Source organism: Narcine bancroftii, chromosome 6 (genome assembly GCF_036971445.1).
Source record: "Narcine bancroftii isolate sNarBan1 chromosome 6, sNarBan1.hap1, whole genome shotgun sequence".
Classification (NCBI taxonomy): Eukaryota; Metazoa; Chordata; class Chondrichthyes; order Torpediniformes; family Narcinidae; genus Narcine; species Narcine bancroftii.
Window position 1 is genome coordinate 189,641,805 of NC_091474.1, and position 144,179 is coordinate 189,785,983.

Sequence of the window (144,179 nt, forward strand, 5' to 3'; positions counted from 1 at the left end):
ATCAGAGTGTATTCAACTGCTTCTCACCTTTTGTCATTTAACCCTACTAATTAGCAGGATAGGACCAATATATTTTCCACATTTTAATAATCAAAATTGAATGTATTTACGTATCCATTTAATTAATCTCTTTTAAAACCAGAGATATGAAAATTATTTTTGAAATTGTGTTGTCCAAAAAACTCAATCCTAATATCAATGCTAAAGACATGATTGCAAAATATTCTTCCATGCATTTTCTCAGCTATTTGGAAATTTTATTCTTCTGTTCATTTTATTGTGATGTACAGTAGATTATGTATGGATTAATATACAGCAAAATGCCTGGTGTCTGGCATCTACAGGGACTGGTAAATGCTGGATAAGTGAATTTTCTGGTTGCTTGAGACCATGTATTGTGTGAATGAAGAACTAATGACGAGGCGTGCCAAATTTAATTTTCCGTATTTTTTACGCATTTATTTTCTGTGATTTTTTTTGCCATTTGCTTGAGGCTGCTTGAATTCTGGTTAATAGGGATTTTACTGTAGTATATATGTGATCCATAGCTTTCAATATTTTAAAGATGAATTTACATGCTGAGGATAAATTCATTTTCAACAGTGATATCTCTCCACTAAGCATTCTGAGTGAACACCCTAAACCACACATATCAAACTCTGGCCCGCGGGCCAAATTTGGCCCACAAGATAATTTCAAAAATGTATTAGAGGTGGCCCGCCCTGCAACGAGAGCCGATGCTGTTTTTTGGTAATGTCGCCCCCACCATCCTCCCCCTTCATTGCACATCCTTCCCCATTGTAACACGAGAAATTGTAACACGAGAAGTCTGTCGATGTCATCAGCCGGCAAGCCAGTTGGAAGGCTCCCCGCACAACCAGTCACTTCTCCCACCTGTCGAGCGGTGCGGCGGATTGGTGAGTGCCTGTGATTTCCTGTCGGCGCGACGGGCATGGCAGGCTGCGCACGGCCCTCGGGCAGCGCGAGCCCCGCGCGACTGGCACCGGACGGCCCTTCCACAGCGCGAGCGCACTTCTCCCGGTCGCCACGGCCTTCAGCGCTTGCACCCGCGCAGACCCCAGGGACGGCTGGTTCGGCTCTGCACGTGAAGAGAGAGATGGTGGCTGTCCGCAAAGGCTGATCGGCAGCGCGCTGGGCCTGAGTGGGTGGGTAAGCAGGGGTGGGCAGAGGGTGTAGGTGAGGAGTAATGGGCAGGGGAAGTTATGGTGGTGCAAGGGGCAGTTAGAGGGAGGGATGAGTAGAAGGAGGGGTGGATAGGGAAGAGGTAAAAGGGGAGGGGCAGGGGGAGTAGGGGAGGGGTGATTAGAGGGTGAGAGATGGGTAGAGGGAGGAACAGGTTGAGGGGAGAGGCAGTAGAGGGGCGTGTATAGGATGGCGTGGGTAGAGGCAGAGCGAGTGGAGTGAGGGGTGAGTAGAGGTTGGGTAAAGGACTGGTCAGGTAGAGGGATGGTAGGTCGAGGGTGAATAGAGGCCTAGAGCCTGAGGAATGAGCAGGAAATGCTGAGTCCTGATGCAGGCCAAAATGGACACAGCCTGTGAATGCTGACTACATTTCCACAGGGACCAAATATGTTTCCCTCAGGTCAAGCAAAGGGTGAACTTGAGCTACCTACTCCTGACCTGTAACATTATCCTCCTAAAGTTATATCCTAAAGTTTAACATTACATATGTTGAAAGAAGAGAAAACATGCAGATGTTGTTGAAAATTTTCAATAAATATTTAGTTCGGCCCTTGGCTTAGTCCAAATTTTTAATTTTGGCCCTTCGTGAATTTGAGTTTGACACCCCTGCCCTAAACTGTTCAAGAGAATGTACAGGCTTATTTTCTCAATTAAATATGAAGAAATTTATCAATTAGTAAGAAAAATTCTTCTTTGGCTTGGCTTCGCGGACGAAGATTTATGGAGGGGGTAAAAAGTCCACGTCAGCTGCAGGCTCGTTTGTGGCTGACAAGTCCGATGCGGGACAGACAGACACGATTGCAGCGGTTGCAGGGGAAAATTGGTTGGTTGGGGTTGGGTGTTGGGTTTTTCCTCCTTTGCCTTTTGTCAGTGAGGTGGGCTCTGCGGTCTTCTTCAAAAGAGGTTGCTGCCCGCCAAACTGTGAGGCGCCAAGATGCACGGTTTGAGGCGTTATCAGCCCACTGGCGGTGGTCAATGTGGCAGGCACCAAGAGATTTCTTTAGGCAGTCCTTGTACCTTTTCTTTGGTGCACCTCTGTCACGGTGGCCAGTGGAGAGCTCGCCATATAACAGGATCTTGGGAAGGCGATGGTCCTCCATTCTGGAGACGTGACCCATCCAGCGCAGCTGGATCTTCAGCAGCGTGGACTCGATGCTGTCGACCTCTGCCATCTCGAGTACTTCGACGTTAGGGATGTAAGCGCTCCAATGGATGTTGAGGATGGAGCGGAGACAACGCTGGTGGAAGCGTTCTAGGAGCCGTAGGTGGTGCCGGTAGAGGACCCATGATTCGGAGCCGAACAGGAGTGTGGGTATGACAACGGCTCTGTATACGCTTATCTTTGTGAGGTTTTTCAGTTGGTTGTTTTTCCAGACTCTTTTGTGTAGTCTTCCAAAGGCGCTATTTGCCTTGGTGAGTCTGTTTACCTATCTCGGCTGCACCATTTCATCAGATGCAAGGATCGACAATGGGATAGACAAGAAAAATTATAAATATAGCTAAATTGATATTCTTTTGCTGTACTTCACATATTACTGATTTTATTGAATCTGCAAATAATTTTTGAAACAAAACAATTCAAACAGTTCCAGTCCTCAAAGTCATTGGAACAGTTTGTTTTCAATCAGCTGTTAATATTATGGAATTGAGACTAACAAACTGAAATTTCCAAAACTGAAGAAATAATACAAAGTTACATAAATCATAGATTATGCAATAGTAAAAATTTAAAGAGTATTTTCTTATGCACTGGACCATCAAATATTAAACAATTGGAGAGATACTGAAATTTTGGAGTTCAGTGACTCAGTTAATCTGGTATCAGATTCAGGAAAAGAATAATTTTGTGTGGCTTTAGATGCCTGTTTTTAGAGAGACAGGGAGGCTGCAAAAAAAAATATTCCCATAGATCCAAAAGGGAATGCAATTAAAGGCAGGGGACTTTACCCTGGTGTAATTCAGCCATTGAAATGCCTTGAGTCTCACAAAGTCTTAATTGCTGGCTTATCCCCTACCATTAAATAAGAATGTTGGGATTTATTATTCCAGATCCATTTTGGTCATTACAATTGTAGTTGCAATCTGGATTATTCAACATGCAAATAGTGTCAACACATTGCAAAATATGTTGAAGAAATTCAAATTCCTCAGATTGCAAATCTCATAGATGACTGACTTTTGTCCTCCAGTACATGTGGTGCAGGTATTTGTGGGTTTAATGAGAAGGCATGTAATTTGGTGCATGGAAGCCAATTGATCTTGGTTTGACTATTTTAACCTTTCTCAGGAATCTGGGCTATCAGCCTATAAAAACATACATTTAGCCAGCTTTGGATGCCAAAATCCCTAACACTTAGTTCACAGAAAATTCAGTTAAAGAAAATAATCAAATTGTGGAAAAAAGCCAAGGTCACATTAAATACACAATTGGTTATTACTTTGACTCCAAATCCTTTTCTTGCTCTTTTTGAAATCAGTGGCCCAACAGGTTTGATGTTGACTGCTCCACAATCTCATGTAGTTTCCCTCGCCTCCCTTATCACTAGAAGGGCCATATTGATGAGATGGAAAGATACTGACCCTTCCACTCACACTCAATGGTTGTCTGATATGATGGCATGTCTGACTTTGGAAAAAAAATTAGATGTTCCACTACTGAAGTGAATCTTAACTTTGTTTCTTTATGGGGTTCCTTTCGTAATTATTTTCAGAATTTGTAAGATTCTCATTTCTGGTTTTTGACTCCATTGTTTACATTTTTTTATTATTAATAGTGGACTGTTTGTGTTAAGCCTGTAGCCTCCGATGAGGGGATTGACAATTAGATAACTAAATAGTTTTTATTTACTTCTTTTCAATGTAACAAAGGTTTCAATACAATTTTTATTACTATATAAGATTTGTTAATATATTATTTTATTGTCATGTACCTATGTAACATTTATTTGATGAAACCAATAAAAAAAATTGAAAAAAAGAAAAGCACAGTTGGTTGCTTGGCACTTTAATAAAAGAAAAAAGCAAGAACAGAAATAGAGAGGTACCTAAAATGTTGGCAACATGGCACAGAGGTGCCGCAGGTCCTGCTGCCACCCTAGAGCTCTAGAGCCACAGGTTTGTCTCGGACCTCTGAGGCTGTCAGTATGGAGTTTGTAACTGGCTTTCCCTAAGGTGTTCAACGAGCCTCCAAAAGGACAAAGTTGTGCTGGCTGATGGGTTAATTGACTGCAGCAAATTACCCCTGGTGTAGGTGGCTGGTTGAAGAATCAGTTAAAAAAGGAATTCTGCAGATACTGGGGTTGAGTGCAATACGTAAACGCGCTGGAGAAACTCAGCAGGTCACGCAGCATCCATAAGAGGGAAAGGATAACCAACGTTTCAGGCATGGGCTGTTTGTCAAAAAAATATTGGTTACCTTTAACTTTACAAGCATTTAGTACAGTCTTCTCATGGGCAGTTAGCATGGCTTTTGTTAGCGTAATGGTTAGCACAATACTGTTACAGTGCCAACGATTCGTACCTGGTTCAAATCCCACGTTGTCTGTAAGGAATTTGTGCCTTCTCCCCATGTCTGCGTGCGTATCCTATGGGACCTCCAGTATCCTCCCACCATTTGAAGTGTACCAGGGATTGTAGGTTAATTGGGCAGCACTGGCTCATGGGCTGAGATGGCCTATTACCATGCTGTATGCCTAATTTTTTTTAAATAACTAATTTAAAAGGTCATGTCCCATGAGCCTAATTGATTTTTTTTTCAGGAAGTAACAAAAGAAATTGATGAAGGTAGGTAGGGCAGTAGGTGTGGTGTATATGAATTTTAGTAAGGCATTTAACTAAGTTCCTCCATGGGAGACTCGATCAGAAAGCCATGAGGCATTGGATCCATGGAAACTTGGCTGTGTGGATAGAGAATTGGTTTGCCTGTAGAAAGCAGAGAGTGGTATTGGATGGAAAGTATTCTGCCTGAAGGCCAGTAACTAGTGGAGTTCTGTAGGGATCTGTTCTGGAACCCTACTCTGATTTTTATAATTGACGTGGATGAAGAAGTAGTGAGATGGATCAGTAGATTTGCAGATGATATGAAGTATGGAGGTGTTGTGGATGGTGCTGAAGGCTGTCGTGGGTTACAACAGGATATAGACAGGATGCAGAGTTGGGCAGAAAAGTAGCAGATAGAGTTTAATCTGGATAAGTGAAGTGCTGCATTTTTGTAGGTCAAACTTGAAGGCAGAATGGTAGGATACAACAGTCTTTTAAGGTTGTCATGCAGGTTGATAGCACCTTAAGTAATCTCTTACTAACTACAAAGCACCTATGATATAGCTGGGAACCATGTGGGTACACATGGCTACTCCTTTGTTGTGAAGAAAGTGGGATGAGTCAAAGGAGAAGTTATTAAGAGTGAGAACAAGTTCTGCCACGTGGAGGAGGGTGGTGGTGAAGGGGGACTGATTAGGTCTCTTTCAAGAAAGAAATGAAGTGTAAAGGGATTGAACATCCAGAGTGAAAATGAGGTGGTCATGTCCAAAGAATAGGAAGTCATTGAAGAGATAGAGGGCATGTGATGTGTTGCAGATATAGGTGGGGAGGGATTGGACCAGAGGAGAAAAAATGGAGTAGAAATAAAATGATACTAGTTCGGTGGGGCAAGAACATGAGGAAACAAATGGTCAGCCTGGATAATTAATTGGGTTTGTGTATCTTGGGTAAGAGGTAGAAACGGGCAATGTGGGGATGGGAATCAATGAGGTTGGAGGCTGTGGGAGGGAGGTGACTAGAGGAGAAGAGGTTAAAGATAGTGTTGGAGATGGTGGCTTGATATGCTGAGGTGGGGTAAGTAAGAGGAGGTGTCTGAGAGCTGGCCTCAGCAAGGTAGAGGTCAGTGCACCAAATCACCACCTCTGTCTGAGGGTTTGATAGTGAGGTTGGGATTGCAGTGAAGAGAGTGGGGGCAGAGCATTCAGAGGAGGTGGGACTTGAATAAGGGAGGGGAGAGGTGAATTTGAGATGGTTGATGTCTCGGCGGCAATTGGAAATAAAAATATGCAGAGTGGGCATTTGGCCAGACCGTGGTGTCCAAGCGGAGGAAGAAGATTTAAAGTGGGAGAAGGGGTCCATAGGGGATGGAGAATCCTGGCTGTGGTAGAGGGGATGGTTATTGAGGTGATGGAAAAAGATTTTGGCATTGTAGCATGTGCGGAACTCATGAAGGTACCCACCCATATAACTGTACAAGTTACTTTTGAACATTGTAATTCTACACACTTACTCTGGCTGCTCATTCCAGATATGGACTACTCTTTGAGTGAAAAAGATTCCCCTCGAGCTCCTCTTAAATTTCTCATCGTTCCCCTTAAACCTATACCCTCTTGTTTTAGACTCTGGGAAATAGATTGAAAGTGTTCACTTTATCTGAACCTCTCATAATTTTATAAATATCTCAGGTCACTCTATGGACTAGAGAATAAAAACCCAATCTATACACCCTCTCCCTATAACACAAACCATGCAGTCCTGGCAACATCCTGATGAACCACTTCCAATTTATTGATATTCTTTGTAGAGCTGACCTATAACTCCATACTGCATTCACCAATGCCTTGTTCAACTGAAAACTGAAGTTTTAATTTTTTATTTGATACCCCACCCAATGAAGGTTAACATGACAAAAACCTTTATGAGTCTGTCCACCTTAATCAGAACTTTTATTGAACTATGTAACTGTATTCCTAAGTCTCTCATCTCCAGGGCCTTGCCAACACTGGTTTGACCTACTAAAGTGCAGCATCTCACATTTGTCCGAGTTAAATTCCATTTGCTATTCTTTGGCCCATTATCCCCAACTGCTTTGAAGTCTGTTGAAAACTTCAGTATCTTTCCTCACAGACCACTACGCCACCAATTTTGATGTCACCTATGAATTTACTGATAATTTTAACTACCCCTTTGGCACACCACAGCATAAGAGATAATTGGCCTATTGCACTGTGATGATTGAACACAGCCCTCCATCCATGTCCCACCTTGAGTACCAGACACCTCAGCATGAAGTTCCAGGTACTTCAAGTGCCATTCATGTCCTGTTTAAATGCAAGGTGTTTCTCGCTCTACCACTTCTGGCCGTGGATGAAAAAGGCTTTCGTTTTCTCTCCAATCCCTTTACTACTCCTGCTCTGATCAATGTGTTCTGACCATTATATTCTGGCATGATATCCTTCAGCGTTATATTTTCTTCCTTCATAAATAAAGGAAAGCATACCATGTGCTTTTTGACAACTATATTATTATCATTATAACTTGGGAATAGTCAAGGGTCCACAGTATCCACATTAAATGTCCTATTTACTGTTAATGCCTTGGTTTATTTTCCAAAATACAATACCACACACTTCCCTGAATTAAATTCTATTTATTATTGTTTAACTGATCATACCATCTACACCAGTGGTTGTCAACCTTTTTCTTTCTGCTCACATGCCATTTTAAGTATTCCCTATGGCATAGATGCTCTGTGATTAGTAAGGGATTGCTTAAAGTGGTATGTGGGTGGGAAGAAAAAGTTTGAAAACCACTGTTTTAATTGTACCTAATTGACTCATTATGTGCACCACCTCATTACTCCAAAGGAAATGGGCCATTGACAATTTTTCTCAAGCAAAATATTTCAGTAACAATTGGGTCTAGAGCAGTGGTTCTCAAGCTTCTCTTCCCACTCACATACCACTCTAATCACAGAGCACCTATGACATAGGGAATACTTAAAGTGGTATGTGAGTGGAAAGAAAAAGATGGAGAACCACTGATCTACACCTTCCGTCTTCCTCATCAACCGTGTCAGCAGCAAACCTTTTCAAGTGTCCTACCTCTATATTACAATAAGCTGGATACTCAGCCTCGTGGAATCCCAGTGGTAATCAACTTCCAGAAGTAAAACAATCATTATCATTCATCTTCTGCATCCTGATATTGAGCATATTTTAGATCCAAATTGCCACACTTCCCTTTATATCCTTTTGATTTGCTTTATTGGCCAGCCTGCACGTTAAAAGTCTTGCTAAATTACACACACTCACGCACGCACAACAAAATCAATTTTTCATCAACCTTTCTTTGAAGAATTCAATGAAATTACCTGGACACAAGGATGGGGTGGGATAACTTCATTACCACTTGGAGTCAGGATCCTATGTGATTCTTTTAGATATACAGTAACCCCAAGTCCAAAGCCCGCTGCGCAGCTCAGATGGCAAAGTCCTCCTCAGCGACAAGATCTCCAACCTCAACCGATGGTCAGAACACTTCCAATCTCTTTTCAGTGCCAACCGCTAAGTCCAAGGTTCCGCCCTGCTCCAGCTCCCTCAACAGCCCCTAAGGCTAGAGCTGGATGAGATCCTCACCCAGGATGAGACATATAAGGCAATCGAACAACTGAAAAGTGGCAAAGCAGCAGGTATGGATGGAATCCCCCCCAGAGGTCTGGAAGGCTGGCGGCAAAACTCTGCATGTCAAACTGCATGAGTTTTTCAAGCTTTGTTGGGACCAAGGAAAACTGCCTCAGGACCTTCATGATGCCACCATCATCACCCTGTACAAAAACAAAGGCGAGAAATCAGACTGCTCAAACGACAGGGGAATCACGCTGCTCTCCATTGCAGGCAAAATCTTCGCTAGGATTCTCCTAAATAGAATAATAACTAGTGTCACCGAAAATATTCTCCCAGAATCACAGTGTGGCTTTCGCGCCAACAGAGGAACTACTGACATGGTCTTTGCCCTCAGATAGCTCCAAGAAAAGTGCAGAGAACAAAACAAAAGACTCTACATCACCTTTGTTGACCTCACCAAAGCCTTCGACACCGTGAGCAGGAAAGGGCTTTGGCAAATACTAGAGCGCATCGGATGCCCCCCAAAGTTCCTCAACATGATTATCCAACTGCACAAAAACCAACAAGGTCGGATCAGATACAGCAATGAGCTCTCTGAACCCTTCTCCATTAACAATGGCGTGAAGCAAGGCTGTGTTCTCGCACCAACCCTCTTTTCAATCTTCTTCAGCATGATGCTGAACCAAGCCATGAAAGACCTCAACAATGAAGACGCTGTTTACATCCGGTACCGCACGGATGGCAGTCTCTTCAATCTGAGGCGCCTGCAAGCTCACACCAAGACACAAGAGAAACTTGTCCGTGAACTACTCTTTGCAGATGATGCCGCTTTAGTTGCCCATTCAGAGCCAGCTCTTCAGCGCTTGACGTCCTGTTTTGCGGAAACCGCCAAAATGTTCGGCCTGGAAGTCAGCCTGAAGAAAACTGAGGTCCTCCATCAGCCAGCTCCCCACCATGACTACCAGCCCCCCCACATCTCCATCGGGCACACAAAACTCAAAACGGTCAACCAGTTTACCTATCTCGGCTGCACCATTTCATCAGATGCAAGGATCGACAACGAGATAGACATCAGACTTGCCAAGGCAAATAGCACCTTTGGAAGACTACACAAAAGAGTCTGGAAAAACAACCAACTGAAAAACCTCACAAAGATAAGCGTATACAGAGCCGTTATCATACCCACACTCCTGTTCGGCTCCGAATCATGGGTCTTCTACCGGCATCACCTACGGCTCCTAGAACGCTTCCACCAGCATTGTCTCCACTCCATTCTCAACATCCATTGGAGCACTTTCATCCCTAACGTCGAAGTACTCGAGATGGCGGAGGTCGACAGCATCGAGTCCACGCTGCTGAAGATCCAGCTGCGCTGGGTGGGTCACGTCTCCAGAATGGAGGACCATCACCTTCCCAAGATCGTGTTATATGGCGAGCTCTCCACTGGCCACCGTGACAGAGGTGCACCAAAGAAAAGGTACACGGACTGCCTAACGAAATCTCTTGGTGCCTGCCACATTGACCACTGCCAGTGGGCTGATATCTCCTCAAACCGTGCATCTTGGCGCCTCACAGTTTGGCGGGCAGCAACCTCCTTTGAAGAAGACCGCAGAGCCCACCTCACTGACAAAAGGTAAAGGAGGAAAAACCCAACACCCAACCCCAACCAACCAATTTTCCTCTGCAACCGCTGCAACCGTGTCTGCCTGTCCCGCATCGGACTTGTCAGCCACAAACGAGCCTGCAGCTGACGTGGACATTTACCCCCTCCATAAATCTTCGTCCGCGAAGCCAAGCCAAAGAAGAAGAAAAGAAAGAAAGAAAGAAAGAAGAACAGTAAGGTAACAGGCTCTTTTGGATCATGAGGCCTTGCCCCCTAATTTAGGTGGACATTTCAAAAGAGAGCATGGTCATATATAGTGTTTTAAAATATATATATTTTTAAAAAAAAGATTTAAACAGTATTCCAAAATCAACAAATATAAACATGTATACACACATATACAAACATATACTAGCCTATGACCATGTCCACCTTTGGAATGGACACTCTACCCCAAATACACCAATTAACTTACAACCCCCATATGTTTTTGAAGGGTGAGAGGAAACGGGAGCACCTGGAGAAAACCCATGTAGACATGGGGAGAACATACCAACTCCTGACAGTCAGTGTTGGATTGAAACCTGGGTTCCTAGCACTGTAACAGTGTTACACTGTTATGCTAACCATGCGGCCCAAAAGTAGTGTCCAACAATCCCTGGATTTGGGATGGGGACAAAGAGGGTGCTTCTCTCTGGTCCACCCAGTTACTGTTATGATATTGAAAACACATCTCATCCAGTTCAACCAGATGTATCATTATAATAAACAATGCTTTCAGAGTCTTTTATTTACCTCTTATATCTATGAAATGTTCTCATTGGATTTTGAAGGATTTAATCAAAAGCAAGGTGAAGAAGTCTGGGAATTCTGCTCAGCTGACACATCCCACCTGAATTCTTTCACTCCCTGTATTGGCTTTACATATGAATTTGCTTAAACTTCTTCATTACTGCAAATGAATGCATGCAAGTCAAAAATTATAAAGGCCATGTCTAAACTGACTGGTGGAGATGCTGCCAGCAAAAAGAAAACGACATGCTTAGTTACTTTGGTGTAGCTGGGCTTATATAAAAAAAATTACTATCCATGGTTCAGTGAACATGGAAGTCATTGTCCGACCTCCAGATCTCCCCAAGGCTATGAAAATAAATTGAAACCATAAACAATTATCAGACTTCAACCCGTTCTCCTGCTCTCTCACATCTGCAGTCAGTTTAACATTGTTTAGTTGCTGAACCCCTAGAAATGTTTCATTACATAATTTAAAGAACAATTGAATAAGAGTTCCTAAATAAATTGTTCATGCTATTGGTCCATTGTGGTATTGAACACATAGTTGGATTTTGGGTAAAAATGTCAATGTTTAATATTTTTTTAACCAAAATATGTCACACTTGTAGAGAAGATTAATAATGATTAATGAATTTAAAAAAAGTTGGCCAACTAGGACGTCAAATATTATTAACTATAAAAGGAGAATTAAAAACCCAAGAATATGGTTTCTCAATTTTCACAGCAAATTAGATGAAAAATATACCCATCACATCGAAAAGTAAAATGTTTCAATGCACACAAGAAACCCATTGACCAAAGGTGAGATTTAATTGTAACCAGGTCATAGCAGTATATTTAACATCATATACAGGTGTTAAATTTGGAAATTGAATTTAACTTTAGTCTTAATGCATGCCGTATAGATTTCTCACAGCCCAGAAAATGGAGTTTTAGGAACAATTCAGATTTTACTTATCATTTGTTTCAAAGGAATAAAAGCTCATCATTTCCAACTGCATCTCAGTTCCCTCTGTTGAATAGTGAAAAGAGTATTGTTCTCTGCAAATGACTTTCAACTTCGGAGGGTTGCAAACTTAAGTATTGAAACCGATTGGTGCGTTGAATGTGTTAGTCAGCAAGTTGGAAGGTTGAATGCCCATACGAAATCAATGCATGCTTGGAAGGCCATTGTGTCGAGACAGACATACAGGATGAAGTCCTGCCAGAGGAAGGTTGGCAGCAGATTTAACTGATGTCTAATCAGGCTGCCTTTATCCCTGCTATCATTGGTGAGATATTTTAGCTGACAATCACTGAATACACTGGACAGCAAAGATTTTGCTTCCTGAACATTTTTGGGTGAATGCTATGGATTTTGATGATGAAGCTGATCATGAAAATCACCTTAAAAAAATTCTTATCATGTATGTTTTTTTAGATACAACCTATTGTGATTTCCTATTGTATTTTAAGTCTACTTCAAGCAAACCATGAAATGCAACATGTTATTGAAAATTCATTATCTGCATTCACACTTGGACGTCTTCCCTGCTGATCTTGGTGCAGTCAGTGACGAAAGGTTTCACCAGGACAATGCAACCATAGAAGAGCAGTATCAGGGCAACTGGAATCCATTAATGCTGGCCGACTATTGTTGGACACTGACACAAGAGGCATCAGATGCTGAGTACAAACGAAAATCAGCAGGTTAGGTCAGTTGAAGTAATGTAACATGCTAAATTGAATAAAAATTAAATTAATTTTTCTCCAACTTCCTACATGATAGAGCAAATTGGAAATTATCTTTGTGTTCATCTTGAAGTTGTCTATTATAATCCCCAATTTATTTTCAGGAAGCAAACCTTTAGGAAAAAAATGTTGTCCAGTGATATTAAGGGCCAACAAAAGCAAGCATGCCATGTACCTTATGCCTTCATTACTACATATTTGAGAGATCTGCTTGAAACATAGTGGTGGCTCTTTCTCTATGCCAGATATTTGGATCACCAACAGCAGGTTATACTTGCTACAACTGTCAATATTGGCATTAACAGATCTCTAATGTTATCCCAACTGATCTAAGCTTGGAACAGATCAAGTCCACAACACAGCAGTCCCCAACATTGATGCCTATTTGTGTTCACCTATGATGTATGAAGCAACAGGTATAAATCTAGTAGAAACCTATCCAACCTTAATTCTGTGGTGGAAATATCTCAAAAAGAATGAAGACCCTGAAAAATCAGTCTGTGGTGACCAAGAAAGTTCCATTTGCTTGCTTTCAGCCCATATCGCTCTAAGCCAGCCATTCTCAACATTTTTCTTTGGCTATGGCCCCCTTAAGACTCTGCTCAAAGTTAATGGGCCCCCTTCCCTGTCAGTTTAGTTGGTTTCTTCCATAGATCTCAACAAAAACAAAAAAATATTTTATGATTTCAGTCCATAGCCCCCTTAAATGTGCTGTGGCCCCCATTGAGAATGGCTGCTCAAAACATTACCTTTTCATGTCTAAAAGTCTTTTGAACAGTGCAATTGTCCCTGCTTCTACCACTTCATCTGACAGCTTATTCCATGTACCCACTACCATCTGTGAAGAAAGTGCCCCTCAGATCCCTTTTAAATCTTTCACTTCTCAACTTAAATCTGTGCCCTCTAGTTTTAGATTCCACTACCCTGGAGAAAAGTCTACAACTATTTACTTTATCTATACCTCTTACAATTTTATAAACCTCTATTAAACCCCCTTTTAGCCTCCTGTGCTCCAGGGAGAAAAGTAAAAGCACACCAAAATTCTGGAGGAACTCATATAATAACCATATAACCATATAACCACTTACAGCACAGAACAGGCCAGTTCGGCCCTACTAGTCCATGCCGTAGCAAATCCCCACCCTCCTAGTCCCACTGACCAGCACCCGGTCCATACCCCTCTAGTCCCCTCCTATCCATGTAACTATCCATCTTTCCTTAAATGTAACCAATGATCCCGCCTCAACCACGTCTACAGGAAGCTCATTCCACATCCCTACCACCCTTCGCGTAAAGAAATTTCCCCTCATGTTCCCCTTATAATTTTCCCCCTTCAATCTTAAACCATGCCCTCTAGTTTGAATCTCCCCCACTCTTAATTGAAAAAGCCTATCCACGTTTACTCTGTCTGTCCCTTTTAAAATCTTAAACACCTCGATCAAGTCCCCTCTCAATCTTCTACGCTCCAAAGAAAAAAGCCCCAGTCTGCACAACCTTTCCCTGTAACTCAAACCTTGAAATCCTGTCAACATTCTCGTGAACCTTCTCTGCACTCTTTCTATTTTGTTTATATCTTTCCTATAATTTGGTGACCAAAACTGTACACAGTACTCCAAATTTGGCCTCACCAATGCCTTGTACTCAGCCGGTCCTTTCAGCATCTATAGGACCAAAGATAATTCCTGATGTTTTGGGCCTGAGCCTTTCTTCAAGGAATAAGCAGAATAAGCCAAAAGCAGGAAATCTCATAATTCAAACAATGGTGAAGGAATCCAGACCAACAAAAGTTGTTAACTGGATATGATAAGGGACAAGGTAAGAATTTATCATGTTTGTGAAAAAGAAGACAGAATGGTAGGGGAAGGTGATGGGGGAAGAAAAGGTGGGGGGGGGTGGGGGGGGGGAAAGCAGTGTTTAATGAAAGCCAGAGAAGTTGATATTAATGTCATTCTGATGGATTATGCCCAGCTGGAAAATGAGGTGTTGTTCCTCCAATTTACAGGTGGTCTCAATCTGGCAGTGCATGAGACCATGGACAGATATGTCAGCAAAGGAATTGAAATAGGTGGCCACTGGGAGATCCACACTATTGTGGTAGACAGAGCCAAGGTGCTCAACAAAACAATTTCCCAGTCTGTGTCTAGTCTCTCTGATGTAGAGGAGACCATAATGGAGCACCAGATGCAGTAGATGACTCCTGCAGAATCACAAGTGAAATGTTGCTTCACTTGGAAGCCCACATGGTGCTGAGGGAGGATGTGTAGGCACAAGTGGAACATCTCCTGCAGTCACAGGATTAGGCCCCAAGGGTACAATTGGTGGGGAGGGAGAAGCAGATGAGGGGCATGGAGGGAGCAGTCCCTGCAGAAGGTGGAGAGGGGAGGAGAGCGGGTATGTGTCTGGTGGTGTGATCACCTATGTGATGGAAGAGACGGAGGATTGTTGGATGCGGAGGCTGGTGGGAGTGGGTGTAGGTGAGGACGAGAGGAATCCTGTCCTTGTTGTGCATGGGGGCGGGGGTGGACCAGGGCAGATGTTTGGGTAATGGAGAATATGCGTGTCAGGACCAAGTTGATGGTGGTCAAGGGAAAGCCTTATTGTTTGAAGAAGGAGGACATCTCTGATGATCTGGCATGGAAGTCCTCATCCTGGGAGCAGGTGTGACGGATCTATCTTTGTCTCCTATAAACACTGAAAAAACCGGCTGAGTTCCTTTAGCATTTTTGTGTGTTTTTACTATAATCACAACATCTGCAGACTTTCATGTTTCACTCCAGGGAGAAAAATCCCTGCCTCTCCTGGCAAGTCAAGCCTATGAGTCCCAGCAACATTCTTGCGAATCTTTTCTGCAGTCTTTCCAGCTTAATGATATCCTTCCTATAGCTGGGTGAGAAAAATTGCACACAATACTCCGAGTGCAGTCTTCCTAATGTTTTGTACAGTTGCAACATGTCACATCTGCTCCTGTACTCAATGCTCAGATGATGCAAGCAAATGAGCCAAACTGCTACCTGCATTTTCAAGGAACTATGCACCTATACCCAGAAATCTCTTTGTTCTATAACACTCCTTAGTGCTCAACCATTCACCTTCCAAGTCCTGCCCTGGTTTTACCTATCAAAATGCAACACCTCACACTTGTCCAAGTTAAATTCTATTTTTATACATTGGACTATTTTCCCAGCACCGAGCTTCAATATCAATTGAATACAAGATAATATCACAGAATAATAAATTTATTTGGTCAGATTTTAGATACCTGGTTATAATACCAAGATACAAAGCTTACAAGACTTGGATGACATTTATAATAGCATGCAAACCAGCTGCAGTTTTAACATAATTACAAATAAGAAAAAAAACAGTTAATATTCCCAATTTACAATCAAACAGAATTAAATTCTGCAGAAAATATATCAACTTGTGATATGAAGTTAAACATAGCAAAATTCTTGGTTTCATTTAAGACATCACAGATTTAACCAAAAGGAATAAAGAGCACTCTGAACATAACCTGATTAATTCCTTGAATGTCAGCATTTGTGCTTTTGGTAGAATTCATTGGAGTTCAGGATATAACATTACATTAATGAGACGAGCCAATGAATGATTTGTTATTTGATGAAACACATGTTTGTATTGAAGCTTGACCATCCTGTAGTTGCAGCAATGTTCAACTGGGCAGAAGGGAAATAAAGCTCCACTTAATTACTAAAAAACATTCTAATACAGCTCTTCAGAAAAAAAATCAAATTTAATGAATGCATGCAAATAATATGTACCACTATATCTTGACATTACTGATTCCCTAATAGAACAGAAAATTGCCCTTAAATTACATTAGCAATGAGAATAATGTTAAAAAAGTAAAGCTTTGAAGATTTGTTTATGTTCTTGCTTGAATTTCTCAAAATTGTAGCAAATATGGGACCAAACTATTCAAATCACATCACATTTTTATAAATAAGTGCAAAGATTTTTTTTCCTATAGACCTTTTGATAAATTAATGCCAATTTTAGAAAATACCTTAATGGTAGTTGTGTACTTCCTTGTTATGGTGGTGGTGAAAGGGAAGATGTTTTGGGCGCTAAATTTCTTACTCTTCTGGAAAAAGTATTCAAGCTAGCTGCTACCAAAATCAAAACTATGACTTTAAGTTTCTATTGGACTCATATAAAGTAACGAACAAGAATTTTAGCAAAATTATATTTGTTTTCATGAACAAAATTGCAGTAGATTTAAATACGAAACCTTGATATTAGGCAGTAAATGTGTTTGCATCACATAACAACATTGTCCACATGATTTAAATGCATGCAGGCCTATATTCTAGTCTGTTGGATTACTGAGAGTACACCCATTGGGAAAATAACACTTTTCCATTAAAAGTGTAATGTCCACCCCAAACTGCATCATGTTTGATAAACTACTCAACAGCACAGCTGTCAAAACTGTGAAGATTTTTTTTTTTTTTTAAACAGAATTTGGTACATTTTCATGCTGCTTTGACTTTCATTTTCCAGTATTTGATTAATTGTGGCATCATTTCCAGTAGAAATTTCAGAGGAATCCTATGTTTGATCACAAATGTTTAGAAAGCAGCAAATGTACGAGGTCACCTATAATGCATCAAAAGTGGATAAAAATTAAAACAAATAAAAAAATGAATCTTTTGATAAAAAAACTCAATTCTGTATTTACATATTAGGTTGAAACCCCACACTCTAGTTAGTTTTCATAGCAGCAGGAGGCATCTTTTAATTGTGCACAGCCATTTTGTCATATTGACAAATGGGGGTAAACATTTAAAAGTATCTAGTACCCAATATATGACCGTGACATGCTTGAATTGAATGGTTGCAAGGCTGATCAAAAATTGGCAGCAGCCTGTTTGCTCTTAACATGGGGGGAATCTGCCCAGCACTTATCCCAGCTTGCCTTTGGTGAACGACTCATCTCAAAGCTGACCCGAGAAGATGACAATCATGAATTCTAGAGTGAAAGACAATCTTGCTCTCCTGGCAACAAAGCAACAATATATTTACTTTTACTCCAAGATAATTCAGCGACCAGCTGAGAGTCTTACCTGGATCAGGCACAGTTTCTGTGTCTCTTCCAAATAATGATGGCATTGACAGGGCCCAAAGTAGGCATTAAGCATTGGTGAAGTCTGAGATTGCAGAACCCAATAATGGCTTTCCCAAGTGATGAACATCAATACTTGAAACTCTTCCACCACAGTCCATTAATGCCTAAAAATGAAGATCTTGAAGTCTAATTTCTACCCCAGTAAACATCATTGGGTGACGCTCCTCTTATAAAGGCAATGACTCACACAGAGGTTGATTTCAATTGATGTGACAAACATCTTGCACTTCACCTATTTGTCTAGTTTTGTACACCTTGAAACAATTACAGCGTACACTGGTAGGCTGAGGTATTTGGGTGTGAACATCTCTTGATCACTCTACAAGATATCCTTTACATAGTGAAAGCTGAAGGGAGATGGGGCAGAGTTGTTCAAATTATGAGAGGCTTAGAGAAGTTAAACATTCATGAAATTTTCTCCATAGCAGGGGTGCATATAACCAGAGGGCATAGATTTAATGTAAAGAAATAAAGGTGTGGAGGGGGTACAAGGAAGATTTTTGTTACCCAGAGGATAGTTGGGGTTTGAATTGCACTACCTGAGAGAGCAAGAGACCCAGAGGCTCTTACAATGTTCAAAATGAATCAGAAAAAGCACTTGAATTGCCAGAGCATAGAAGGATATGGACCATAAATGGGATTAATATAGATCAGAATGTGATGGTCATCGGGCTGATGAGCTTGTTTCTATATTGTATGACTATGAAACAATTCATTCTTTGAGTAGTCAACTAAAATATTTGGCCACTGCCATGATGGTCATTGTGTACAATACCTTTCAACAACGATGATCTAAACTTGCTGGTAATTTTTTTTCCCCCAATCGGGGGTTCAAATATCAGTAATGGTGAGTACCTTGTTTTGACTAATCTGTTTCATATTTTCAATATTAAGCACTGCTGATTAACGTTCAAATAATGCATAAATTTAGTGATACAAGGCTATATAACTAACATAATCAGATAAAACCAAGTAAAGTGCTTCAATTTATGGGCCTGGTGGCCCTGATTTTCCCATTTCTCCCTTAGGTCCTGGTGGTCCTGGAATACCAGGGTCTCCTTTAATACCCTTTTGCCCTTTGGGCCCAAATGGTCCCGGTTCCCCTTGTGATCCTTGTGATCCTCTGTCTCCTTTAGGACCAGCTTGCCCTTGGAGACCAGACCTGCCGAAATTCCCTTTATTTCCTTTAGGACCACGTGCTCCTCCTCGGCCTCTTGAACCTTTCTCTCCGCGAGCGCCAGGAAGTCCATCCAAACCTCGTGGACCTTGCTTTCCTGTCGGTCCCATTTCACCCAGGTCACCTTTTAATCCAACAAGTCCAACATTTCCTTTTGCCCCTGTTTCTCCTTTGTTTCCCCTTGGCCCTGGCAGTCCTGGCAAACCTATAGTAAAAGTAGAATAAATTCTATGAACAATTCCATTATTTATTCTATAAATAAATGTTTAGAGCTTTGATCAGAAAGTTAATCATTTGGTTTAATATTCCTTTCATTGATTCAGGATCACATCATACACACCACTCAGATTTCCTGCAAACAAAAGATTAGATTATTGTCCAATTAATCTGTTGTGGTGACTTTGAACAATGATGGGTGTTTGCTGGAACATCAGAACTCAGTGATCCTCTCTGGAGAGTGCACATGACTAGAGATCTTCCTTTATAGACAATTGGTGCTGGAATTGGCCATTTGCTCCATCAAGCCAGCACCGCCATTCATTTAGATCATGGCTGATCTTCCACTATCAGTACCCAGTCCCTGCCTTCTCCCCATAACCCTGAATTCCCCTGTCCACAAGAAACTTATCTAACCCCCTCTTAAACCTTCAGTATTGCAGTAACATCCTAAATAAAGTGCTCTTGAAATGTTTGTTTATTGTCATGTGTACCAAGAGAAACTTTGTTTTGCATTCTATCCAGACAAGTAAGCCCGAACATATAATAGATGCCAAAGTAATACAAAAGTGCAGAGATTTGTGCTATAGAGATAAAGTTTGATTACAACATTATTTTACTAATGAGAGGTCTGTTCAAGAGCCTGATAAATGCAGGAAAGAAATTGTCCTTGAAGCTGCGAGTAAGTGTTTTCAAACTTGTGCATCTTCTCCCCAACATGAGGGAGAAGAGCATGTGAGTATGTAGGATGCTTTCTTGATTTTAATCTATAAACTCATGGTTTTCTACTTTATAGCAGTTAAATGAGAAGTTCTTACTGGGAAAAAGAGCTATTTTACAGATATGCCTCAATTTGAAAACTCCTCTGATTCATTATGTGTCCCAAACTTGTGAAGCTATTTTTTACCACGACAAATGGGTGTCATTCTTCATACATCTTCAATACATTGTATCAAAGTTCAAATGTTGCATCTTGCCCTGCCTTTTGAAATGACAAAATTTCACTCCAAAAATTGCTTATCAGGAACCATTCCCTTTTGTAAATCAAGGCATGGTTATATTCTATAAACAAGAAGAGGAGTTTTCCCTTGACCCATATTAAATTCCATTTTACCAGTAATGGTTGATCATTTATTCAGGTCATCTCCCTCAGCCCTCCCTCTTATTGAATCCTCTAATCAGCTAGTGACCCAGCAAGTTGATCTTAGCCACTCTGTTCAATGTCACTGAAGCTATAAAAAGCACCTGTTGCTTGCTGGTTCCATGTGAATGAGGCTGGTAGACATGTGCAGATGCAATGAGAACTTCCCCTGTGTGCATGCATAGGAAGCCCAAAATACAGGCAGAGAGGCTTTTGCCAGGACTTCCCTCTTAACAAGAGAAACTGATGAGTGTCCAAAAGTAAAGATGTCTAATAGCAGGTTCTCTTCATTCTGCGACTGGACAATTTTGTCTTAAATCCTCTAGAGGCTGTTGGAGAAAGTGTCACCATGATTGGAAACCGAGAGATTAAATATACGGTTTGGATCGGCATTCCCCCTTCTCCAAACTATTCCCTCTACCTTTTAGCGGTGACAACATGGCACCAAATAAATAGTAATTCCTTTTTAAAAGGTCACAATGCTATTGTAGAACCAGAAGATTAATGCAGCTCAAAATGATGCAAGGAACCTATTGACTTTGAACAATACTAAATCACCTTTCAACCTTTTGCTTCAAGGAGAACAATTTCAGTAATTCCTCTTGTTTCATACAACAAAGATCGCACATCCTTGAAATCTTTCCAGCAATATTTTCTGCTTCCTCTCCAAGGCATTTACATCATTTCTAAAGTTTGGTGGCTAGAGTGAGGCCCAATAGACCTGTTATGGCCAAACCACTATTTTATTGAAGTTCAACATAACTTTTTGCTGTTGTACTCAAACTGCATTCCCAGTTTCTCCTACCAAATTCAAAGATCTATCTTTTACACTTAAGACATGGAGGGTTATGTGTTGGGTGTGGGTCAATGGGACTAGGTGGGAGAAGATGTTTGGCATGGAATAGAAGGGCTGAACTAGCTTGTTTCTGTACTGTAATTGTGATATGGTTTATATGCTCTTCTGACCAACATGCATTATTTTATAGTTCACAGCTTTAAATTTCATCTGCCAAGTGTCTGTATTCATTCAGCCTGTTCAGATTCAAAGTCTGCTATCCTCCTCACTTTTCCAATACCAAAGTTTTTTTTTAATCATCTGCAAATTTTGAAAACATACACTGTGATCACATCCCAGATCAAAGCACTTTAAAGGTTAAGCTCTAACAGACAAGTTTGAACCTGGTGAATCAATAAATCACACATTGGACATATTTAAACATATGATTTACACACACACACACACACACACACACACACACACACACACACACACACACACACACACACACACACACACACACACACACACACACACACACACGTGTGTGCATGCCCAGGGACTCCAAAATAGTCACATTTAAAATGGACAGAGACCTGCTTTGAACATACAAAGTAGGAGCATCAATGGGCACCACAGCTCTTGTAGCTTACTTCACTGTTTACTAGATCTGTAACCTAAACTCTTCCATCTGCCTCCAGTAACCTTTCATCTCCTTGCTGATCAAAAATATTTCTTTCTACCTTCTTTTTCTTTGGCTTGGCTTCGCAGACGAAGATTTATGGAGGGGTAAATGTCCACGTCAGCTGCAGGCTCGTTTGTGGCTGACAAGTCCGATGGGGGACAGGCAGACACAGTTGCAGCGGTTGCAGGGGAAAATTGGTTGGTTGGGGTTGGGTGTTGGGTTTTTCCTCCTTTGTCTTTTGTCAGTGAGGTGGGCTCTGCGGTCTTCTTCAAAGGAGGTTGCTGCCCGCCGAACTGTGAGGCGCCAAGATGTACGGTTTGAGGCGATATCAGCCCACTGGCGGTGGTCAGTGTGCCAGTCCTTTAGGCAGTCCTTGTACCTCTTCTTTGGTGCACCTCTGTCACGGTAGCCAGTGGAGAGCTCGCCATATAACACGATCTTGGGAAGGTGATGGTCCTCCATTCTGGAGATGTGACCTACCCAGCGCAGTTGGATCTTCAGCCGTGGATTCGATGCTGTTGGCCTCTGCCATCTCGAGTACTTCGATGTTAGGGATGAAGTCGCTCCAATGAATGTTGAGGATGGAGCGGAGACAACGCTGGTGGAAGCCGGTAGAGGACCCATGATTCGGAGCCGAACAGGAGTGTGGGTATGACAACGGCTCTGTAAACGCTAATCTTTGTGAGGTTTTTCAGTTGGTTGTTTTTCCAGACTCTTTTGTGTAGTCTTCCAAAGGCGCTATTTGCCTTGGCGAGTCTGTTGTCTATCTCGTTGTCGATCCTTGCATCCGATGAAATGGTGCAGCCGAGATAGGTAAACTGGTTGACCGTTTTGAGTTTTGTGTGCCCGATGGAGATGTGGGGGGGCTGGTAGTCATGGTGGGGAGCTGGATGATGGAGGACTTCAGTTTTCTTCAGGCTGACTTCCAGGCCAAACATTTTGGCAGTTTCCGCAAAACCTTACAGCTGCTCAAAGGCTCTACTACTACCACCGATCGTTTAAGTGTTTTGAGAGTCAGTGTTCCTGGAGCAAATAAATTTAATCTCTTCTATGTCTTAAATGTGGAACACCTTGTATTTAAACAGTGAGTATTAGCTCTAGATTTTTCTACAAAGGGGAATATCATCTGTTTCCTGTACAGCACGTCGATCCAAACCAAGAGTTTTATTAACTAGAAGACTGGAGTGAATCACATGTAGGTCGACCAGTCCACAATGATCTGGGTCTGGCTAGGAGCCAGACCTGCCAGTAGGCGTGGCTATACTCTCAGCCAATCACCACCATCCTATACCACAATATATACATATACACATTGGTGATAGAATACGTAATATCACATTCACCCCTTGAGAACTGACACCGGGGTGAATGGTGAATGGAGGGGTGTAAAAAAGAAAAGGGGGGGAAACTGGTGGGAGGTTAGGGGCTGTAAAGGTCGGGGAGTCTCATCGTCCGGCGTCACTGCTGTGGTGCTGGGATTGGGACGCTGGAGTCATGTCACTGGCAGGCTCTTTAGGTGCGGCCACCGCTTCGTGTTGTCGACAGGCTGGCATGAGTTGGTGGGGTGGTGCTGATCCCTCTGTTCGAGCACGTAACCTACGGGAGAAGGAGTTGGAGGAGGTTGGGTTGGGCGCACTGCTGGGTCCGATCCGGCTTGGGCTACGTCCCTTACCGAGACTATGTCCTCCCGCCTGTCCGGGTACTCAATGTATGCATAATGCAGGTTCGCATGGAGCAGCATCACTCGGTCACCCAAAGGGTCATTCTTTGAGTACAAGACGTGGCGTCGCAGGAGGACAGGCCTGGGAACTGTGAGCCACTCCGGCGTGGTTATTCCCGATTTGGATTTCCTTGGGAAAGAGAACATCCTTTCATGGGGGGTGGCATTGGTTGTCGTGCATAGGAGGGAGCGGATGGAGTGTAGGGTGCTAGTGAGTGCGTCCTGCCAGCGAGCGGTGGGGAGGCCTTTGGACTGGAGGGCAAACGTAACCGCTTTCCAGACGGTTGCATTCTCTCTTTCCACCTGCCCATTACCGCGTGGGTTATAACTGGTGGTCCTGCTTGAAGCAATACCTTGCTCCTGAAGGTACTGCCGCAGCTCGGCTCATAAACGAGGACCCCCCGTCACTGTTGATGTAATTGGGGTACCTGAAGATGCTGTGCAGGGCTGAGGAGGCGGTCATGTCTGAGCATGAACGGGAAGCGAGAATACTCGTTGATCACCGTAAGAATGTAGGTGTTACGGTTGGTCAACGGTAGGGGCCCCTTGAAGTCTACGCTTAGACGTTCAGAGTCGGTGGCTTTGATGACATGGGTGTTCTCCGGATGGAAGAAGTGGGGCTTGCACTCAGCGCACACTGGGCAGGCTCGGGTCATGGAGCGAATCTCCTTGGCCGTGTAGGGCAGGTTGTGAGCCTTAACAAAGTGTGCGAACCTAGTGACCTCTGGATGACAGAGCTCCTCGTGGAGTCTCTGCAGCCTGTCCAGTTGTATGTTGGCTCAAGTCCCCCTGGAGAGTGCATCTGGCGGGTCGTTAAGTTTACTTGGCCGATACAGTATGTCATAATTAAAGGTGGAGAGCTCGATTCTCCACCTAGTGATCTTGTCGTTCTTGATCTTACCTCGGTGGTTATTGCTGAACATGAACGAAACCACGCATTAGTCGGTCAGCAGTGTAAATAGCCTGCCAGAAAAGTAGTGTCTCCAATGACGTACTGCTTCGACTATGGCCTGGGCTGCCTCCTCAACAGAGGAGTGTCGGCTCTCAGGGCCCTGGAGAAGAAGGCTACCGGCAGGCTGGCCTGGTTCAAAGTGGCCGCCAGTGCAAAATTGGATGCATCGCTCTCTACTTGGAATGGAATGGACTCGTCGATGGCGTGCAGCGTTGCAGAGGTGATGTCCAATTTGATGCGGTCGAAGGCTGCTTTGGCTTAGATTGACAGGGGGAAGGAAGTGGTCTTGATAAGTGGCCGTGCCTTGTTGGCATAGTGTGGAACCCATTGGGCAAAGTACAAAAAGAAACCCAGGCAGTGTCTGCGTGCCTTTTGGGTGTGGGGGAGGGCAAGTCCATGAGGGGACACATGCGGTCAGGGTCTGGCATTATCACCCCGTTCTCCACCACACAACCTAGAATTGCGAGCCGAGTGGTCCGGAAGACACACTTATCGAAATTTTAGGTTAATTTCAGCCGAATTGCAGTCTGAAAAAATTTCTTGAGGTTGGCATCATGGTCCTGCGTGTCATGGCCGCAGATAGTGACATTGTCCAGATATGAGAAAGTAGCTGTTAGCCCGTTCTGGTCTACCATCCTGTCCATTTCCCGCTGGAAAACTGCAACACCATTTGTGACCCCAAAGGGTACCCTGAGGAACAGCCATCCATTCGCTTCAAAGGCCGTGAAAAGTTGGTCTTCTCAGCGGATCGGGAGTACAAGTCAAGGGTAGAGTATACATGGTATTGGGTGATCTGATTCACCACATCCGTGATCCGTGGGAGGGAGTATGCATCCAGAAGCGTGAAGTGGTTGACTGTCTGGCTGTAGTCAACCACCATCCGCGGCTTCTCCCTGTTTTTAATCACCACCACCTGGGCCCTTCAGGGACTTGAGGTGGGTTTGATAATGCCCTCCTCCAGCAGTCTGCGCAGCTCACTTGTGATGAATTTCCTGTATTCGTAACTATACTGCCGGCTTTTGGTGGCCACTGGTTTCCAGCCAGGGGTGAGGTTTGCAAAGAGTGCTGGAGGAGTGACCCGGAGGGTGGAGAGGCTACAAGTAGGGCACCGGGGCTGGTGGTGTGGGCTGTCGCTGGCAGGAGGCCTCTGAGGTGGAGTGGTTACAGAGAGAGAGTGGGGCGTGGGGCCCCACATAGTGCAGGGTAACAGTTCGGAACTGGCACTGAAAATCCAGTCCCAGCAATACGGGAGCGCACATTTGGGGAGGACTGTAAATGTGATGCCCTGGATTTTCAGGGTCACCACCCACTACCCCTTTACCCCAGTCGAGTGTGATCTGGTCGTCAATGAAATCCTCTGGGCAGTGGGGAGAATGACCAGTCCACATTGGTGGGCCAAGTCTGGACGGATAAAACTCTCGGTTGACCCCGAGTCAAATAAGCAATTGGTATGGTGTCCATGCACTTTAATCAGTTCCATTGCTTTTGTAAGGGGATGCGGGCAGTCCTGGTCCAGGATCACTGATGCAGAGACCCGTGCTGGGAACAGTGGAGTCTTATGTGATGACATCACGCAGCGTTGGGCCTGAAGTGCACTATGTGAGCATGATGATGTCACAGAAGCAGTCGGGCTGGAGCTGTCAGCATTGAGGAGCTGGGGCTGCTGCCTGCAGCCTGCTGGGGGTGTCGGCCAGCTAACAGTAAGTGCTGGGGGTCGCTGCTTGCAGTCGGCGGTGGTGGGGCGGTCAGGTGGGCAGTTGTTGGCAGTAGCGGCAGTGGGTAACCGTCGGTAGCGTCGATGGGTCCCTGGTTGGCAGCGGTGTGACCCTGGTCAGCAGCGTCGGTAGCGGCGATGGTGGTGGCAGTGGTCGTTGAAGTCGGGGCTTGGGCCTGGGCAGTTGTTGCTCTGTGTGGGAGGTCCAAGCAGGCAAATGTCATCGCGGAGAGGGTGGGCTGTACCTTCCACGCTTGGCGCCTGCGTCGTGGTGTCAGCCGCTGTCGCGCAGTGGAGCCCTCACTTTAATTGGACGAGAGCTCTGAAGAAGAGATGTTTAAATGGGAGGATGATGGTTGGGCCTCACACAAGGTGCTGTGTTTGACAGTGGTCATTTTGGAAGGACAGACTACAGCAAACTGCCGATTTTTAAGGCACTTCTGGCACCTGGCTTTCCTTGCTGGACACTGGGACCTGCTGTCCTTATCCCTCCTGCAGAAGTATCACTTCAGGGTCGCATCAGGCAGTGTAGCGGCAGCCGACAGGCCATCAGTGGGCCGTGGAGTAGTAAGGTTGAGGGAGGGCATCCTACTCACTTCATAACGTGGAGTCCAGCCCTGACAGTAAGCGTTCATACTTAAGACCGCATCCTCCATTGTCTCTGCGATCTGTATCACGTCCTCTAGGTTTTCTCCCCCGTGCTCTAGCAGGTGCTGCCACACCTCATTCGATCGGACCCTGGCCATGTAAGCATTCCAAATGAGATCGCCGGTGGTCTCAGCAGTAGTTCTGTCTGAGCAGGCACAGGCTCTGCCCAGTGCCCTTAGTGCTTGGCTATAAGCTCTACAGAACACAGTGCCTTCTGGTCACTAGTTTGTATTAGGCGTAGACCCTGTTTATCGGTCACTCGTAGAGTCCTTTCAACACTTTCATGGCTACAGTGTAAGTGGCTGCATCCTGAATACCCTCATAGACTCTCGGGGACACCATAGACATCAATACTAGTAGTCGATGGCAGTCCTCCACCAAGGCAGGGTCAGAGAGTTGTAGGTAAGCTTCGAAACACCTCACCCAGTGCTTAAAGTTGTTCAAAGCTGTAGCCCGCTGCGGGTTGATGTTGAGGTGTTCTGGTTGCAGCATACGCTCCATCCCTTGAAAATTTTCTAGTTAATAAAATTGTCGTGCACGTCGAAAGAATCAAAGGCTTGTTTATCCAAACCAAGGCTTTTATTAACTAGAAGACTGGAGCGTATCACATGTAGGTCGACCAGTCCACAATGATCTGGGTCTGGCTAGGAGCAACCCTTTAAGACCTGCCAGTAGGCATGGCTACGTTCTCAGCCAATCACCACCATCCGATACCACAATATATACATATACACATTGATGATAGAATCCGTACTATCACATTTCCATTCTGTCAGCTACCTATAGGGTCTTTTAGATTTCCATCATCTTCCCTCTCACACTTCTAAACTCAAGCTGATACAAGCCTAGCCTGCGTAGTCTTTTCTTATTAGCCATGTAGAAAAATTATTTAGGAAAATAACATTTCTTTCAGCATTATCATGTGAATAAAACAAGTGAAACTATCCTATAATACTTTGAAGGGCATCTCATGTTTAAATTAGGTGTGAGGGTGCTTTTCTGTTGGTTGAAACTATTCACATACAAATGGGACTAGTTCAGAATGCCAACTTGGTCAGCATGGATGATTTGGGGTGAATATCTTGTTCCACGACTCCATGAAAGATCAATGTGTTGCACAGTGGCGTAGCTGGTAGAGTCACTTCCTTGCAGTACACGAGACTGGTTGAGCCACTTCCTTGCAGTGCACGAGACTGGTTGAGCCACTTCCTTGCAATACACGAGACTGGTTGAGCCACTTCCTTGCAGTGCACGAGACTGGTTGAGCCACTTCCTTGCAGTACACGAGACTGGTTGAGCCACTTCCTTGCAATACACGAGACTGGTTGAGCCACTTCCTTGCAATACACGAGACTGGTTGAGCCACTTCCTTGCAGTGCACGAGACTGGTTGAGCCACTTCCTTGCAGTACATGAGACCCAAGTTTAAGCCTGAGTACAGGTGCTGTATATACAGAGTTACCATATTTTCATTGTGACCCTATGGAGCTTGAGTTTAGAAGTGTGAGAGGGAAGATGATGGAAATCTAAAAGACCCTATAGGTAGTTGACAGAATGGAAATGTGATAGTACGGATTCTATCGCCAATGTGATAGCAGCATCTGAAGACTTCTGTGTTTCAAAATGACCTCATTCTACTACTCAAACACACCAGAGACATTCTAAAGCGGCTTAATAACCTATTAACCCACGTCTTTAAGGTGTAGGACAAAATTGGACCAATGTGTATATGTATATATTGTGGTATCGGATAGTGGTGATTGGCTGAGAACGTAGCCGCTTTAGAATGTCTCTGGTGTGTTTGAGTAGTAGAATGAGGTGATTTTGATTGAAATATGGTGTGAATAAAAGATGAGGTTAATGAAGTGAAACATAAAAGTCTGCAGATGCTGCGATTGTAGCAAAAACACAGAAATGTTGGAGGAACTCGGCAGGTCTCATAGCATCCATAGGAGGTAAACATATATATGCCAACATTTCAGGCTTGAGCCCTTCTTCAAGGTATCTTTTTAAAAGCAGGAAGGTGCCCAAATAAAAAGGATGAGGGAGAAGAGAAGAAAGAGCGGGGGAGGAGCCAGGCCCACAGACAAGAGATAATAATTGAACATGGAGGAAAGGAGAGAGGAAAAGGGAAAGGGACATGGACAGAGCTAGAGGAAAAGAGAAATAAGGATGGGGTCAGGGAGAGTTGGGGAAGGGGGAGTGGCTAACAGGAACTGAAGAAATTGCTGTTAATGCCAATTGGTTGGAGGGTGTCAGGACAGAATATGAGGAGTTGTTTCTCCAATTTGTGGGTGGTCTCAGTCTGGCAGAGCATGAGGTTAATGTAGTGTCAGTGTAAGTGGGTGGTTGATGAAGGTACTTTTTCTCTGCTGGAACTGACAGCTGCAATAGAAATGATGACTAATGACTAAGAAAAACATAGATACACAGTGCCAGAGCATCTCTGGTATAAACAAACCCAGCCCTACCTTTAACCTCCAAGCCACACCAAAGGAACCAAATACCAGCAACAAGCATTTGCGTGGAACCTTTGGCAAAATAATGTTTTACTGGATGGGAAAAGAGACAGAGAACAGAGGCCAATAAAAGGGGAGCACAAATGTGATGAGGAAATGGGAGACAGGGAGTGTGAGCACAACTGAAATGAGAAAGAGACAAAAAAAAGTTTCAAAAGGAATTCCAGAACTTAGCACCTGAGTAGAGATAGTGTAGGAATGCAAACAATGAAATGATTAAAAAGGAAAGAGGTGAGAAAGCAATAGAGCTAAATGGAGGTAGAGCATGGAAATCAGACCTACAGCTCAACAGGTTCATGCCAAATATCAATGTTTAGATTAGTGTAAATGGGTGGACTGCTGATTGGCATGGCGTTGCTGGGACAAGAGTCCTATTTCCATGCTGGATCTATGATTCTGTAGTTGCCCATTTACACTAATCCTATATTAATCTCAGCTTTTACTCTTCCCACATTCTCAACAACTGTTTCCAGATTTCTCTGCCACACACACCCACACGGGGCAATTTGCCACCTCACCCACTGGCCTTTGGACTGTGGAGGAATCCAGAGCAACCATGCAGAACAAATGTAAATACACTGTATATTTCCTAATCTCAAACAATGTAAAAATTACCCACCTCTCAAAAGTGTGAAGTTTTTAATTGTTTCTTCATGCTGTGTATCAACAATTTTCATTTCTTCCATAACAACACCAAGTTTGTTTATTTCTTTATTCAGTGTTGCACTTAAGAGTTTATAGCGTTGCCTTAACATATCAGTGGTGCCCTGAATAATGGCCACAGAGATATTGAGGTGGTAAAGTTCTTCTGAATGGGCTCCAAGCCCACTTGAACAAGATGCTCTCACGTCGCTAATGTATTTGATCATACTGTGCACGTGATTGTTTGTTGCATTGATGTTGGCCAGTATGGTGTTAATTTCTGTTTCATGCGAACCCATCCGACCCATAATGGTTTCAAACCTTTCAGATGTCCTGTTTTCATAATATTTTGCATGGTAAAGAATGTCCTGAATATTTTCTTCATGGTCGTCAAGGTAGCTAGATATATTTTCAAACTGCTCGTATACAGATAGCAACTGCAAGCTTAAGTCATGCATGAACTCAGAATTCTGTGAGATGGTTTGGAGTGTAGTGGCCAGTGTACTCTGAACACTTTTCACCATGTCATTCATCTTGCTTACTGCAGCCCTTAACACTCCATACACTTTTGTAGAGTTCTGCCAGTCTGTCACTACCTTCTGCAATATTAAAGTTTCCTCATTAGTTTTCCTTTGAATATCTTCAAGCCACAAAAAATTTTGGTTTGTGGTGAAGTTAATATGTTGTACTCCAATCCTTATTTTGTACTGATCCTGGGACAATCTTCTCATAAACTCGTTGAGTTCCTTTACAAGTGTTTGCAATCCGTTTACTTTAATTGAAAACAGTTTCATTGTTTGGTTGATCTGTTCAATAGATGCTGAATAATCTGTAACCTCTTTGATGAATCGATTGTTGTCAGACGAGAGAGTTAGATAATTTTGAACAGTCTCTTCCAACAATGGTTCTTGGACCTGAACTAATTGCTGCATGTGTTCAAACTCTTTCTGCAAGTCAAAAATTTCTTGATGGCATGAAGAACAATTATGGACGATGGATTTTTGATCTAGGAACAAGGAGGTGATTTCAAAATAAATTATACTTTTTTACAAATTTATGACCTACTGCTTTATCAAATGCTTCTAATTCACTGGGCAGATGAAATCAATGATGAACATATCAAAGAATATTTATGGTAAAATAACTTGGATTGTGCAGTGGATCAGTGGTTAGCGGTGCTGCCTCATACCCTCCAGAATTGGATTCCAACCTCAGCTGCTGTCAGTGTGGAGTCTGCACATTCAACATATGATCAGATGAATCTCCTCTGGGTGTTCCCACCCCTACTCCTAAATCTCACAAACATGCTCATAGGTTAATTGGGTGCTGTAAATGATCTTTCAAGGAAAACAAATTAAAGAAAAAAGTTGATGGGCACATGATGGGCCATTTCTCCAAATAATGCAGAGAACTCTCATCTGCCCTTTGAAGTGACTTAAATAATTGACTCGTTTCATTCAAATTTAGTCCCAGCTGTTTAGGAAAGTGAATCTCACCATATTCTCAGGGTCAGAGACAGATTATGGCCTCCTAAGAAACATTGTCTATTCAGTGGGATACTTTTTTTCACCCCTTAGACCATTGGGAAACTGGGAACTCCAGGGTGAGGATTTGTGGATATGGAAGCACTAAAATCTTAACAGTTGAACCCTAGAAACCTGCATACTAATCCCAAGTGTCATCTTGAAACTCAGCAGTCCTTGTGCTGGGAACATGCTGATTGAAACTTTGCCAGATTAGACCTGTTGGAGGTTTAGCCACTCCATTTCATTCAAAGGAGAAGAATAGTTTCAATGAAGAGGAGAATTTCACATTTTTTAAAAACTGAGTTCACTTATGTGCTTTCTAAACTAGGGGTCAAAAACCTGAGGGCAAAAATTTGACAAAATTGACAGGGATTACAGGGGAAATGAAAAGCTGTTTTTTTTTTAAATCAGAGGGAGGAATCTGACTAGCTCAATGACTGAAAGGTGGCAAAAGAAGAAACCCTCATCATTTTGAAACAGCACTTGGATGTGCACCTGAAATAATGAGTCCTCCAGATCAGCTAATTTGATGCTGGATGGTCTGATTAGGTGTATACAACACGGAAACAGGTCCTCTGGCCCAACGTCTTTATTGACCAAGGGGTGTCTCCTGGAATAGTCAGATTTGCTTGTGTTTGGCCCTCTAAACCTTTCTTATCAATATTAATGTCCAAATAACTTTTAAATTATTATTTTCTTCCTCAGCTATTGAAAGGGAGGACACTGCAGAGGGAGAGTCAGCATGGGTGGAAGTCAGAAATAGGAAGGGAGCTATCACTGTGCTAGGAATAGTCTATAGGCCCCAAATAGCCCTCAGAATACTGAGGAGCAGATAAGCAGGCAGATTTTGGAATGGTGCAAGAAATACAGTGTTGTAGTTATGGGTGATTTCAACTTCTCTAATACTGACTGGCACCTTTTGACTGCAAGTGGGAGGGACGGGACTGAATTTGTCAGGTGTGTTCAAAAAGGATTCCTGGCACAGTGTGTGGACTGGCCAACAAGAGGAGTGGCCATACTGGATCTAGTTCTGGGAAATGAACCTGGTCAGCTGGCGGACCTCTCGGTGGGGGAGCATTTTGGTGAGAGTGATCATAAATCCCTTAGCTTCAACATAGTTGTGGAAAAGGATAAAAACAGACAAAATGGGAAAGTGCTCAACTAGAGAAGGGCTAATTATGAAGGGATGATATAGGAACTAGCAAGATCAAATTGGAAACAGATGTTCAAGGATGAAAGCACAGAAGTAATGTGGAGGGAATTTAGGGGCCACTTGTGCTGGGCTCAGGATAGGTTTGTCTCCTTGTGACAAGGAAATGATGGTAGGAAAAGCGAACCATAGTTGACAAAACAGGTAAGGCAACTTGTCGAGAGAAAGAAGGAAGCATTTGTTAGTTACAAGAAGCAGGAAACAGGAAGGGCTCATGAAAAATATATGGTAGCCAGGAAGGACCTCAAGAAAGGACTTAGGAGAGCTCAAAGTGGGTATGAAAAGGCCTTGGCATATAGGATTAAGGAGAACCCCCAAGGCGGCCTATGCATATGTGAAGAACAGAAGGATGATGAGGGTGGAGGTGGGGCCGCTGAAGGATAAGGGAGGCAACATGAGCCTGGAGGCAGAGGAGGTTGGGGAGTATTCACAAGAGAAAAGGACCTTAATCAGAGTGAGGTCAAAATAGAATAAGCCTGTGTGCTGGACAATGTGAAAATTATGGAAGAGGAAGTGTTGGATCTTCTTAAAAACATCAAGATTGACAAGTCTCAGAGGCCAGACACAATATATCCCAGGCTGCTGTAGGAAGTGAGGGAAGAGATAGCTGGGGCAGTAGCTATGATCTTTGAATCCTCTTTGTCTGTAGGGGAAGTGCCAGACGATTGGAGAATGGCAAATGTAGTCCTTTTGTATTAAAGGTAATAGGGAGAATTCTAGGAATAATAGACTGGTGAGTCTTACATCAGTGGTGTACAAACTATTGGAGACGATTTGTAAAGATAGGAGCTACTCAGGGATAGTCAGCATGGTTTTGTGAAGGGAAGGTCATGATTCACAAGCCTAATTGAGTTTTATTTTGAGGAGTTAACAAAATAAATTGATGAAGGTAGGGTGGTAGGTGTGGTCTACATGGATTTTAGCAATCCATTTGACAAGGTCCCCCATGAGAAACTCATCCAGAAAGTCATGAGGCATGGGATCAGTGGAACCTTGATAAACAATTGGCTTGCAGGAAGAAAGCAGAGAGTAATAGTGGAAGGTAAGTATTCCACCTGGAGATCGGTGACTAGTGGAGTGCCACAAGGATCACCACAAGGATCTCTTCTGGGACCCCTGATCTCTGTGATCTTTATAAATGACCTGGATGAAGAGGGAAAAGGATGGGTCAGTAAGTTTGCAGAGTTGGAGGAGTTGCGGATGGAGATGAAGATTGTCAAAGGTTGTAAGAGGATATAGACAGGATGCAGAGTTGGGCAGAAAAGTGGCAGATGGAGTTCAATCTGGATACATGTGAGGTGATGCATTTTGGAAGAACAAACCAGAAGGCTGAGTACAAGGTTATTGGTCAGTGGAGGAACAATGGGACCTTGGGGTGAAAATCCAAACATCCCTCAAGGTTGCCACACAGCTTGATAGTTAAGAAGGCTTATTGTATGCTGGGCTTCATTAATAGGAGGATTGAGTTCAGGAATAGAGAGGTCATGTTGGAACTAATTGGATGCTATCAATGTCCTCCTTAAACTCCCCTGATGATCAGGCCCCACAGTTGTATGTGGCAACAAATTCCACAAGTTTGCGAATGCGGAAGAAAAAATTAATAAAGAAAGTTTTAGTGGGTGACAAAGAGTTAAAAGTAAGCTGTGCACTGCCACTTTTAAGTCTATTAATCGTTACAAGGACGCTCAGTACGTTAAGCTGTGTGTGCTGCTGAATAAGACCGTAGACCCTCTGCATTCCGCCACAGACTTTGAATCAACCAATGACAATTGCTTTCTCCCTTATATGGTGGACGCTCTCAGAGCTTCAGTGTGTCATATGTCTATTGCTTGTACCTTTGTATAAATTAAACCGACTAGTCCATGCTCAGGCAGAGCAGCCCCAGTATTTTGGTGGGACAGTTCTCCAAGATATCTTGTAAATAAAAACTCCTTCTGAAGCAACTCCCTGGTGCCTCGGCCGAGTTATTTCATTATAAAACACTTCTCCGCAACAGTGACCATCTGGATGAAGAAATTTTTATTGTTTTAAATGGGTACCTTCTAATTCTAAGACTGTGCCCTCTTGTCCTAGATTCACCTACCAAGTGAAACTTCGTATCTACTCTGTCCAATCCTTTCAGCATTTGAAATGTTTCTGTGAGATCCCCTCTCATTCTTCTATACTCCAATAAATACAAACCAAAAGCTGCTAAATATTTCTCATATGTTCGCCCTTGCATTCCAAAAATCATCCGGGTAAATCTTCTCTGGACTCTGTCCAACATCATTACATCCCTTCTAAGATAAGGGGCCCAAAACTGCACACAGTTCTCCAAATGAGGTCTCACCAGTGCCTCATCGAGCCTCAACAACACCTCTTTACTCTTATACACTATTCCTCTTGAAATGAATGCCAACATAGCATTTGCTTTCTTTACTGCCGATCCAACTTGGTGGTTAAGTTTAGGTTATCCTGCATGAAGACCCTCCAAGTCCCTATGCACTTATGAATTTTGAATTTTCTTCCCATCTAAATAATCATCTGCCTGTAAAATGAGGCAGCCCCAATATTGACCCCTGCGGAACTAGTAAACCGGAAATCAACAAGAACAGGATCTCTTTATTCCCACTCTTTGCTTTCTGCCTATCAGCCAATGCTCCTCCCAATCTAATATCTTTCCTATAATTCCATGGGCTCTCATCTTATTAATCAGTCTCTTATGCGGCACCTTATCAAAGGCCTTTTGAAAATCCAAATGCACAACTTCCACAGCCTCTCCCTTGTCCATCCAACTTGAGATTACCTCAAAAAATTCCAATAGGTTGGAAAAACAGGACCTATCATGTCATGCACCTTGAGGTACTTCATAACCTTGTCCTTGAGGATCGACTCCAGTAACTTTCCAGCTACTGATGCTATACTAATAGGCCTATAGTTTCCTTTTTTTTGCCTTCCTCCTTTCTTAAATGACAGAAATCCATTTCTGACCTTCCAATCCTCGGGAATCATGCCAGAGACTATTGATTTCTGGAAAATCAATTCAATGCCTCCACAATCTCCAAAGCCACCTCCTTCAGTACCTGTGGGTGCACCTTATCTGGTGCAGGAGTCTTAACTATTTTTAGTCCCTTCATCTTACTAAACACTATCTCTAGTAACCCTGACTGTACTTAATTCTATTCCCCGAGACCTCTATCAGTGTTTGTCAGTGAAGACAAACACAAAAACTCATTTAGTTCCTCTGCCATCTCTTTGTTACCCATTATAATTTATCTAGCATCATTCTTCAATTTGTTCTATATCTACCCATATCTCTCTTTAACTCTTTATATATTTTTTTAAAATTAGTATCCTTTTGTATGTTATTTGTCAATTTCCTTTCATAATTATGCCTTTCTTTCCTACTGACTTTCTTTGTCTCTTTCTGTAAGTTTTTACAAGTTTCCCATTCCTGTTTTTTGCTTCCCATTTGCTTTTATTTTAGCCTTAACTTCTCTTGTTAGCAATTTGTGCCATTTTTCCATTCATAATTTTCTTTTTTCTTGGTATATATCTATCCTGCACTTTCTTTATTTCTTGCAGAAATATCATCCAATTATGCTCTGCTGCCCCTCCATCTGGCCTACTTTTCCTGTCAACTTGGGCCAGTTCCTTTTTCATACCACTGCAATTTCCTTGGTTCCACTGAAATATTGACACATCTGATATCAGCTCTTGCTTTTCAAATTTGAAACTGAACTCAATCATATTAAGATCACTACTTCCTAAGGGTCCTTCACCTTTAATTCCCTAATCACCTCAGGTTCATTGCACATCACCCAATCGAAAACTACCCATCCCCTGGTGGGCTTATCGATAAGCTGTTCCAAAAAGCCATCCTGTAGGCATTCTACAAACTCTCTCTCCTGAGATCCAGTACCTCAAATTACTTCAAATGGTGTTGGTATATTGTTTATGGTTGTATTTCACGACAGTTCTTGGAAGGTTATGGGGATTGCTAACCTGTGAGAATGCAATCGTCCTCAATTGCACTTTTAAAGTGAGTTAGTTATTATTTAAGAAAATGACGAAAAGCTGGAGGATCTCAGGAGGTCAGGTATTACCCATGGAGAGAGATGGTCATGGTAAACATTTCAGGTCGGAGCAATTTTTCTGAAATGTCCATATCTCTGTGGATTCTGCTTCACTTCAACAGTTTGCTCAGAATTCCAACATTTGCATTTCTTGTGGTTCTCTCGTTATTATTTAAGATGCTGTTAGTTGATAGTTTAATGGCATGCCTATAAAGCAGGTGATCAGATTAATATCTTTATAATCTTCCACTCGAATAGAGCAAAGGAGCTGATACTTGATACTGCAGGATCCATCTTTCAACTTTCCACCTTGCACAGTCTCTCATGCATGACCACAAACCAACGTAATGCTAATTCTAAAACACCCACTTGGTCCTACAAGCTTTCATTCAGCCTTTGCATGCTGTGAAGTATCTGCTATGTTAAAAATTAAATTGTGGATTCATCTTGATAGAAGTTTATGTTTGTGCAATAATGAGAGGCAAAGATAGTAAGCAGTCAAAATTTTGATGCATATATACATTGCACAACATGCAAGACAAAAAACTCATTATTAATATCTTTCTCTCAGGGTAAAAAAAAAGTCACAAATTGGAAAATATGTGTTTACGATGAGAAAGGTGGAGTGGGTGGGGCATGAAGGGGAGTTGGAAAGAGCTGTGTTAAAGTTATTTTACATAGCGAATGGTGGGTGTCTAGAACAGACTGCCAGAGGAAGTAGTGGAAGCAGAATTACTCACCCAAATTTTTAATGTTCATCTGTACAGAGCTAATCTTTGTCTCATAAAGTGACTGGGCCATGTTGATATCTTCAGTTAAGGAGTCAACCTTTCTGAACACTGGAACAATACAACAGGTTACTCATTCAAATATCACACACCAAAAAAATATTTTGAATGAATCACAATACTTGGTGATCAATTTCTATTGTGGTTGTCATAATTTAATCAACTAAGACATTTTAGATCTCTTCCTAGCAGCTGAAGGAATCATGAACAGTGCTAAAGTGCACGAGTTATAATATCCAAATCTGAATTAATTTTCTCATCCTTCTAAACCTGGGTTGTTGAAGGGAAGAGGAGAAAGTAAAGCACATGCCAATTTCAGATTCAGCTTAATAAACAGAATGAAGATTCTTTGGAGATTTTGTGGTTAAATAGAGTTGATAAATGGATTTTGAAAAGTATGTTTACATTTAGAATAGAACTAATATTTAAAATGGGAACAAACAATTGTACCCAAAAAAACTTAGCCACATTTCTGAATTAATCTCATTAGTTCATGGCACAGCTGAAAGGGTTACAGTTCACTAATTGTGACATATACCAGCACTTGGCTTCTATTTATCATTATAAATGATACAAGTTTACAAATTCCCTTCAGAATCTTTCATATAATCTCAAAACTTTTCCAGCCAAGGTATTAGCACCATTACTCCTTTTTCTTGATAACATGGAAGTGATCAAGTTTTGCATAGTGATTGAAAATTTTGTTATGCAACTTTCGCTTTCCTTCTCCAATCAGACAGCTACCCTTCTTTGCTCTCTGTCATCTCCCCATATCATTTCTTTTTCTTCTACCCTCCCACCTGTATCCACCTTAACTGTTAGCCTGTGTTCCTCCCTTTCCTCCCTCTTCCACATACCTTTTGATTCAGGCTGTTTCTCCATATTCTCGACAAAGGACTCAGCCTCAAACCTTGACTTCCTATAAATGCTGGTAACTTGCTAAGTTTCTTCAGCACTTTTGTGCATTGCAGCTTTTATTAATGCCCTGATAAAATTGCTGCATGAAAACCTCAGCAAGTCACGCTGCATCTGTAGGAAGTAAAGGGTGACCGACTTTTCAGGCCCAAGCCTTTTTATGAGCAAAAAGGAGACAGACAGCAGAATAAAAAGGTGGGGGACAGTGTAGAGCAGAGGAAGGAAGAAGGGACACGGGGGGTGAGTGCAATCCAACAGATAAGAGGTCAAGGGTGGGTGCGTGGGTGAGAGGGTAGCTGAGAAAAATAGCTGATAAGTAATAAGGGTCTGCATTGGTACAGTATTTTTGTCTTGCACTCTGACATTGATTCTTTCCCTCCTGTATACAATCAGACCTTCTATGAAAATTATTGATTCTTCATGCATTTAGGAATTCCATATTAGATAAGTAAAACTTGATGGAATGGATTCAAATAACATATCCATCTTACCTACAGATGCCAGCACAGCAACAGCTATGATGAGACAACTAAAAAATATGTACAGCACTTTTACAGCCACACTTAGTGACCACGGAGCTTGACATCTGCAACAGCCGGGACTTGCAGTCCTTTCAGCTTCATTAGAAAACAAAACTATATCTAAAATTAAAAAAATGTCCAAGTGTTATTTAAATTACATTAGAACCATAGAACACTACAGCATGGAAACAGGCCCTTTGGCCCATCTAGTCCATGCCACACTATTGTTCCACCTAGTCCCATCGACCTGTACCAGGACCAGAGCCTTACATACCACTCCCATCCATGTACCTATCTAATAAATGTTCAAATTGAACCTCCACCCACCACTTCCACTGGCAGCTTGTTCCACACTCTCACCACCCTCTGAGTGAAGAAGATCCCCCTAATATTCCCATTAATCATTTTACCTTTCACCCCTAACCCATCTTTTGGTTCTCATCTCATCCAACCTCAGTGGAAAAAGTCTGGTTTCATTTACCCTATCTCTACCCCAGATAATTTTGTAAACCTCTAGCAAATCTCCTCATTTTCTGACACTCCAGGGAATGAATTTAAATTGAGACCTACACACGGTAACAGGTACTTCTGGCCCACAAGCCTGTACTGCCCCCTTGTACGTTTTGAAGGGTGAAAGCAAACCGGAGCACCCAGAGGAAAGCCACACAGACTTGGGGAGAACATACAAACTCATTACAGACAGCACCAGATTCAAACCTCGGTCGTTTGCACTGTAAGTGTTATGCTAACCGCTGCACTATCTGTCATAATCTATTCAGCCTTTCCATATGACTCAAATCCTCAAATCACAGCAACATCCTTGCTAATCTTATTGATATCTTTCCTGTAGGCAGGTGATCAAAATGGCAAACAATATTCAAAATTTGGACTCACCAATTTCTTGCGCAACTTCAATATAACATCTGAACTCCTGTATTTAAGACTTTGATTTATGAAGGCTACAAAAAACTCTCTTTACAACCATATCTGCCTGTGATGTCACTTTCAAGGAGCATCTTTATTCTCAGATCTATTTGCTTCACTGATCTCCTCAGTTCCCTTCTGCTTATCATGCAAGTCCTCCTCTGACTTGTCCTCCTAAGAGCCACACCTCACAATTGTCTGCATTCATTCCATCTGTCATTTTGCAACCACTTTCCTGCAGGTCCAGTTCCTACTCAAGCTTTGAAAGCCTTCCTTGCTGTCCACTACATCCCCAATCTTCGTGTCATCTGCAAATTTGCTGATCCAAGTTACCACAATATCATCCAGATGACAAAGAACAATGGTCCCAGCACTGATCCTTGAGGCCCACTGCCAGTCACAGGCCTCCAGTCCTCTACCTCCATCTCTGGCTTCTTCGTTAAAGTCGGTCTAATCCGAACTTTGTTTAGAGATCATACTAATGTTAGCTAATCATGAATTCAGGTTCGTTGTGGCAACTAATTTAAACATGGATTACCTTACAATTGTAATGAAAAAAGATACGCACAAAGTCAGTAGTTTTCTGTGATTGCAGTTTAAACAAAAGTGCTGGAGAAACTCAGCAAGTCAGGCATCGTACTTCATGTCACAAAGACAAAGGTGCACAAGCAACGTTTCAGGACCGAACCCTTTGTCAAGATATGTGCAACAAGCAGGCAGGCGCTTGAATAAAATGGTTGGGGAGGGGCAGCGGGAGGAGCACATGCCCACAGGCAAGAGGATATGGGTGAGTGGGAGAGCACAGGGAAAAAAAGCTGAAAAGTGATAGGGGGAGGAGATAGCTCTCTAAATGGAGAGGAAAGGGGTGGAGAGCTGGAGGAAAGGATGTAGAAGAGAGGGAAGGAGCCTAATGGAAACCAGAGAAGTCAATGTTACTGCCATCCATTTGGAGAGTGCCAGATGGAATATTAGCTGCTGCTCCTCCAATAAGTGGGTGGCTTTCGTTTGGCAGTGCACAGGGCCATGGACAGACTTGTCTGTGCGGGATAGGGGTGTGGAATTAAAATTGTTGGCCACTGAGAGATCCCCACTCTTGGAGACGGAGTGAAGGTGCTCAACAAAACTATCTCCCAGTCTGTGTCCAGTCTTTCCGATGTAGAGGAGGCCACAACGGGAGCACCAGATGCAGTAGGTGACCCCTGCAGATTCGCAGGTCCTTGGAAGGACTCTTTGGGTCCCAGAATTGTAGTGAGGGAGGGGGGTGTGGTTGCAAATGTAGCAACCCTGCGGTCACAGGGGTAAGTACCAAGAGGGAAATTGGAGGGAAGGGATAAGTGGATGAGGGAGTCACAGAGAGAATGACCCTTATGGAAGGCAGAGAGGGGAGGAGAGAGGATTTGTCTGGTGGTGGGATTATGCTGTAGGTGACGGAAATTGCGGAGTTTATATCGGATAAGGAGGCTGATGGGGCAACAGGTGAGGACAAGGGAATCCTGTCCTTGTTACATCTAGGAGGGGTGGGGGTCAGGGAAGTTGTGTAGGAAATGGAGGAGATGCAGGTAAGGACTAAGTAGATAAGGAATGGAAGAGCTCAGCTTGGGAGCAAATTCAATGGAAACAGAGGAATTGAGAGAAAAAATCCTTACAAGGGACAGGGTGTGAAAAGGAATGGTTGAGGTAATTATTGGCGATCAGATCAGATACTATTTATTGTCATGTAATATTACACAAAATTTCCTTCTGTCTGCCATAAGACAGACAAATATTTGCTATTAGCATTGCCTGGTGCCCTTACAATCAAAGAAAGAGAAGGAAAAGATAGTTCCCCCCAGAGTCACCCACTGTCTGTGGATTTGTCTCCAATGTACCCACAGCATCTGCAGCTGCATTAGACTCCAGTTCATTTCAAACCATTGGCAACTCGAGCCCAGATCCAAAGCTCCGACACGATGAAGATACCTTCACCGCCCAGGGAGTCTTCCTTGCCACCTGGTTCTCAACAGCCAGTCTCCAGCAGCCTGTGGCCTGGTGTGAGCCCTTTAACCTCAAATCACCAGCTGTCTGCAGCCTGTGTGGGTTCCTTGACCACATGTCACCAACACCTCGCTGCCTATTTTGTGTGTCTCTCAGCCACAGAACCACCTGCTGGTCCACTTGCGTAGTCGCTGTCATGTGGGTTGTGTTCTCTGCTTCTTCTTCTCGCTGAGGGTGTTCTCTCCGTTACTGGTGCTCTGTGCCAGTCTGTTGCTCCCCCGTAGTCTGCAACTTCTGGAGGCTGCTGCTGAACACAGGTGCTGCCATTTTGGTTCTAGATTCCACAGTCGCAAGATTTTAAATAAAACACCATCAGCTCCATTAACGGGCTGGTTAAAGCCTGTACGGAGCCGTCAGCTGTAGGAATGGGCGGTAGGACCCCATGGGGATGTGCTGCCTCTCCGCCCTCCCAGGGTCTGCATCACTGGCAGTGTTGCCTTTTATTTGGTGTGTTTGTAGAAAATGTCTAAGAGAATTTGTCTCCCGTGATAAAGAGACAGAGAGATTGAGAAAGGGGAAAGTGTTGCCAGAGATGGACCAAGTGAATTTGAGGTTGGAGAAAAATTTAGCAGCAAAGTGGATAAAGTCAGACAAGCTCATCATGGGTGCAAGAGGCAGCACTAATTGTAGCAGAGGATGGAGTTGAGGAACTGTGAGATATAAAGTGTTCACAATCACTACTCTGGAGACAAAATCTTGGAGAACAGGTTCAGCTTTATTTTGAATCTGCAGAGTCGAGTGTCCCTAGTCTGGAGACACACCGGAGGTTCAGAATCATCGCTCTTTTGTACAGTCCCGCGCTCAACATCACCCCACCTTCATTTACCTTCTTCCAATCAGAATCCCAATACATTACAACATTCTCCTTCTCCATATAACCATATATAACTATATAACCACTTACAGCACAGAACAGGCCAGTTCGGCCCTACTAGTCCATGCTGTAGCAAATCCCCATCCTCCTAGTTCCACTGACCAGCACCCGGTCCATACCCCTCTAGTCCCCTCCTATCCATGTAACGATCCAGTCTTTCCTTAAATGTAACCAATGATCCCGCCTCGACCACGTCTGCCGGAAGCTCATTCCACATCCCCACCACCCTCTGCGTAAAGAAATTTCCCCTCATGTTCCCCTTATAATTTTCCCCCTTCAATCTTAAACCATGTCCTCTAGTTTGAATCTCCCCCTTTCTTAATTGAAAAAGCCTATCCACATTTACTCTGTCTGTCCCTTTTAAAATCTTAAATACCTCTATCAAGTCCCCTCTCAATCTTCTACGCTCCAGAGAAAAAAGCCCCAGTCTGCACAACCTTTCCCTGTAACTCAGACCCTGAAATCCTGTCAACATTCTCGTGAACCTTCTCTGCACTCTCTCTATTTTGTTTATATAATTTGGTGACCAAAACTGTACACAGTACTCCAAATTTGGCCTCACCAATGCCTTGTACAATTTCATCATAACCTCCCTACTCTTGAATTCAATACTCCGATTTATGAAGGCCAACATTCCAAATGCCTTCTTCACCACACCATCTACCTGAGTATCAGCCTTGAGGGTACTATTTACCATAACTCCCTTCCATCAATCCAGGTATCACTCAGTTCCTCCCTCTCCATACATCACATGTTATGTGGATTAGTTCAATCCCTCCTTAGGGGCATCTAAGTTAATATTCATGTCTCTATTAAGCAAGCGCAGTACTAGCTATAGACTACCTTGGGTCACTGTACCAGCCTGAACCAGATCCTTGCATCCTTGGGGCTTCTGATAAGAAGGGGCCCACTAGCCAGTACTGTCTACTCTCAAGCTCTAATCTACATACTTTGCATTCCATCACTTTTCACAGAATGGTGCGAGTTTAATCACATTCAATCATTTTTCACAGAACCTTGCCTGTGTAGTCTTGTAGCATCGATTGCTTCATATAGCCAACAAAAATCAGGCATAGCTGGAATTCATGTGGGTACCCATGGCTACTCCTTTGACTTGGAGAAAGTGGGATGACTATGGTGTTGTCAGCAAATTTGTAAATGTTGGATGGTCGTTAGCTGTATAGTTGTGTGTGCAAAGGGAGCATCCTTGAGGAGCACCAGTGTTAAAGTGTGAGTGTGGAGGAGATGTTATTATTCACTGTCTTCACTGACTGTGGTCTGTTGAGTGGGATGTAAATTTGCAACCTCCTACATCAAGCCAAGGTTGATTCCTTTTTCTTTACTCAAAATAATGTCCATATACTTTTTCCTCACTAACATCTACAACAAATACACTACTAGCCAAAAGGCCCAAGCAATGATTTTAAAAATATTTATTCATCATTTTTGTATGCTAATCATATCTTATCCTGTCAGTGAATACGTTGCAACAGGCCCAAGAAGGAAGTCAGCAGATTTTAAGATTTGTTTATTCTCATGTATGCAAAATTTCTCTTTGCCTGCCCTGTAAAATCACACAAAGAGGTGCCATTGGTCCAGCCCCTTATCAAGATGAGAAACATGGTCCAGCCCCCTATCAATGAAGAGTTTCCTCAGAGACAGAGTGCTCATGGATCCCATCTCCTCGTATGCTGCCACTTCCTATGCTCCTGTAACCTCCCATCGCTGCACTGCCTCTTGTCCAGCCCATTGGTGAATCCAAATCCCTGGTGGCCTGCCACCCTCCTCAGAGCCTGGATCTGATGATTACGAAGCTGTCAGGGCCCGAGGCCTCACTGGAGCACCGCTCACACTTGGAATCATCACTGACCCCGGTCCTGACACCTGGTTCCCAGAAGCTGGTCATCAGCAGTCCATGACCTGGTATAAGATCTTCGACCACTGTGCCACACGCTGTGGTTTCCCACCCTATATAGACCTCACCCAGGTTTCTCCTCAGTAGGGGTAGAGGGGTGGGAAATTGGTGTTGGTGTGTTGACACCCTCGTATGCCTTGTGTAGGACCACTGCTCCCCTGGAGACCACAACAAACACACATTGGGGATGGACCTCCATGAGTTACCGATGTAAAGAAAAACACCACAGGCTCTGTTCTAGGGGCTATTCAAACCTGTATTTGGGTGATGAGCAGGATGGCTAGGTAGGACTGTTCGGAAGAGTACTGAAAGATGGATCTCAACTCATCCTGGCCCTGCACCAGTGGCTATAATACTTTTACTGTAGCAGGGAAGCTGTTTTGAATCATGAAGTAGGGCACACAGAAGAAAATGTTAACTTTTTAAAAAATTTTCTATATATTTTTCCATAGCCATTGGGAAAGTAAACACTCCCCGTAAGGCTATTGTAATGCACGATACTAAAGAAAACATGTTATCGCAGGAGCACAGGTAGCTACAGCTGCAAAATGATAGAGACCAGCTGTTTTCACTCTTGCTAAAATTAATCAGAGCATTCCTGAGTATAGTACTTGGGTTTCTGTATGGAAGAGTTTTACTTTCAGGAGCTGACATCTATGGTTGAACCACACAACCTTATGATTAACCTTATTTTCTATGCAGCCACATAATTTTAATGATCTCTACATTGCTGAATTCACTGAAAAATAAATTTTGCAGTTAAGCACAAGCTATAGTCGTGGGTTGTAGTATATCAGCCAGTTTATTGTTGGTTTTGGAACTATGCCTACTGTAATTTACACCTTTCTTAGTCTCACAAGACAGAAAGGATGTGCTGTTATTGGAGAAAATTCAGAGATTCACAAGGATGATTTCAGGAATGAAAGGATTATCATATGAGGATGGTTTGTTAGCTCTTGGCATTAGCTCATTGGAAATTAGGAGAATGAGCAGGATCTCATTGAAACATTTCAAATGTTGAAAGGCATGGACAGAGTAGATGTAGAAAAGTTGTTTCCCATGGTGGGAGAGTCTAGTGCAAGAAGGAACAACTTCAGAATCGAAGGGTGTCCTCTTAAAACTGAGATGCAAAGGAATGTCTTCAATCAGAGGGTGGTAAACCTGTGGAGTTTGTTGCCACAGGTGATTGTGGAGGCCAGGTCATTGGGTGTATTTATGGCAATGATAGGTTCTTGATTAGCCAGAGCATCAAAGATTATGAGGAGAAGGCCAGACAGTGGGGCTGAGTGGGAAAATGGATCAGCTCATGATTGAATAGTGGAGGCTCAATGGCTGAATATCCTATTTCTCCTCCTATCTCTTATGGTCTTATAGTAAAAGCTCTGAGAAATCTCTGTACTTCAGGTAGCCCACTTCTTTCTCTTCCTTGCAAATCCTCCCAGATTCTCTCACAGCACAACCAGCTTTTCCCCCCAATGTCACCCCAACCCTCCCCCCTCCCCCCCACCCACTCCCACCCAGTTCCATGATGCCCAGTTTCATTCCCCTACTCCACTGGCAGTCCCAACTAATTTCTGATCTTGTTTTGATTTTAGAAACTCTGAACTTTCCCAGAAAATAATATCTTGATACAGGGTCTTGACCAAAAACATCAACAGATCTTTCCCACCACTACCACCAGCACCCCCCCCCCCCCTCCCCCCCACCCCACCCACAAATGATACTGCTCAACTTGCTGAATTCCTCCAGCAATTTCCTCTGGATCCAGAGAAAATATGAAATAATATCAATATGCCCTCATGGAGTGTGATGTGGTTAATGGACACGCAATTCAGTCCCATTACCTCACAAACATGGCATACCAATAATTTCATAAAATTAAACTGCAATATGAAAGATATACAAACCACTTCGTTCACATCTGAAAGAATGCATCTCCTCCTCTTCCACAGAGAAGTCGTTGTCTGAAATACAAATAAAATCCTTCATTCTAAAGGAATTGCTTTTGGATGAAATTAAACTAAAATGTTCGTCAGATTAATGGGTTGTCTTAAAAAAAAACAGCATTTCAAATGGAAAGAGAGGATTAAGGATGAATCCTAACTAGTGAGGCTCGGTAAAAACAAAACAAACTCCTGAATTCTGAAACAACACGTCACATCTCCAAAGCTGACGCCTTAAAGGACTAAACCATATTCACCATCATTAAAGAGAAACAATAGCCATTTTATGAATTGCTGGGATTCTTAAACAGCGAATAAATGCGACCCATTATCTATTTTTGATGGCATCAGTTGGACTAGAAATGTTTCCCATTACATCAGAAGTTCAGTCTTAAATCTTAGGAAATGCTACATTCATTGAACAGTTGGGACAGGAAAAGAGTCTGGATACTGATAATTGACTTAGTTATTCATCGTAAATCACTCATACTCCATTATTCCACTTGGATACATGATAAAAAAAAAACCCACTGCAATTATGTTTTTCGTTCTGAAGTTGATACAAATATTACAACAACTGGGCACAACAAATAAATATAAATGTAGTGGAGATAATCAGTGGGTCAGGCAGCATGTATGGAAAATAAAAGAGAGTTAATGATTCAGGTCTGTTCTGATTTTGGAAATTTTTTCTCTCTTTGGAAGGATTTGTTTTTATTTGAGAGATCACATGATTTGGTGGGATTCTGGTATGCTATTTTGTAGGGAAAGACCAAGAAACATAGAGGGAGGTAGCATGAGGCATGCAAACCCAAACATAACACACATTGGTATTGCATGCAGAGTGTACAGACCAAAGTAGAGCTACTCTGAGGCAGAGGGTTAGTGCTTCATGAGGATACATCTTTGCAAGAAAGCAGTAAAATGTATGTCAACTATTGTAAGAAAACAGACCTATCCAAAAGGCACTATTAACGGCAATCAACCAGATCTCAGTGCATTAAGACATTTCCATTTGCACTTGAATGGTAAGCTATTTTGATGCACTGTGGTGACAGAAAACAGACACAAGATTCGAAACACCGAACAACAGGCTTTATTCTACTTAAAGTCTGCTGTAGTTAGCTACAACTCTATGACTGATCTCGAGGGGCCAGATGTGGCTTATATCCCAGCGGATTATTGCAGCAGACCGGATTGGGCTTGATCCATTCAGGTCGGCTGATTGACAGCTAGCCAGCTGTGGTCTATCATCTTGTGATCTTCCTGCAGGTACACAGGTCACCCCCTGCAGTAGGCTAGTGATGTATCACCACATTTACTCCCTTCTTTAAAATTGTCCCGGGGTGGGGGGGGGGGGGGGGCGAAGGTTACATCCAATATTCCACAAGCCCCAAACATATTTACAAATTTAGAAGGTCCGACAGCTGTCTGAATCTCTGTGACCGTGGCAGGGGTGGCTCCTGGCCAAGGGTTAGTGAGGGTAAGCGGGGGCTAGTCAGGGGGGCTAGGGCGGACGTTGGAGCAGCTGGTGTGGTGCAGCATGGTGGGGTGGCCGGGCTTGGAGTATGTGTGAGGCGTTGGTTGGGGTGGTGGGTTCGTCCCCCATGGTTTGAGTGTGTCCATTGTGGGGCAGGCGCGGCAGGCTGACATGGCCCTGGGTGCTCCACAGCTGTCCGGGGCAGGGGAGGTATGTCATGTCAACGTGGTCCTGGGGTGATGGAGGCTGTGGTGCTGTGGTGGGTGCTCCCGCTGGTGCCAGGTCCCTGGTTGAGATGGTGTTCTCCCTGCCGCTGGGATACCTAACATAGGCGTAATTGTGACTGGCATGTAGGAAGAACACGTGCTTGACCAGGGGATCAGCCTTATGGGGATCCCTGTCCCGGGGACGAGAGCCATGCTGGGAGTGAGATTCCAGTCGCCGATTTCATAGGGAACAAAAACAGGCATTCGTGAGGGGTCTCGTTGATACCCATGCACAGGAATGACCTGATGGCATGGAGCGCCTCAGCGAGGGCATCCTGCCAGTACTCTACGGACCAGCCCTTGGACTTGAGGCCCAGGAGGACTGCTTTCCAGATTACCCCGTTTTGGTGCTCTACCTGCCCATTACCCCTCGGGTTGTAACTAGTCATGCGACTTGTTACATGCCCCATGCAGTCAGGTACCGGTGCACCTCTTAGCTCATGAAGCTGCACATGAACACAGGGTACCCGAACATGGTGAAGATATGCGTCAGTGCCCTGATGACGGTGGCTGTGGAGGTGTCTGGGCACAGGATGGCGAAGGGAAAATGGGAGTACTCATCTATGACCGCGAGGAAATAAACGTTCAGATTTGTGGAAGGCAGGGGGCTCTTGAAGTCTATGCTGAGTATTCAAAGGGCCGGGTGGCCTTTATGATGTGGGCCTGGGGCGAGTGGAAGAAGCAGGGCTTGCATTCCGCGCAGACCTGGCACACCTCAGTCATGGTCCTGACGTCCTGGACGGTGTACAGGAAGTGTCGGGACTTGATGAAATGATAAAGGCAAATCACGCCCAGGTGGCAGAGGGACTTATACATGGCCTGCAACTGGTCATCATGGAGCGCCGCACAGACCCGGAAGAGGGCGTTGGGGAGTTGTTAAAATTCCCTGGTCAGTACTGGATGTCGTAGCTGTACATTGCTAGCTCGACTCTCCAGCTCAAGATCTTATAGTTCTTGACCTTGCCTTTGTGGGTGATGTTAAACATGAATGCCACTGCATGCTGGTCGGTGAGGAAGATGAATCTCCTGCCAGCCAGGTAGTGGCACCAGTGGTGGACTGCTTCCACGATTTCCTGGGCCTCTTTTTCAATGGTGAAGTGCCCTAGCTTGGAACCATGGAGGGTCCTGGAGAAGGCGGCGACAGGGCGCCCCTCCTGGTTAAGGGTAGTGGTGAGGGCCACATCAGAGGCATCACTTTGCACCTGGAAGGGGGAGTCCTCATCCACGGCCTGCATCGTGGCATCCGCGATGTCTTGCCTGAAGCACGTGAAGGCTGCCTGTCCCTCAAGTGGGAGGGGAAAGGTGGTGGCCTGGGCCAGTGGGCAGACCTTGTCTGAAAAACTGGGAACCCACTGTGAGTAGTACGAGATGAGGCCAAGGCACTTGTGGAGGGCCTTGAGCATGTGGGGGAGGGGTAGCTCCATTAATGAGTGCATCTGTTCTGGTTCTGGGCCAATGACACCATGTGCCACGATGTACCTCAGGATGGTGAGGCGGGTGGTGCTGAACACGCACTTCTCTTTATTGTACATGAGGTTTAGCTCCTCGGCCATCCGGAGAAATCTCTCCAGGTTGGCATTGTGGTCCTGCTGGTCATGGCCGCAGATGGTAACATTATCCAGGTACGGGAAGGCCGCCTTTAATTTGTGCAAATCTACCATGCGATCCATCTCCCTCTGGAAGATGGAGACTCCATTAGTGACCCCAAATGGAACTTGGCGGAACTGGTACAAGCGCCTGTCTGCCTCGAAGGCAGTGTAGGGCTTTTCCCATGGGTGGACAAAGAGTTGGTGATAGGCTGAGTTCAGGTCAATAATGGAGAAGACCCTGTAGCGGGCTATCTCATTGATCATGTTGGCTATCCTCAGTAAAGGGTATGCACTAATGATCTGACTGTAATCCATGACCATCCTCGCCTTACTGCCCCATTTGACCACCAGGACTTGGGCTCTCTATGGGGCATTGCTGGATTCTACGACACCTTCCGCCAGAAGTCGCTGCACCTCTGCCTTGATAAAGTCTCTGTCGGCTGCGCAATAGCGCCTACTTCTGGTGGCTATCACCTTACAGTCTGCCGTGAGGTGTGCGAAGAGGGCAGGGAAGGGGCGATGTGCAGTGTGGAGAGGCTGCAGGTTGACCGGGGCTGGTTAGATGGTGCGCTGTAGAGCATGAGTTGGGGTAGGCGCTCCCCGAAGGCAAGGATGACGCTCTGCAGGTGGCATTGAAAGTCTAAGCCCAGAAGACTGGGGTGCTGAATTTGGGCATGACCAGGAGCTTGAATCCAGTGTATGTCTCCCCCCCCCCCCCCCCCAACCCCCGACCAAGTCAGATCGGTTGAGCAGCGCCCGAGGGTGTTAATGGTTCGGTCCTGGGCGGTGAAGGTGATAGAGAAGGTGGTGGGGTGGTTTTTGAATTATCCCATTCCTGGATAATGTCACCATCTGCGGCCACGACCAGCAGGACCACAATGCCAACCTGGAGAGATTTCTCCGTACGGCCGAGGAGCGAAACCTCATGTACAATAAAGAGCGGGCCGTATTTGGGTGAACGAAGCTCTTGGTGCTGCTACTGTCAAGTAGGCACTTTGTTACCGGCTCATTGATCTCGACATCCATCATGGAGTGCCCGAGGCTGTGAGGGTTGTCTCTGGACAGTGTGGTGGCCGCTAGGACCATCTCGGGGTCCGGGTTGCAGTGCCCAATGGTGGAGATGAGTTGCGTCCGGTGTCATCCTCTACAGGCATGGAGTGCATTGAAAGAGGTGAGTGTTGGCCGGTGGTGCTCTCCATAGGTGATCGGTGGCGTCTGCAGGCATTGGGTGCATCGGGAGGGCAGCTTGATCAGCTCCCATGTTGATCACGTCATCATTGGTGCTCGTGAGGCTGGCAGTGTGCGCAGTGTAGGCCTGGGGGGTCTAGGTGGCTGTGGAGCCTGGGCCCACTCAGCCTAAGATGGAGGCTCCGCGTGGGGATGCATGGCAGTGGCATGGTTAACAGCCTTCTTTACCTGCGCCGGTCGCGCCAGAGGAAGTGACGTTGTCACAGGCAGTGGAAGTCACGTCACTCCATGGAGTTGAAGTGACAGCATTGTAGTCCACGGATGTGGCGTCTTAGTAGAGCAGTGCTGGCGAGGCCCGGGGCTGGTGTGGACGCATGGTGAGCACGTGGCGATCATTGCCGGCGAGGCCGGAAGTAGGGCTGCTGAGGCTGGGGAGGCCAGAAGTAGCTGTGGGGGCAATGGCGTCACCCTGCAATCACTCATTTGGCCGGGATCAGGAGGGAGAGGTATTGGCCTTAGAGGGCCGCTTAGCTGTCAGCAGGTTTAGAAAGGCATACCTTAGCATAGTGGCCTTTCTTGCCACATTTCAAGCAGAACTGGTTCCTGGCCAGGCAGCTTCATTGCGACCGTCAGTCAGACCCACATTGAGACCCACAGTACTTACAAGGGCGTGGGTTGCCCTAAGTGGCGATGCTCTCATCCACCAGCTGGTTTTGGGCCACAGCTGTGGTCTGTGCTGTCCACGAGGAGACCTGGGGGAGTCTGTAGTTGAAAGCTTCAGTGTGTAGGATTGCTACCTCCAGGGCTCGGACTACCTCTGCAGTTTTGGCTAGGGAATAAATATTGTCTTCCAGAGCTTCTGCCTGATGCAGGCATCTCTGGTCAGCCTTGCAGCTTCCTTCTCGGTCACCCCAGGTTTGGCCATGCACGATCAGGCCAACTCACACAGGGCTCTCAGGTAGGACTCAGCTGTCTCTCTGGGCTGCTGGGCATGAATGCTTAGGAGGTACCTGGCGAAAACCACATTCGTTGGGGGTCTATACATGGTCTCCAGGGTGTTTGCCTCCAGGTACTCAGTGCAGTCTTTGAGGGCCTGGAAGGCTTGGGGACCCAGCTTCAAGCGGAGTAGGACGAGCTTTTTCCTGTCGGAGTCTAGGATGTTGGTGTGTGCCTCAATGATTGCATCGACCGTGTGCCTCCTGATTTTGAAGCGTGCTTGCGCTTCCAGGTGGTGTGGGTCAACTTCAAGGCTCTTGGCGCTTAGACCATAGCAGCTTAAATTTTAAGTAGAATATATTGTGATGTACTTTGGTGACAGTAAGCAGACACAAGATTCGAAAGACTGAACAACAGGCTTTATTCTACTTAAAGTCTTCTGCTTAGTTAGCTGCAACTCCGTGTGACTGACCTCGAGGAGCCGAATGTATCAGCACAGCCATAAAATATTATGGATGAAAAGGGATTAGTACAGATGGGTACTTGATGTTCACCACAGACAAGATGGGCCAAAGAGTCTGCTTCTGTGCTATGACTCAACCCCCCCCCCCCACCCCCTTGAAAATGTTAACAACCCATTTTATCACAGTGAAATTGCCAAATCATTTCACCATAATGTTGCCTTTCTGAAAATGCAGGGAATTTGTGGATCTTTCCTGCTGCCACTGTACACAAAGCCAAGCAAAGCAAAAGCAGGACTTTATTGACTTATAACTAAGAAATCTTTGTCAGAGAGTAATGCAGGTTTATCTCCATGGTTTAGAAGCTCACACAATACAACAATTTCCAATTTTGTTAGAATGAAGAAGAAGATACCTCTGATCAGAGATGGGCAATTACTAAGGAAGTATCTGTGCTGCCCACACTGAGCAGCCGAGGTCAAGTCCAAAACTCTTAGAAGCAACTAGTGTGGAGACCAATTGTGAAAGCTAAATGCAATACACTGAAATATGGAAGAAACACAAGAAAACTGGAAGAAGGTTTTGGGCTCAGGGTGGGGTGGCACAGGAAGGAGTTAAAACGTCAGGTGCTACATCTCCTGTGGTCACATGGAAAGTGGCATGGGAAGTTGGAAGTGAAAGGGGTGTAAGATGGTTCTGATGGTGGAATCATTTTCAAGATGGTGTAAGTTATGGAGGATAATCCATTGAATCTGGAGATTGGTAGGTTAGAAGGTGAGTTCAATGAGAACTGTACTTGTTCTGATTCAAAGGAAGAGGTGAGAGCAAACATATAGAAAATAGAAGAGTTAAATCAGGTGGGGCCATTGGAAAATATTACAAAACAGTCTTCAATATCTCCAAAATAAATATGTTTTTAATATTGTGTTTTTTAGAGGCTTCATGATAGGAGATGAGGAGGAAGGCACAAGGCACAATAAACCCTACGATGGCAATGAACCATCAAGATTCATCAATTCATATACAGCACAGAAACACACCCTCATACTTTTATATACCTTTCTAAGTCACCCTTCAGTCTTCTCCACTCCAGGAAAAACAGTCTCAACCTATCAGTTCTCTCCTTATAAATCAAGCCCTCCAGTCTCATTCTTGTGAATCTTTTGTGCACCCTCCCTGGGTCTCTAACAAGCAGGGCAGGAGGCAAGGATGGTGAAGCCTTTTCACTTGATCACACAGAAGGGCATTCAAATTGTTTACGGGTACTACCCTAGAAAGTTCCAATCATTGCTTAATCACTGCCAAATACCAGTTCAAAGTGGAGTAAAGAGGTGGCCTAAAAATCTTAATTCCTCATTCTTTGAGCAAGCTAAAACTAGCAAAAGACAGCTGTTATTGAATTTTGATTTCTAGGTCTCGAGCATGAATCAAAAATTCATGACAGACCTGCTACCATTATTCTGTCTTATGACACAATAAATGTCACTGGCGTTGCCATGACAGCACCCTTTGTAAGCAGCAGAACCCTGCTTCACCCCAAGTACTGCAGCATGCTCTGTAATCATGTGGGATTGCAAGTCAGGAGATGCCAAGTCTTGTGCCATCAATAATGGCTCTTGTTCAGCTTTGAATTTTGTCTCGCATAAACTCCCTCTATAATCCTCAACAAAGCTGTCTCGGGTATACGAAAAGCAACCCTTGGATAATGTCATCTTTGTACTAGAGGAGACCATGGCTACAGTGTTTAGCTTCATTGGTATGTCTTGGTTTATTCAGTTCTGTTTCTGTGAAGGGGACAAATTTTCACAAATCAAATCAATTAACCAGAATACAACAACATTAATATTGCAGGTCACTCTTCAACCAGGTTCTACTGAAATCTTAATTCCCTTTCTCTCTTTGCAGGTGCTGTCTGACCTCCAGAGTAGTTTTATCATTTAGTTTTTATTTCAGAATTGCTGCATTTATATTTTTTAAATTTTCAACTTTATTATTTCTTAATGTGTTCTATGATGAGTATGTGTATTACAAATATCTTTTGAGTAGTAGCTAAAACAAAAGTAAACTATAATATTTGTTAGCCTGGTGGGATTTTATTCCTATCCCCACCATTATCTGCAAGCCTGAATAGATCAAAACAGCAACTGGTTAGAGACAGAGAGTAACATTAGTACAAATGATCCACATTTCTATCTTTTCAAAACAATTACAAAATTAAATGTTTTCTGACTACTGTTAGGTCTGCTTTGTTCATGAATGAGTGAGACAAACACCAGACTGAGTCGAAATCAGGGTTCTTTGTTCTTTATTACCGGATTGTAACACTTGCGACTAACGATGTTAGTCGGAGAATGCATTCTGCCGTTATCAGCAAAATGGTGATTTTTTATACCCTTGGATACGTGCTTAGAACATCATCATATCATTACTTGTCCAATGACTAAAACTGTTGCTATCCTTTCCCTGCTAGCTTCCTGCCTCTCAATCCATCAATGTCTCTCTTATCTTGTAAGTACAAGGATGCATTCACATCTTGTTACAGCCCTGTACAGGGTAACTCCTTACACATTCCCATCTCATGATGTTTTACCTAACACTACTGAAGTCCAATTTTGCAATGTGGCAATAGACAACCTGTTGATTATGGGTTGATTATGACAGGAGACTTGCCTGTCTCAGCTGAAGAAATGTTCAAACTAGTGCTTCAGCCCCTGTTTTCAGAAGGTTACTGGCACATGGCTAACCTGCACAGAGAGCTCAACCAGTGGCACCCTTAGGTTATAGAATGGAAAACCTCATGCAGCATCAGCACTTAAGAAGCCAGGGCTAGTCTTTAAAGGAGAGAATGTGCTATTAACATCAAGAGAAATAAACATTGCACAGTGGAAACACCTGGTAATGCAGCCTTTGATGCTGAAGGTTCAGTGATCATGATGCAGAAAATGGCTGCTCGAGGTTGAGGTGGCTTGCACAATTCCAGTAAAAACACAGCTGCAAGTCTACACAGAAAGAAGCTCTTGACCAAGCGACCACTGTCACCTGGTCTCTCATTCCTGGTTGCAAGTCAAGAAGTCTGATGGCAATGCAAACTGCCCTGTAGAAAATGGAAAAACATGTTGGTGTGGGACTTTTTTTGGGTGTTAGGCTTTGGCTGTGATTTTGAACCAAGATACTGGTGGATACCGCAGAGCCCACCTCACTGACAAAAGACAAAGGAGGAAAAACCCAACCCCAACCAACCAATTTTCCCTTGCAACCGTGTCTGCCTGTCCCGCATTGGACTTGTCAGCCACAAACGAGCCTGCAGCTGACGTGGACATTACCCCTCCATTAATCTTTGTCTGCGAATCCAAGCCAAAGAAGAAGAAGAAGACTGGTGGATGTAAAAGATTCCACGGCATGACAGAATTGTGTGCACCATCTCTCCAGAGTTTTGGCCTGTAACTATCTCTCAACCAGTATAATAGATTGTCTCTTTAATTTATTCATAATCAGAAAATCTCAGCAGTCCCAAGTATAAATGCAGCAAAAAACATTTGCCTACTTCTACAGAGACAGGATTGCAGGAGTCCACAGCATATCAACTGAAGCAGTGAAATTGGCTCTCACAACTGAGAAATCTTTAATTTACTATAAATCTACCTAAAACTATTGATCTGGTCATTATCACTTTGCTGTTTGTGAAGCCTTAATGTGTTCACTTTGATTGTTAGGTTTCCTGCACAACAATGTTGTTGATATGCTGGCTCGTACATTTTGAGGCTATGAGAGATGCTATAAGATTCTCGCACACATTTCCAGAGCTTGGAACCAATGATCCTTTCCCCCTTTCTATGTGTCTGTACCTCACATGAATTTTCTTACATTGAAATATTAATATCAGGAGGTGTCTCAGGCAAGAAATCATCAGACATTCATGGTCTGTCACTCAGAGATGTGGCATTGAGAGTGGACCCAAGGAGGAAAACATACAGCTGGGGTTTGTGGCCCCTGACGTGAAGTTGTTCATCTCCAAAAGAGTTCCATAAAAAAAAACTAGTTCCATTAAAAAAAAAGTCTGCACAATGTTAGAAAGATTAAGGGTGCTCTTTTTGAATTAACAAGTACAAATTCCACCCATTACTAACAAATGCAGAAAAGTTACAGGCTGCCTTCCACTAGTATGACCTGGAAAATTCAGACCTTACATTGTTTCCATTTTCTATTATTCATTTAAAAGGCTCACACTAAAATTCACAGCATTTACAGATACCTCAGTATATTTAAAAAAGCAAAATAGTTAGCTGAATATCATGTATATAGTTCAGTCAATAGATCAGTTCAATGACTTAATCTGAACACAAAAGCAAAGACAAAATACAAGCCACTTTAACCCATAATCTGCATAAGAGTTAAGCCCCAAGAAAACTCTTCCCTCAACCCGATGTTTTAGTTGAACTATTAGCTGTGGTTTGTTATTTTTTTCTCGGAGGAAAGCATCTTATGTGAAAACAGATTTTTAAAAACCATTCAACATTCCACTGGGGATTCACACTCAGGAATAGCCAACTGGTTATCAGGGCCTTGTTTTGCTAATTTGATTGTGTTTCCCTACTGAATATTTCCTGGTGTTAGCATGAAAATAAAAATCCCCTCAATTAATCAAGCTTTATCTTATCCAATGTTTCAGTGCATTTACAACCCTTGACACTAATATTTTGCACAATCCACCTGATTAAAAGAGCATCACAAGGAAGTTTTTTAAATCCTCACCCATTGAGGTAGTTTCCAGCAGAGCTCTGGTCAATTGTAATCATTTCTGTAATTCTTAATTTCAACCATATTAATGTGGGAACAACTTGGCTGCTCGAAATGTTTTCTTTCCACTCACATACCACCTTAAGTAATCCCTAGGCCATAGGTGCTCTCTGATTAGTAAGGGATTGCTTAAGATGGTACGTGAGTAGGAAGGGAAGGTCGAGAAACATTGTTCTAGACCCAATTGTTACTGAAATATTTCGCTTGAGAAAATTTGTCACTGGCCCATTTCCTTTGGAGTTATGAAACCGTGCACATAACGAGTCAATTAGGGACGATTAAAACTGGGTTTTCAAACTTTTTCTTTTCACTCGCATAATCACAGAGCACCTATGGCATAGGGATTGCTTAAGTGGTATGTGAGTGGAAATAAAAAGCACTGCTCTAACCCAAGCCATCTTAATCTAGCAGCAATTCAAAGATTCTCCAACGAATTCTGAATCCTCATTATAATCACACAAAAAGTATTAGTCCCCCAAAGATAAACTTTATTCACAATAAATTATTGGCAAAAAGAAAAAAAAATTGTTCAAAGCACTTAAATATTCAAACGGTTATATCCATAAACTTCCAACAATGTACATTGTTACAATTGTTCTCTATTTAGTACCATTACCACACTGTGGTAGCTTGTTGTTACTCCCCCCTCTGTGTTTGAGGGGCTTCCCCTTGGTCTCAATCCCTCCATGCCCTGTCATGGAATGTCTCAAGACTGCAGTCCTTCTTCTATGTTCTACATTTTATGTGAGTACCCACTGTGATTAGTTGAGAGATCCCATTTTTAACCATATAATGCAAGAAGTGTTTACCCAACTTTTCTCCTGAAATGCTCAATTCTAAATGTTTAAAATGATTATAACTCCCTTTTCTAGATTAAAAACATTTCTCTCCATCCATCTTTCCTTTCAAAACTCTTAGCCCTCAATCAAATCACTCCTTAACCTTCTGCATTCCAGAGAATGCAATTCAATTCAATCCCACTCTTGGAGCTCTGGGAAATCTACCTTCCATTCCTGTCTTTGAATATTCCCTTTCTGAGGTCCATTTGTGGTCTAACCAGGCTTTGATGAGCAATGCAACACTTCCTCTCATATTCTAGCCCAGCTGCAATAAAGACAAGCATTGTATTACCTTTCTAGATTATTACTGAAAGGAATATCATAGTTACCTATTAATTGACCGATACAATAATCCTTGGTGGGAATGTTCTCTTCTCAAATGTTATTCACAAATCATTGTTTACAATGTTTCAACAAACACAAAGAACAGTAGTGTTTCATCGCATCAAGGCTCTAATTTGTAATTATAAAGTATACAACAGCCTGCTTGGTTTCCTAATAGCTTAAAAATCAGAAGCTCCCAGAGTTTGTCAATTCAAGACGATCACACTCCACGTACTGGTGGAACTCGTATGAATGCACAATATAATCTAACGGGAATTCTTCATCACGAAGAATTTCAAAAATGAAAAATTGATCAACGATTTCTAAAATTTCCACCAGTAAGTCTGCGAGTAAAATCAAACACTTACCTTTCATGTTCTCTTCTTAATTTTTATGTCCAGTGAGCGTCTGCTGCATCTCACAGTAAAGAAACTACTTTCTTGGAAAAGTTAACCAGACAAGAACTTCCTGTAATACAGTAAAGGTTTAGGATAACGTTACAATGAAGCTATGCCCACAGATACAAACAATCCATTGCTAAGAAAAATCCTGTTTCTACAGATCCAACATTTGTGTCGCTCTGCACATTTAAAATCTTAAAGTTGTTTTGTGGGTTTTTTTGACCCCCCCAAAAAGTAATTGATTACCCACCTACTTGTTTTCAGTCAAGTTTCCGTCATGAAAACATGTCTGGAAAACATCTCCCAATCCTTCTTGTCCTGGAGCCTGAATAAACTTCCTCACGAAGAAAAAAAACAAACTGCATGTGTTTTTGCCCGAGCGACATGTTTTGCATTTAGAAAGCCGTGACCTCGCCTCATTTTACTGAACGTCTTCAGAGGCTTTTGCCCCAGCGACCGCGGTGAGAGCGAGCAGGGGAGCCACAAGTGAACAAGTCTTTGAACCGGGAATAGTATACGAGGCTGACAACACAAGTATGCTTTCATAAAAGTCTTGTATATTGAGCCAGAATGAGATGCAACATGGAAAAGCGGGTGGACCCTCTCTATCAAACTAACCTTTGGAAAGAAACCGAATTTAAAAATGATGTTTAATGCATCGAAACTGCTCAGGGTCAGGGTGTCCATTGTCCCTCCCTGGCGCTCACGGGCCTCAGCCGTGCTGGAGGGGAAGGTTTGCGAGTCGGCGGCCGCAGCCTGTCTCATGTTGCCCACTGCTGGAGGAGGGCAGCGTGTGCAGCGGCCGCCTGGACGCCAGCCAGGGTGGCTGCCTGCGGGTATTGGTCGGGGAAAAAGAAGGACCCAGAAAATGAGTCGAACATTGCGTATCGAATGACTCAACAGTCATTTCAATGTGACTTGGAGTCCCAGCATAAAAAGGCCTCGGCTGAGGCGGAGATCAGTGTGGTGGGAAATCGGCATCTCTGCAAGGTATGAACTGTTCCTGATTTGTGATTGTGCCACAAATGTTCATTCGAATAGGCTTGGATTTCTATAATAATTTTATTTGGGAAAGAGATGTTTCAAAATGTATCAAACCAAACTGGTTTATTAGATGTAACTTTTAAAAACAAACCAATGGTTGATACCTTTGATGTTTAGATGGGCTGAGCAAACTGATGCTTTCTAAGGCACTTTGCACATTCTTAAGGGAACAAACGTCCAGCATCTAATGCAAACAATGTTTCTCTTGTGGACAACGTCTTATTTTCCATCATGGGCCGTCCTGAGGTTCAGAACGTGAAGGGAAAGTTGAAAAGCTGACATTAAGGTGCACTTGACAGTGGTAAGGAATCTGTAGGATATTATCAAAACGCGTAAAGCAGTGGTGTTTGGTGGAAGAAAGAACATTAGTGGTTGATTGTTGGTCATTCTGTTAAAATGCATTAGTTGGGGGGGGGGGGGGGGGAGATTTAGTTTGACTCCAGAAACTAATAAGTTTGTAATAAATCATTTTGTTGTTTTAAATATTTTTTTTCTTGCAAATTTGTTGAAAAGGTGTTTTTGAAATTATCCATCGTAGACAATTCGGACACTTAATTATTCTCAGCTCTCCTAATAGTTGCAATTTAAAACAATTTGGATCCACCCTTAATCATAAATAGAATTATCCAGGTTAGCTATAGTGACAGATGTAATAAACAAGAAGAAATGGAGCCTAGTGGATAAGAGAAAGGTGGAAGTGCTAAACTGGCTGAGATTCCATGGCGTTCTCTCCTTTTTAATAATAGCTGAATATCTACTGGACAGAGGCAATATTTGAGCAGAGGATAGTCTTTCCTCTTTTCAAGGAAAGACGGTGCCCATACTTGAAAGTGGGGGAAAAAAATAAGGATTTGCGAGGTTCTCAGCATTGCAGTTTATGTTCTTTTGTTGAGTCCAGTCACTAAAGTGTGATGTTAATCCCCAGAGGCTGGATGTTCTTTGAATGCTGTTGTTACTTGTAGAATATGCCAGGGTCAGCGTTTTCTCTTGTTGGCACACTGCCACTCTGCAGTTGCATATTCCAAGCTGCCGCAGTCTGACTGCATCTTAGGGGAGGGGAAGGTTTTTGAGACCATGTTGCATATTAGGTTCATTTTTATCCCCACAAAAAGACCTTGAATTAGTTGGAGGTGAGGGTTACACACATTTAATACTATAGTTTTTTTTCAAATTAGTTGATTCTGGAGAAAAAAAAGCTGCATTATTAGTCATATTCTTGTTTTGACTAATGTTTTGCAAATATGCAAATCGGAAATAATCATTGAGTTTACTCGTTAACTCATTTACTAATTTGCATCCTGGAATACTCCCATGTTTCAGTTTTTCTTTTAAATTTTAACTTTTTAATCTTGTAAAATGTAAATCAAAACCATTATTTGTGATGGTATGAAGTGCAAATTCGAATTGCCTACCTTTACAGGCAGCAAGACCAAAAAAAATCTATTTAAAAATAAAATCTGCAACAATATATTCAGGCATTATAAAACTAAAATAATATTTGTAGTTTGACAAAGCTGTATGAAAAAAATGCTGCATTTTAAATGCAGAGGTTACAGAGGGAATTGATTTGGAAACATCCTTTCATGTCTTTCACATGTCCTGCACCAATTTGTTAATATCCACTACTTGTACAACTAAAATATCTGCTTATTTTAACCTCACTAACTTGTTTTTTTTAAATCTATGTCTGTAATAGCCCCAGGAATGTCCGAAACTAAAATCGAATCATGGAGAGATGGATTGGGAATCAAGGGGAGAGTGTTTCATGATCCGTGGACACAAAGTTGTTAACCAAAATGGGGGGTGGGAAATCACCATTATAGCATACGAAGATAAACTCCAAAATATCTAAAATGACAAAATAGTAATGACCTAATAATTTTGGCAGGACATTGTTTACATTTTCCTGAATGGATATGATCTTGTTTTATCATTTCATCTCAAAAAAAAATTAAGCCTTTAGCAATATTATACCTGTGGTCTCTATTTTCAGATCTGGATTAGCTGTATAACAAGGATATCTATATTATACTTGTGCTAATTGACTGTTGTTCTTTTCCCAGCACTGTTGTCCCAAACCAACTTGACTCCAAACTGCAGTCATTGAGAATTAGTGACATTAGGTCTTCCATAATAATCCTTAACACAGATACTCTGCAAAGTTGCATACTCAGTCCTTATTTCTTGTACACTTGGGACTTTGAGGCCAAAACTGCACCAACTCCATCTACAGTTTTGTAGATGACATCACCATTGTGGGGTGGATTCAAACAATGATGAGACAAACCACATGAAGGAGATAGACAGTCTGGTGGCCAGGTGTCAGAACAATGACTTCTCCCTCAGTGTCAGCCAAATGAGGGATCTATAATCAATTTTAGGAAACAGGGTGAAGCACATGTTCCAGTCTGTATCTATGGTGCTGACCTGGAGATGATGGAGTGCTTTAAGCTCTTGGGATACTACGGCCAACAATTAGCATCTACTTCCGCAGATGCATCAGGAAATGTTGACCTGTTCCAGCGTCAATTACCAAAATTTATGTGTGCACCATAGAGAATATTTTTTTGGGGGGATGCATCACAGCTTGATTTGGGAACTACTCTGACAAAGGCAACAAGAAACTGCAGAGCATTGTGATGAACACAGCTCAGGGCATCAGCCAAACAAACCTCTCTTCTCTTCCCCCCCCCCCCCCCCCCCATCAACTAGGGGAGTGATCGCTCCCCCTGAGCACACTTCAAAAGTGTTGGCTTTTTGAACTGTGTGCTTACTGCTTAGTCTCCTGTGATGCACTAGTGGGTTGGGTTAGCTTTGATTTGGTTTCCATTGGTGTAATAGATAACTTTGCTAGAATGATGCCAGAACAAGAGGTTGTTGTAGTCACTTCATACATTTGTAATATTGCATTGTTTAAAAAAAGTGTTTTTTTAAATAATGTTTCGATTTTAAATATAAGTAACAATTGTGTACTTCCATAAGTTCCTGGTGTTAAATACAAAAGTGTATAAAATTATTAGTTATACATCGTTAAAATGGCTCTGCACCCCCCCCCCCCCACGTTTATTTTTAAAAAAATCTGCGGCCTGCCATCTGGTATGTATTGCGGTGCCTTTTTTTAATGTGCAAGTGTTAGAACCTGGCCTCGCCCCATCTCTTTTCACTTCCAGTTGCCGCAGGAAAACAGCCATCATATTAAAGGTCACATCCCATCCCAGCCACATTCTCCTCTTCCCCCTTCCTTCAGGCACAAGTTGCATGAGGTTTGAAATGTATACCTCCATATTCAAAGACCGCTTCTTTCCTGCTATTACCATATTCTTAAACAGACGTCACATTTGTAAAAGATTATGCCTTGCACTATTTAACTGAACTTTTTCTCTTTATACCTTGCAATTTTGCTTTATTGTAACACTATGCCTGTGCTTTTATTTTTATTCTTGTATTACTTACAGTACTATGTTCAGACTAACTTGTCTGGATAACGTGCAACAGATTTTTTTCCACTGAATTGCACAATACCTTGCCCAAGTGTATAATTGCAAGCCTTAGCTTAGGTTTTGCACTCCTAACATTGTATGTTGGGTGAGGAAGTGATAATATTGAGCTACAACTGAAACCATATAAGACAAACTGACGATCCAGATGTTTTAAGCACCATTACAATTTGTTAAATTGTGCTTCTGTAAAAGCTTCAAGGGAATGATTTCCAGAAACTGATCCTTTCTCCCTTTTATCAAATAATGGGAGAGACGTAATTTCACTGCATTTAATTGCCCAGTCTACTTTAAAAGCGCCTCCAAAACCCACAATCTTTATCAGCAATGACAATGGTAGCAAGTAAACATCAACTGCTGGTTTCCTTCCAAGTCATAAACCATTCTGACTTGGGAATATTATCCCCAGTCCTTCATGGTCACAAAATCCTGGCTCTCACTTCCCAACAGCACTTTGGAAAGTCACTAGTCACCACTTTCTTGAGGACAGTTAACAATGAGAATAAAAGCTGGCCGAGATTGGTTGTTTTCGGTGAATACAGTCTTAATTAGCATTGGAAAAAACTCTCCTCTTCTTTTGCCGTTGAAGATTTGCTTTTTGGGTTTGGCTGCTTTAAACATTCTACTGCAGATCGTGTTTGGGTCAATGTAGTTTTTCTACACTGTGACCTTTTATTTATTCGTTTACATTTTATGGACAGTATTGACAATATCAGCATTTATTGTTTATCGCTATTTTCCCCAGAACTGAGGAAAGATTTAGGAGATTAAGAGGTTCTTGAATATCAAATTTTGTTGCCTAAAAGGCATTATTGGACTGGAAGGGTTTTATAGCTAATATTACAATTAATTTTAAGTTTGGTACGAGGGCACAAAGTGGGGCTGCCCTGCTCTCCTTTAACATGCAGAGTCAAGCACATTGGAATCCATAAAATCATGGGGAAAACATCATCAGTGTACTTCTTGATTTGGTACCATTGAAGGATGGTGCCTATACTCTGTTCTGATATTCTCATTGAACCACATTTTTTTCCTCACTTTCAGATTAAAGTTTACTGACTTCCCTATTGAAATCAAGAGAAAGGAACTGAAGACATCATGCTGTCCCTGTGGCTTGTTGTCTTGCTTGCTGTAAGTGAAAGCTTGCAAGAACTTCCACTAGAGAAAATCAGAAGTGAGTGATGTTTAATTTGCTAATGGTTAAGTTTTCTAGTACTTGCATTGTTTACTACCACACCCACTCCTGGTTAACATTCTTGTGCATGCCCCACTCTTTATTTCACTCTCTGTGACTCGTTCAGAAACTTGGTTGAAACCAAACTTTTACTTATGGTATATCCTCTGTTCCTCAGCATAATTGGCACTTCACACTCCTGTTGTTGAATGGCTCAGGCACGCAGACTGATTTAATAATAAAATCTATTGCAGAACAGGGGAAATCCACAGCTTAGACAATCTAGATATCTAGATGTTTTGTAAAGTTGGCAGAGGTGCCATTTGACTGAAAATCCAAGTTATTGTTCATTGTATAATTATGCTTTTAGTTTCTAAAAAAAATAAAGCGTACTGCAAAATCAATTATACTTTTACAACTCTGCGAAATGGAGTGACAATGCTGAGATCTATTCAAAAGTGCCTGTAGTGATATTTCCAAGTTCTAACTATTACCAAAATAGATTTGAATCTTTTGGTGTAAAAATCCTTTTTTTAAAAAAAAAATTAAAATGCCAACCATGCCACCCATTTTTGGGGATAATCAGAAAACATTTAGCAGCCAATTATCTCTGTCCTTGCTTCTCACTTTTGGGGGTGGAACTTGGGTACGAGGACACAAAGTGGGACTGACTTGCTCTGCTCTGTCATTGGGGCAGCTTTAACATGCAGTCAAGTACATTGGAATCGATTAAAATCATGGGGAAACATCATTAGACTAGTTTGTGAAAGAAAAAGATTTTAAAATGAACAATTTGGTTCTAGCATATATTAAAAGTTAAATAATGAGTCAAAAGAGTGATGTTGCTTTCTGTGATGTTCCTTCATTCACCTTTATTTAGAACCATAGAACACTACAGCATGGAAACAGGCCCTTCAGCACATCTAGTCTGTGCCAAACTAGCACAGAAGATTGAAGCTGTTCATCATTTACATTGATGATTTGGAAGTGTAGCCAAGTTTGCAGATGATACTAAATTGAGTGGAAAAGTAAATTGTACAGAGGATGGAGAGACTGCAGAAGGATATAGTTAAGTTAGGTGAGTGGTCAAAGTTCTAGCAGATGGAGTACAATGTTAGTAAATGCGAGGTCATCCACTTCAGTAGGAAAAATAGAAGAGCAGATTATTTTTTAAATAGTGAAAAACTGCAGCATGCGGTAGTGCAGAGGGACTTGGGAGTGTTTGTGCATGAATTGCAAAAAGTTGGGTTGCAGGTACAAGAAGTTATTAAGAAGGCAAATGGAATGTTGGCCTTCATTGCTAGAGGAATTGACTTCAAGAGCAGGAAGGCCATGCTGCAACAAGGTAATAGTGAGGCTGTGCCTGGAGTACTGCATGCAGTTCTGTTCCCTATACTTTAGGGATATACTGGCCTTGGAGGCAGACCAGAGGAGGTTCGCCAGGTTGATCCCAGAGATGAGGGGTTGACCCACAAGGAGAGACTAAATTGCCTGTGATTACTCAATCGAATTCAGAAGAATGAGAGGAGATCTTGTAGAAACATATAAAATTATGAAAGGGATAGATAAGATAGAGGCAGGCAAATTGTTTTCACTGGTAGGTGAGACCAGAACTAGGGTCACAACCTCAACTTTCAGGGGAATAGATTTAAGATGGAGATGACGAAAAACTCTTTTCCCAGAGAAGTGAATCTATGGAATGCTCTGTCCAGGGAAGCAGTTGAGGCTACTTCATTAAACATATTTAAGGTTCAGTTAGATAGATTTTTACATAAAAATGGAATTGGGGGATATGGGGAAAGTGATCAGATCAGCCATGATTTTGATGAATGGCAGAGCAAGCTCGATGGGCCAGATGGTCTACTCCTGCCCTTATTTCTTGTGTTCTGATGCAAACCTACTCCACAATTTTCCCCTTCCTCATGCATGTAACCCTCTACATTTTGTAAATTCATGTACCTAGCTAAGTCTTTTGAATGTCCTATTGTACCAGCCTCCACCACCCTAGGCAATGTATTTCAGGCACCAATTACTCTCTTTAAAAAAAAAAAAATAAAATAAAAAAAAACTATATATATATATATGTGTGTGTGTATGTATATGTATATACACATATATGTGTGTATATATAACCATAATACTATTTACAGAGCGGAAACAGGCCATGTTGGTCTTTCGAGTCCACACCGGTTCACTGATTTTGTGCGCCCTCTTCAGGCATTGGTCCCGGTCATCATAGACTGTCTCTCCTTCGCATTCCACAATGAGGACTCTTTTTACCTGGTTCAGTTTCTCACAGACTGTTAAACCTTGTATGGCCTGTACATCCTTTGGTACCACAATGAGTGTTAGCATGTGCTCTCTGTCCTTGTGTTTCACTTTGACCATGCATTCTCCTTGTACTGGTATATCGGTACCTGAATATCTTTTCACCTTCACTTTTGTTCTATACATTTTTGGTCTCTATCTAATCTTCTTAAAATCTGTCTCTCATATTACATTAATTTGTGCTCTAGTATCCAATTTAACTGAAATGTATATGTCATATATATGTGTGTGTATATATATATATATATATATATATATATATATATATACACATTGTTAAGAGAAGATCCTGTTGATTGAATTTTTCAGGGTGATAACTAAATATGCTGATGAGGAAAGTGCAGATGATGTAATTTTATTCCATATTCCACATGGAAATCTGCTGAAAATATAGGAGTCTGTGATCAGGAGCACAGTTGTCAGTTCTAGCCTCCAGCCTGTTGGAAGGATGTGATTACAGAGGAGAGGAGATTCACCAGGATGCTGTATGCATGGAATGTTTTAGCTATGAAAGACTGGATCGGCTGGCTTTGTTTTTTTTTCTCTTGGAGAGAAAAAAGCTTTCGGAGAGAGGTCAGATGTATTTACATATATATATATATGTGTGTGTACACACACACACACACACACACACACACACACACACACACACACACACACACACACACACACACACACACACACACACACACACACACACACACACACACACACACACACACGTAAATACATCTGACCTCTCTCCGAAAGCTTTTTTCTCTCCAAGAGAAAAAAAAACAAAGCCAGCCGATCCAGTCTTTCATAGCTAAAACATTCCATGCATACAGCATCCTGGTGAATCTCCTCTCCTCTGTAATCACATCCTTCCAACAGGCTGGAGGCTAGAACTGACAACTGTGCTCCTGATCACAGACTCCTATATTTTCAGCAGATTTCCATGTGGAATATGGAATAAAATTACATCATCTGCACTTTCCTCATCAGCATATTTAGTTATCACCCTGAAAAATTCAATAAACAGGATCTTCTCTTAACAATGCATCCTCAATTAATTAATCCCAATTTACAGATTCAGTTAATCATGTTCCCCAAATTTTTTCCTTAATTACTTGCCTATTAATATTAGATTTGTTAGCTTTTCCTCACCAAGGAAAAAAAAAAACAAATCTAGCCTATCCAGTTTCTTATAGCTATAACTCTTCCAAAGCAACACCCTGGTGAATTTCCCCTGGTCTGCAATTGCATCCTTCCAGAAGGGTGGAAACCCCAAATGCCTATTTTCTCTGGCCCAATAGTTACTATACTTTTGACAGTTTTTCCACATGCAACATGTGGAGCCCCATGTAGACTACACCAAGAATAATTTATCATCAGTGGACTTGGTCATCGTCTTGAAAAATTCAATCAAATCACGACATTCTCTTAACAAAATCATGCCAAATATCCTTTATTAAGCCCTACCTCCATCATACGCCTCTGAATTGTTTTTTTTAGTTATTCCCCACACATTGACATTAAATTTATCATCCTCTAATTACTTGAGTTGTTCTAGCTGCTCTTTTTGAACTTTCTTCATGCACTTACTAAACTCCTTTTAGGGTTCCAATTTTCTTTATCCAATCTTTGATATTATAAGTGATTTTGTAAGCTGGAATGTTCCCACTGGTGAAAGAAGAAAATCAATGCAAATTGATTTAGAATTCTCAAGTGATTAGATAATTATGATTTGCCTCATTTTGTTCAGGAGAAGCAGAGGATTTTTGCTGGAAGGGTTTAATTTATATTAAAAAAAAATGAGAGAATATAATAAATCTTTGAATAGGCTATTATGGGTGATGGTGAAAGCAGCTCATAATTATTACTTCATACTCGATTCAGAATCCTTTTAGAAAATATTTGTATTACAGTTAGGACTTGAATTTTTCTTTTTGTTTATTTGGTTCAGTTTATTTATCTTTAATTAATTTTCAGCAAAATTGGTTAATTTTAGTTATTAAAATACTTCAGCCAGGGGAGGCATGAACATTTATCCTAGAAGCACAATGTGTTGACAACCTTGCAAACCAAGCAATGTTACTAGTAGAGGCAAATTACATGTTTCTCCAATATCCATGTTGACTATTGCAGTTTTCTTTACAGTTTTATTCCATTTGTCAGAATGTGGATGAGATACTTACAGCTGCATCATTATTTCTCTCAGTACCTTCATTGGTGGGGAAGTTGCAATTTTCATTGATCTGATTGATTTTGTTCCTCTATCTGATATAATTTGTGTCCAGTTGCACCTTTACCCAAGCAAATAATTTTAGTTTGGGTAAATGGTATTTGCATTTTCTGGAAGTTGAGACTGATTTTTTTTATATAGATATTCTGGAATCTGACAGGTGGTTTTGCTGAAAACTGTGGCAGTGGTGACTGCAATACTTGCAGACTGGTTTGGGGTTTGCTCTTTCTCATTTTTTTTTTGGGCAAAATCAAATAAAAACATGCACTTTTGTTGCTTACCTGCTTTTTTTAACCACCATAAAACCCCTGAATGACACATCCTGTTGACAGATGAAATAGCACACTGACCAATCATCCTTTTATTCTTTGAAAACCTCATCCTGAAAGCAAAGTTCTGCATGGCTGTCTTGAAAGCAGGAAGTTTTATTGTTTGGAAATTTTCAAGTAAGCCCTTGAGATTGCCACTTTCCATCAAAACAGAACTTCATGTCTGAATTCTTTCTTTGGCTTGGCTTCGCGGACGAAGATTTATGGAGGGGGTAAAAAGTCCACGTCAGCTGCAGGCTCGTTTGTGGCTGACCAGTCCGATGCGGGACAGGCAGACACGATTGCAGCGGTTGCAGGGGAAAATTGGTTGGTTGGGGTTGGGTGTTGGGTTTTTCCTCCTTTGCCTTTTGTCAGTGAGGTGGGCTCTGCGGTCTTCTTCAAAGGAGGCTGCTGCCCGCCAAACTGTGAGGCGCCAAGATGCACGGTTTGAGGCGTTATCAGCCCACTGGCGGTGGTCAATGTGGCAGGCACCAAGAGATTTCTTTAGGCAGTCCTTGTACCTTTTCTTTGGTGCACCTCTGTCACGGTGGCCAGTGGAGAGCTCGCCATATAATACGATCTTGGGAAGGCGATGGTCCTCCATTCTGGAGACGTGACCCATCCAGCGCAGCTGGATCTTCAGCAGCGTGGACTGAATTATAAAATGTAGATTAATGCGTCATGTATGGTGAATTTATTGTGCTTGAATGGAATTGGTTGGTACCTATGGTTCCCAAAATATTTCCATTACTGGGTTTCACCTTGCTTTATATCCATCTGGTGCTGATTTGCTGTTTGCTGAAATAGACAATAACCTTGTTTTCTGTGTATCAGGTAAGTGATTAGGTATTTTTTAACCCTTGTATTTCTCTTAACTGGAAATGTTAATTTGTGGGAGATGAGTGATGTCAGGATTAGTTTGGATTGGCTCAATACCTTCCTAATTGAATTGTTCGCTAGCACAGGGTGCAGACTTTCAAATGTGAAGAACGACGACCATGAAGCCAACTTGAGTGTAGGAATTGAATAATATACCAGAGTGACATCATACCCAGGAGAACGAGCAGAGCCGGGAGAAAATTAAAATACTGAGGCAGTGAGGAAGTAATTGATTAATTACAGGGTGCAATAAGGGTTATGATATGAGTGACTTTCAAATAGTGCTTTTTTTTTAAAAGAGCTTTCAACTGAGGGACAAAAGTATCTGAATAAGCAAATCGAAAATGCCATTGATGGAGCAAAAATTATGAAGTCAATCGCAGATAAGAATGGACAAGAACACCAGATGTTTCTACGAAATTTGGAACAAACCAACAAGCGAAAAGAGGTACTGTGTGTTAATCTACTGGCTGAATTTGGACATCATGGTAGAGCAGCGTAAGGGAACTTTGCATTTCAAGAGTAAAACAGCTTTTGACAAAACGTAATTATGGTCTTGCTTTTCCTTTGTGATTCTCGCTGTCTCTCCTGTCTGCAACTCTGTTTCTGTTCCTAAAGTCACTGATTTTTACCTTGTTCTGCCATTGATGATGTCTTTTGTTGCTCCAATCCTAAGCATTAGAATTCACTTCCTTAAACTCACTTTTGTTTCCTCTTGATATATGATTCATTAATCAAGCTTTTGGACATGTCTCAATTATAGTTTAATATTTCTACAGCATAATATGGAAATTTAATTGACAAGCTAAAAATGCTAATAAAAATACAGATGACTATTTCAGTAATGTATAAAGTTATAGCAAGCAATCTCTGAGAAGACACTGAGTTTTGAACATTGAGCTATTGGCACCATTAAAAGGAAACTTTACTCATATATGTCTGCTATTCAGCCCATCAAGTCCAGTCTGCCCTCCCATCAGCTCAGTTCCATTCCCCTACCTTGTCCCCATATCCTTTGATACCCTAACTATTCAGATACCTATCAATCTCTTTTAATACACTCAACCACCTGGTCCCATGGCTGTTAATTCCAGAGGTTCACCACTCTCTTGCTAAATTAATTCACCTGCATCTCCATTTTAGTCTGGTGCCCTTCAATCCTGAAGTTACTGTTGATTTCAGTGCACCTTGATTTTTATTTTACTGTGTTCTTCCAAGTAGCACAGATATTTTAAACCTAAATTACATGACCAAATTTTTATAACTGAAATCTAACCAAGAACTACCATCTGTTAAAAGAGAGGTGATTGTGGTACCATGAAATCAATGAGCATTTTTAACGTTACTGTAATTTTCTCATTAAGTGGAATTGCCATATGTTCTCGGTTACAAAAAAATGATGCTACTCTTTCATGAGACATTCCTTCTCGATTGCTGTCTGGGGTAATTTTCACTCTGGGTGTGTTCAGTGTCTAACAGAGTGGGTGTGGATAAGGGTGTTGGACTTGAAACTTTCCCCACACCTGGATAAACAAAGGTTTCATATTTTTTTATATTGGGAGAAGCTCTTTATCATCTTGCTTCTAGAATGATAAAGGAAAAGAAGTTTACATTCAATTGTCAACTTCTGTTTTCCTTTCTAGATTGCTTCTCATGGTAAATTAATTCATGTTTCAAATGTAGTAATGTGATGATCAAGCTCCAAATAAATTCTTGATTTCCTTTGCCTATAAATTCCTTTCTCTGTAATTCTAATGTTGTGAAATAACATGATTGCACCCTAAATCCATTTCCAGCCTCTGTGAATGTGGAAATAATTTGCTGTTCCAGTGATGGTTTTCCATATAATCCTTCTCAATGTTTCAGTCTATCTTGGCTGTTTAAGCCCTTTTCCTCCTCTACCATTATAAGAAGCAGAGTTGATGTTGTTGTTCTCCATTTCTACCACTGTTAAATTATTTGATTGTGGGATTCAGCAATTTGCCTGTATTTAATGGACAATTCAGTGGGTAACTCCGGAGAGGAGTTGAACATGCAATGCAGGGAGATCATTTCTTTGACCCTGGCCTTGCCACTTCAGTTTCAATCTGATGACAGGTACTTTATCATGCAGATCACTTGATGATTATATGACTAATATACAAGGTCAAAGGGGTGGAATTTAAGTTGCGCCTGAGGGACAATGTTTTCGCTTATAGGGTAGTCTGTATCTGGAACAAACTGCCAGAGGAAGCTATAGAAATGGATACAACTACCACAAACATTTGGATAGGAAAGATGTGGAAGAATGGGGACTAAATGCAGGCAAATGGGACTAGCCAAGAATGCCAAGGTGGTCAAAGTAGACTTATTGGGCTGAAGGGCCTGTGCTGTGATGTATACATATGATTAATATAATGTCCATGAGGTATACTTTCCTCTTGGCAGAGGTAGAAGTTCATCTGCTGTCACCCCAACACAGGTTTGAAACAAAGCTTCTGTGGAGAGACTTAATTTTTTTTTAAGTGTCTATTTTCCACCCCCTCCTGATACCTGACTAGAACCTAGAGGTGCCGTAGTATGAAAGAAGAGTTTAAAAAGAGACGGGATGGAATGGAATGGAGCTGATGTTAACCATGCTCAGGTATAGAACTGGGAGTTAAAGCCTCCAAATTCCATTCAGAATTGAGATGGAAAGGAATCTCCTTCCATGGATGGGGATGTCTTTGGAAGCTAAACCTGAGTATATTCAAAACACGCATCAATAGAGTTTTGGTTTCTAAAGGTAATTGGTGATTATAATGCTAAAACAGGAAAGTAAGATTGAGATAAAAGTCAAGCCATGATCTTACTGACTGGTAGAATAGGCAAGAGTGGCCAAATGGCATGCTGCTTCTTTTTCTTGTGTCTTTGTGGTTGTTCGGTTATTTCTCAACTAATCAATGGATTGAAGCAAACAGAATATTAAAAACAAAGATGTGATGCTGAGGCTCTATAAGTCATTAGCAAGTCCACTTTTAGAGTATTGTAAGTAGTTTTGGACCCCATATCAAAGGAATCATTATACCAGTTTTGGAGAAGGTCCAGAGGTAGATTGATCCTAAGGATGAGAGGGTTTACGTATAAGGAGCATTTGATGGCTCTGTGCCTGTACTCATTGGAGTTTAGAAGGATGAGGAAGGATCTTATCGAAGCACACCGAATATTGAAAGGGTGATAGAGTGGATGTAGAGAAGATATTTCCAGTAGAGGGAGAATCTAGGACCAGAGGGGCAGAACCTCAGAATAATAGGATGTCTCTTTAGAATAGAGATGGGGTGAAACTTCTTCAGCCAGAGGTGAATGTGTGGAATTCATTGCCACAGACAGCTGTGGAGGCCTGTCATTGGGTGTATTTAAGTGGAGATTGATGGGTTCTTGATTAGAAAGGGTGTCAAAAGTTCTGGGGAGAAGGCAGGAAAATGGGGTTCAAAGGAAGAATGCACCATCCATGATTAGAATGGCTGAGCAGACTTGATGGGCTGAGTGGCCGAATTCTGCTCCTACCTCTTGTGACTCACTTCTCCCATTTTTGTCTTTGTCTTGATTGCTGTTTTAAAACATTGTATAATTTTGATAATCAATTGGTACTTGGATTCAATACAATTTATATAAGTAGGTTGTGACTATTAAGGCAAGAGTTTAGAAATGCATCTAAACCTCCCTTCTCTTTGAATACATAGCCAATATGTTTTGAATGAAATGAACTGAAAATGTACAATCATTTTACCATCAAATATGTAAAGAAAGCTATTATGAATATCCATTTTATGAAGAAAGGATAATTGTACTTAACTTTTTAAGGACTGTACACTGGGAATGCAAATTAGTTTTGCTTTTGACTGTTAAACAGGAAGCACTTATGGCTGCCAAGGATGCTCAGAAAAAGCTGAATGAAGCTGAGGAGTGTCAATCCAAAGAGCACCTTTGGGAAGAGTGCAAGCCATGCTTGAAGCAAACGTGCACACGATTCTACTCAAGAGTTTGCAGAAGAGGCTTCAGTAAAGTTGAAAAAGAAGTAAGTAATATGTAAGAAAAATACAAAATCGCTCTCTTATTCAGCAAATATTCCAAATATCTGCAAGTAGACATTTAGTATTGCTGTTTAGAGTCCTACAGCATAGAAATGGGCTCGTCAGCACCCGATGTTTATGAACATTCTCTGCTGATCCCATTTACCACCTTTTGATCCATAACCTACTGTGCCATGCAGAATCAGGGGCCTATCCAGGTGATCCTTAAATGCAGTCAAAATACCTGCCCCCTTCTTCTGAATGACAAAACACAATTCAACAGGTCCTCTCTAAACCTCTTGCATCTCACCTGAAATCTATGCAGTCTGGTCTTGACCACCTTTGCTATGGGGGAGGGGGGAAGTTTCTTGCTATCTATGCATCTCATAAATTTTGTCTATCTCCATCAGATACCACCTCAGCCTCTTGCTTTAAGAAAAACTAGCCTAAGCTGATCCAATCCCTCCTGAGAAGTGAAATATTCCATCCCAGGCAACATCTTTGTGAATTTCCTTTGCACCTTCTCTACTGCAATTTGGTCCTTGCGTGACAACCACAACTGTATACAGTATTTGAGCTGTGGCCTAACTACGGTTTTGTGAAGCTGTATCTAGAATTTCCTGCCCTCCTTGTCCCATCTAATGAAGGCAATATCTCTGTCTTCGAACTATCTCTTTACCACCTTTGGGGATCTTTGGACATACACCAAGGTCCCTTTGTTTCTTAATATTCCCTCAAACCCTACCATTCATGGATAAAGTTCTACCTTCATTTGGCTATCCTCCTACCTCAAAGAATGTATCACCATGCACTTAACACGATTAAATTCCATCTGCCATAGTTCTGTCCAATTTACCAGATGATCAATATCTGAAGACTACCTCCTCTCTAGTTTGTAAAGCAGCTTTCAAATAGATATATTATGAAATTTGTGACAAATATAAACTTTTTTTTACTATTTAAAAGAGATGAACATATTTGATTTTTCCTCTTCATTCTGGTGTCTCCATAGAATCTAACTACATTCAGTACAAATATGTAGCATTTTATTCGGTATGAAAACAGTAAAACTAATGAACAATGAATTCTGCTGAGCATATGGTCATTGGACCTATTATGCACAATAACAAGTAGCTTTTGCTACCTCCCATAGAATTAAACAGAGCAGATCCCAGGACACAGAAATTTTCTATTCTGTATGATTAACAGCATCAGCCTGGAAGAAATACAACTGAACATTTGTGGGGAAAAAAAAAAAGGGGGAATACGACAAATCGAGAAATCGCAGCTAGCAACATTGTTAACTGTGATTATGTCTGAATGTTAGCATCATGAACTGAAACAAATGTTTTGGGCTCACAAAACCTGTTTTTTTTTCATATGAAAGGTTAACTTTCTATCTCAACAGATGCTGCCTATCTCTAAGAATTTCCAGTGATATCAGGGTTTTTTAGATTTCCATCACTTGTTTTTTATTTCTTATTAATAGCCCTGAGCTACTGATGGCCAGTGGAATAGACCAAAGGGAAGTAAAAGGATCTAAGAAAATTCTTTACAATTTATGCATAATTTAATTTAACAATAGGTTTTAAGCAAAGCTCCCAATGATGAGCACCAATTTTTGTCAAAGGGGTTGCTTCCTGAAATAAAATGGGGATTATGATAGACAACTTCAATCTGAACAGAAACATAATTTTAGATTTGCTGATACCAGCTCTCCGGTTGTCTGCACATGTTGTACCACAAATGTGAGGAGTCCAGAGTTTGTCTTGGTCACGAGTTTTACAACAGAAGTAAAGATGTTAGGCTTTCTTAATAAGTGCAGTCATACTGTGTCTTAAGCATATACTCGCCACAAATGTAACAGAATGTATCACAGCTGTTGTTAGGTACACTCTCTATGATATTGCCTGCCTTCAATCTATATCAATGTAATGCAGAGCACCTGTATATGTGAGCTGCTTTTATAGCCTGTTTGTTTCTATTCTGACTAAGCACATCCAGGCCTAAGACAACATTTGCATACCACCTGCATTCTCAGGTGTGCTTGGACAGATCAAAACAGTTTGTTTTTTGGGCAATATACTAGTAGACTTAATTCTTCTTTCTTTTTCTTTGGCTTGGCTTCGCGGACGAAGATTTATGGAGGGGTAATGTCCACGTCAGCTGCAGGCTTGTTGGTGGCTGACAAGTCTGATGCGGGACAGGCAGACACGGTTGCAGCGGTTGCAGGGGAAAATTGGTTGGTTGGGTGTTGGGTTTTTCCTCCTTTGCCTTTTGTCAGTGAGGTGGGCTCTGCGGTCTTCTTCCAAGGAGGTTGCTGCCCGCCGAACTGTGAGGCGCCAAGATGCACGGTTTGAGGCGAGATCAGCCCACTGGCGGTGGTCAATGTGGCAGGCACCAAGAGATTTCTTTAAGCAGTCCTTGTACCTCTTCTTTGGTGCACTTCTGTCACGGTGGCCAGTGGAGAGCTCGCCATATAACACGATCTTGGGAAGGCGATGGTCCTCCATTCTGGAGACGTGACCTACCCAGCGCAGTTGGATCTTCAGCAGCGTGGATTCGATGCTGTTGGCCTTAGACTTAATACATGACAGGAAATCACAATAATGAGTTGTATCTAAAAAAAAAGTACATGATAGGAATTTTTAAGGTGATATTTGTGATCAGCAGCCCAAAATCCATAAAGTACACCCAAAAGTGTTCAGGAAGCAAATTTTTCATTGTCTTGTGTTATTGCTCTCAGTTGATAAACAGAGATTTCTAACCACATTCGTAGAATGTACTCCGCTGTGAGACCTAATTGCTTGCTTTGGCTTGTGCTGTAATCATTCTGTGATTCCATGAATTGTTTTTCTTGCAATCCTCTGGGTTAATTGGAAGCAATTTTGCCATGCTAAAATAAATGATCGTTTCTTCAAAGTTTCACTTTATCAGTCAAGTTTATTTGGAATGATAAAATATCATAAAGAAACATTATAAATTTTCTGTAGAGTTTGATCATAATTGAAATTTGGATTCTTATTTCTTTTAAACAGGTGGAAAGGTTCCTTAATGAAACACCAGTGGTTTCTGTTTGGGTTAATGGTGAGAAAATGGACTCGCTGATGGAAAAGAATGAAGAACTGAGTGAACAACTTGAACATGTTGAAAGACGATATGAAGACATGGATGAATTGTTCAAAGAGAGCATGAAGGCCTTTGAAACACAGGATAGATGGACTGGTAGTCCCTTTGACCACTTTGACATTTTCCCAAAGCAATTTTCCTTTTTTCCACATGACTCCTTTCCCAACTTTAGACCCAGCATATTTGATGATCGTGGAATATTTTCCTCTTTCTTTGATGTGACTGATAAACTCTTCGAGAGATTCCATAAAATCATGCAGGATCCTGAATTAAACAAAGAACTCTTTTCTGAGAGAGGTAAGAAATAATCAATGACATTAGTTCATTAGATTAAAACCGTTGATTTGTAAATCACAACTTTTCAAATTACCTGCAGCCAATTTTTGGCCATTCAGCAGAAAAATTAACCTGGGCAGTCAGAGCTAGAAATTGGCACTGCATTAAATATATTTGAGACAAATATTGAAACAGGGACCTTTTCTTGAATTGGCCATGGTAGAGGAGTATCAGAAAACAGACCTGTTTGAGGAACTGCCTGTAATGTCTTGCACATTTCGGCACTACATTTCTTTATCCTGATCAAGCTCAGCTTCTGAAAGAGTAAGTGCCATCTATAATTAAGCAAAAAGCCTTGGACCTTCAACACTGGATTGGGGGGTGGGGGGTAGGAGGTGGAAATTAGTGCTTTTGATTTGGTAATTTTTTTGGATTGGTATCTAACAGCATATAACATTATTCACTTCACATAAATTTCACATTAGTAAAGAACTAGATTGAGAGGGTGATGGAAAAAGGTCAATAAATGTGGAAAATGAGCTTTGTTGGGTTAAATTGGTTTAGATTTGGGCTCTTGGTGCGTGGTAACTACCAAATACCCATTTAGACAAAGACTGTAAAATCCCAGTTATCTAGAGTTCAAGGAACTGGCAGCCTCAAGCAACTGGCAAAGAAATGGTGGAAAATAAATATAAACATTTTTTTAGCCCCCACCCAATCCCTCGGAGGTTAGTTTGCCCATCCTGCAGCACACAATCTCAAGCAACTGGCAAATGCACTGATCCGGCATCTATCTATCCCCAGAGGTGCCGGATACCAGGGTTTTTTACTGCACTCCACATTCTAATTGACTACAACCTGCTCTTGATTCTACCACTCACCTACACCTTGAGTGTAATTTACAGTCACTACTTATCCTACCAACAAACACATCTTTAGGATGTGGGTGGAAGCCAAACTCCTGGGGATAATGTACTTGGTCTTAGAGAGACCATGCAAACCTGACACAGATTGCTCCATAAGTGAGGATCAAACCCTTCTCTGGAGCTGTGAGGCAGAGCTTGGTAGCAGTGCCACTGAACTGTTCTCTTTGCTACGAGAAAGAGCTGCCATACTCAAACGACAGCAATTGAGTAGATTGTAATAATAAGTTTGTCATGTACATTGTACAATATACATATGCATATTTTAACTTCCTACAGTTGAATAGGTACTTTGTTTTAAGAAAATTGCAAGAAGTAGTATTATATTTTAATTGAATTAAAATGGAAAGTTAATAAAAACATAATCTAATATTTATGACAAATAGTTATCTAAATGTAACAACGGGATTAATTTTGAGGGATAAAATGAAAAGTAGTTGAGCTATGTTCTGGAATCTTAAAACAACACTTGAATATTCTGTATATCAGTAGTTTGATCTCCATTTTTTCCCCCCAAAGGGTTTTGGGAGCTGAAAGAAATATGCAGATACCTAGAACTATTAATGAGATTTAATAGTCTGTTCTTTTCTAGAATAGAGAAAAATGAACATGATAATTAGAGGTCCAAGATTACCAAAGTTTAATAGTTTTGGTTCTGGTTCACTCAAGGGAAAACATTTTTATGCCTGATTTTTAAGTAGTCTAAAGTATTCATTAATTGATCCATTAGAGAACTTGGGAGAAACTATTTCAAGCAGTGAGTAGAATGATTATCTTGTTGTCACAAAAAGTGATTGCAATGAATAGAATGGATGGATATTTGAGAGACTCGACAGGTTGCAAGGTAGAAATGAACTGAAGATTATTCTGCATGGTTTAGCTGATGCATAAACTCCAGAGTGGGTACATTGTTTTCTGAGCTGTGGATACTCTGAATTGGACCACAATTTTTCTATTGTTTTAATTAATATCTCGTTTCTTCATTTTAATAGAGGAACAAAATGTTACAAAATCACCAGAAGAACAGAATCAATTCATCTGTCATGAAATACGTCGGAACTCATCAGGCTGCATGAAACTTTCAAACAAGTGTGAAAAGTGCAAGGAACTTATGTCCTTGGGTAAATTAAAACATTCAAACAAACACTGAGAAAAGATGTTTTGTGAAGAAAAATGTCTCAGATCATGCTCATAGCTTTCTCAAGAGGGAGGGTGAGCAGTCAGATGTCATGGTCCATGTAGAGGCCAATGATGTGGGAAGGAAGGCTGATGAGGTCCTGGGAGTTGGCACTAAGTTGAAGGATAGGTCCTCCAGGGTTATGATCTCAGGATTGCTATCCATTCTATGTGCTAATGAAGTTAGTAATAGGAGAATAATGCAGCTTAACACGTGGCGAGAGATGGTGCAGGAGAGAGAGCTTTGTTAGAACAAGTTTATGTGTTGAGTTTAAGAAAGAGGAAGTGCTGGATCTTTTTAAAAACATTAGGATTGATAAGTCTCTGGGACCAGATGATTATATCCAGGTTGCTACAGAATGTGAGCGAAGAGATTGCTAGGGTGTTGCCAATGACCTTCACCTCTTTGATGGCCACAGTGGAGATACTGGATAACTGGAGAATGGCAAATGTGCTTTATTTTGTTTAAATCGGGAAATAAGGAGAATCCTGGAAATTATAGATCAGTGAATTTTTCGTAGGTGGTGGGCAAACTATTGGAGGGGATTCTTGGCAACAGAATTTACAAACCTTTAGTCTTCTTGAGGATAGTCAGCGTGACTTTGTGGGGGTAGGTCACATCTCATAAGCCTAATTAAGTTTTTTGAGACAGTAACCAAAGAATTGAAGATAGGGTGGTAGATGTGGTACATAAGGATGTTAGTAAGGTCCCACATGGGAGACTCATTCAGAATGTCATGAGGCATGGATTCATACAACATTGGCTGCGCAAATTCAGAATTGGCTTGCTTGCAGAAAGTAGAGGGTAGTAGTAGATTAAATTTATTGTGCGTGGAGGTTGGTGACAAGTAGAGGTCAGTGTGTGTGTGTGTGTGTACACACCTAGATGAAGTGAAGGGATGGGTCGGTAAGTTTGCAGGTGACACAAAGGTTGGAGGTGTGGATAATATAGAAGGTTCTCATAGGTTACAACCAAAATCAAAATATTCTGATATGGTCCCAGAGGTCTGGAAAATCACAAATATCACTCCACTATTCAAGAACGGAGAGAGGAAGCAGAAAGGAAAATATAGACCGGTTAGACTGATGTCAGTAGTTGAGAAGATGTTGGAGTTGATTGTGAAAGAGGTTACGGAGCTCTTAGAGGCATATGGCAAGAGAGGCCAAAGCCTGCATGGTTTCCTTGAGGGAAAATCTTGCTTAACAAACCTAATGGAATTCTTTTGGTGAAGCGAGTTAAACGGGACGCAGTGGATGTTGAGTATTTGAATTTTCAGAAGGCCTTTGACAAGGTACCACACATGAGGCTACTTAAGATAAGAACCCATGTATAACAGGAAACATATTAGGATGGATAGAACATTGGCTGATTGGCAGGAAATAGGGTCAGAATACAGGGATACTATTCTGGTTAGTTGCCAGTTGCTCATAGTGTTCCACAGGGGTTGTATATCAATGATTTAGATTATGGAATGAATGGCTTTATGGCCAAGTTTTCAGATGATACGAAAGTAGGTTGAGGAAGCAGGGAGGCTGCAGAAGGACTTGAACAGATTAGGAGAATAGACAGAGGCGGAAAATGAAATACAGTGCTGCACTCTGGTTGGAAAAAAAAAAAAATGGGCAGACTACTTTCTAAATGGGGAGAAAATTGAAAATACCCAGATGCAAAGGGACTTGGGAGACCTCATGCAGGATATCCTGAAGGTAAAAGCAGTTAAACAGTGGTGAAGAAGGCAAATGCAATGCTGACATTCATTTAGAGAGGAATAGAATCTAAGAGTAAGGATGTGATTTTGAGGCTTTATAAGACTCTAGTGAGACCTCACTTGGAGTATTGTAATCAGTTTTAGGCTCTTCATTTAAAAAAAGGATGTGCTGACATTGGAGAGCATTCCAAGGAGATTCACAAGGATGATTCTGGGAATGAAAGGGTTATCATGAGGAGTATTTGACAGCTTGGCCAATACTCATTAGAATTTAGGAGAATGGGAGTGGGGGAATCTCACTAAAACATTTCAAATGTTGAAAGGCATGTAGATGTACATCTACAGAGTAGATGTAGAAAAGTTGTTTCTCATGGTGGGAGCGTCTAGGACAAGAGGGCACACTTCACGATGAAAGCATTCACTTCGAACAGAGATCTGTGGGAATAACTATATCCAGAGAGTAGTAAATCTGTGGAATTTGTTGCCATAGGCAGTTGTGGAGGCCATGTCATTGGCTGTATTTAAGGCAGAGGTTGATAGGTTCTTCATTAGCTTGGACATCAAAGCTTATGGGGAGAAGGCCAAACATTGGGGCTGAGTGGGGAAAATGGATCTGCACAATTAAATGGTGGGGCAGATTCAACAGGGCGAGCCTATTTCTGCTGTCTTGTGGTCTTAAGATATCGACAGGATGAAGAGGGGTGAAAAAATAGATGGAATTCAACTCCTGATAAGTATGAAGGTCACATTTGAAGGCAGAGTGCATGGCTAATGGAATGATTCTTCTCTGTGTGGAAGAACAGAGGGATCTCCGGGTCCAAATCCATAGAACTCTCAAGGTTGATAAGGTGGTAAAGAAGGCTTATGGTATGATGGCCTTCATTAATCAGGGAATTGAGTTCAAGAGTTGTGAGGTAATGCCCTGCTGTCTCCAAATTGGACATGAACTAAAGTAGAATGTGTGTAATCACCCATCAGTTATTAACAAGAATCACATTGGTGTAATGATTTTTTTATATTTCTTAGGTTTATTTTTCTCATCTTTTTCAGAGTGCTTTGATGCAGATCACAAGCCTTTACGAAAGGCATTTGAAGAATCTCTGACAGTGGCAGAAAATTTTGCAAAGAAATATGATAGTCTGATGAAAGATTTCCAAGAATACATGGAAAATAAAACAAAGGAGTTGGAATCTCTGAACAAACAATTTGGATGGGTGTCTAAATTGGCAAATTATACAAAAAGCCCAGATGGATTTTTCAAGATTAAAACTGTAAGTTTGGGCATTTGTATATAACAGGGTGTCCAATAGAGGTAGATAAGATTGAGGGATATAAATATGGTGGACAGCCAGTACCTTTTTTCTGGGAATAACAGAGAGCATTTGTTAAGAAGAGTGGAGGAACATTTAGGGAAGACATCAAAGGAATGTTTTCAAAACAGAGCGGTAGGTGCCCCCTGGAATGCATTGTCGGGGGTGGTGATGAGGATGATACAAAGGGAGACTTTTTTTAATTTAAAAAAAACTTGGCTAGGGACATGGATGTAAGAAAAACTGAGTTACGGGTGTGAGGTCAGGAAGGAGTAAAAGGTTTACAAAGGTCAGCACAACATTGGGCCAGCCTGTACTATACTGTAATGTTCCAAGTTTGTTAACATTTCAAAGATTTTTCATGTCAACATGTTTGTGCACCAGCAATTAATTTGGGTAACATTTATAATATTTAGACAATAATTAATGTATTTAAGTTTTTGGAGTTTGGATTCTTCTGAACATCTCAGCATAAATTCCATTTTACAATCCATCATTGGTGGTATTGCAGCAATATTTTGAGGATTGATTGGAGTACAATGTGTACCAGTTAGATGGATACCCTGAGCAGAAATAGATCTACAACCATGCTGAAGGTTGGATCTAGGTAAAAACACATATGCTGGAGGAACTCAGTAGGTCTTATGGCATCCATAGGAGGTAAAAATGTGTAACCAACATTTTGGGCCTGCGCTCTCCTTCAAGGTATGAGTAAAAAGCAGGAAGGCATCTGAATTTAACAGCTGGGGAGAAGGGAAGAATGAGCAGAAGGTGGAGTACAGACCAATAAACAAAAGGTGTTAATTGGAAGTGGATCAACACAGGAAAGGGTTTGTTTATGGCTCTGTGAAAACAGAGCTTAGGGAAAGGAATCCAAAAGGAAAAGGGGATAGTGACAAAGCTAGAAGACACAAAATGATAGGAAAGGTGGGGTTGTAGGCCTCATAGAAACTGGAGGCCTACATTAATACCATTTGATTGGAGGGTACGGAGACAGAAGATGGTTTGTTCCTCTAATTTGCAGGTGGTCTCTCTGACAGTGCATGAGACCATGGACAGACATGTCTGCAAGGGAATGGGCAGGACTGAAATGTGTGCCCATTGGGAGATCCCTGCTATTGCAGCAGACAGAGCGGAAGTGCTCAGCGAAGCAATCTCTCCAATGCAGGGAAGATCATAATGGGAGGACTGGATAACCCCTGCAGATTAACATGAAATATTGCTTCATTTGGAAGGACTGTTTGGGGCCCGGAATAGTGATGAGGAAGGAGCTGTTGTGCTAATGGAGCACCTCCTCCAATATGGGCAGGTGCCAAGGGGGCAATTGGTTGGAAAGGGAGGAGTGGAGAGTGGACAAGGGAGTCACGGAAGGAGAAATCCCTGCAGAAGGCAGAGGAGAGGAACATGGAAGATGTCTGGTGGTGGGATCATGTAGATGAAGGTTGGATCTACACATTTAGAAAAAAAGTCATCCTCCTCAAAATAGTAATTTATTCATCAGCCTTTTGGTTGCTTTGTTTTCTCCACATTTGTTTTTTCAGCACTTCTTTGATTATACCTGTTCACTTTTTTGTGAACTTTTAAGATGCAGTTTGTTTACTGCTTTGAATTTGGAAACAGAATATTGCTGCAAACTTGCAGCTTTTGGACATTTTTCCCCCACTAAAAGTTAATTTTTATGTAACTGTAGATTTCTCTCCCAGTTACCACAGGAAATGCTAGATACCAACAGCCTTCCACAGATGTTCTCATCTTGATCAAGTCTATATTTCCAATCACCCTGCACATTTGAGAGCTACATTGTTTTTTTTCCCCCTCCCCCAGATAATGTCAAGATCTGAAAACAACAATAGTACGTCCAGAGATCCTGCTACTACAGTCACTGTCCAGATATTTGATTCGCCTCCATTGACATTCACTGTCCCAGGAGAATTCAACTGGGATGACCCAGAGCTCTCCGAAATGCTGGCCCAGAAAGCATTGGAGCTCTTCAATGAGAGAAGATCGTTCGAAGGCTCACCCACTCGTCAGCTGGAAACCATGTGAGTATCAAATTTAATGTAAAGAAAAACACATTTTGCTCTATACACAAGTAGAAATTCTGCCTGGCTCATCTGAACTTTATTTTCCAGAATTAACTATTCCTATTCTCTCGAGTTGATCCAGGACTTTTCTGCATGTTTCCTGACTTGTTTTGATTTCTGTTCTTGGCCTGAAAAGATAGGATGCTGAATTGGAAGCCAATGTTTGATTTTTAAATCCATGCAAGGGTTTGTCCCTGGCTATCTCTTCTAGCTCTACAACTCCAGCATGCCCCAATCCCTCCAGTTCCACTTTACAAATCATTCAGAATGTAATTACTCCATTTTTGGCAGTTTTCCTTTGGGTACCAAGATGTAAATTCCATCTTTTTGACCAGATGAGTCACCTACACTGATGTGTGTTTTTTGACAATTAAATTTATCCAAACTACTGAAACACTCAATTGCACTTGTGGTGTCCAGTTTGATAGCTATTCTGAATTTCTTCACAGCAAATTATTTTATAAATACATATAGGAAGAACATAAATTAGTAAAACATGAAAGTCTGCAGATGCTGCAATTATAGTCAAAAGGAACTCAGCCAATCTTTCAGCATCCACAGGAGACAAAGTTATTGCCAATCTTTCAGGCCTGAGCTCTTCAAGGAAAAAGCAATGAGCAAAAAATACTGGAAATTTCTGAGTACAAACCGTGCTGGCTGGGGGAGGAGTCCAGACCAACAAAAGGAGATGAGGGGAGAGGTGAGAATTGTCTGTGTAAAAGGAGACCAGGAAAAGGGAGAGACCGAACTCAGGAAGACTTGGAGTGCTTAAACACAAGTCAGAGAAGTCTATATTAACGCTATCCTGCTGGAGGATTCCTCAGCGGAAGATGAGGGGTTGTTCCTTCAATTTGCGGGGAGTTTCAGTCTGACAGGACACGAAGCCATGGACTGACCATATCAGCAAGGGAATAGAATGGGGGCCATGGGGAGATCTGTGCTATTGTGGCAGACAGAAAAAGTGCTCAACATAAATTAGGCCATACTCCCACTTCCTTATTCTAGCATTCAGAAAAAACTGGCCTCAATTCTAGTTTTGCACTTTTAAACTAATGACACATTTATCCTGCAGTTGTAGGAAGATTATTTAGCAATTATGAGTGCAGGCGGTGGGTTTGCTCAACCTATCCAGGATGTGGACATTATCTGCTGTTTGAAAACAATGATGTTTTTGAGTGCTGAATAGGCATACAGCTAAAAATAAGTCTAGGTACACAATGAGACTATCTCTGAAAGATCGAATAATGATTCCCAATCTGAAGCATCGATTTTAGTTCCAACTTATATTTCAATGTTTTTCACTGCATTACCTATATTGATTATGTATGCACACTTTTTAAATGTTTGCGCTATTCAAGCCATCATCATTTTCTGGAAAAAGAAAGTGGGCCCTAAGCATTCCATGGCTGCTGAGTTCCTTGAGCACAGTGGTTTTCAAACTTTCTTTTCACTCACTATGCCATAGGTGTTCTGTGATTAGTAAGGGATTTACTTAAGGTGGTATGTGAGTGGGAAGGGAAGGTTGAGAAGCACTGCTCTCGACCCAATTGTTACTGAAATATTTTGCTTGAAATTGTCATTGGCCCATTTCTTTGGAGTTATGAACCCATGTGCGTGCTTAGCAAGTCAATTGAGTACGATTAGAAGTGGTTTTCAAACTTTTTCTTTCCACTTACTAATCAGAGCACCTATGGCATACGATTTATTTAAAGTGATAAAGAAAAAGTTTGAAAACTACAAGAATAGATATTTGTGTTCTAGATTTCTTGCATATGTAAACTTGTTTAATCGAAGCAGGAGATGCTGAGTTTTCATTCCTCATGTTTTCAGCACAAATGAAATTCAATCATCAGCTGGGATTGATCTCATCAATTCTGGCAGACAGGACACAAACTCCAGCTTCCAATTTGTCTTTACTCAGAACTGCATACTTCCTCAGACCCATTTACTTTCACAAGATTTAATAATTGTTGTGAAATTTTAAAAGTTTAAGCATCGGTTTCAAGGACATGTAGCTTTCCACACCTTCAAGTGCCCATAATTAATTACCCATTACTCTCTTCCCATCCTGACGCACGTTAAGATACCATGCCTTTCTCAACTCTGCCACACCTGTTACCACGATGGGGCCTTCTACACTTTCCCCTTAGTTATCAATTAAACTCTCTCCTGCATCTTTCCCACTTGTAATTCTGCCCTTAAACCCAACACCCACCCCACCTCCAGCTAGAACCAGGATGGAAGTCCTCCCCACCAGCCTCCGCCACATTATCTCCAACATTCCCAACTTCGGCGTGATCCCACTGCCCCACATATTCTGCTCTTCACAGACACAAGTGTCTCCTCCCTCGGGCACTTTCTGCTGTAACTGCAAATGTAACTTTTGTCCGCACATCTCTCCTCATTCCCATCCAAGGCTACAATCAGACTAAGTGAGGGAGAGCTTCACATTCTCATGGTCCAAACAAATTCACTGCATTAAATCTACTGAGACCAAAAGAAGATTCTAGCCACCCATTCCAACAGTGACAACTATCATTGACCTTGTCCATTGTAGAGTAATGCTAAGCAAATTTAAACATTCCTCCTGAACCTTGAATCTAACAGCATGAACATTGATACTTTTAGAAGAACAGGAGCAAGAAATGGAACCTACCTCCCAATGGTTCAATTTCTTTATCTGCTCCTGTGCTTTATTTTCTAACAACCTTCCTAAAGGCTCCTCTCTCTTTACCTTGCACTTTATCACCTATAGCCCCCTACTTCAGCTTCTTTCCCCCTTTATATGTAACTTCACATTCTCTTGATAAACAATTTTGACTTGACACATTGACAATTTATTCCGATGGATTGATTCTACCAGTTTTGTTTGATAAAGATTCCAGCATTTGCTGTTTCTCATGATTGTTCATGTACAGCAGTGGCTAATTTCTCCACAAACAAATCTCAAATCTACATAGAGTTAAAGAGCCAAATTGTGGCCTTTGCTTGTTCACTAGTTGGTATAATTGATATTCAAATTGCTTATCAAATTATTTGCTTAATGTTAAAGTTTAAAAGCCAAAATAATTTTAAAAATGTCTCCATTGTTTTACAGAGAAGCATGAAAGGAGCAAATTCTGGCTTCACTTGCTTTGAAGACTACTTCCATAAACCTAGTCTGGTAGCAAATAGCACAAAGCTACTGAAAATCTTCTGCACTAATATTGCTGACCTACTGCACTATTGTTACTTAACGTGAATATTAAATAAATGCTATTAGAAGCAATAAATTATGGCTTTGAATTTTAAAGAAATTCTTTGAAAGCATTTGAGGGCAACAAAAACCTGTAATTTTGTGCAGTTATAGCAAGATGTAGAGATGAAATGTGCCAGTGAAATGGTTTCTTCCAAACACCACAATGGAACAAATGCAGAGTTTAGGGGAAGATAGAGATGACTAATGGAAAGGAAGAGTCTCAAACATGGTGAAGACAAAGAAAATTAATGACCAAATATGGAAAATTAGTTCTTTATTTTTCTAATGTAATTGACAAACCTTTGAAATGTTAGCACATTTCTCCTTAAGCAATGCCATCCCACTCATCTGGTCAAAGGAGATTATTTCATTGCAAGTGTCACTAACTGGATGTAGACTAGTTGCATGAAGATCAAGTCCAGTCACACGGTGAACTTCAATGCACAGCAACAACAGGAACTTAAGTATTCAAGGAAATCGAAATGCAGTCATGGTAAAGACTACTCTTGCATTTAAAAGTGAGGGCTACAGTAACAAATACCAACTTCCACTGTGATTGGAATACATTGAAGTGGTACTACTAGTTTCCCACTGCTTTCATCTCACCAAAAAGCAATTCCACTGCTTGAGCCAAGCCTAGATTTTCTCATTGTAGATTAGTTTTCCCCATTAAGCAATTCTACCTTTCCTATCATACCAAGAGGATAAGTCAGATGCTTGCCTTGATCAATTTACAACTCCATCTTATTTGCGTTTCAGTAGGTTTTCTAATAAAGACTTTGAATTTGTCCATTTTAAAAATATTTAGTACTTTAAAAGCAAGCCTATTAAGAACCAAAAGAATACAAAATGGACACAATTTGGACAAGCACACTAAATATTAGTTGCCTGAGGGAATAGGAAAAGTAAGAGGAGAAGTGCAAAACATGGGGAATTGAGGGATAGCAGTTTGATAGCCTGAATATACATGAGATTGTTTGAACTCAGAAGCTAAGCAGGTACAGACAGGCCTGGTCACTACTTGTAGGTTTCTGTGACAAGTGCTGGACAAAATGGGGCTCTGTCTGCCTTACAATAGACAAAAGTCAAAGAATACATGTTACATTCTAAATGTAGTATTACCGGACAATAGAACCTTTTACATCAAGGCCCAGCAAGAGCAATTGCAGAGCTAGAGGATTCAGGACTAGTAATGCAACTAGTTTAAATGAGGGACAGGATAAACAATTCATCTGCTAACTTAATTTTGAAGCAAGGAAGGTTGAAAGGTTTCTCATGGTGGGAGAGCCTAGGACAGGAAGGCACAACTTCAGGATTAAAGGGCATCCGCTGAGAACAGATGTGTAGGAATTTCTTGCCACAGGCAGTTGTGGAGGCCAGCTCATGGTGTATTTAAGACAGATTGATAGGTTCTTGATCACCCAGGGCAAAGGTTGTGAAGAGAATGGATCAGCTCATGATTGAATGCAGTGCAGACTCAATGGGCTGAAACCCTATTTCTGCTCTAATGTGGTCTAAAGCAAAGATTTTAAAATTAGTTTAAACAAGGTGCAAAGCAAAGTTGTGGGGATTTATGAAAAAGTCATCTATCTGAATGTTTGAGGTTGTGTAATTTAAACAGTAGTTTGTCAAAGTCGAACACAACAAGCGGATCAAAAAGGTAAAGCCAAGGTGCTCAGTAGTAAGGATCAAGGGTAAGAATTCATGGAGTTCTTTGCAACTCAAATGTTGCAAGAGCATGTTAAAGTTTAAATCTTTTTGCAGAGTGGGACAAGCTTTAGATGTCAGAATGACCAGATAGGTCTGGTTGGGCAGAACTGACAAATTAAACTCCATCTGGAAACCAGTAACTACTGATTAGTACAGACAATGGGCTCAATGACTTCCTGGTGTTGGCTTAATATGATATGTACATCAAGCTGCTTTTCATTGATTAGCTCAGCTTTCAACACCATCATACCCTCTGTACTAGTCAACAAGTTTCAAAACCTGGGCTCTGCAACTGTATCCTTGACTTCCCAATCAGAACACTACAGAATGAATCCAAAACTTCTCCTTACTGATAATCAACACAGGCTCACCTCAAGAATGCATGCATAGCCGACTGCTCCACACCCATGACTGATGCGAGGCACAATTGGTACGCCATCTACAAGTTTGCCAATGTCACTACAGTTGGCAGCAGAATCAGTCAGCAATGAGGAAGCATGCAGGAGTGAGATAGCTAGTTGAGTGCTTGCGCTCAACGTTACCAAAATTAAGGAATTGATTGTGGACTTCAGGAGAAAGTAGTAAAGCACAAAAATCTAGACACTTGAAGTAAAAACACAGCTGGAGAAATTCAGTGGGTGAAGTAGTGTCTGCAAAGCAAAAGTAAAAATACATAACCAATGTTTTGGGCTCAGTCCTTCAAGGTATGAGAAAAAATTGGTAGGTGTCTTAACAAAGAGTGGGAGGGCAGGGATGGTCACAAGGCAGGATATGATATGTGGAGAAGGGAGGGAGGGGACAGCAGAGGTGAAGGGATGGCTAGGTGAAGGAGGGAACAAGAACTGAAAAGGGAAGGGGAAGAGGAAACAGGTTAGCAGAAACCTGAAAAGTTGATGTAAATGCCAACTGGCTGGAGAGTGCGCAGACAGGTGGTTTTTCTCCAATTTCCCAGTGGTCTTGGTGGGACAGCTTCCAAGGTCATGTTCAGACATGTGAGTGAAGGAGTATGATTATAAAACTGAAATAGTTGGCTACTGGGAGATCTTGTATATCTACAGGACTGATTTACTGCTCCCTTTGCGGCCTTCTCTACATTGGAGAGACTGGGTGCAAATTGGGAGATTGTTTCACTGAGCATGTTCACTCCATCCTCTACAGTAACAGAGACCTCCCAGTAGCCAACCATTTCAGTTCTGTGTCACACTCCCATGCCTGTCCATGGCCCTGTGCACTGTCTCACCAAGACCATCAGCAAATTGGAGAAAGACCACCTTATTTTCCATCTGGACACTCTCCAGCCAGTTAGCATTAACATTGACTTTATCAGTTTCTGCTAACCTGCTCTCCTCTTCCCTTCCCTGATCTCCCTCTTCCCTTCACCTAGCTATCCCTCCTCCCCTTGATCTCTGCTGTATCCTCCCTCCTTTCTCCACCTATCACCTCTTGCTTTGTGACCACCCCTCCCCTTCCTTCCCCTCACTTTTATTTGGACACCTTCCAACATTTTCCCATACCTTGATGAAGGGCTCAAACCAGAAACATCGATTATGTATTTTTGCTATATAAAGGACACTGCCTGACCTGCTGAGTTACTCCAACTTTGTGTGTGTTTTACTTCAGGAGAACACAAACCAGACCTCATCAAGGGGTAGCAGTGGAAAGAGACAACATCTCTCAAGATATCTCCTAGGACCCCTGTTGATGCAATCATGAAGGCTCACCAACAGCTATACTTTGTGAAGAGTTTAGGCATGTCACCAAAGACTTGTAAGGTATACTGTGGAGAGCATTCTGATTTGCATCACTGTCTGACATGGAGATGCCAATGGAAAGGACAGGTTGTGAATTCAGCCAGTGCCATCATGGGCATCAGTCTCCACTCCATCGATAACACCTACAAGAAGCAGTATCTCAAGAAAGCAACCTCTATCCACAAGGACACTCCACACACGAATCATGCCCTATTCACACTGCTACCATTTGGAAGTAGAGGAGCCAAAGGTCAAAGACCCAATAGTACAGTATTGTGAAGGGTCGTGGCTGTCACATGGCAGCACTGTCCTCTCGTCAGAGGACACCTGCCAATTAAGGTTCGACCACACCCATTAGTGCACACCTTGCCATTGGCCAATTTAAATTCCTTTGCAATCAGCTTAGTTTACTGGCACTGAGCCATTGGATCCCTGTAAATTACCTGGGTTTGACTATCCAGCCACCCTGTACTTGGCCTTGGGCTGCTGTAATCAGATCAACCTTGCTAACTCTGAGCCATTGGTCTCCTGCTAATGACCTGGGCTGGACACCCCCACCCACCAACCACTATAAAAGGTGCCACTTGTGCTTTATTCTTTCTTTGCCACCTTGGGACCACCCTGCTTCACACCAGGCCTAGAACTGTGCAAGGGCACTGGAGAAATTGTTGGGTCCGATGTGACCTGTTAAAAGGGTTGGGAGCATTGTATGTGTACTTTGTTCCCATGTGATCTTCCCCACATTCATTAATTGCATCGTTTCATTGGCACTACTACTTTCCCATGATCACGATTAAACTGTCCATTATTGTCAATCCGATTCTTCATCATGGTCATTATTAAATTGTGTTCAGTTTCATTACCACTATATTCCCATGTTCATTATTAATTGTTTGCATTGTTTTATTGCAGATCCAATTTTCCCATCTTTGCTGTAAATTGTGCATATAGCATCTGTTGCCATTTTCTCACATTTGTCTTCTGTAAAGAAAATCCTTTACTACCAAAATTGTCCAGAGTCCTTGCCTTTGGGACCCATCAAAACAGCTTTTTCCACCTTCTGCCATCAGATTTCTGAATGGACAACAAATCAGACACTACCTCTAATTTTGCACTAATTAATTATTTTTAAAATAGTATATTCAAAGAAATGTAATTTACAGCTATTGTTTTACAATATTTAAAAATGCCAATTTCCAAATTTTCCCCATATTGCAGTCTGCAAAAACCAGTTCATAAAACCAGAAGCCTTGCCAGGATCTCCTTAACTGGCTATTGAATCTCCTCTCCACTGAGAAAATCTACAGTACTTAAAGCAGCAAGATTGTTAGACCCAATAGACCCAAACACCATTGTGGTCTGCATTACCTCAATGTCAAGTTGGCTAGCACGTTGCCATTACAGCACCAGGAACATGGGTGCGAATCTGGCATCATCTATAAGGAGTTTGTACATTCTCCCCATGAGCTGTGAAAGTTTTCTCCGGGTGCTGTGGTTTCCTTCCTCTCCCCAAAAACGTGGTTTGTAAGTTAGTGTATTTGGGCAGCATGAGCTCGTGGGCCACAAGCACCAGTTACCATGCTGCAATTCTAAATTTAAATTGAAATCGGATTTAATAAGTTTAGTTACACAATATATTTCAATTTAAAACATACATCCAAGGAAAATTACAGCATATTACCTTCCAGTCCTCTCTCAAACTCATTGTTGTCAATCACTGGTGATTTGAAACCAGTTTCTCCATCAGCCAAATAATAAAGAGCAACTACGATGGCTCTAAAGCCAAAGTACTCAACACACTGGTGAAGCAGCATTTAAGATACAAACCAGTTAATATTTCAGAATAGTGACCTTTCAAAGCAGCTTCTGCTTTAGGAATTCTGTGCAATGACAAGGTCATGGGCTTGTGTAGTTCTCTCACAATCCAGGAACTGGTGCTTCCATCTACACCAACACAGTTGTTCACCATCTTTAGAATTAGCCCGAGAGTCAATCAATTGGACTTTCAGGCCTGGCAATGGAAATATTGCTCAGTCATAGAGTAATTTAAGATCCAAACACATTTCAGAAAGCAACAGGCAATGGTTACACAAACCTCTGACATATCAAAAGTAAAAATCAAAGAATGAACTATATCAATCTGGCCATTAGTGTTATGTTTTGTTGGTAGACAGGATAGGTAAAAGTACTTACTTTCCCACTTTTAGTGGAGGCACTGCAAGAAAATGTAGGCAAATACATATCCCACCTTATCCAGTTAAAAGCTTCAATTTCCAGGGTTAATGACTCTGGAAAGTACAAGAATGTAAGAACTAGGAGCAGGAGCACACTGTTCAAGCCCATCAAGCCTAGTGCACCGTTCAGTACAATCATGGCTGATCTCCAGTTACCTGCATTTACCCCACATCCTTTAATTCCACGACTATGCAAAAATCTATTCGATTCTGGCCTTAAACATGTTTACTGAGATAGCATCCACTGCTTCCATGATCCGAGAATTCCATAGATTCACCAGTCTCTGGGAAAAGCAGATCCTCCTAATCATCCTAAATCTACCTTGAATCTTGAGGCTATACCCCCTCATTCTCATCTCACCAACCAATGGGGAGAAAACTTACCCACCTCGATCTTACCTATTTCTCTCACAATTTTATGCTTCTTCAATATCCCCACACATTTTCGGAATTCCAATGAACCTCTCCTCGTAGGCTAACCCCCGCTCCACACATCTCAGCACCCCTTCTTTAGTGATCAACATTGTATCTAGGTCCTCCCTTCCCATTACATGCATAACCTGTCTTTGGCATGGTAGGCCTGCTCCACCGTGAAGAGCAACACGAAATAGTCATTTAAAGCTGCCATTTCCTCATAACTCAATACCAATTTCCCTTTCATTCTCTAAGCAGGGACAAACATTCACTTCAGTCACCCTTTTCTGCTTTATATAATTATAGAAAATTTTACTGTCTATAAAATATTGACAAAATATAAGATCTATCTTCCCTTTGTGATTCTTTGTTGCTTTTCAAAGATTTCCAAATCTTCTAGATCCCCCAGTGCTCTTGGCAACTTTGTACTGTGACTGAATATGTTGCATTTTAAATTTTATATAGATATGATTTTGGGAGATAACTTGTGGCAGGTTTTTTTTTTAGTGTAGATCACATACAAAAACTTCAAACAGATCTCATTTAAAATACTGAAGGTCTGCTCAAGCTAGACAGGCTGGCTACGAATATCTTTGCAAACGCTTTGGGGAGTGCCCAAGGGACTTCAATAATGGATTGCTGTTTTGAAAAGCAACAGATGAAAGAAAACAGGATTAGGTTTGGAGCCACTGTTTGTCTGAGTGTTGCTTGCTGTTCTAAAGGGGTCATGTGGTTTTGTAAGCAGAGGGAAAAAAAAGGCTTTTCTCAGAGAGAGCACGAGAGCATTCAGTTCTACAGTTTTATCGTCGGCAGCAGCTGACAAGCTGGTAAGCTTTGGAAAAAAACCCGGTTGAAGGCTGCGTGCGAGCAAGTGCTGCATGCGAGTGCCTGGTCAACCCCTGTGGTTCATGTAAGAGGAGAGGACTGGCTGTCTAATGATTCACTTGGAATAAGAGTAACAAAAAGGAACTCTGGGGCGACCTGAAAGAAAGAAGTTATTATCTAGAAGACACTGATGGGGCAAGTTTCTTTGGAAAGTCACTGACGTGACTGATTAGAAGGGATCAGGTTGTTTCCAGGAACAACAAATCTCTCTCTGAAAACCGATAAGAACCTTCCTGAGGGGTAACCATTTACTTTTAAAACATCAAAGCCTGGTGAAATTCATAAATGTTAAATTCTGTGCACAGTATAAGTAATGCCTGCAACCAGTGAACTTGGAGGAGTGAGAAGTGAGATTGGACTGTGAATCAAATAACTTTTCTGAACTTACACACACATGCACTTAGAATTAGAAATGGATTAAGTTAGGTTAAGTTAATAGTAATAAGTTAAAGTTTAATCCTGTTTTCATGTTTAAAGATAATTAAAAGTAACATGTCTAAGTAACCATTTGTCTTGGTGACTAACTATTGCTGCTGGGTTTTGGGGTTCTCTGGGCTCATAACAGTACGCACAGGCTTTTAGCTTGATGGTTTCCTTTTTTTCTTTAGTTATCCAAGTGTGGCTGTCCCCACCCTTATTATTCTTGCTTTTTAACTGGAATATACAAAAAAAGGCAATAATTGGAGTTAACTTCATTTTAATGAAGAAAATTGACAATTATATTCATGAATTGTACAAATAACAATCTTCTGCAATCAAGTTTTATACATACATTTAAAAGGACACATTTAACACTGTGACAAACAAGTTTCACAGGAAAGCAGCAATCTTTTTGCATTTACTGATATGCCCATACAATTTTTTTGATCTGCAAAATAATATTAAAAATTTTAAATTGCAAATTATAGCATTGGTTACCATTTTTAAATTAATGCAGCAATTTCAATTCTAGGATTACTTCATGTATAAAATAGTTCAAGCACAAGACAAAATGTTTGTTCTTCAAGAATAAAGATCTGACATGGCAAATAGACAATTATCTCAGATGCTCATGAGTGCATGACCTCGAGAAGGGGTTCCCAAACTTTTTCTTTTTACTCACATACCACCTTAAGTAATTCCCATGCCATAGGTGCTGTGATTAATAAGGGATAACTTAAGGTGGTATGTGAGCAGAGACAAAAGGTTGAGAACCACTGCTCTAGACAATTGGTACTGAAATATTTTGCTTGAGAAAAATTGTCACTGGAGTTATGAAAATGCACATAAGTCAATTAAAACAGTGGTTTTCAACCTTTTTCTTTCCACTCACATATCACCTTGAGTAATTCCTTACTAATTGCAGAGCACCTATGGCTCAAGGAAAACAAAGTGGTATGTGAGTGGAAAATAAACTTTTGGGAAACCCTGCTCCAGAGGACACTGCAATCTCTCTCTCTCTCTCTCTCTTCCTCCTCCTCTGCAACCCCCCCTCCCCCCCCTCCACCATAGTAACATTAAGAACTGCATTGAAAGATTTAGATACAGTAAAGCTGGCTTAAAGAGTAGGGTCAGTACCTGATCTGGTTAGAACCCCAAATTGAAAATTATGGCAGTGGACCTCAAAGAGCCTGCAATGAACTAGTCCAAAGCTCACCAGTGATACCATAAGTGTACTAATTTTTCCTCCTAACCTAGACAATGACCATTACCCAAAGCAGTGGAAGATTCATGTTTTGACAGCACTCCTGGATCACAAAATAACCACACCAGATACATTAGATGTCAGTGTACTTGCAGTTATGAAAATAATCCATCACTTAAATCCTGATGTACATTGTAATATTGTGATCAAAGCAGTACCAAATTCTACTGCATAGGCAGCCAATGTTTCTCCTCCTCAAATGACATTCTCAAACCATGTAAGAAAAAAATTGCTTTTTGAAAGGAAGGCATTTAACCTCCTAAACGTTAATCTATTCAATTTTCATGAACTGGAATTTATGGAGTCTTTGTTTTCAGTCAACAATTCTTCCCTTTCAGAGTTTTCCACACCAGGCTTCAGGTAACACAAAAGCCTTGCTAGCATTGGCTGATGAAACCCATTGTAGAGGGCTGCACCTACCAGTAAGATTAGGAAGCCAAGGATTTGGAGACCATGGAATTGTTCCCAACCCACTGCAAGACTCACTATCCAAATGATTATCGTCCTTAGACTGTCCAGTACCATTCGTGTGGTTGCACTTATTTCCTTTGTAACACTAATACCAGCAAAGTTGAAGAATGCAATGCTCAAAATATTCCCCAAAAGGGCCAGAAAGATTAATGGTTTCATCCCAATTTGGCAGAAAGCATCAAGTGCATCTTCAAGAACACCTCGGGGGTTGCCACCAAATTCTCCCACTGGGATATAGTACATTGGAATCAATAGTAGAGTTAGGATGACAAATCCAAAAATACCTTAAAAGACAAAAAGTTTTAAGAGTTAAAAGAATTTTAAAAATGCACTACAAACAAGTTCAAGTTTGTCACATACCATATGCAGCAAATGTGATTTGGATCAGGCAACATGGGAAGCAAATGGTATGGATTTTCCTCACTGGGTTTGTACATTAGAAATGACTAATTAAGCAACATTTGTTCAAATTTTACTCCTAATGAGCTCACACTCAAGCACCAGTTAATATCAATGCAATTTGCAGCACATTGCAGTGCCAAAATAAACATCCCTTAAAAATTCCAGCATTGGGGGAAATATTAAAACTTCAGGTTTGGTAAAAATGTTGTATCCCATCAATTACAAATATTAGTAAAAACAAATTCAAAGTCATGTCCTTTTGTCATGTGCACAAGAGTTTTCCTTAAATGCTGAAAGATCAGGAAATGTTAATACTCAGAAGGAACCCAATTGCCATTGAGCACTGATCCCTGAAATTCAATTAGGAAATCCTCTCCATCACTTTAGTCTTCAATCCAAATCAATTTAGCCTTGAGGAAGTTTTTTTTGTCAATTTTGGGGGAAAGAATAAATGAGTATCCAACAACTTTGGCTAATGAAACAAAATTGCTAAAAATCAATATTCTCATCTATAGAAAACCCTCAAAGATCCTGCAGCTTTAGTAAACCAATTGCGAGGGAGGGAGGGTTTAAAAGTGCTAGTGGGGCTCAGTGCTATCATGGAGCAATCTAAGCACGATTCATTAATAAGAACAAATAAAAATGAAACGGGCACAAAGAGAGTAGCCATTGTTGGAGCAGACCATGAGAATGGTGAGTTAGAGGCTTTGGCAAGCAGAGGCTCAGGATGTGCTAAAAGTCAGCAAGATCTTTTTATAGCAACCCAGAACCAGTAGTGGAGATGGTAGCTAGGGCAGTGGTAGTCTCCTATTGCAACGTGTGGGAAATTGCAAGTGTCCCTGATGAATAGGCCGGAGAGAAGTGTATCCAGTTGCAGCTCCTTACAGATAGTGTTGTGGAAGTGGAGCTGGATCACTTGGCAGGCAGAGGGGGTGAAAGACAAAAGCTACAAGGAAACAGTCACAGGCAAAGGGCAAGGGACTGGTAACTTGGTGAACGTTAGAAGAGGAAAGGTGACTAGGTAGTCAGTGCAGAGCACCCCGTAGCTATTCTCCTCAACAAAAGTATATTGTCTTGGATGCTGTTGAGATGGGTTGATATACCAGGGACAAGTTGTAGTGATCAGAAGGAAAGGGGGAGAAAGTGCAGAGCTAGAGTGATTGGGAACCTATTGTTAGGGAAATCAGATAGGAGACTCCAGATAGTATGTTGCCTCCCATGGTCAGGGACATTTCAGATCAAGTCCACAACATTTTCAAGCAGGAAAGTGAGCAGCCAGATGTGATTGTCTATGTCAGTACATGAACAGAAGGGGGACTAATATCTTAGCAGGCAGGTTTACTGGTGCCATTGGGGAGGGTTTAAACTAGTTTGGCAAGGGGATAGAAACCAGAATGAGAGACCGTGAACAGGGAAGATACACTAGTAGATCCACTGTGCAATGAGATTGTGATGAAGGATAGGCAGTTGATAGGCAAAAATTGCAAGTGCAAGATAAAGAATTTAACTTGGGAGACCTTGGAAACTAAATGGAAAAGGGTGATGAATGCAGCACTAAAGGTCTTATTTAAATCCCTGTGGTACAATAAATAAGGTGGATTATTTAAAAGCACAACTGAAAGTTGGCAGGTATGACATTGTGGCCACCATTGAGTTATGGCTGAAAGTCTACAAATGGAAAATAAATACCCATGGACACAGTGTATTGGAAGGACAGGAAAGTTGGCAGATGGAATGGTTCTGCTGGTTAAATTTTTAATTAAATCTTTGGAGAGAGAAGACACTGGATCAGAATATACAGATTTTTTTTTTCTTTCTGAGCATAGATATTCATAAAAGTCCTATATTCTGAAAAGAAATTGAAGCGAATCATAACACATCTTCCTGCAAGGTTTAAGATTACATTTTATATTTTAATTATAAGTTTATTATCTATCAAGATAGCTACACCTCTTGCTTTTGAATTAATGAAGAAGCTACAATGTATCCTCAATCCCTTTTCAATTTCTGGTGTTTTATTTTCAATTAAACGAGTTTCCTGTGGGGGTGGGGGGGGGGAACCGCTACATCTACTTTCATTTTCTTAATATGCATTAAGGCCCCTTTTCTCTTCACTGAGTTGTTAAGCCTGTTAATATTAAAGCATAAAATATTCAATTCATTAATGTATCCTTTAATGTATTTAATGTATTAATATCCATTTATCCATTAATGTATTTTTCATCCTCCATAAAGAAACATCTCCCCTTTACCTCTCTCCTCAGCTCCTTGGCACTCCAACTCTAGTCTAAGACTTGTAACAAGGCATTTACATTGAACCAATCCAGGTAACAAGAAAAATAAAAAAAATCAAAACCTCAACTAATGTTAAAATCCCCCCCCCTCCCCACGAGTAGTGGGCAAAGCCACAAACACACATGTTTCGGTAGATCTCAGTCCATTATCCTCAGGCTCCTCCAAATGGTCATTATTACTTCCATTCATATCTAACAGGCAGAGTAAAATTATTCAGCTTAAGTCAACTAAGTCCAGGAAGATTTCAAACTCCTGCTTGTTGTTCCGTTCTTTGTTCAGCCTCCTTGTGGAATAATTGGCAGAGAATCTGCATTCTCTTCTCTTGGGACCAGTTAAAAAAAAAAATTCGGCCCTCCTTGATTAAGTCCCTTGAGTTGTAAGATGACGTAGAATAAAGCTGTAACCTATCTTCCAAGGAGTATTTTTCACCAGATTAAATTCTTTCCTCTTTTTCAACAGTTCAAAACTGATGTTAGGATTTTACTTCCATTATATTCCAGTGGTCCTCTTCTCTGTTAGGATTTTACTTCCATTATATCCCAGTGGTCCTCTTCTCTGTTAGGATTTTACTTCCATTATATCCCAGTGGTCCTCTTCTCTGTTAGGATTTTACTTCCATTATATCCCAGTGGTCCTCTTCTCTGTTAGGATTTTACTTCCATTATATCCCAGTGGTCCTCTTCTCTGTTAGGATTTTACTTCCATTATATCCCAGTGGTCCTCTTCTCTGTTAGGATTTTACTTCCATTATATCCCAGTGGTCCTCTTCTCTGTTAGGATTTTACTTCCATTATATTCCAGTGGTCCTCTTCTCTGTTAGGATTTTACTTCCATTATATTCCAGTGGTCCTCTTCTCTGTTAGGATTTTACTTCCATTATATTCCAGTGGTCCTCTTCTCTGTTAGGATTTTACTTCCATTATATTCCAGTGGTCCTCTTCTCTGTTAGGATTTTACTTCCATTATATTCCAGTGGTCCTCTTCTCTGTTAGGCTTGCTTTGCTGAAAGTTCTAACACCTTCTGACAAACTTGATAGTGAAGAAACTTTTATTAATATGGGTCATGGCCTTTGATCAAATGGAAGCCGAGGTCTTAAAGCTCTGTGCGCCCTTTCTATTTCACTACCTTCTTGAAATTGATCTTGTCCAACAGTTTCTGGGATCCAACATTAGGAAAAAAGGTCATATCATCTCCATCACCTTCCTTAAGGCCAACAATTTTAATATTGATCTTTCTACTAAAATTCTCTAATAAATCCACTTTCTCATATAATCATTTATTTTCAATTGCAAGTGCATCAGTGGTGTTTTCCATTCTATCTTGCATTATTTCTACACCAAATTCCACATTTTTAATCTTCTGTATCTTCAAATCTTTTTGCATTCTATTTACAAAATATTCTTTCGTTTTCTCCTGATTTAAAAAAAAATCCAATCTAATTTGTTTATGCTCTGTCATTATGAGAGATGTCATAGGACTTGCTCTTTGAGTTTCAATTCTGCTCTGAACTTTAATACCTCCTCCAGCAACAGCTGTATCTTGATTTTCCATCATCTTCTTTCCTGTAGAATCTGTTCTTGTCCCTTTTCATTGCCACTGCGTTGAAATCCAGCAAGAAATTTACCTTCAGAAGGCAGCAATTGAAACAGACTGCCTTCCTTAGCAATGTCTTCGATCTGCGCATGTGCAGCTTTTCTCGCAGGCGCAGTTGTGCATTTCTCCATAGTTGTTACAGTAATGGCGCTGCAGTTTGCTGCATGGCCACCTTTGGAGCCCTCGTCAATCAGATAAAAGCCCCAAGATCCATTTGCAAGGTAGGCTTTCCTTCTTGATCTTGTAGTTTTTTTTTCTGTAGCATTTCTGATGTTCCAGCAAAATTCTTTTCCTTCTTAGGAAACATTAATATTTGTTCTCTGCCAGTTCTTGTACACTTTTTTTTTTAATATTTTAATTTCTGTCTTTTCCCCCCCCCCCCCACTTTTTTGAAAAAATTTCAGGAAAGCCAGATTCCCACATCCTGAATATGTCATCATGTGATGTCCCCCCTCAATATACAGAATCCTTATGGTTAGAATGAAGCGGACAAAAAGAATCTGATGGGAGTGAAAAACAGACCTCCAAACAGTCGCTTGGATGTGGGATGCAAACTACAGAGGGAGATAGAGAAGGAATGCAAAAAGGGCAATGCTACATTAGTCATATGGGATTTAAATCTGCAGGTTGATTGGGAAAAGCCAGGTTGGTAGTGGATCTCAAGAGAAGGAATTTATTGAATGCCTTCAGGATGGCTTCGAAGAACAGTAATTCTGGATTGGGTATTGTGTAAAGATTTAGAGTTAATAAGGGAGCTGAAGGTTAGGGAACCCTTGGAAGGCAGTGATATAATTTGATTATATTATCATATTCACCCTTGCAATTTGAAAGGGAGACAGTAATAAATCAGATGTGCCAGTATACCAGAGGAATAAAGTATATGAGAAAAGAACTGGCAAGTTGATTGGAAAGGCACACTAGCAGGGAGGATGGCAGAGTAGCAATGGCTTGTCTGCAAGAAATCAGGAAGGACAGGTATATTCCAAAAAAATAAATATCTGAATGAAAAAAATGACAACTGTGGCTGACAAGATGTCAAAGCAAAACCAAAACCCTAACCCTAATTAATTTAAAAAATATAAAACATAAACTTGGTCACAATTTCTTTTGTTCATCAATATTTTATCTGTACATTAGTAACATTACAAAAAGACAGGAGAATTTTTAAAGCTTAGAGGCAAAAAAAAAGTCAATAGAATGGAAAAATGAACTATGAAATGAAGCTAGAAAAATATTAAAAAGGATGCTGAAAACACAAACATATTAACAGCAAAAAAAAAAGGTGAAAGTAGATATAGGACTGAGAGAAACTAATGGAAGACAAGGAGATGGCAAAGGATCTGAATGATTATTTTGTATCAGTTTTCACTGTGGAAGACATCAACAGACTACCAGACTTTCAAGATTGTCAAGGAAGAAAGAAGAGTGTAAGTGGGTGCCTAGGAAGATGAATGGTCTAAGGGTAGATGTCTCCCGGACTAGATGGAATGCACCGTCAGGTTCTGAAAGAAATAGGTATAGGAGATTCCAGGAATCAATAGGTTCCAAAGGATTAAAAAAATCATTCTATTTTAAAAAGAGAAGCAGCAGAAAGGAAATTTATAGACCAATTAGAATAGACTAACATTGATAGTTGGGAAGTTGGAGTCAATGGACAAGGATAAATTGGCAAGATTGCCTATAGTCAGCAGGGTTTCTTCAAGGGAAAACCTTGCCTGATAAACTACTAATTTTTTTTTTGTTGCAGAAATCACAACAGGGCTGGACAAAAGCGATGCAATGGATGTGGTAATTTGGATTTGCAAAAGGCCTTTGATGAGGTGCTGCACATATGGGTGTTTAACAATATGAAAGCCCAAGGAATTACAGAAAAGATGTAGAAAGTGAGAGAGTGGTACAGATTTGGACTCTTATTGTCCTGGCATCAGAGAAGATTCACCAGACTGATTCCTGGAATGAAGGGATCAGCACATGAGGAACGTTTGATGGCTAATGGACTGTACTCTTTAGAGTTCAGAAGAGGGGGACCTCAGAAACATTTAGAATGCTGAAAGGCCTGGACAGTGTACATATGGCAACGTTGTTAATGTCAGAGGACTCTGGGACAAGAGTGCACAACTTTAGGATTGAAGAGTGTCAATTTAAAACAGATGATGCGGAATTTCTTCAACCAGAGAATAGTGAACCTCTAAAATTTGCTAGCAGGGATGGCTGTGGAGGCCAAGGGTGTATTTAAGGCAGCAACCAAAAGGTATCTGAATAGTCTGGGTATCAAAGGTTACAATGAGAAGGCAGGGGAGTGGGGTTGAGTGAGAGAATGGATTAGCTTACAATGGAATGGCAGAGTGGACTCGATGGACTGAATGGCCTAGTTCTTCTGTATCATATGGTCTTAAATCATCATGACTAATAAAACCATAAAAGCAAGTGAGGGAGGGCGTGGCAAGATGGCGTAAGGATCAGACGTGCCTTCCAGTCCTCTCCTGACTCTATCTTATTGTTTTGTCTAGAAATGCCCGTTAAAATTCTTTAAAAGTTTAGATAATTTCAGTGCTGTTAATTTAACTTATGATGGTACAATTGGTGAAAAAGAGCAAAAAAAAAAAAAAAAATGACAACAGATCATCAAAAAACTACATTTTCCAAAAGTTCAAGTTTTGGAGCCTACCTGCAGGAAAGACACCAGGACTCAGCGTGAAATGGATCCCAGGAGAGAGGTACAGTGTTCGGATGTAGAGCTCTATGTTATATCGGTAGAGCCCCCTAAAGAGGGCACCAAACAGCCTTTAGAACAAAGAGTTACTCAAAGGCATTTGTCAACTGTAGAGGTGGCGCTGCAAACTGCACCTCTTGAGATAGAAGAACCTATACAACTTGATGTACTGGGAGAACTTAATACATTATGGACTGGGGAAAACCCCAGCCAGTGTCCTCCAGTCACTGCTGGAGAGGCTGTGGCTGGGGTTTCCACACGCAGTCATACTACAAAGAAGGCAACCAGAATGAAGGAAGGAACAGAAGATCCTTTGGTTATGCAGAAGAAGCAGGAATCTGTTGAGCCAAAATTTCTTCCAATTGAAAAGATTTTTGTGAATCTTGAATCTAAATTATCTTATACAATGCAGGGATTATCCAAGATTATGACTGAACTTGGTACTAGGTTTAATACTTTGGTGAAAATACATTCTCAACAGATGGCTGAGTTTGGAGCTTTTAAGCTTGAAGTGAGAGATAAATTTAATTCGTGTGAAGAAGATATAGACGAAATACGGGATCAAGTTTTTGATGTGACCAAAATGGTCGAAGACTTACAAACTCAAAATAAAAATTTGGTGAAAAAGATTGATTATTTGGAAAACCAATCCAGAAGGAACAATATAAAGATTATTGGTTTGCCGGAAGGTATGGAGGGACCAGACCCAAGAAAATTTTTTACTGAATGGATTCCGCAGGTGCTGGGTCAAGAACATTTCCCGGAAGGTATAATACTGGAACGTGCTCACAGAGCCTTGCGTAGAAGACCTATTTCAGGTCAAAGTCCAAGACCTGTTTTGGTTCGTTGCTTGAATTATTACGACAGAGAAATAAATTTACGAGTGGCTATTAGAAATGCACAACAGAGAAAATCACCCTTGATGATTCAAAATAATCGAGTTTTCTTCTATGCGGATTTGAGTCAAGAAGTTATGTTCCAACGACGGGAATTCAATTCTGCTAAAGAGTTGTTGTGGAAGAAAGGTTACAAGGCAACCTTTAGATATCCAGCTGTTTTGAAGGTTTTTCAAGATGGTTACCAACCAAAGTTCTTTGATTCTCCAAAGGAAGCTATAGCATTTGCTCAAGAGCTGCCAATTACTCAGTTTCAACACAGACATAGTCCGCCGCGATCTCTAAGGAGACAAGAGATGGAAGAAAAGAGCCGTGCTCCAAGAAGGAATAGTTGTAATGGTGACTCGGCAGTTGGAGCTGATTAAAAGAAGAGTTGTCCTTTTTTTTTTTCTAATTTTTTTTTAAAAAAAAAAGGGATATTAAATAATGATGATGTTAGTTTAAGATGAAGTGAGAGTTGGGGGAGAGAACTGGATAGGCACTATTTCCTGAAAGTCATCTGCTACGTGTGAGTTATCTCACACCCATTTTTTTTGGGGAGTTACTGCATTGCGCGGTTTAGATGGGAGGGGGTATTTTTAACCTCCTACCCGTTTTTTTTCCTTTTTTTTGTATTATTAGATTAAAGATTGAGGGTTTTTTTTTGTTTAAATATAAAAAAATCATAAGTATTTGATTGTTTAAAAAACTAAAAATTGATGTGGTTTTTTTTGTAAAGTTTATTCAGTAGATAAGGAATATCTGAAATTTAAATGTGAGTGGGATGGATAAGTTTTTTTAAATTTTTTCTTTAACTTTAAGGTGAAAGGAGTGGTAATTCTGGTGTATATTATTTTGCTATTTTAGTTATAGAACAAAGGGAATAATGGTGAAAGTTATAAATTGAATTGTACAATTCTTAATGAGGCTTGAATTTTGTTTGTGGTTTATGCTCCATTTGTTGAAGATATAGATTTTGTTCTAGATGTGTTTTTATTATTTGGATATCTGAATTTTAACGTAATGATTGGGGATATTTAAATGTGGTATTGGAGCTTTTATTGGATAACTATTCAAGAGTAAAAGGGAAAAATGGTGGAAGAGTACTAAAATTGAATTGTACAATGCTTAATGAGGTTTGAATTTTGTTTTAAGATGGTGGTTTATGTGACTAATATGATAAATGTGAAGTTAGTTGATATTTGGTGAAGGTTTATCTCTATAGAGAAAGTTTTTTTTCATCTTTTTTTCATGCTACAATTTTTTTTAAAGAATTGATTATTGTTTAAGAATTTTTGATAGATAATGTTACTAACTTTACTAATTTTTTATATTAATTTTGAGTTAAATATATGTTTAATCTTAACTCCATTTGTTAAATATATGCATTTAAGTTTGATTTAAATATGTTTTTTAAGTCTGATATCTTAGTATTAATTACTTTTCTTTTTGTTAGTATTTTAATTGGTTATGTTTTTTGTAAGTGTTTTTTTTTCCTCACATATATTATTAACTTTATTAATTCTTCACTCTTTATTTTGGGGGGGAAAGGGGGGGTTGCACTAATTTGAGTTGGGTTATTAATGTGTAATAATTATTGGGGAGGGTATAGTTTAGATTACTGATACTGTATTGTAATATTATTATTTTATTCTTAATTTTTTTTAATGTAATCCTGTGTTATTCATGTTATAAAATCTTAAATAAAGTTTAAAAAAAAAAGCAAATGAAAGAATAGTAATATTTAAAAGGCAAACATCCTCATTTTAACTTTAACAGTTAAAGACAATGAAATCTTAAAAGCACAAAAATAACTCAAAACATACCTTCTGTGCCTACAGCTCGAAGTGGGTGTACATCATGTTTATAAACAAATTTTTCCTCTAACACCATCTGAATAGCAACAATTATTTGTGCCATGACAATAAGAAGGTCTCCTATAAAATAAAACACCAAAATAAATTGAATGATGTGACCTTTTTAGTTTTAAAATTGCTTTCTGGTGGACTTTAATGTAGTTTATACAATTTTAAGCACAAATAGTTGAAGCAGAAACCCATGGCATGAAAAGCTATTTGTGGGAAAGGACACATCAGTGCAGATCTACAGGTAGGAAGGCCACTTGAAGTTTCACTGAACCAGGCTGAGCCAATGTACATATCTGGGAATGGGTAGAGTGCTCGTATTGGCATCATTTAAACTTGTAGGCAATGCCAAAATTGTGACTGGTTGATGGTTCTGAAGCAAGCTACAAAGATAGACAGGTATTCAGCCCAAAGTGAATTAATACAATGAGGCCTTAAAATATAAATAGGATGAAGGACCTGTACATGATCACAGATTAACAAGGACAGATTTAAAAAGTTAATGCATGGGAGATTATCTTATTAGCTGTTGTCATTGTAGAATTTAAAGGATTATGTGGGCCACAGTAAAATACCACAAAGAATTTGATGGCATCAAGAGAGTATTCAGGTTGTGCAGCTAGCAGAGCTGCTGCTTCAGCTGCTGAGACATGGATTAACTCATCTTCTGCCATGCCTGCATATTCTCCATGAACATGTGGGTACCCTCTGGGCATTTCACTTTCCTCCTATATTCCAAAGAGGAGAGCAGGTATTAAATTAGAGATGATAGTGAATGAGGAAGTTAATGGCAACATGGAAAGAATTTAAAAAAAGGATTAGTGCAAATGGGTGCTGGTTAGTTGACATAGGCTCCTGGGGCATAGGACACATTTGCCCCAGTTGCCCGATTGACTTGCAAAAATTCAATGATGGAAAGTTTCAAGGCATTAGCTTAAGATGTTATGGGGAACCATCAAATAATGATAGTGTCTGGAAAGAGGCAGGGACAGTCAGATTTTGAAACTGCTGATTAATAAGCGAACAAATTCTTCCTTCAAATTTTATTAATGACCAAGCGAATAGAAATTCAACTGACCAAAAGCTGATCACCAAGAAAGCATTTGTTTGATAGAAAAACACTCAGTGTTAGAAGCATCTCAAGCTCTTACCTGTTATAATCTGAGATAATCGGTGCCCTTGGTCACTCTTTCCACTGACAAAATCTGCCAAACCCACAACAATAAGTCCACAGATGGTGAGACAGATTCCTACCCATTGGCTGGGTTTTAATTGGCGACCCAAGAAGGTAACAGAGAGCACCCCAGTAAATATAATTACAGCCCCTCGAAGCATCTGGAAACTAGATGCACTCGTCAAATTCAAAGCTGGGGAGAGATGTAGAAAAATACAACTGGTCTCAGTGAATTCAAAACTCAAAGATCAACATGTAGAGAGATCACAAGTTATTCGAATATAATTAAAAGCAACGTGGTCAAAATGTAATGCATTTCACAAAACCCAAAATAGAGTGCAGTTCTGGAAATGGTTAAATACCAGACTGGTAACCCAGGACCCAACCACCAGAAACTTGTACAAATCACACCACAACTTGAAAGACAAATTTTAGTAACCAGTAATCTGGAATTGTCAGTAATTATGATAAAAGAAACTGAATTTCTATAAAAGTCCCTCTAATCCACTAATTCCTCAAAAAGACAGAAATCTGCCATTTTCAGTTTGTGCCATTACACCTCATGGCTAACTTTCTAGCACCATCTAAAGCCTAGCTTCGTGGAATAAAAGCAAGGCACTCAGAACTGCAATTAACTAGGTTGCTCTTAATGGAATTTTGTGCTATGTGAAGATTTGAAGATTGCCTTTTACAATTTATCTGATTGTTGGCACTAGTCTGCAATGAACATCTAATACAATGCTACTGGTGATACCAAAAACCATCATGGACATTCCAAATGGGAGATCCATTGTATTAGAGGGTTTATATTTTTCTCCTTCAGTGGACTCACCAATGTACATAATACTAGTAGCCAGCATATCACACAGAGCAGGCGGCAGGAAAATGAAAGAATTGAACTTCCTGCTTGAAGTCATTTGTGGTTCTGGTCTTTGTCGATCACAACATAAAATTATGTAGAAAACAACCAAACAGGAGGTTTCGCCAAAAAACATTCCTACTGCCTGGAAAAGAATAAGGATTAAGATTTCATATTATTTTAAAGGTCAGACATTTGCTTTAAAGCAATATTTAAATTCAGAACCTCTTAATTAATGCTTGTTATTATAATTTTTTTTTTTTTTTTTTTTTTTTTTACATCAGTCGTATTTGACTCCTGATAAGTTGAAAAAATATGGTTTTAGCTCTTCGGATTTGTGTTTTCAATGTGGAGAACAGGCAGGTACTTTCTTACATTCAGTATGGACATGTGCAAAAGTTAAACCTATTTGGGAAAAAATTATTAAGTTTTTGGAAGATTTATTTAAGATGCATTTGCAACTTGATTCGCTAGTGTTTAATGGGTTATACTAATACATAAACGACAGATTTGCGATTGGATACATTTCAAATTGCATTTATACGTCTAGGGCTGGCAGTAGCTAGAAAATGTAAAGCCGTTATATGAAAGAATGATGTTGAATTGAATATACAAAGATGGCATAACGAACTACAATCGTGTCTTTATTTAGAGAAGATAACTTACAATTTACAAAATAATTTTGTTTCTGTTAAAATGTAGACTTTATATTTGAAATGTATAGGTTTGGATAGAAGGTCAATGTTTTTTTTGGTGATGTAAAGGGTTGGCACACCAAGCAGCAACTGTTAATTACCCAACATGTGATTATTCTTGCTCTGACGGTGGGGTGGAGGAGTGTAGGGATTTAGTTTTTTTTGTTTGTTTTATATAAAATTTTATATAAAATTTATATAAAATTTTCAAAAAGATTAGCTTGTCATACGCACTTATTCTAACTGCAGCCAAGTCAAATAAACTATAGTAAGCAAAGACAGAAAAAGACAAAATGATATTCATAAAAATTAGTAAAAATAAGGTTTCAATAGTGTAATATCAAACATCAATTATGCATAGCTATTTTTGTCAGATGAAGCAATTGAGAGGCAGAATTTGTGCAATTCAACTATTTTTTAAAACACCAAAGCAAGCAATAGGTTAAACTCCAAGTATTATGATTTGGGGTTGTACTTCCTGCCAGAGGTATTGCTTGATGGGTGGTAGCCAACATTTGAAGCTTTGAAACCACCGAGCATTGATTGGAAATTGAAATGAACTAAGTATAAGCATCAACAGAAGGTAAAAAATTTAATGGCAGTGGTGAATGGCGATAGTATTTAGTTTAATGGATGGATTCTAGCAGTTAAATCAATTAGATGACTGGATAACATTAAAATTTATCCATGTGCCAGACACACTAACACGATTTGGGAAACAGCACATTCAAATTCAGAAAACAAAGTGATGATCACTTTAATGGGATTATACCATAGGCCTCCATTAGTCGGCAGTAATTAAGAGGATCAAATCAGTAGGAAAATCACAGTGAATTTAACTTCCCTAATATTGACTGCACTTGCTTGAGTGGATAAGAAGGTGAAGAAGGCACATGCCCAGGAAAGTTTTCTGAAACAATATGCATATGGCATTACTAAAGAGGCTGCATTCAACCTTCTGATAGGAAATAAAGTTGGGCAAATGGTTGATGTGTCAGTGGCAGAGCACTTGGAGACCAGTGACCATTATTCCATTGGTATCAAGATGGTTATGGAAAAAGATAAGTGACACTTCTCAAGTTTGAAAATACTCATTTCCTTGAGCAAAAGAAGCTAAGAGGTATTTATCGATAGGTTAGATGGTCAGAAGCTGTTTCCTCTAGTAGGGTGTCTAAAACTAGAGGGTATAGGTCCATGGCAAGGTGGTCATTTGAAAGGGAATCCGTGGGGTAAATTTTTCACAAATTAGTGGTACATATGGAATGAGCTGTTAAGAGGTTGGATAGACAAACAGAAGCATTCAAGAGGTATCTGGTCAAGTACTCTAGTGAGCAAGGCATCTTTAGAGGGATTAGCAGAGACGGGCATGATTTTTGGTATAGACAGCAAGCTAAAAGGTCTGTTTCTAGGCTGTACAATTTTTAAAAAATTTAAATTGAAGACACTTCAAAATATCCTACCCAATCTCTTCAGTTTTTGATACTGTTTCAATCAAATGTGTCTTTTTAAAAAAACTATATTCACTTTAATCTTTTTTTTTTATTAAATGTGCCAGTATTATTTTTCCTTTTCACCAGATTTTTAATCCCAATATTAATACTTTCAAAATTTAACAATTCACTAATTGAATTGAAAAACAAAAGAGAAAAACACTAAAGAATGAAAAAAGAAAGCCCCCTACTTATGTTTTTTTTAATTTAGGAAGCAACATTTTCCTTTCCTCTCCTCTCCTCCCTCCCCCCCCCCCCCCCCCCCCCCCCCCGACCCCATGTTACAGGCAGCCACAAATGCACACATGAATTGGCAGCTATCAGCTCCTCCCTCCCTGCTCTCCATAATAGATGTTACAATTTTATTAACTTAAACAGATTACTCCTTATCTGTTTCATATACTATAATTCACTATTTCCTTCAGATTGCATTTTGCCGCTCAGCAATGATCTCTTCTTCATGGCAAATACCTGCAGAGTCAACATACTGCTTTACTTTTCTTGGTTGAACAAAAAAAGTTTTGATCTTCTGGAACAAGATCTTCAGGGTCACTGGCTATCTCAAAACAAAGGCATAGCTTCTCCTCCTCCCCACCCCTCCCACCCCACCCCCCACAACAGAAATGTTTAAATTGGATTAAATTATTTTCTTCAACAATTGAAAATTTACATCTGGATAAAAGAAAATCTTATTTCCATTATATTCTAAAGGACTTTGTCTTTCCTTTGCTGGTCTTGCTGCCCATTCTAAAATCTTTCTTACTTGATATTGCAGGAATTTAACCAGTATTGCATGTGGCTTTTGATCTGGTTGTGGTCAAAGTTTTAAAGCTCAATGTGCTCTATCTCAATATTTCCCTGAAATTCATTAACTCCAAAACTTTCCAGAGTCCAGCATTGTCAAAATAGTCTAATATCATCTCCCTCATCCCCTTCTTCAAGTCCAACAATTTTTATACTGCATCTTCAACTAAAATTTTCCAAAGCATCCACTTTTTGGGCCTATTAATCTTGAACAGTTGTAAATTTAGTTAGCATATTTCCCCAATTGTTCTTTAATTGATTCAATTTCAAATTCTGTCCTTTTATTCTTTCTCGAAATCTTTTTTGCACATTTACCACCACTACTTCTACATGTTTAGTTCTAGCTTCTGATTTCAATACCACAGCTCCAATTTGCTTCATTTCTTTCATTAAAGCCTTCATTAATCTATGAAATTGATATATATCTACAGACTTGACAGCTTTACCTTTTCTAGCCTCTAGCAGTCTCCTGGCTTTTTTTTGTCTTCTTCCTTCATTTCATTTTGTTCCGATTGTAGAACTTCATTATCGTTGGAATCCAGTCCTTCATCGGATTCTGCTTTGAGTTGGAGCAGTCTATACCTGCTTCCATCTCATAGCATTGTTGCTGTTTTATGCGCTCTTTGCATGCACAACTCCTTATGCATACGCAGAAGTGCTTCTTCTTGTGGGTTCTCCGGCCATTGTTAGAGGTGGTTCGATGTCACAATGTCTTGAGTCACTTCAATCAGTCTTCGTTAAATGGGTCGCCACTTTCTGGACAGCACCCGGATCCATCTTTGAGGTAGGCCTTTTTTTTGTCTTGCTTTGCTTTTTGTTGTTCTTCTTGCAAGCTAACAGTAGATTTGTTCTTTGGAGACATCTTTAGGGTGTTTTCTGTTGGTTTTAGTATTACTTTTTCCTTACTTTTCTGACTTTCTTTTGCACTTTTTAAAGAAAAACTTTTTGGGAGAGCTTGGTTTCTCTAACCTGACGCTACATCATCATGTGATGCCCCTACGCTGTACAATTATGACACATCTTATGATTGAAATAATGTTTACCCTCAAGCTTAGATACTGATCAAGCATCTTCAAATTGATATGATAGTCAAATATCAGGAAATGAGCTAATCCACACTCACCTGAAGGAAAGGATGACTGAATTTGTGTTTCTCTGATCCGTGACAACCCTCAGCAGAGAAGCCATCAGCCCACCTGACGATTAAAAACACATACAATCTAAATTGAGCCAGCCGATCAAAATGATGAATGCCTACATAAGCTTCTAACATTTTCCTCCACAAGAATTAACATCTTAAAATCAAAGCAAAGGGAATAAATTGTAACAAAGTTCTGAGATAGTTGCATCATGTGACATATGGGATGCAGGTTCAGTTGCAGTAGAGTCTGAATAGGATGCAGTTATCATTTGCATTTAATTGCAGGTAAACAACTGTCCCTGAACAGACTCACTTGAACATAGAGACAAGTCAACTTTATTTAGCATTCATATCATGCTCACACAGTAGGACAAAATAGCATTTCTCCAGGACTACAGAGCATATTTACATAGATACATTAGGAAGGCAGCCAACACATTAAAATATTAAGATATTAAGATGTATACACTGAAAGTCCATGGCACACTATCCACGTCTGCAATGGGAGTTCAGAAGCTTGATGGCTTGGGGGAAAAAAGCTGTTTCCCATTCTGGATGCTGTGGTATCTCCTGCCAGTTGGCAGGAGAGAGAACAGTTTACATGGAGGATGTGTGGAGTCTTTCACAATGTTTATTGCTTTCCGCTTGCATTGAGTGTAGTAGATGTCCTCCATGCCAGGAGGAGGTTCCCCAATGATCTTTTCCGTTGACTTCACTATCCTCTGCAGGGTCTTGTAGTTTGAGATGGCTCAGGTTCCAAACCAGGCAGTGATACAGTTGCACAGGATGCTCTCAATAAATCTTCTGTAGAATGTAGTGAGGATGGAGAGTGGGAGATGAATCTACCTTAGCCTTCGCAGGAAGTAGAGGCACTGCTGGGCTTTCTTGCCTATGGAGCTGGTGTTAAGAGACCAGGTGAGATTCTCTGCCAAGTGCACTTTGAGGAACTTTATACTATTAAGGACCTCAACATAGAGCCATTAGTGGTCAGTGGAGCAGAGCAGGGGCAGCAATGGCACAGTGAGAACCAGACCCTTCCCACCAATTGCTCCCTTGGAACTTACCGATGTGACAATGTGTAATGCTTGTGCCTACTCCACCTCCCTCATGACCTTTCAGGGTCCCAAACAGCTCTTTAAATTGAAATTTCACCTGTGAATCTGTATGGATCATTTACTACATTCTAGTGACTGAACATGCGTTGAGCACTTTCACTCTTTGCTGCAACAGCAAGGACCTCCCAGTGGCCAACAACTTCAATCCCCAACCCCACTGCCACACTGACACATCTGTCCATGGACTCATGTACTGCCAGGTTGAGGCCACTTATAAATTGGAGGAACACCATCTTGTATTCCAACTTGTCAATATTGATGCAGTCTTGTTGGAGACTGGCATCGCTAATTTACATTAACACCCCCCCCCCCCAGTCTCTTGCTTCCTTCATCCCTCCTATACCCTTTAGCTCCTGCCTGTCAGTGATTTTTCTTAGCCCCTAGCCCTTCCCTCATTGCTTTAGCTCCTTTCTCTCTCCTCCCCCCCCCCCCCCACCACAACTCTATTCATTGGTCACTTGCTAACCTACCCTCCTTCCCCTCCACCTTATTCCGGGGTCTATTTGATTTTTAGCACACCTGAAGAGGAGTTCAAGCCTGAAATACTGACTGCCTTTTGCTTTCCATGGATGCTACCTGCTGAGTTTCTCCGGCACTTTTTTTTTTGCACTAAAAAAACAATTTAGTTTAGGGTACCAGTGATTGATTTTACAGTTACAGAATAAGCAAATTTAAAAACATTTTATATCTTTTGGGTGGCACAGTTAGCTTAGCAGTTAGCGCAATGCTATACAATACCAGGGACCTGGGTTCAAATCGGCCACTGTCTGTTAGGAGTTTGTACATTCTCCCATGTCTGCTTGGGCTTCCTCTGGGGGCTCTGGTTTCCTCCCACAGTTCAAAATGTACAGGGGCTGTAGGTCAATTGGATGTAATTTGGTGGCACTGGCTCATGGACTGAAAGGATCTGTTACCATGCAGCATGTCTAAATTTAAATAAAAGTAAAATTTGAACTCAAAATGGTTAATCTAGGTCTCTGGATTACAGGTCTTACAATTTAACTACTGCAATCACCACAGCAAAAACCAAGACTATGAGCCGACTTTACCTGGTGAATTATAGTCTTCACTACCTCACAGGTTCAAATTGTTTGTCGTGTATGAAGCACAACATGCAAAATGAATCTTTTGTTATCTTAATATTGTTTCTACTAAAAGCAAATTTAATGGACTGGACTGAGAATAATTCCAATAAAACAATTGTGAATAAAGATCAAAACCCCAAGTATTTTAGTCAAATTCCTTTAAATTTTCAACCTTACCTCAATATTGTCCATTGCAGACAAGAGCCAGGAAATCAATATTCATCATTGCTCTGCATTAAACCAATGAATGAGGGGAAGTGAGGAGAAGAAATATCACAGATGGATGGTCCTTTAATAACCATTTAGCAAATAAGGAAAAAGCCCCCCCCCCAAAAAAAAGTTAATAGTTATCAATGGCTACCTCCATGGGTTCTACTGCTATCATGGTTTTAGATCAAAGGCAAATGGTCAAACAATTCAATGGAAGAGCGGAAAAGAATTTTGTGTAGAAAGAACCTTAATCATGTGGATTAACCATCTTCAGCATGGAGACATTTTATAGGGCTGCCTTCACCTTAATGGGCCCTAATCAGCAATGGCTACAACTAATACAGGAATGTTTTATGCACATCCATCCAAATGGAGGAAGAAAGCCTGATGCAATGTTTAGCAGACTTCATAGGCTTTGCATTATGGTTTAAAATCATTTGTACTCAACCTTTTTCTTTCCACTCACATACCACTTTAAGTATTCCCTATGCCATAGGTGCTCTGTGATTAGTAAGGGATTGCTTAAGGTAGTATGTGGGTAGAAAGAAAAAGTTTGAAAACCACTGTTTCAGTCGTACCTAATTGACTTGTTATGTGCTCAATTTCATAACTCCAAAGGGTCTAGAGCAGTGATCCTCAACCTTCCCTTCCCACTCACATATCACCTTAAGCAAACCCTTACTCATCAGCACTTTTGCCATAGGATTACTTAAAATGGTATGCAAGGGGAAAGAAAAAGGTTGAGAACCACTGAATGTCATCCTTTCAACTTAAGGCTACCCAAAGCTCAAAGAAAACAGGCAGTCTATTAACAGAGATCAGGTTTTGCCAACGTTGAAAGGAGTATAATCAACATAGAAACATAGAAGATAGGAGCAGGTCATTCGACCCTTCGAGCCTGCTCCGCCATTCAACGAGATCACGGCTGATCTTAAAGTTCAGTACCCCGTCCCCGCCTTCTCTCCGTAACCTTTAATACCCTTATACTGAAGAAATATATCTAATTCCCTCTTAAATATATTTAATGAACCTGCCTCCACTGCCCTCTGTGGCAATGAATTCTACAGATTCACCACCCTCTGGGTAAAGAAATTCCTCCTCATCTCGGTCCTAAATGGTTTGCCTATTATCCTCAAACCACGGCCCCGGGTTCTGGATTTTCCCATCATTGGAAACATCCCATCTGCACCAATTCTGTCCAGTCCTGCCAGAATTTTATATGTCTCTATGAGATCCCCTCTCAATCTTCTAAACTCCAGGGAGTACAATCCCAATTTGCGCAATCTTTCCTCATAAGTCATTCCTGCCATTCTAGGTATCAGCCTGGTGAATTGCTATGGGTAAAGATTAACATTCATTTCATGGTGCAATTGAACAAAGTTTACCCACTCCTGCAGTGGAAAAGGGTTCCATTATTGTCATGCAAGACTACATTTAGAACATAAACAGAAATTCTTTAATTTTGTCTACCATAAGGAAGACAGTGGCCACTTTGATCAGTGCCCTTCACAGAAATGAGACTCTAGTCAAGTTTAAAGTTTCATGGGCACAAGAAAACTGCATCCCACAAAAAGATTGAAAACAGCTGCTACAACTTTCAGCTGCTGAATATTAAGGTTCTTTTTTTTTATATAAACAGAAACAGACAAATTATCAACTCTCATAATTTTGCCACTTGTTAGAAATCAAAAAGTTGTACTATCACCAAAACTATGAAGGTCTGCAGCAAAAGGTTAAAAAAAAAATTTGGATGAACAATGGACAAGATCCAGTGCTGCCGATGGGTCCTAACCCCAAAACACAGCTTCTTTCCATAGACATTGCCCAAGTTGGTGTGTTTCCAGCATTGTTTCATTTCAGAACCTGCAGGACAGTTTAATGGAAAATGGCTATTTGAACAGGACACATGCTAGATTAAATAACTGTCCAACACATGCCATTTTAGAGGGGAATATCACCAAACAGGCAATTTATTACATTGCACCTCATCTGCTTGTTTCCCACCGACTTAACTGTCCCCTTTCAAATCATAATACCCACCCCATCTTTAATTCATGTTATTAAACTTGGAAACAATGATTTCGCCAAAGGGATCAGAAGAAGATATAGACTGAACACCTGGGGCCCCAAGCACCAATTCCTGTGGTACTCCATCCATTTGCCTGTCAACTCAAAGTGAACCTGTTTATTCCTACTCTTCTACCAGTGGCAGTGGTAGAAGCAGGTACAATTACACATTTGGACAAGTACCTGGATACCAATAATTAAGAAGAAGATAGGCCAACATGTGGAATATGCTCAAATAAGCCATTCCTTTGACATGGACAATTGGAACAGGAGGACCCTTTCCCATTCTGTACAAGATTGGAAACAGAAAATTCAAACCATTCTACCCTCAGAAACCCATACTTGCTCAGCAATTTGCAAAATACGAAACATTTCATTCAGCATCAGACTGTTTAATTTTCACCAATTTACATGTGACATTATTGAAAGCCTTCCAAAAATTCAAATATAGCCACCTTCATTGGTTCTCCTTCAGCTATTCCACTAAATTCATCCTCAAAAGAGAAACAATGCCTAATCTGCTCAATTGCAGTGCCCTCCATAATGTTTGAGGGCAAAGGCACTTCCCCCCCCCCCTTTATTTGCCTGTGCTCCACAGTTTTCAATTTGTGATCAAACAATTCACACAAGATTAAAGTGCACATTCCAGATTTTATTCAAGGTTATTTGTTTATATTTTGGTTTGACCATGTAGAATTGCACTTTTTATACATAGCCCCATCATTTCAGGGCACAATATTGTTTGGGACATTGGACTTCATAGGTATTTGTGATTACTCGGGTATGTTTAATTTCTTCATTGGTGCAGGTATAAGAGAGCACAGCTTGCTCTTAAGTTTTTGATTGCCTTTGGAGTCTGTTGTTGCCATTCCCCCCCCCTCAAAAGGGACCAGAATTGCACTAATGAAAGTCAAAGAAGCCTTTATAATGCTGAAAAAACAAGCATAAAACAGAAAGAGACAATCACTGAAACTTTAGGATTACCAAAGCCAACAGTTTGGAACATCATTAAGGAGAGTACTGGTGAGCTCAGGGCCTGGTAGGCCGAGGAAGACTCCACTGCTGATGACAGAAGAATCCTCATCATCAAGACGAAAAATCCCCCAATGTATGTCCGACAGATCAGAAATACTCTTCAGGACTACCGTCCACAGAGATTTCATGAACAGAAATAGAGCCACACTAAGATGCAAACCACTAGTTAGCCATAGAAACAGGATAGCCAGATTACAGTTTGCCAAGTATTTAAATGAGCCTGCAGAATTCAGGAAAAAGGTTTTGTGGGCAGATGTAACCAAGATTAACCTATATCAAAGTGATGGCAAGAGCAAGAGCATGAAGGAACTGCCCAAGATCCAAAGCATACCACCTCATCTGTGAAACGTGGTTGGGATGTTATCTTCATTGATGTAACTGTTGATAGCAGTAGCAAAATGAGGTGTTCAGAAATATCTTATCTGCTCAAGCTTGATCAAATGTCTCCAAACTCATTGGATGGACCTTCACCCGACAGTGATAATAGCCCAAAACATCCTGCTAAAGCAACAAAGGAGTTTTCCAAGTTAAAAACTGGAAAATTCTAGAATGGCCCAAGTCAGTCACCTGATCCAAATCTAATTGAGCATGTCTTCCATTTGCTGAAGAGAAAACTGAAGGAAACAAGAAGCAGCTGAAGATGGCTGCAGCAGAGGACTGGCAGAGCATCGCCAGAGAAGTACTCAGCACCTGGGTGATATCTATGAATCACAACTTCAAGTAGTCATTCATGCAATGGATATACAACAAAGTACTAATATACATACCATTGCTATCTCCCAAATATTATGGTGTCCTGAAATGATAGGACTATATATAACAAAAAAGGTTGTAATTTCTACATGGTCAAACCAAAATCTATAGAAATAAGCTTGAATAAAATCTGGAATGTGCACTTTAATGTATTGTTTGATTACAAATTTAATCAAATTTGAAGCCAGGACAAATAAAGGAAAATAGTGTCTTTGTCCCAAACATTATGGAGGGCACTGTACTTTCCAAGTAGCTTACTATTACATCTTGCATCTCAGATTTTTTCCTATCCAACATCAGGCTGATTTATCTGTAGTTTCCTGTCCTTCTGAGGGATATTTAGACAGGTATTTCAATAGGAAAGGCGTAGAGGGATTTGGGCCAACTTACTCACTATGAATGAATTAAACTTAAAGGTCCCGTATGGCTCCATGACTCTTCCTCTAGTGTTTATTAGAGCATTATCTTCAGTTTACAACAGCAGTGAACAAAACATACAAGGGTAAAGCACTGAAGGCAATACTTGGTGTGGTGTCTGAGGTGATTCGGTCTGTCACTGAAGACTCTTGTAAACTTCTATAGATGTACCATGGAGAGCATTCTGGCTGATTTCATCACTGCCTGGTATGGAGGTGCCAAATTTCAGGTCACCAGGCACCAGATTTCACTCTATTGAGGACATCTACATGCGGAGGTGTCTTAAAAATGGAGCCCCTATCCTCAATGACACCCCTCCCCTCACCAATGGGGAAAAAGGTACAGGAGCCTAAAGAAGAGCACTTAATGGCACAAGGACAGCTTCTTCCCCACTGCCATCAGATTCCTGAATAATCAAAAGAAACAAAGACACCGTCTTACTTTTTGTGTATTTTTTAAAATATAAATAGTAATGCTGTACGATGGTTATAATATGAACGTTTGCACTAAGATGCTGCCGCAAAACCCCGAATTTCCTAACTGGTTTATGACAATAAATTCTGAATCTGAGATAACCCTACAATTCTCATTGTTCTTAGTCAACCTTAGATGCCTGAATTGAGACAGAAGAAATCAATGGATAGAAAAAAAAAATCACTAGTGGCCAAATGTAGGATTTCTAAATCCCTTTAAAAGATGACATACTGCTTGATAAACTGTTGCAAAAATAATTAATGGAAAATGCTTTCTATATATATATATTTTAATCATTCATTTTTGAGGAACATATTCAAGAGTAATATTACAAAAGATTATGGTTGAAAACAATCATAAGTTCCAAAGTTTGCATCAATGCACAATAAAAGTTATTTATTTATGCAGGCCCCAAACTTCTTTTCTTTAACGTGTAGGAGTACCTACTCTCCAGAATTTTCCAAGGTTGATCCTATTAGTGCAGGTCATGAAATATTCCTTTTGTCTTTCTCTTGTGGAAAAAAAAACAGGAGACACTTAACAGAATCCATTTCAATGTTGATTCTGACCAAGAACAGCCAAACCAATTTTGGTAGAAATACAACTGCAAAGGTAGACCATTAAAATAGTTAAGAAAACATTAGAATGCATTAAAAATTGGCTGTCAGACACAAGACTTGACAAGCTTAAGAGTACAAAAAGAGCGTAAAAGAGAAATCAAAACTACAATAATCACAAAAATAAGCAATAATGCGAACAACCAACGGAGAATATTGTGGCTCAACCCCCAAATGTACCAGCTAACCATGAAAAAGGATTCCAACCAAGGCTCAAGCTATCCTCGTGGGTCACAATACCCAGATGCTGGAGCTCACAAACAGAATTCGAAACATGCTGAATAATAACAGAAATATTAGTGGTTACATCAGGAATATACGAGCAACGTTCAGAACCGACAATGGCACACGTGCCACCCTGTTTTGCTAACAGAAAATCCAGGGCCATACGATTCTGTAAAGCCACTGTCCTGACAGCAGAGAGTTCATGATTAAGGTCACTAAGGCCCTGACTGATAGACAAAAGGGCAAAGGATGCCTCATTGGCAATAGAGCTCATCAGATCATCAACTTGTGAATCTCTAGGGAAATGCGAATATCGCCATAACCTGGGATCAAGGTGCCAAAGAAAATCTCAGCACCTGAGAGGGCACGTCTATGCCGAAGGACAGGGGACATGTGCATAAGTGAGGGATGATCCTGTAAATGGGAAATATGGTGCAGGTAGGGGACGGGATATGCCAAATAGCAGCAACCACCCCAGGTAAGGGGCAGCCAGGCATAGGTGCGAGACCCACAAACCCAATAGGTCCCGTTCACAGAGGGCTTGGAAATAAAAGGGGAATATGCCAGACAATCACTAATCCCAGTGCATCGGCAGGTCTGGCAGGGAACTTACAAAAACAGACAGAGCCCTTCACATATTGGGAATCAAAAAAAATAGGGATGTGTGATATTATAAGGGGAGGTAGGAATATGCCATCCTCGAAAAATACCCAAAATATCACTCAGATTAAAGAAATAAGCCTCCTCAGGCACAGGCCCACCAACATCAATGCAAACTCTGCCCTTGGAGGGACCAAAACACCTCCAGACAGCAACTCCACCCCCAGATGAAAGGAATGGGGATCATGGGTACCGGTATGCTAAGGGCCTATGGTACAGGCATTCCCATGATCCCCACCACCCCCACCCGAAAGGAAGTAGCTGCCCGGAAATACCTCGATCCCTCCAAAGGCAGAGTCCACACTGATGTCGACAAGCCTGTGCCTGAGGAGATACAAAGCGGGTACAAAAATGACCATCACAGAAGTAGGGGGTGACCCCTTCAGTTGGTCCATCTACAAACAAAATATAGGAACCGAGACTGCCAATAACATAGCTGCACTTGAGGCGGGTGACCGAGGACTTCCTTGGTGTAATGCATCGGGCCATATCCCCCACGGGCAACTCCCTCAGAACGTCCTCGACATTACAAATCCAATTGCTGGCACCAAAGCAGCTGTTGAGCCAGATCAGCAGGAGTGCAAGATGTGGACCTGGAACGAAGAAGCCTGACATATGTCACTCATGATGCTGTAAACTTTCAGTATTTAAACAAACTAAACCATCCTGTCCCTCAATAGCTACCCACTGAGTGTTACCCTGGGCAGGTGTCACTATTTCCCCTTTAACAGGAGGGCCACTACCTGGTGGTGCCACCCATACCTTTTGTCCGGCATTCTCTGGCTCGGGAATGGGGGGCAATAACTGTTTTTTATCTGGAACAGGCTGTAGTTCAGAAGAGTGAAGAAGTCGGTGGAAAGGTGTACCTCCCTTCAAAGGGCGATGATTCAAATTGTCGACTGCCTGCTGCAGCACATGGCACCACCCCTTCAGGGTTCCCAGTGGTGTTAACAAACTAATTTGTTCCTTCAGTAAGCCATTTATTCATTCAACTAACCCGGCAGCCTGCGGGTAATAAGGAATATGGTGGACCCATAAAATACTGTTGTCAGCTGCCCAATCACAAATTGCCTTCCCGGAGAAGTGTGAGCCATTATCAGACTGAAATGAGAAATTAAATGGTTTAGTCCTTGGATAGAGCTAGCTTGGTCAGCCGTCTTGGTGGGAAAAGCAAAAACCAGGCCCGAAAAGGTGTCAACCATTACTAGGACGTAATGTTTACCCATACAGCCTGGCATAGGGCCTATGTAATCAATTTGCCAGAATGCAGCTGAGTGAGCTCCCCGTCTTATTCGGCCATGTGGACCAGGAGGAACGGAGCGGGACTTCACAAGCTGGCATGTTGGGCATGTACGCACGATCATGCGGACATCGTCCTGATGGACGGGTAAGGCATGTGTATGGGCCCACATAGCTGATCCCTTCTCCCCCAAATGGCCACTCTGTTCGTGTGCCCATCGATCCAGGGGGACGATGTCAGCGCAGCTGATAGTGGCAAGCTGATCTGCTACTGCATTATGTTGTGCCATATTCGTCGTCACATTGGTATGGGAGTCAACGTGATATACGGTTATCTCACGATGATGGGAAGCATTCCACAACAGCTGCCACAACTGTTTGCCCCATACTGGGTGGTCATATACCAGCCAGTCATTCTTTTGCCAATCAAACATCCATACCACTAGTCCATTAGTCACAGCCCAGGAATCAGTAAACAAGTGAAGAGGGTGATCATGGGGGTCTAGTGGTAAAGTGACTGCCTTCAACTCAGCATACTGACTGGAGCCACCATACCCCTCCTCCAATAAGTGAGTTCCTGACCTTGGCTGGTAAGCCACTGCCTTCCACTTCTGCTTTCCTTGCACCCACAGGCTGCTACCATCAGTAAACCAGGCATCCTCTTGTTCTGCTTTCTGTACCATCTCTTCTGTGGTCCCTTGGATCATCACATCATCAATATAATGGTGAATTGAGAGAGAAGGCGATACTGGCACCGTCTCCAAATCACAGGCAATTAGGCTGTGGCAAATAGTGGGAGAGTGTACATAGCCCTGAGGGAGGCGGTGTAAGGCATATTGACGCTCCTTCCAGGTAAAGGTGATATTGTGGAATGCACACTGGTTTCGGCGGAGGAGGTACCATCATAAGATCCCGACCTACCACTAGTCTTTTTGTAATAGTCCGAATTCCAAATGCAAATCCCCCTTGGCTAGTATTCAGGGACGTACCGGCCAACATATTAATACCCAGGATACACTCATCAGTGGCAGCCACCAGGGCATGTAACCATATAGGGGAAGGGTCATCACCCACCATGGCACGGACTTTTATTTCCTTCGCCAGGGCGATCGCTCCTCAAATCCCCTCTATTCGAAATGTCAGTCCAGTGGTCAGGGTTACCCGGAATCACCGAGTGCTCCGCACTGGTATCGACGAAGACCAAATATTGAGATATTGCCACCTCTCGGAGAGTCTCAAACTTCAGTAGCAGGACCATGGCTTATATTACCCAAAAATTGCTTACCCAAGCACCTATTCCCAGCACAGCAAGAAAGATAAGTGAGCAAGCTAGCATGCTAGGCTTCTAAAGAATAACAATTTTCAGCTTATCACTTTGACTACAATGGTTTATTTTGCATCAAGGCTAGGCCTCTGGCAGTCTGTGACCAAAACAAGCAGGAAGATTAAATGTTCTTGGTACATAGATGTCCTTTCTTCAGATAACTGCATCTCTGGCCCCTCAGTGGCATTTAGCTTATGTCTGCTGATTCTTAAAAAAAAAACAAGCAGGTTTTCAGCCTTGCAGAAGCAAAGGCTGCAAAAGTAAAAAAAGCACAGTTTAAATCTTCCATTACACAGTATGCCAAAGGAACCACACATCCTATTTATTATGCAACTCAAAGCAAACAATGCATGCAAATCCTTCTCTCTTCCGTTTCATTTTAGTCAGTTTATGAAGGACAAGAACACAAGTTAGGAGAGCAAAAGGAAGTTGCAGCTGGGAATCAACATTTCCTCTTGAGAAAACCATAGTCCCAAGTTAAAACCATAGAATTATCTACTATTCCACTTTCAGGCAGATACAATTCATGACATCCAGCTATGGGGCATCTTAACAATAGACCCTGAACAATAAAGCAGTCCTCTTAAGTCAGAGCCTGCTAATCACAAGTGCTGTGAAACATTAGTCTCAAAATATCAATCAACCAGCCACCAGCAAATGTTTTGATAGTCAATCCACTTTGATCTTTTAAAAAAAAATAGACATAGCTTCAATGCACCTTGCTGCCATTCCTAGTCATAGTAACAATAATTGTCACTGTATGACCCAGGTTTGAGACCTATGGGATATTAGAAGGAAGCCCAGCACATCATTGCCAACAGAAGAGGGACTTGCCATACCAACTTCACCAAAACTAGTAATTACAAAGCAATTGAACAGGTATTCATGACCAGACCATTAATCTTGTATAGAAATGTATCATTTTAGGTGCCAAATAGATGAAGTGTCATCCCAATTAAGAAAAACAGTTAAAAATAGCTTTTAAATTGTTAAATGTACCCCAGTTAACATCTGAACGTACATTTCTTCTAAAGATTTGTAAAAACATCAAGAGAGAATTATCAACCAGTGTAGACAAACCTTAAGTCTATAATTGCTTACAAAGTTGGAACAAGAGGCAACATAGCTCGCTCCTCAGCAAAATACAATCATGGTTCAGCCTCGACAGAAGGCAGAAAAATTCTGAACAAGTCTGGTCTGCAATCATTTCAGAATGCAAAGTCCCAAAGACTCAGAATAACAAGAGTTTCTCATCCATCCTAAACCTCGCCCCCTCCCCAACACTCCCAGTTCCCAACAACTCACTGCCCACTTATCCCTTGACTTCAGGTCTGCTGAACCTCAAGTTTCGGCCATCTCGTTACACGAAACGAGGACTAATCCCACAGTGATGGCGGCGTTACATTGTGTTTAATGCTAACCCAAACAATTTAGCCCACATCCTTAGCCCACTGGAGGACGAAATTAGGTTCCCATGACGGATACGATAGTGGGAACCACAGCCAACTTCAAATAAACTAGATTGAGGACGATTTGCAAACCGGAGCGATGATCCGTTCAATGAAACAAGCCACAGTTGGGAACAGACTTGCCGGGAACGGAACTTACTTGGCCGACAGGGTGTTGATGGACCCGGTCACCAGCATCAATGCGGCAAGGCCCAACTGATACCGAGACCACTCCATGGCGAGACTAAATCATTCCCGTCCCGTCCCAGCCTTCAATCAAACCCACTGCTCCATGAGCCGGGACCGAGTCACATGATCCCGCAAGAAGAAGTCACGTGATCCGGTCAGCTGAGGCTCGGTCATGTGGACAGATCGCAACACACTTGGTTCCGTGCTCTCATCGGTGGAGGGTCGTGTGTTTTTTTTTCCTCGGTGGGTCAAGGAAATTTAAACCCGATTGACAGGTTCTCCGATCATATTACTTCTATCGTCGTGGTTTATGAGGTCTAAAAACAGCCAGGCAACGTGGAGAATTATTTTTTTAATTCTTCACACTGTGAACCATATCAATCAAAATACATACAAACATTTCCCTCTTAAATATACCCAGTGGCATTTCCTCCCCCTTTCCCCCCCTCCCTCCAAACCCATTAAACGTTCAACATATACAATACAATTAACCTATTCAACAATAAAAAGGAACAAGAAAACTGTGTTTTACACACTGGATCAGGTCATTTTGTCTTCAAGAGCCAGTCTGAGCACAGTACACAGTCTCTTTTTATATTGTATTCCTGACAATTTCGTTTCTGCAATTAATCATCCATAACCCAATCTTTCAGAAGGATGTCATTTCTTGACTTGCCACAATTATTTTCCACCTATCCTGTTTTGATTCATGGAGTTCAATCATATCCTGCCACCTTATCTGACTTATTCCTAGTATCCTGCCACCGTTATCATTTACTGTGGCCTTGTGTAGTAAATGCATAATGGATTTTGTAACAGTCTACATAAATTGTTACTTTGTAGCATTGTGTGTATAAATTGTTACATAGTAAATGTGATGAATACATTAGTAAATATACTACATAGTAAACTGTTACTTTGTAATGGATGCATAATAGCTAGTGCATAGTTCATGTGGTTTATTTTCCATGCCATCAGCTTTGATGTAGGACAAAAATCCATCCGAAACAGGAAAGTCTGCAGACGCTGTGATTGTCGTGCAGTACACAAAGGTCACGTAGCATCTACGAAAAGTAAAGGGTAACCAAAGTTTCAGGCCTGAATATTTCAACAAGGTATGAGAAAAAAAGCAGACAGACACCTGAATAAAAGGTGAGAGAGGAGGGAAGAAAGAAAGAAGGGGGCAGGAATGCAGGCTGATGGAGAAGAGGTCATCAGTGGATATGGGTGGGAGAGTAGAAGAGAAAAAAGTTAGAGGTGATCAGGAGGGAAAGAAGGGATAGGGTAAGAGAGAGACTCTGGAAAGGAGTTTAACAGAAATTGATGTTTAATACTCTCTGGTTGGAGGGTGCCCAGAGGGACTATTAGGTGTTGTTCCTCCCATTTGTGGGTAGCCTTAGTTTGGCAGTGCATGAGGCCATGAATAGACATGTGGGCATAAGAATGATGTGTGGACAATGGAGTGAAGCATGAAAGTCTGCTGTTGCTATCATTGTAGTAAAACTCTTTAATCTCTTGGTGCCTGCCACATTGACCACTGCCAGTGGGCTGATATCGCCTCAAACCATACATCTTGGCGCCTCACAGTTCGGCGGGCAGCAACCTCCTTGGAAGAAGACCGCAGAGCCCACCTCATTGACAAAAGACAAAGGAGGAAAAACCCAACACCCAACCCCAACCAACCAATTTTCCCTTGCAACCGCTGCCTGTCCCGCATCGGACTTGTCAGCCACAAACGAGCCTGCAGCTGACGTGGACATTACCCCTCCATAAATCTTTGTCCACGAAGCCAAGCCAAAGAAGAAAAAAGAAGAAAGAAAGAGTAAAACTACAAAATGCTGAAGGATCTCAGCAGGTCTTACAGCTGAGATAAATAAATATAACCAATGTTTGGGCCTAAGCCCTTCTTCAAAGTTTGGGATTAAATAGTTGGCCACTGGAAAGTCCTTGTGAAGGCACCCAACAAAATTATCTCCCAGACTGCATCAAAACCCTCGAATGCAAAGGAGGCTACATAGATGACCCTGCATATTCACAAGTGAAGTGTTTTTCAGCAAATATCAGGAGCTCAGCAGATTGAAAAATATATAAAAGAAGTGGGGAGTGAATTGTTCACTTTTCAGGTTGAAGCTTTTCACCAAGACAATTTATACGGGTTATTGAATTAAAAAGTAAAACAATTGTAGGGCCATTGGATATTTTGTTGGGCCTTCTGTGCTACATCATTTTAAGATCATGGATAGATACTTGGGGTCACGATATTGTGGCAATTAGTGAGACCTGACTACAGGAGGGGCAGGACTGGCAACTTAATATTCCAGGATACATTTGTTTTAGATGTGATAGATCAGAGGGTAAAAAAGGAGGAGGAGTTGCTCTGATTGTTAAGGAGGACATTACTGCCATGAGGTGGCAGAATAGTATGGAGGGATCGATCAGTGAGGCTGTTTGGGTGGAATTGAGGGGTGGAGGAAGCAAGAGGGTGTTAATAGGGGTGTATTACAGACCACCAAATGGGCCAAGAAAATTAGAGGAACAAATTTGTAGGGAGATAACGTATATGTGTGAAAATCATACGGTAGTGATCATGGGAGATTTTAACTTCCCAGACATTGATTGGGATACCCATACAGTTAGAGGGCTGGATGGGCTAGAGTTCATTAAATGTGTTCAGGATTGTTTTCTAAATCAGTTAGTAGAAGAACCGACTCAGGACGGTGTAATACTGGATCTCCTGTTAGGGAACGAGCTAGGTCAGGTAGCAGACATTAATGTCGGAGAACCAATTGGGTCTAGTGATCATAATTCTGTTAGTTTTAGGGTAGTTTTAGGGAAGAGCAAGGAGAGGCCTAAAGTTGAGGTTCTGGATTGGAAAAGAGCAAATTTTGAAGGAATAAGAAGGGATTTGGGGAGTATTGAGTGGGACAGGATATTTTCAGGTAAGGATGTTAATGAAAAATGGAGGATATTCAAAAAAGAAATTTTGAGGGTACAGAGTAGTTATGTCCCAGTGTGGATCAAAGGAAAGGCTGGAAGTCATAGGGAGGCTTGGTTTTCGAGGAATATTGGAAATTTGGTTAGGAGAAAAAGGGAGGTGTACAAGAGGTATAAAGAGCAGGGAGCTGAGAAGTTGAAGGAGGACTACAAGGAGTGTAGAAGGAATCTTAAGAAAGAAATTAGAAAGGCCAAAAAAAGGCATGAAGAGGCTTTGGCTGACAGAGTAAAAATAAATCCAAATTTTGAATGATTTCTTTGCCTCGGTATTCACTAGGGAAAAAAATGTTGAAGCAGTTGAAGTAAAGAAAAATAGTGGGGAGGTCATGAAGCATATAAGGATAACCGAGGAGGTAGTGATGGCTGTGTTAAAAAAGATAAAGGTGGATAAATCTCCCGGACCGGACAAAATATTCCCTAGGACACTCAGGGAGGCTAGTGTCAGTTAGTGGGGCCATTAACAGAAATATTTAGGATGTCACTGGCCACGGGGGTAGTGCCAAAGGATTGGAGGGTGGCGCATGTGGTTCCTCTGTTTAAGAAAGGGTCCAAATGCAAACCTGGGAATTATAGGCCTGTAAGTCTGACGTCTGTGGTGGGCAAGTTGATGGAAAGTGTTCTGAGGGATGCTATTTACAAATTTTTGGAGGTACAGGGGTTGATAGGGAGTAATCAGCTTGGTTTTGTCAGGGGTAGATCATGCTTGACAAACCTGATTGAGTTCTTCGAGGGGGTTACAAAAAAGGTTGATGAAGGGAAAGATGTGGATGTTGTCTATTTGGACTTTAGTAAAGCTTTTGACAAAGTTCCCCACAGGAGGATAGGAAAATAGGTGGAGGCATTAGGTATAAATAAAGAGGTAGTGAAATGGATTCAGCAGTGGTTGGATGGGAGGTGTCAGAGAGTAGTGGTAGAAAATTGTTTGTCCAATTGGAGGCCGGTGACTAGTGGAGTTCCTCAGGGTTCAGTCCTGGGTCCACTATTATTTGTTATATATATTAACGATCTGGATGTAGGGGTGGAGAATTGGATCAGCAAGTTTGCGGATGACACAAAGATTGGTGGTGTTGTGGACAGTGAGGTAGATTACCGTAGATTAAAAGGTGAGTTAGGAAGGCTGGAGGTGTGGGCTGAGAAATGGCTGATGGAATTTAATACAGATAAATGTGAGGTGTAACATTTTGGAAAGGCAAATTTAAATAGGTCATATACATTGAATGGTAGACAATTGAGGAGTGCAGAGCAACAAAGGGATTTAGGAGTTATGGTAAATAGTACCCTCAAGGCTGATACTCAGGTAGATGGTGTGGTGAAGAAGGCATTTGGAATGTTGGCCTTCATAAATTGGAGTATTGAATTCAAGAGTAGGGAGGTTATGATGAAATTGTACAAGACATTGGTGAGGCCAAATTTGGAATACTGTGTACAGTTTTGGTCACCAAATTATAGGAAAGATATAAACAAAATAGAGAGAGTGCAGAGAAGGTTCACGAGAATGTTGACAGGATTTCAGGGTCTGGGTTACAGGGAAAGGTTGTGCAGACTGGGGCTTTTTTCTCTGGAGCGTAGAAGATTGAGAGGGGACTTGATAGAGGTGTTTAAGATTTTAAAAGGGACAGACAGAGTCAATGTGGATAGGCTTTTTCAATTAAGAAAGGGGGAGATTCAAACTAGAAGACATGGTTTAAGATTGAAGGGGGAAAATTATAAGGGGAACATGAGGGGAAATTTCTTTATGCAGAGGGTGGTGGGGATGTGGAATGAGCTTCCGGCAGACGTGGTCGAGGTGGGATCATTGGTTACATTTAAGGAAAGACTGGATCATTACATGGATAGGAGGGGACTAGAGGGGTATGGACCGGGTGCTGGTCAGTGGGACTAGGAGGGTGGGGATTTGCTACGGCATGGACTAGTAGGGCCGAACTGGCCTGTTCTGTGCTGTAAGTGGTTATATGGTTATATGGTTATATTATATGGTTAAGATTCTGATTCTGGGGTTATAATTTAATAATTCCAAAATTGTTAGGACAATAAAGAAGGTCATGCAATATATATTTTATTCTGCTTCTAACTGGGAAGGTGGTCTCGCAAGAAGATGTAAAGCTAATCACAAATGCCTCTAAGTTGATGAGAATTCACCTTGTTAATATTTATGGTAGTCAAGTGAACCCACATTAAACCTCATTTTAAACTCAGATGGATGATTAGTAATTATATTACAGTTACATTTTTAATGAATGATGAACCACAAAGGTATAGACTTATCTCTTTAAAAAAATATTTTAAAGATGTCAGAAATGAATGGCTTTCCATATTGCGGAAATAGAAATTAAAGGTAGGATCAGAGCAGCAGAGGTGAAAGGAAACCTGTACAAATAAGAATGTGGCCAACATGGTCAGCACAAATAGGTCACATTGGCAAAGCACCAATCTGACTACTCGTAAGAAATTTAAGTTTCTTTCAATCATGCATTTTCAAGGCAAAGTTAATGCTTAAAATTAAATACTCAAAAATCCTTAATTTTTAGAAGGGAGGAAATCACAGAAAATGAAGCAGTGTTGACTTGATATTAAACAATAGGATGAGCAGAAGGGTTATAGCTCAAAAAGTCAAGACATATGATCATTGTGGTGGAGCCAAGAAATAGCAGGAGAGAGAAAAATTATTGGGCATATCTCTGAGCCCCTAAGTAGCAATGGGTTATGCTGGGTACAATGTAAGTAAGGAAATTGGGAAAAAAAAACAAGGATGAGATCATCATGGGGTATGCTAATCTACATATAAATGGGAGAAACCAAATTAACTGTAATAATGTAGAAAAGATATTTAACCTAAATGAGAGTGTGTGGGATTATGTATTTCCACACATTTGTTAGCATACAAAAAAATGGAAAGTTTCAAATCTCAGGGATGTTCATGATGTTATGTATGTAATGTTACGAGCCCAAAGGCCTCAAAACCCTGCAGCAATAGATATTCACCACGACAAATGGTTACTTAAACAAAAGTTGTTTTTAATTATCTTTAAACATGAAATTAACTAACCTAACTTAGCCCCCCTCTAATTCTAAGTGCACGTGTATGTAATGTGTGTGTAAATTTAAGAGAAGTTCTTTGGTTCACAGTCCAATCTTACTTCTCATTCTTCCAAGTTCACTGGTTGCAGGCAATTCTTATGCTGTGCACAGAATTTAACATGTATAAAGTTCACCAGCGTTTGGTGCCCAAAAGGTAAATGTTTACTGCTCTGGAAGGTTCTTAAAGGGTTTGCAGAGAGAGATTTGTTGTTCCAGGATTTCCACAACTGAGGTACCACCATTAGTCACCTCAATGTCTCACTGATGAAACTTGCCCCATCAGGGTTCTCCAGATGATAACCTCTTTCTTTCAGGCTATTACAGAGTTTCTTTCTGTTCCGCTTATTCCAAGAGAAACATCAGACAGATAGCACTTCCAGTCATCCTCCACTCTGGAACTTCTGTTTCAGCTTCTCCTGCTTGTTACAGCTTTTTGTGTCACACATAGTCTAAGACTCCCTTCTGTCTGTCTGTCTGTCTGTCTGTCTGTCTGTCTGTCTGTCTCTCTCTCTCTGAGACTCAAACTGCCAGGCAGCATGTCCTTCTCTCTCTCTCATTTGCAAAACCTCTGACCTTCTCCAGCAAACAATACAAGTTTTTGGTCAATCTCTTGTTTTAGGCAAACAAGAACCTCTCAATGACCTTTCTGTGAAGAGTTATTTGGAGACGGCCTGTCTCTTGTTGTGGCTTTTTAAAGATAATAGTTCATTCATTCACTTCAATTAACAGCCACTTGTGAAATTTCCATAGCATTCTTCATAACTTCTGTAAAGCCACTGTGAATATGAAATCTCCAGTATTTCAAATAAGATCTGTTTTAAAGTGTGTGTATTTAACCTACTCTAATTTTACCAATTTCTCTCCCAAAAACATTTCCAAATATTCCATGACAGTACTCTGACAATAAATTTGAACTTTGAAACAGGTTTGGATTTGGATGAGGATCAAATTCAGGATTCTTTTCTTGTAATGTAGTAAAACAGTTGTACTATTACACAAAATTGGATTTAATCTGCCGTAGGCAAATGAAAATTAATCATCAGTAGAAATTGCCTGGTGCCTGACAGTCAGAGAAAGAGAGGCAGAGTCTCTTCAAGAGTTACTGAGTGTCCAGTGCTCCCACAGCTTCTGCAGTCACAATGATTTCAGTCCAAACTATTACCAACCCGAGCCCTAGAATCCAAACCTCTGATGCTATCAGGAAGCCTTCAGCACCCAAAGCGTCTTGGGAGCCCCTTCTGCCTTTTGCACCTTGACAGATCTTGGTTCTGACACCTGGTACTCCTTCATCCAGTCTCAAGCCAGTCCACAGTCAGGTGTGAGTTATTTGACTTCAAATCGCTAGCAGCCTGTGACCTGTGTGAGTTCCTCCCCTCAAGCTGCCAACAACCCACCACCTGCGTATTCTTCAGCTGCAGAGCCCCTTACTGGTCCACCACCATAGTCACCATCCTGTAGGGTTTCCTTTCTGCTTCTCCTTCTCAACCGTGGCTTTGTCAGAGTCTGCAACACCTCAAGGCTGCTCCCAGCATAGACGCTGCCATCTTGGGACCAAACCCTGTGATATTGTCATAAGCAAGGACCAGTCTTGTATCATACTATTGGCTTTTATTTACTGACCAGTGGGATAAGTTGCACCATCTGTTATACCAGTAGGATGGAGCCAATTTACAGTCATAACCAATAGCAAGCAATCAGCATAATACATTACATCACTACACCCCGTGATTGCAGGATTTTAAAGTGAAACAACATCAGCTCCTTTAACAGGCTGTTCAAAGTTTATATAGAGCCATCAGTAGTTGGACTGGGTGGTAGAACCCTGCAGAGGAACACTGAGTCTCTGTTCCTCTCATGTTCGCACCAGCGGCAGCGCTGCCATTTTGTTTTAGAATATATCCAGGTTTGTACATGATACAGTTAATTGTCAATGTGTACCATGATGTAGAGGCTCCAGAATATTACAGACCAACAAAGTAAGTGGGAAAGAACCTGTGAGAAAGTACAATGTGAAAAAAATAAGGTCATCCACTTTGATGGGGAAAAAAACAGGATTTAATTTAAATATTGATAGATTGAAAGATGAACATTTGAGTGACATTGAAAGTTCACATGCAGGTACATCAAACAGTTGGGAAGGCACACAGTTATGTTGGCCTCTAGTGCAAGGAGATTTGAGTACAAGAGTTGAGACATCTTGCTCTCTCTATATAGAATGCTGATGAGACTGCACCTGTTTGTATGAAGCTCTGGTCTTCCTGTTAAAGGAAAGATAAACTTGTAAGACCTTAAGACTATTCAGTCCACTGAGTTCTGCCCTGCCATTCAGTCATGAGCTGATCCTTTTTCCCAGTCAGCCCTCTGCCCGATCAAAGAGCAGCAAAATTTGGCCAGATTGATTCATGGCATAACCATTGCTACTTAGAGGTTGAAAGAGATCTGCTAATAGTTTCTGTCTCCTGCTGTTTCTTGGCATTTGATGAATTTGTTAAATAAGGAGAGATTAAGTATATTTGACCTATACTCGTCATTATGAAAAATGTGAAATCACATTTAAGCACACTAAGAGATTTGACAGTACGTAGAGTGATGTTTTCCTTGGCCAAAGTTAAGAACTAGGGATGATTGTTGTAAATAAAGGTTAACCCTTCAGTAATTAGATGAAAGAGATTAGTGTATTTTTGGTATTGCATTCTAAAGCTGCATTTTTAACCTGTATTCTGCAGTGGCAACAAATTTTATTGATATGATAAACAAATGCTATATAAAGCAAGATTTTAATTTTGTCAATAAAACCAGAAAAATTCTCATAAAATTTTTTTCCACCATAACAAGACAGAAATCCCTTTGGTGATCTAGGAAGGGCTCAAGCTTGCCAACATTCCACCCCACCCCTACTTTCATCCGGTAGTCCAATATTTGTCATCGCGGTCCAGGACAACGAATTACTTAAGGTGATTTGCAGGTGAATAAAGGTTGAGGACCATTGCCCTAGCAGATTCTGAGGTTCAGTCACTGAGAATATTCATGACAGAGATTTTTGGATATTTAAGGAATAAATGGAAATGGGATTAGTGCAGGAAGATGGTACCAAGGTGAAAATTGGCCATTGTATTGAATGGCAGTTCAGCCATGAGGGCCCACACTTATTTAATATCTTATGTTCTTTGTTCTCCTGCTTCCATTGTTTCTTTAATGTGAAGAGGCAATTTTGCGTACCGTACTTGGTAATACAAGCTTACATTTTGTAGGAATTTAACTGGATATTTGGACTCAAATGGTATTGTGACAAAATGCCCACTAAAAATACAATAACATTGTACTATGATTTCTTGCAAAATAATTAATTAATGCCTTACCATCTCCAGCTGGGTCTCAGCTAAAGATCAAGGGTAAAAAAGCAGAAGTCTGCATACACTGTGTTTGAAGTAAAAATGCAATGCTGGAGAAACTCAGCAGGAACCCAAAGCCATCTCTCCCTCCCCTTATTTGCTGGTGGGGGTCCCACTCCTTTACCCACCTATCATCTCCTGCCTGTGGGACTGTCCTCCTGCCTCTTCCCCCCCCCCACCAACCATTTTGTTTGGGGGGACCTGCTCATATTTTGTCCTTACCTTGATGAGGGGCTCGTCCGAAATTTTGGTTATGTATCTTTATCTTTGCTATATAAAGTACGATGTTTGACCTGCCGAGTTTCTTCAGCATTGTGTTTTTTAGCTAAAGATCATCCTGTTGAAATGTAAGATTTCAAGTACAATGATCAACAGTCTTTGAAGCTTTTTACCACAAATACTTCTATGTTTCTCTTTGGCTTTGGTTCTTTTAACATGAGAGATATAGATAGGGTAAATACAAGCAGACTTTTCCACTGAGGTTGTGCGAGACGTGAACTAGGCAACATGTTAAGGGTGAAAAGCAATTGTTTTAGGGAAACATTAGGGAGATTTTTTTTCACAGAGAAGGGTGAAAGTTTGGAATGAGCTGCCAGCTGAATTGCTGGATTTGAGTTCAATTTTGACATCTAAGAGAAGATTAGATGAATGGGAGGGGTATGGTCCAGGTACAGGCTAATGGGACCAGGTAGAATAATAGTTCACTTTAGATTAGATGGGTCAAGGAGTCTTTTTGTGCTCTGGGGATCTACGGTTCTAACTGAAATTGCTCATAAAACACATTATTAATTGTATTTGAGCATTAAATAATTTAAATAAAAAATTGTATAATTATTCACCTGTTGTAAGCTTAAGTGCAACTTATTATAAATTCATTCAGTGTTGTGAAATAAGTAAGAGCAGGGAATGAATCATCTTCTTGAATTGTGAAGATCCATTTGATTAAATGTGCTCTTTGGTGGTGATTTCTAGAATTTAGACCCCAGTGATGATGAAGAAATGGTGATATATTCCCAATTCAAATCAGTTTGTAACCTGGATGGGAGATTACTGACTGCACAGTTTACACATACCTTCTCTCCTTGTCTTTCTGATGTTTGAATTGATGAGTTTAGAAATTCCTGTTCAAGAAGTCTAGATGTATTGCTTTAGTGCATCATGTAAATTGTACACATCATCTAGAGGGAGAAAATGGTGGCAGAAGGAATCCAAGTCAAGTGAATCGCCTTGTCTAGACTCTACAATGATGTCAAGTTCCTCACGTGGTGGACACATGCAATGAGTTTCATTGCATGCTTGATGAACACTGAGTTCACTCCCAGCCTGCCTTCACTGAGCACCTCTGTACATTGCCTTTGTTGTGCATTCACACTGAGGCATTTGGCAATTAGATTACTGTTTCATTGCTAGGGAACTGTCAACATTCTCAGCACATTCCAGCCTGAACAGATCTGTTTCTTTGAACCACATATCTGTAAATGTTGGAGAAGAGTCATCAATCCTCTACTGTGCAGCACAAAGCTTAGAAAAGTGAAGCTGCTGCATAATGGCACCATGCAAATCACTAACCATCGATTTTCTTATGATTGAGAATAGTTGAGAGCGTGTAATTACCAAGATTGAATACACCAAGGAAATTGATATTGGTACTAGCGAACTCTTCCAAATGTATACCACCCTTTTCTGAATTTAATTTTGATACCTTAATATGATTATGGAATGATGGAGAATGGCCTTGGGCAGGGAATGAAATCAGCCAACCTTGTTATAGTTCAATCCATATGAACAGGAGGAAACAAAGAAACTTCCTTAGCATTTCTGTGTTTTTAATACAATCACTGAAGACTTGGCTTTCACTCGAAACAATGAAGAATCTGCTCCTGGTCGACAATGGAGAATCAACATTGAGCACAATGCAGAATAAATAACCGGTCATGGTGTTTGGAATCTCAATCCAAGGCTGCATTAGAGCTCCCTCTGTTGGTTGAACTGATTCACAACCGGTTGTGGCTGCAGACCTGGTCTCACATATTGGCGTTTTCTCTCTCTACCTGTTTGTTTCCTGAGGGTTGTAATTGATCATCCTACTAGTGGCAATGCTGCGGTTTGTCACTCATTAAAGAGGACCCCCGATCACTGTGATGTAATTCGGGTATCCAAAGAGAGTAAATATTGCTGTGGATTGCCTTTGTGACGGTGGCTGAGGACACGTCGGGACAGGGGATGGTAAAAGGGAACCTTGAGTACTCGTCAGTGATGTTCAGGAAATATATGTTCCTGTCACGTCTCCAGAATAGAGGAACATGGCCTTCCCAAGATTGTGTTATATGGCGAGCTCTCCCCTGGCCACCAAGACAGAGGTGCACCAAAGAAAAGGTACAAGGACTGCTTAAAGAAATCTCTTGGTGCCTGCCACATTGACCACTGCTAGTGGGCTGATATCGCCTCCAACCGTGCATCTTGGCGCCTCACAGTTCGGCGGGCAGCAACCTTCTTTGAAGAAGACCGCAGAGGCCACCTCACTGACAAAAGACAAAGGAGGAAAAACCCAACATCCAACCCCAACCAACCAATTTTCCCTTGCAACCGCTGCAACCGTGCCTGCCTGTCCCACATCGGACTTGTCAGTCACCAACGAGCCTGCAGCAGACGTGGACATACCCCTCTATAAATCTTCGTCCGCGAAGCCAAGCCAAAGAAGAAATATGTTCCTTTTGTACAAGAGCAGGAGCCCCTTGAAATGAATGCTGAGTCATTCAAAGGGGTGTGTGACCTTTATGAGGTATGACTTGTCAGGGTAGAAGAACTGTGTTTTGCATTTGACACAGACCCAACAGGGTCTGCTCAACGACCTGACATCCTCAATGGAGTAGGGAAGGTTCCAGGCTTTCATGAAGTTGAATAATCTCATGACTCTAGGGTGGCAAAAGTCATAATGGAGGGACTGGAGGTGACTGAGATGCCTGGGATAGGGCGTCTTGGGGGGGTCATTGAGATTGCCTGGCTAGTATATGATGTCGTAGATTGAGAGTTTAATTCTCCACCTCAGGATTTTTTCATTTTTGATCTTACCCTGCAATTTGGTATTGAACATGAATGCAACAGCTCGTTGTCCGTTAGCAGGATAAATCTCTTTGCAGCCAGGTAATGATGCCAGTGGCATACTCCTCAATGATAGCCTGTACCTCCTTCTCAACAGAAGGACAGTGAAGGATATGGGAAAAAAGACTACTGGCCTGTCTGCCTGGATGAGAGTGTGGCCATTGCAAAATCGGAGGCATCGCTTTCCACCTGAAATGTGATGGATTTGTCCACGGCATGCATCGTGGCTTTGGCGATGTCTTCCTTGATCTGAGTGAAGGCTGCCTGGGCTTCTGCCGATAAAGGGAAGGTTGTGGATTTTACCAGGGATAGGCTTTATAGTTGGACACCCATTGGGTGTCATAGGAAAAGAACCCCAGGCACCTTTATAGAACTTTGAGATTGTGTGGGATTGGGAATTCCATAAGGGGACGCATGCGGTTGGGGTCAGGGGCAATGACAGCATGTGCCACGAGGAGGAGGGCCAGGGGAGTTGTGCTAAACACATATTTGTCCTTGTTGTAGGTTAGATTGAGGGACTTAGCAGAATGGAGGAATTTGACAAGATTTGCATCGTGGTCCTACTGGCCGTGGCTGCAGATGGCGACATTGTCTAGGTGGGTGAATGTGGCTGTCAGTTCGTGCTTGTCCACCATCTGATCCATTTCTCTTTGAAATATGGAGACACCATTGGTGACTCCAAAGGGTACTCGGAGGAAGTGGTAGAGCCTGCTATCTACTTCGAATGCGGTATACTGGCAGTTTCCTGGGCATAGGGGGAGTTGGTTACCCGACTTTAGGTCAATGGTGGAGAACAGCCTATGCATGATCTTGGCCATGTCAGCGATCCAGGGAAGGGGATATACATCCAACAGTGTGAACTGGTTGATCATTTGACTATATTTGATCACCATACGGGTTTACTTCTAGCCCTAACCACCATGACTTGGTTCTCCATGGGCTGGAGCCAGGTGCGATGACCCCCTCCACCAGGAGGTGCTGCACCTCGGACCTTATGAATATCCTGTCCTCAGCATTGTAGCAAATGCTCTTCGTCGCTATGGGCTTACAGTCCAGGGTCAGGTTCTCAAACAATGATGGTGGGGTATGTGGAGGGTGGAGAAACTTGCTGCAGGGGGTCCGTGAGCTGGGGTTGTATTCAGTGATGGTTGGTTGGGGCCCCTCCGAATGCCATTGTGACACTCCTAAACTGGCTTTGGAATCCAGCCCCAGAAGGATCAATGTGCAGAGCTGAGGCATTAAGAGTAAATAGAAATTGTCATAACATTTACCACAAACCGTTAATGACGCAATACAATGCCCTCAGCTCTTGGCAGATTGGTCCTTTGTAGCCATTGATATCGTGCTGCTCATTGGTCTGACGGGGAGAGAGAGTTTATGAGCAGTGTCCGGGTGGATGAAGCTTTCAGGGCTTCCACGGTTGAACCAACAGTTAGATGGTATCCCATTTATCTCAACTCCATCATCGAATGAGTGATCAGGTGAGGGTTGCCCTGATCCAAGATGAGGGATACTAATACCGGGTCGCTGTCACTTTCAGATGGGGAGCACTGGGAGAGGTGAATGAAGAAGACAGAAGTGACATTGTCCACAACGTCAGAAGTGGAGTTGGGTAAGATGGCGAACACCGGGTTGCACACGTGGTCAAGCCGTTCGAGACTGGAAGTGAAGTCAGGTTTGATAGCCGAGCCAGGGGGTGCTTATGGGACTGCTTGGTGGGGAAGGCTTCTACTTACAGACTCTTTCATAGTGTCCTTTCTTCCTGCATCCCAAGCAGGTGGCTTCTCTTGCTGGCTGCAATAGCACTTCAGGTGCTCAGCTGTTGTGGCAGCGGCGGTGGTGGGGTCAGAGCCTTCCTGTATGGGGGTGGACTGTGATGACATATCCCAAAATGGCTGCGCTTGCAGCCCGGACATGGAAGACCCATTGCCTGTAGCGATGGATTCTAAATCTAAAGTCTTAGCAAGCTGCAAGGGTCTGCCTGTCTTCCTCTAGTAGTCATTGGAGGATGTAATCAGACCTCACCCTAGTCATGCAGGTGTCCTGGATCAACTCTTCCACATACTGGTCGGCCAATACCAGGGCAGGAGTATTGCCCCTGCATTCTCACTCCAGATCGTGCTGGACCTGAAAGAAATCATCTGGAGTCTCACTGGGTTGTTGTTTTCTCGAGGCTAGGAGGAACACTGAATAGACTTTCTTTACCCACGGTCTGTTATGTAGAAGTTGTGGAGCTTGGCCATGGCTGTGGAGTAAGTTGTGCAGCCCCTGATTGCCAAGAATGCATGGCGGCTGACCCTCGCTCTCAGTAACTTGAGTTTATTCTCATCAGAGTCCACGAGGTCATCAGAAGCTTCCAGGAAGTCTATGAAGAACTCAATCCACTGCTCGTACAGCTCTGGGGCTCTGGACATCTATGGGTCAAGGTCTAGTCTGTCGGGTTGCAGCAGTTTGTCCATCTCATATGGAAAATTTAAAGTATATTAAATTGATAGGCTCCATCAATAACTCCAAAGGTGTAGAGTGAGAAACTATAGGCTTTATTATACTTTACACGTAGCTGGCCCAATTCCAAGTGCTCGACTGAGGATAGGGAGAAGGAGGTCGACCTTTATTCTGGGGTCACAAGGAGAGGAGTTACCAGGGAGCAAGTTACCAGTGGGGGATGGGCCAGCTACCCATCAGCAAAGACGTATTCGTATCACCACACAATGGTTCGTATCCTTACTTTCAATTTAGAATTCCGATCCATTCCCGCCCTTGCGATATGCAATACACTATTCCCTTGCATTCCCACCATCCTCACCATCCAGCCATTAATTATCATTCAAAGCTTCAAGCATTCTTCATGTCCATTGTGCTTTCAGCTATATACATTAATGTTTTATTTCAGTGTGGAATATAGGTATTCAAAATTTATTTATTAAAAAATGGTGGGTACAGTATTCTTTCTCGACTTATGAGTTTTTGACTTACGATGGGGTTTACTGGAAAATAACTCCATCGTAAGTTGAGGAGTACATATATATTGGAAGCTTTTCGTTTATCCATTCTGCCATTGCATATTCAAACACACAAAGATGCAAATAGGAGAAGGTTTATGCCAGTTGTGCCCGATTTGCTCGCCAATTAATAAGATTATGGCAGTGTTACGGGGTGGAGAGTGGAAATTCATGGCATTAGTTATGGATGATCAGGACCTGAAGAGATGGGTTTGTTTATAGGGAGGCAAGATGTGGTGATTACAGGTGGGAGACTTGAGAAAGGAACTCATAGCTGGAGATCAATGGAGTTTGGTGTAGGGTTAGGGCAAGGTTCATCGAAGATGATTGGAAATTTGGAAGCTGGGTGAGCAGGAGTTGAGGATTCAGGAAGGAGATTAGCAAGCAAACTAGGCATGGGATATAGAGTTGTCTTGATTATTCAGAACTTGCACATCTTGTGAAAGTCTCTTCCTCCATGAATGGCCCATACCCTGCTCGATTACACATGAGTGAACTAGTCTTGTGGAAATCAGGCCTCCAGGATCAGATTGCACAGTACTGGACATCATTAAGAATGCTGATTACTTCTGCTACTTCGCACTTCAAACATTCACTCGAAAGGAAAATCAAGAACCACAGAATTCCTTTGCTTTCCACACTCTTATTTGAGTATGCTGACCAGAAATGGATGCAATGCTTAAATTGTAGTGACGAATTTTCAAATTTAATATTTTTTTTTTCCAATTTAACCTTTGTCTAGTCTCCCAAAATCCTTTTGCATTGCAAACAGAGATTGACTATGCATTGAGCTTGGGATCTCCTAAAAATAGTGGTTTAGGGAATCAAACAAGTTATTGTTAATAATTTCCACTCTCGTATCTCATTGTCTACCCCCTTTTAACAAAATAAGAAACAGATTTCAACACACTTGTTTAGACCTGCTTTTATGAAGATCTTCAGAGATGTTGACACGTTTCATTCTTGTGAACCATTCTTCGCGGAGGCTTACTCCCATAAGCCTCTACTTTCATAAAAAGCAAGGGAAGTTGGCATGTTCTTCTTGTCCCTTAACAAGTTCTACTGATGCATCATCAAAAGCACAGCGTGGTTTTGGAGCTGCTCTGCTAAAGATCGGAAGAAACTACAGAAGGTAATGAATGCAGCTCAGAACATAATGCACCCCCCCCCCCCCACCTCCCTACTTCCAAGGGCACTATCTACATCTCCCACTGCCTAGAAAAAGCAGCTACATACACAAAGACCCATCACACCCTGGACACACTGCCTACTTCCTCCTCCTGTTGGGTAAGGACACACTGTCTACTCCCTCCTCCCATTGGGGAAGGACACACTGTCCACTCCCTCCTCCCATTGGGGAAAAGACTTAAGAGAGCAAAAACTCACATTAAGAGGCTTAAAGACAATTTCTTCCCTGAAGTCATCAGGCTCCGGATGAACTCTAACAATCTCTCACACTGTCCTTGCTTGGTGCTAATTGATTTTTCTTTTCTCTCAGTAAATTGTGCTTTATTTATGGCTGTATGAAATGTTAGAGGTAAGCTGTTGGCCTATTCACAGAAGAATCCTTCTCACTGTACTAGATATTTTGTGACAAATGCATCATTTGTGAGCCTTGGATGGAAAAGTGAATTTTGACCAAGTGATATCATTATATGACACAACATTTACTACTGTGGGACACATCTGACAATCTCATAATTGAGAGGAATTGTAACAATTTTTTGGAATTGGATGTCCCCTCCACAAAGAAAATGATGTTTTTTTTTCACAATCAGGTTTTTTATTACATCCCTTTAAGGCATACATAGGATTGAGATACGTAGAGAAAATATGAAAAGTATGAGATATAGAATGGTTCAATATAATTTTATCTATCAGTTATATTTAACACTATATAAATTTTAAAATATTGAATCAGACTTTATCAAATTTATGTTTTAAATGTGGACAGAAATTGGCATTCTCTCTTCCCAGCATTGTCCATCTATTGCATAATTGAAGCTCCTTCATTTCTAGCTCACTCTTGAAAATTAATTCAACAATCTTTCTATGACCTTCTCATCTTTTCTCAAGTGCTGTGCCTAGAATTGAATCTAATACTCCACTTGCAGAAAATAACATATAAAGGTTCATTAGAATCAAAATCAGGTTTATTGTCATGAACCACTTTCATGAAATTTGTTTTGCAGCAGCAGAATTGAGCATGACTGGTGCAAACATTGCTGCAAATTACATTTCTGTAAATACACTATTTAAAAATAAATGAATTAGTGCAAAAGAAGAGCAAAAAATTGAAGGAGTGTTTATGGTTCATTGGCGTT

The 144,179-nt window shown here is 41.3% G+C and overlaps 3 protein-coding genes and 1 long non-coding RNA gene across 9 annotated transcripts; 2 read left to right on the forward strand and 2 right to left on the reverse strand.

Moving 5' to 3' along the window:
* Positions 1 to 15,937: 15,937 nt before the first annotated feature.
* scara3 (scavenger receptor class A, member 3) lies at positions 15,938 to 59,640 on the reverse strand. Of its 4 annotated transcripts, XR_011340645.1 has the most exons (9): positions 59,294 to 59,637; positions 59,011 to 59,110; positions 55,575 to 55,776; positions 46,727 to 46,783; positions 39,043 to 39,192; positions 37,589 to 37,687; positions 30,035 to 31,063; positions 17,805 to 19,248; positions 16,315 to 16,394 (listed from the first exon to the last, which is right to left on the reverse strand). XR_011340645.1 is itself a non-coding variant. In XM_069887043.1 (8 exons), exons 3-8 carry the CDS (start codon positions 55,612 to 55,614, stop codon positions 16,276 to 16,278), a joined length of 1,494 nt encoding a protein of 497 aa, XP_069743144.1. In that variant the 5' UTR covers positions 55,615 to 55,776; positions 59,011 to 59,110; positions 59,294 to 59,639; the 3' UTR covers positions 15,938 to 16,275. The 4 variants fall into 4 exon arrangements, 3 of the variants coding, with proteins under 3 accessions (XP_069743144.1, XP_069743145.1, XP_069743143.1); XM_069887043.1 differs by lacking the exon at positions 17,805 to 19,248 and having other exon boundaries at positions 15,938 to 16,394; positions 59,294 to 59,639; XM_069887044.1 differs by lacking the exon at positions 17,805 to 19,248 and having other exon boundaries at positions 16,302 to 17,337; positions 59,294 to 59,640.
* Positions 26,167 to 31,110, forward strand: LOC138736893 (uncharacterized). The gene is made up of 2 exons (XR_011340646.1): positions 26,167 to 26,235; positions 30,875 to 31,110. It is a non-coding gene; the product is annotated as an uncharacterized lncRNA (long non-coding RNA).
* On the forward strand, positions 54,262 to 88,407 carry clu (clusterin). 3 transcript variants are annotated; one of them, XM_069887048.1, is made up of 9 exons: positions 54,262 to 54,438; positions 64,629 to 64,758; positions 70,797 to 70,945; positions 74,369 to 74,533; positions 77,567 to 77,954; positions 79,849 to 79,977; positions 82,792 to 83,012; positions 84,876 to 85,093; positions 88,233 to 88,407. In XM_069887048.1, the coding sequence occupies exons 2-9, from the start codon at positions 64,683 to 64,685 to the stop codon at positions 88,240 to 88,242; spliced, it is 1,356 nt and encodes a 451-aa protein (XP_069743149.1). In that variant the 5' UTR covers positions 54,262 to 54,438; positions 64,629 to 64,682; the 3' UTR covers positions 88,243 to 88,407. The 3 variants fall into 3 exon arrangements, with proteins under 3 accessions (XP_069743149.1, XP_069743146.1, XP_069743148.1); XM_069887045.1 differs by lacking the exon at positions 54,262 to 54,438 and adding an exon at positions 59,925 to 60,033; XM_069887047.1 differs by lacking the exon at positions 54,262 to 54,438 and adding an exon at positions 60,262 to 60,388.
* A 7,640-nt stretch (positions 88,408 to 96,047) lies between these two features.
* Positions 96,048 to 126,415, reverse strand: slc35f6 (solute carrier family 35 member F6). The gene is made up of 6 exons (XM_069887049.1): positions 126,259 to 126,415; positions 113,412 to 113,484; positions 109,273 to 109,444; positions 108,418 to 108,633; positions 107,228 to 107,338; positions 96,048 to 97,806 (listed from the first exon to the last, which is right to left on the reverse strand). Exons 1-6 carry the CDS (start codon positions 126,333 to 126,335, stop codon positions 97,334 to 97,336), a joined length of 1,122 nt encoding a protein of 373 aa, XP_069743150.1. The 5' UTR covers positions 126,336 to 126,415; the 3' UTR covers positions 96,048 to 97,333.
* Between the last annotated feature and the right edge of the window lie 17,764 nt (positions 126,416 to 144,179).

Bases quoted from the DNA above. Each gene is read 5' to 3' on its own strand.
- scara3 (XM_069887042.1), bottom strand. From the start codon at position 55,614: ATGATCACTGAACCTTCAGCATCAAAGGCTGCATTACCAG. The intron at 46,784-55,574 runs GTGTTTCCACTG...TTTGTATTTCAG, and splicing joins ATCAAAGGCTGCATTACCAG to ACAACGACTTCTCTGTGGAA. The intron at 19,249-30,034 runs GTGGGTAATTTT...CTTTTACTATAG, and splicing joins AAACTTCACACTTTTGAGAG to GTTTGCCAGGACTGCCAGGG.
- clu (XM_069887048.1), top strand. From the start codon at position 64,683: ATGCTGTCCCTGTGGCTTGTTGTCTTGCTTGCTGTAAGTGAAAGCTTG. The intron at 70,946-74,368 runs GTACTGTGTGTT...ACTGTTAAACAG, and splicing joins AAACCAACAAGCGAAAAGAG to GAAGCACTTATGGCTGCCAA. The intron at 79,978-82,791 runs GTAAATTAAAAC...CATCTTTTTCAG, and splicing joins CAAGGAACTTATGTCCTTGG to AGTGCTTTGATGCAGATCAC.
- slc35f6 (XM_069887049.1), bottom strand. From the start codon at position 126,335: ATGGAGTGGTCTCGGTATCAGTTGGGCCTTGCCGCATTGATGCTGGTG. The intron at 107,339-108,417 runs GTAAGAGCTTGA...TTTATTTTATAG, and splicing joins ATTATCTCAGATTATAACAG to GAGACCTTCTTATTGTCATG. The intron at 97,807-107,227 runs GTATGTTTTGAG...TTGTCTTTTAAG, and splicing joins TCGAGCTGTAGGCACAGAAG to GTATTTTTGGATTTGTCATC.